At 40.5% G+C, this 140490-nt stretch overlaps 5 protein-coding genes across 19 annotated transcripts; 2 read left to right on the forward strand and 3 right to left on the reverse strand.

The window, feature by feature from the left end:
• Positions 1-26730: 26730 nt before the first annotated feature.
• On the reverse strand, positions 26731-30207 carry LOC131255241 (receptor-like protein 53). Its single transcript, XM_058255934.1, has one exon. The coding sequence runs from the start codon at positions 30205-30207 to the stop codon at positions 26731-26733; it is 3477 nt and encodes a 1158-aa protein (XP_058111917.1).
• Positions 30208-48298: 18091 nt separating this feature from the next.
• LOC131255867 (homeobox-leucine zipper protein REVOLUTA-like) lies at positions 48299-54005 on the reverse strand. Of its 7 annotated transcripts, none has more exons than XR_009176494.1 (6): positions 52897-54005; positions 52701-52757; positions 50158-50195; positions 49801-50050; positions 49349-49462; positions 48728-49250 (listed from the first exon to the last, which is right to left on the reverse strand). XR_009176494.1 is itself a non-coding variant. In XM_058256749.1 (6 exons), exons 3-6 carry the CDS (start codon positions 52737-52739, stop codon positions 49128-49130), a joined length of 384 nt encoding a protein of 127 aa, XP_058112732.1. In that variant the 5' UTR covers positions 52740-52757; positions 52897-52989; positions 53074-54005; the 3' UTR covers positions 48728-49127. The 7 variants fall into 7 exon arrangements, 6 of the variants coding, with proteins under 6 accessions (XP_058112730.1, XP_058112732.1, XP_058112733.1 ...); XM_058256749.1 differs by lacking the exon at positions 50158-50195 and having other exon boundaries at positions 49801-49908; positions 52897-52989; positions 53074-54005; XM_058256750.1 differs by lacking the exon at positions 50158-50195 and having other exon boundaries at positions 49801-49908; positions 52897-52989; positions 53068-54005.
• Positions 54006-58134: 4129 nt separating this feature from the next.
• On the forward strand, positions 58135-65185 carry LOC131255868 (protein PLASTID MOVEMENT IMPAIRED 1). Of its 6 annotated transcripts, none has more exons than XM_058256754.1 (2): positions 58135-60956; positions 64586-65185. In XM_058256754.1, exons 1-2 carry the CDS (start codon positions 58330-58332, stop codon positions 64599-64601), a joined length of 2643 nt encoding a protein of 880 aa, XP_058112737.1. In that variant the 5' UTR covers positions 58135-58329; the 3' UTR covers positions 64602-65185. The 6 variants fall into 6 exon arrangements, with proteins under 6 accessions (XP_058112737.1, XP_058112738.1, XP_058112736.1 ...); XM_058256755.1 differs by having other exon boundaries at positions 64611-65185; XM_058256753.1 differs by lacking the exon at positions 64586-65185 and adding an exon at positions 63829-64183.
• Positions 65186-77659: 12474 nt separating this feature from the next.
• Positions 77660-80157, forward strand: LOC131255242 (uncharacterized). The gene is made up of 3 exons (XM_058255935.1): positions 77660-78185; positions 78407-79056; positions 79912-80157. The coding sequence occupies exons 1-3, from the start codon at positions 77660-77662 to the stop codon at positions 80155-80157; spliced, it is 1422 nt and encodes a 473-aa protein (XP_058111918.1).
• Positions 80158-82736: 2579 nt separating this feature from the next.
• Positions 82737-104245, reverse strand: LOC131255869 (phosphatidylinositol/phosphatidylcholine transfer protein SFH1-like). 4 transcript variants are annotated; one of them, XM_058256761.1, is made up of 12 exons: positions 103999-104245; positions 103850-103878; positions 101706-101813; positions 100943-101026; positions 100766-100819; positions 99232-99309; positions 99029-99082; positions 97596-97655; positions 96836-96931; positions 96140-96241; positions 95670-95750; positions 82737-83370 (listed from the first exon to the last, which is right to left on the reverse strand). In XM_058256761.1, the coding sequence occupies exons 1-12, from the start codon at positions 104051-104053 to the stop codon at positions 83053-83055; spliced, it is 1119 nt and encodes a 372-aa protein (XP_058112744.1). In that variant the 5' UTR covers positions 104054-104245; the 3' UTR covers positions 82737-83052. The 4 variants fall into 4 exon arrangements, with proteins under 4 accessions (XP_058112744.1, XP_058112742.1, XP_058112746.1 ...); XM_058256759.1 differs by lacking the exons at positions 103850-103878; positions 103999-104245 and adding exons at positions 101919-102024; positions 102121-102200; XM_058256763.1 differs by lacking the exon at positions 101706-101813 and having other exon boundaries at positions 103999-104244.
• Positions 104246-140490: the final 36245 nt, after the last annotated feature.

Consider the following 140490-nt stretch of genomic DNA (forward strand, 5'->3'; position numbering starts at 1 on the left):
ATGGAAAAAGGTGGAGGGGTGTGTGTGTTAAAGGAAAATGATGAAATAGGTGGATGGAGGGGAGATTTGAGAGAGAAACAAAGGTTTTTGAAGAAAAAGGAGAGCTTGGAGGGGTAGGTTATGAAGAGGGGGCATGTTTGGAGGGGTTAAAATCAACCCAACACACATCAGTGGGCCATACAATGCCCTAGGAGCGTCGGCCCGAACCGGCCCGCCCGGCCAGGCCCGCCAGCCGGCGAGGCCTCGCGGAACCGGCGAGGTCCTCGCTGGTCTCTGGACAATCCGGCGATGCCTCGCCGGTGGGACGAGGTCTTTCTACCCCCTGGACCCTAAAAATATGTGGGACCCACTCAGGGTCCCCCTGAAAATGTCCCGTTTGGCCCCCGACTCCCTTTTGAGTCGTTTCAGGTCATTTCGAGTGCTTTCTAATATAACTTCGTATTTTCTCGATTGTTGAAGGCTGGGATTGGGTAAATCATGGTCTAAACCCGTTAATTGACGGTCTAAAAGTGATTCGGGGTCGTCTCAAGCAATCACGGATGTGTATGATCCCGATCTCAGCGATCGTTTTCAGTAAATTTCGCTAATTGACGAAACTGGGAAACCTAAGCTTGTCTCTACATTTTTCTCGTACCCACCTAGGTCTAAATGCATCAGCATACATCGTGTGACCATAACCCAGGTCCAGTTTAATCCAAATCATGCTCTAATACTAACTTGTAACGCCCTGAAAATCGGGGGTCGAGTAGAAGTCCAATTCCCGAGTTTCAATGCATCACTTATGCAACATAGAAAATGATGATTAATGTTGTCCATATCAATGCATTAAACATGAGTGAGATCATACCAAAACAATATATCATACTCCAGAGACAGTTAAATTACGCAAGCGGAAGACTGTAATAGATGGATATAAAACATATAAGTCGTGGTACATCTCCAGAGTATAAACACCTCCCAGGTGAAATATTACAAATACTGTTTTAAGTTACAAAATGTCAAAAATGTGAGAGTCCTCTACAAGTGTAACCCCGAAGCCCCGTCGATCAGAACGGTCTATATGAACCCGCCTGAATACTGCATATACGAGAAAGCATCTTCCTCGTCTTCGAAATCTAGCTCTGCCTCACCAGTCGACTCTCCATCTGCAACTAAGACAGAGTCTGGTTGGTGTTTAAAACACTGCCTCGTAACGTGGGAGTGAGTGATCAACTCAGTGGAACAATAAAATAAAGGTTAACATGTTATCAATTCAGTCAAGCAGTAATGATAAAGCAATACAATCGAACATCCCTAAGTACTCTGATTAATGCAAAAATGGTATGTATAAATGATGCATGCCCTCGCCTGCACTCCCTCAGCGATCTTCATCTAATGGTCGCGCATGTCAGTCACTTCCTCGTGCTCTCTACACATCGCCAAACGGCACATGCAATGCGGTGCATGGGTATGATTACCAAGTTCTTATTAGTCCTTTTCATAAGCAGGATTGGGAAGCTAAGGTACCTCCCTTATATCAATTCTCAAACGATGATCCGTTCTAGGGTCGTCAGTCCTAGTGAATCTCATACGATGTTACGGTTCTAGGTCACTACAAAGGGCTCGTCACCTTATCTGTGTAGGCCTAGTTTGTACTCTTGTCGTTACGGAAAGGCTCGTTGCCTCTACGAAGTCTTAGCATACGCTCGAGGTCACTACAAAGGGCTCGTCACCTTATCAGTGTAGGCCGATAGCTCGAATACAGTGTCTCATACCACCGTATTTAGCTCACGAGATTGTGTTGCTCACTGGACACTACGGGGAGGCTCGTCACCCCAACGTAGGCCGACAGCTCGACCACGGTGTCCCATACCACCATGCCCGGCTCATGAGTCTTAGCGGATCGAGGTACCAAGGTTAAAGGGGTTTTCACTGGTGAGTTTGGTACCTTAGATTCAAGCAGTAGTGTCCATACATGGTGAACATACATCGGGTTACTTGACGAGCTCGACTAGTTCGAGCGCACGTTGAGTTGATCGACATGAAGTGCGTAAGCACTCCGTGTGGCCTAACCACTACCGACAACCCAAGTACGGCTCGGATTCATCGAATACGTCCTCTATGGCGAAACAACCTCAGCCACCTATTCAGTGCCTGTTACCGATTGCCTGGATTATACCGTAGTCCCAAGCACATTCAATTATAACAGATGACCTTATAAGATAATCAAAGCAGTAATGGATCACATATTTCAATCATACAAGCATGTGAGCATTTGATGGATTTCAACTTAAACATGAATTCACACATATGCAATCCCTAAGTAAAACAGACAGAATATAAGTTACATGGAGGAAATCATACACATCATTAAGTTAGTAGAGAATCTCATCTCAACACCCATGTAAAGAATAATTTACTACATACTTGTCCATTCAGACACTTCTACAAACACTTAGACTAAATATTCCAACATACGTGACGTATGTTGGTGATAGCACGTATTAGGAAAAATCCTTTCACTAAGGAGTTGTCATGTATACCTCAACCATATGTCTACAACAATTAATCATGGCAAACCCATATCCAGAATCTATACTCATGCAAACATTTCAACAAACACATGAAATGCACTACTTTAACATAGTTCGTATGTACATGTAAAGCGAAACAAACAACGCATTTGGCATATGAAATGGCACCCATGTCAATAATAAATCATTAGCCGACATTGAAAGCCTTGAAAACCATAACCTATATGTTTATAGTCCGCACCTTTCGCCGGTAGACACGTAATGAACTCAGTTTAAAGGCTTAGTCTTTGTCTACGGCACCACAATAACCTATAACTGGGAATAGGTTAGCTAATTCATCTATTACACTAATTGAAAACCCTAATACAAGTTAGGGTTAGGTTTTCTTACCTAAGAACAGAATTGGAATCGCCTGTATAGCAATACAGGAATGGTAGTTGAGTGCGTGGAGTAGCGGGATCGAATCCCACGAAAAATCGCTAACTCACTTTCTCACTTTTTCTCTTTCCTTTCCTTTTCCTCTACTCTCTTTCTTAGGGTTTTAGAATTCGTATGGAATATGAGAGAGAGTTTAAGGCCCTTATATAGTCCCAGAACTGATGGGAATGGCCCCAAGGCCAAGATATACATAGGTTATATCCAAAGGGCGTCTGTTTCAGCCCAACGGAGCACTTCTGGTGACCCTTTTTCCACGTGCAGTCAGAATTAAGCTCCCTGACATTGGATCTAGGTCAAGCTGAGTTTTCGTTTCAATCGGGTTTACAGATCAGCCGTGGCGAACCAGTTTCAGTTTAACGGTCACGGTCACTCGATCAGGGCCACAAGTACATGGCCATGTATGGGACATTTTCCCTGATCCGAGGGTGTATTTGGGTCATATTCTTACGGTCTGAATCCTTATATTTTGTTCGCAAGCGACACGATTCAGATTACTTAAATTCGAATTTCATTTCTAAAGATATTCACGTTTCTCACACACTTTGCTCCGGGCTCAAGTTGTGCATTTTTAGACACAATTAAGACTGAATTTTCATGGGGGTTGTCAAGTCCAGTAATGGGGTCATAACTTTATAGTTTTGCGGTTATCGGACTTTCAACGTGCGGTTCAGGTCCAATACGGAGTTTCGGTGTGCTCCCGAGAGCAACCGGGTTTAAGGATGGATTCTAGATTTCAGGGTAATGTAGCGTCAATGATACTGCATGGTTTGGGTCTTGTAGATCATATTTAAAGTGGTTAGTGCTAATTTTGCAGATAAACTAGTTTAGTACTAATTAATTCCCCCCTAATTTCTAAAGGATTTGGTCCTGTGCGATTTCTGCCTGAGGTGGTACTTGCGTCTTTGTACGGATTTTTCCGAGACGTTACAGTGGGCCCAAGGAAGGTATCCATGGTGAAAATCATTATTCCACATTGTTTCGTGTGGCATGGTCCACTTGAGCTTTGGATTTACCGAAAATTTGGGATCAACCTACACTGTTCATCCATTTTTTGAGATCATTTTAGAGAATTATCCAAAAAATGAATCATATCCAAAGATTAAAATGGACCACACCACAAATACCAGCATGGATGGGGAACAGATTAGCTGCTACTCTTGCCACCAGCCCGGTGGCCGGTGTTTGGTGCTCTATGGGCCCCATTATGATGTATGTATTTCATCCATTTTTACGGTTCATTTTAGGGCTTGATCCAAAAAAAATAAATGATAGGGATATAAATCTAAGGTGGACCACATCATAGGAAAACAATATTTGATTGGATATCCACTATTAAAATCCTCCTAAGGCCCATTGTATTATTTATTTGACATCCAAACTGTTGATTAGATCATATAGGCCTTGATGAAGGGAAAAAAAAAAAAAAAAACAAAGATCAGCTTGATCCAAAGCTTTTATGGCCCCCAAAAGATTTTTAATGATTGACACTTATTCAACACTGTTTCCTATAATGTGGTCCACTCGATATTGGGATATATCTCATTTTTAGTATCATACCATAAAATGATATGGAAAAATAGATGGACGGCATGGATGAAACACATACATCATAGTGGGGCCCACAGAGCACCAACCACCAGCCATTGGTGGGTGGTAGGGGGAGTTGCTAATCTGTTTCTGCAGGTGTTTGAGGTTTTTCACCGTTAAATAATTCGTAGGGCCCACCATACCATTTATTTTCCATCCAATCTATACATAGGGTCACAAAGACTTGGATGAAGAGGAAAAACAAATTTCATATTGATCCAAAACTTCTGTGACCCCAAAAGGGTTTCAATGGTAGATGTTCAATCCCTCCACTACTTTTTGTAGTGTGGTCCACTTGATGGTTAGATCTGTCTTATTTTTCATCTCAAGCTTTAATAGAAGCTCGGCAAATGGATGGACAGTTTGGATATAAGACATACATCATGATCAGACCCTCAAAACTTGTTAACGTCAATACAATAACTACATAGCTGGTGTGAGGTACACTAGCCAAATCCGCTTCCATCACGAGCCTAGTTGTTATAGAAGCGGATTACGTCCTACCCCACCCGATTCATCTGGATAAGGCTGTGTGGAGTCCATATTGATGTAAGAGTTTTATCCACACTGTCCATCCATATTTACAGATCATGTTAGGGTCTGAACCCAAAAATTAGTCGGAACTAATGCTTAAGTTGACCATAAAGCGGGGATTGAACGATCACCGTTAAAAACTTATTGGGACCTGCAGAATTTTTCGATCAAGTTGATATTTGTGTTTTCACTTCATCCAGGTCTACATGACCTTATGAATATGTTGGATGATAAAAAATCATCATGGTGGCCCTTCCAAAGGTTTCAACTATGTGCATCATTACAACTGATGCATCATTACAACTGATGCTTCCTTTGGTGTGACCTACTGGAACCGTGGACCTGCCTCAATTTTTGGATACTACAGTATATGGATCTAATAAAATGGATTAACAGTGTGGATAAAGTCATTACATGACGGTGGGCCCCACAAAGCCCTGCCCGAACCGATCATGGTTCGAGCGGGGGTAGGACGCAAGCCACTTCCATCCTCTGGAGCTAACCGCGTCCCTCCATCTCTCCCCAAAATCACACACCCTTTCTACCCCCCAAAATCCAAAAATCCCCTAAATCGCGCTCCCTTTCTAACACCCCCCAACTCCCCCCCCCCCCCAAAAAAAAATATATATATAAAATATAAAATCCACACCTCTCTCTCTCTCTCTCGCACTCCCTCCCAGTTGGGTGTTGTTAGTGGTGGTTTGGGGAAGGGGTTATATTGGGTTGTCTGGTGATTTTTGTTTGGGTTCTGAGGAAATTGGAAATCAGTTTTGGGGGCTTTTGTTCTCCTCGCATTTCTGTGGAATTTCGTCGAGTGCAAGCCGTGCTGCTTTGGTTTGTTAGAAACTAGTTAGCTAGTTCAGAGATTAGCTGTTTGGGGAGACCTACATCGTTCGCGGTTGAGAAGAAGGTAAGCGTCAGAGAGAGAGAGAGAGAGAGCCGCACTCCATCTAAACACAACAGCCATGGGTCGCATGCACAGTCGTGGAAAAGGTATTTCTTTTTCGGCCCTTCCGTACAAGCGAACTCCGCCGAGCTGGCTGAAGATCTCCATTCCGGACATCGAGGAAAATATCGACGATTGTTGTAATGGTGTTTTCATAAAAATAAAAGCTATTTGGGGAGGGGATTAGCTTCTTTTTCTACTGATTTTATCTGGGTTTTGAGGGAATTGAAAACACATTTGGGGGTTTTTGTTTTTCTGGCATTTCCGAGGGATTTCAACGAGGGTTGGGTGCTAATGCTCTGATTTCTTGCCAATTCTTGCAGAAATTGGCTGTTTCAAGAGGGGATTAGCTCTGTTCTATGCTGATTTTACCTTGGTTTTGAGGAAAATTGCAAACCCATCTAGGATTTCTTGAAAAACTGAGCTAAGGTTTGCTCTTTCTTAAAGAGATTAGCATTGATTATCTACTGATTTTTAGCTGGTGGTTGCTGGCATTTATCTGTATCTGTGGCATTTGCCACATGATTATGTGGTTTCTTTAAGCAGTGATTTCTATTGTTGGGTGTGTTTGTGTAGTTCAGTATCCTGTTCTGAGAGTGTTGCATTACTAGCTCGAGCGGAGGGCCTGAAGGTCGGGCTGGAGTCTACGAAGGCCGAGTTTGAGGGGGCAAAGGTCCTCCTTAACGAGGCTCTGGAGAAGGGGGCTCAGTGAAAAGCCGAGAATGCCGAGCTGAGGTATACCCTTAATGCGAAGGCGAAGGAGGCTCAGGCGGCTCTCCTGAAGGCTAAGGAAGCGGGAGCGGAGGAGTTGAAGGCCTCCAAAGAATGAGAGGAAGAGAAGGACGCTCTCTACAGTGCCGGGAACTACTAAGGAGACAGGTTGGCATGTTTTAGGTTGGCATCCCAGGTCGGTACGTCCCAGGCCAGCATACTTCATGTCAGTGTAGCCCGCCCTTTATTAAGGCCCGACCTGATCTCAACCGCATCCGCCCGAGATCCTAGCCGAAGATCTAGGAAACCTATCGCGATACGGATCCACCGAATATCTTATCCAAAAATCTAGGGCAATCCTTACGGCTTACACTAGGATTGTGATCCTACTATGGGATATCCTTCTAAATAAGGATACCCCTCCTACGCCACCGCCTCTCATCAACTATAAATAGGAACACATCTAATAGTGAAAGGTACGCACAATCTTTTTTAGCCTAAAACCCCTTACTCAACCAGACTCAGATTCGTTACCTGACTTAGGCATCGGAGGGTCCCTTGCACTAGTCAGGGTCTCCTTTATCCGTCCCTTGTGTAGGTACACAGGTCCAAGGAAGGCTAACCAAATTTCTGCATCAACAATAACAATAAAATGGTTGAGGGTTAGGCAAATCTAATTCGTCCATCTGTCATTCCCTGTTAGGAGCAACTTCGATAAATTCTCGAGTCCATTGAGGTCAATGGATCCCTAACCATGGGGTACATCATGATGTATGTTCCTTATGTCCACATCATCCATCCATTATGATAGCTCAATTTAGGGCATGATAAAATTTAAATAAATAAATAAAAAGATCCAAATCTTAGGTGGACCACATCATAGGAAACAGTGATTGAATACCCACCACTAATATAACGCCCCAAATTTTTACGAAACTCGAGTTCCAGAAATCCAGCTGAAATTATTTTTTTATTTTTTATTTTTTTTTATTTGTGAATTATTACTGTTAGCTTATATGCATGTGAAACCCATGTAACTTGAAGATACTACAATTCGAGAATAGTTGTGTATATCCAAACTGTGAATCTAATGAGGCCCATCATGAAGATGGGACACTAATAATCATGCTGATAAAAAACTCCCATCGGCCACACCATATGAAACAGTGTGAAAGCATGCTTAAACTTCCAAATTCAAGAAATGTGGTCCACTTATATTTTGATTGGATTTATTTTTGAAGCATCCCATAGACCATGAGGCCCATCATATGATTGGTTTAGACCATTGAAAAGACCATGATCCGAGCGCAAGCACCCCCAACATATCTTATTGCTACACATGGTGATGTACTCTAGCAAACCATGGATGCATATTCTTCTTAGAGGTACTCTTTTCTTTTCTCCTTGGTAGAATAGCTTGTATGATTTCAACTATGCATGTATGTGATACCTGCCTTGCAAGTTTTTAAAGAGTCAATATTGAATTAAAGATGTAGGTCCCCAATTTGATAAATAGATGTCATCTTTGTTGGGAGACCACAAAAGCACACAGAGATGAATCAAGCAAAGTATTTCAATCATACAAATAATTCCAATCGCAAACACTCCGAATTTAACGTGGAAAAATCCTTGCAGGAAAAAAACCACAACACAAAGTGACAATAATGCACCATGAAAGCAGAAAATTACTAGAGACAGGAAATTATCAATCCGAAAAAGCCTTAAGTTTCATTCCTTAAGCCCAAGTTATGCCCGCACGCTCGATGGGACTTCAATGGCATTAACAGACTGTCAATGGCATCAAACTCTTTCGATGGCATCAAGAAAACACCAAAATATTCCAGCAAGAAAATATAGATTTTTCGAATTTTTCCCATGGCATCGAGCTGCCTGTCAATGGCATTGACTGGCTTGTTGTTTTCAAATTTAAGACATCAACAACAATCTGTATATAATCATCATCTAAACAACTTTTCACGCTAGTGTGACTGTGCTGCGTAACTTGTTGATTATCAAGACTATATCATATATAATATACATAAATTCGTAGGTCCATGGCAAGGTATTTTTTTTCATATCAGTGCTCATTTTATTTCCCATACATCACTACGTGATCACACTTTCAAAGGTCCTATTACATCATGTGTTGCACCCTTGTGCATTTGCACAATCCATAGTCATTGTTGGCAGATGAATTCAATTCCTCTTCATATAATCTTGAGGCATGGACAATATTGTAATTACAAAAAAAAAAAATCAACGAAAAATAGCACTTGAGGGAGAGTATTGATGTTTCTTGTAGATTCACAAACGTGCATGATCCACCGAGGTGCTAGCTGAGAGACTCTGAGCAATGGTGGTTCAATTCCTTTCTATTTTAGACTATAATGAATTCATTTGTTCTTAAAATAAAATAAAATGGAGGCATACATTTAAAAACACAAAATATAGGGGTAGAGTAAGAGCAATATTGCATAATTGTAGCAGTACAATCGTTATCGTATAAGGGCACTGAATAATATTATAAGGAAAGCAAACAATACCAGGTTTCCTATTCTCCTGGATTTATCATATCTGCCTATGACTATAGTAACAAACCTTTAACATCACTTAAGAACAGGGTCTCAATCCCAGCTTACCCACTGAAAGATAACCGTTGGATCCAGTGAGTTTCTCTGTCATGCTTCTGGCTTAATTGAAATTAGTTTCATGGATGGTGCCAGAATTTTATGTAATACTGTTAGGATAGTAGAATTCTAGAGTGGAATGGCAGAACAAGATCCATATAACCGACCCTTCTTAGTTGGATAAGGCTTAGATGATGATGATGATAATGATGACTGTTGTGATATTAGAATTCAAGGTATCTTTTACATTTTTTGATTGTAACAACAATTTTAATTCAAGAACCGAAGAATACATCAAACGAGAGGGAAACATCCCCAATATGGAGAGGCTGGATCTCAGATTGTTCCCTGTAGCTACTATCTTGGAAAGTGCATTTGCCTCTCTTCCTACATAATTGGATATATTTCCATGGACAAAGAGACTACTTGTTCACAATTGATCTTATAATGTGAAAGGAAAAGTTATTGACTTGTGATATACATATATATACCTTCTAGCTTCCTCATCCCGTATTTTTGCATCGAACTCTTTGCTCGGAGGATATTTGGGCAAGCTCGAAGGATCACAAGCAAGTGGTTTTGTTGTAATTAAAGAACTGAAAAAAAAAAAAAATCAAAAAAAAAAAAAATCAAAATGATTAGACAATTCTGCCTCATAGATGGAATACAAAAGTAGTTCTGTGGATCCTAGAACACAAGAAGGGTAATAAAAATCACAGTGATAAGAGAATATCTTCATAAGAAAATTTACCCCACATAAAAAAAATAATTGAAAAGTCCTAGGCAATGATAACTCCAAAAACATAATGTGATTCCTAAAGATTGCTTGCTAAATCTAGGAACAGAGTTACAGAAGTACCCTGAAAGGAATCACATGAAATGCATTACTAACAGCTATAAGAAACGTATTGACGGCGTACTAGGCAAAAAAAAAAATGCATTGGATTGCACAGGGAAACTTCACAGATAAAAAACAAGCAGATCAAATATTTCATTAAGGATGTTACGAGTGTTTGAAGAAACAACTAACACTCGTCATGCTTACATTCCATGGAAGACGCATCATGTGTGAATGGAAGGGAATAAGAGGGAAAAAAAAAAACACACTTTTGTGTTGTTTGCGTGCATGAGCTAATTGAGAGAAGTTGGTTCGGGGTGAACCGAACCCCATGAGTAAGTTGACAGAAAAGAGAGAGCACGCCGAGAGTCCAGTGTTGTATCTGAGTTGGAAGCAACCATAGATGCTTCCTGACCTGCAACCAATAGCAAGTTTATAACAGTAAAGCAAGGGAATAAAGGGATTTTAATATGGCTGCTTGCATACGATAACGACCATCCTTGTTGAGGCATTTTATCAAACAATTTTAACCACATAAACAAAACCCTAAATGGAGAAATGAGAGCAAAAACGCAGGAAATGCAGCAAATGAGGCAATAAATTTCAAAATCATGATAGAAAGATCTCCTTCCTTCACTGATAATTGAGATCTTCGGTCGAGAATCGGAGAAGATTCACATAGCAAAAGGAAATCGATAGTTTCGACGGGAATCGGAAAAAAGAAAAGGAGAAATTGCTCACCTTTCCAAGTCCAGTGAGAGAGAGAGAGAGAGAGAGAGAGAGAATGCTACAGCTTCGAAATTTCTCCGCTGTGATTCAAGGACCGAAATAGGATGATTGAGAGAGAGAGATCTTATAGTTATAACTTAAACCTAAACCTAAACCTATTTTCAATTCCCAAAACTTATACTTATAACCTAAACCTAAACCTTAACCTAAACCTAAACCTAAACCTATACTTATAACTGTTGAGGGTCAAATATTGCATATTAGACCCTAATTATTACCTGATTTTACGTACATGATGATGCTTAACTCCCTGCTTTAATCTTGTTTTTGGTGCAAGGTGTATTTACGAGCCTGGACCGAAAAGGATGTTAAAAGCATGGATTTAATGCTCAGGAATTACCAAGGCAATGGACGAGACTACAGGGGACTGAGATTGACAGATTTACACGCCAGAGATCCGAGAAAATCAGGAAACTGAAGCTCAAGTAGCCCAAAATTGGTCTAGAATGCAAGATCACGGGGTTCCCACCATCCGTTCGGCTCGAAACTTCATACATGGCCAAGGGACCACAAATTAACCGTACACGTCAAAATTCAGCCCTTGGATCAGTGTGTAAGTGACCCGATGGATAAGATCAGACAATAACCATTAAGAAAGCATCTTGGACATCCTTGGGAGATCAGGACCCAAACTGAACCGATGGAAAGAGCATGAAAAACGGTGGATACCGTCAAATTTCACTTCTTTTGGATGGTATAGTAGGGAGAAACGAACAATAGACATTTCTAAAAGGGAGAGTGGCAAATTTGTAAATAAACAAAACTCTATATGCATGCACGTAAGCTAGAGGTTTGCTTCAACGTTCAGTATTGACTCATCACAGGTTGATGGTGTGGCCTACCTAGAGTTTGGATCTACTTCATACTTTGACCCATAGGCTTATACTTTATTAAGAAAATGATGAGCGTAGTAAATCTTCGAAAATGCCATCAGAAGTGGGCTCCACCTATTTTTTGCAAACCGTCCAAATATAGCCATGCGAAACGTCCAGTGACGTACGTGCTATCCACTGGGTTTTTACAGTGGGCCCTGCCCATCAGTCTGATCACTGATCCAGACCGTCCATGTGATTCACGTGGTTTATCTTTCCCAAGCCTAGGTGACGAAATAAGATGCGACAGCGAGGATGGGTTCCTATCCGTCCAAACATAGGACGGACGGCAGAGCAGAAAATGATGTGGGCCACACCGAATCTAATAAAAAACCTAGCCATTTCCAATTGGTTTTTCGAGTATAATCCAGTGAACGGAGTGGATTTTTATTCTAGAGCATTGATTATGGGCTTGTCAATCATCACACAAGAAGGGAGTGCGTAAGCAAAATTCCTGCATAAACAGAGTTGCTTGTTATGCACTCCACTGACCCAGCCACCGTCCTTACTGTTATAAAGAGGGAGAGAGAGAGGCGCAGTGGGGTATCATCCTGGACCGGGACGAGGACGGGCAGCCGTGGAGGCATCATCAGCACCAAGTATCTCTTTTATTTTTCTGTTTTATTTTTTCTTTCTTTTAAGGGTAGCCTAATTATGTTGGGCTGAACCTCTTAGCTAGGGCTAAGAAGTGAAGCCTGTAGCGTGATGGGAGACTTTTGTTATGCTTTTTGTTTAGACTGAATTGATATTGATTTTGGTTTCAATTAAGAGAATGTTTTTTTTTAGTTTTTAATGGTCTGTTGTAACTAAAATTACAATGGGTCTGCGATGACTTTGAGCATGTTTCTTTCCTTTTATGTGTATGACGTCAAGAAGCCCTATTGTTCACCATCGTCTCATGGGCATGGTCGAATGATGGTACCCTTCCTAACCTTCATATATTATTGATAGGTTAGTAATTAGTTTAATTCTGTTGTTTACTTTGTCTCCTGGGCATGGTTTGGTGATGGAATCCATTCTAATTCATATACCTTTCATCCCTTGAAAATTAGATCAAATAAAGTTCAGTTTTGATCTTCATGGTTACACCCTTCAACTGGATGAAGATGCACTCTAAGTCCAGTTGAGTTTTTGATGCAGGCATAAGATTTCCCTGATCTCTACACGTGGATCATCTGAACCCCTAGTTTCCTTTCCCTGAATTCCTTAAAATTTTAGATAATTATTTCATCATTATTAATCAAATTACATTCGATTTAGATTTTATCTTAGTCTAGTTCTAGTTCCACTTAGTTTCAGATAACGTACAGGTATCAGTCCCTTGGGATTCGACCTCGGTCTCACTGAGTTTATTACTACATCACATCCCTATACTTGGGGAGTGAACAAGTTTTTGGCGCCGTTGCCGGGGATTGACGGTTACGTTTTCTGAGATTAATTAGTTTTAGAATTAGATTAAGATTAGAATTTTACTAACTTTAGGTTAAAGTTTTTTTATTTTATTTTTTTAGAAACTAACCTGTTTTCCTATTTTGTAGGATCCTGACATAAGCTTCTAAATTGGCAATCCCTTTCTAAATTCTCTATTTTTCCTATTTTTAGAATTAGGGGTTTTTTTTTTATTTTTTATTTTTTCTAGGCTTTCTTTTTTTAGAAATTTTCTATTTTCTAGTTTTAGAAACTTTCTAATTATAGGATTTCTTCTGTTTTTAGAAACTAATTTCTTTTATTTCCTTTTGCAGGATTTTAACTTAGGAACTCCAATCTGGTAACTTTCTTCTAACTTCTCCTCTACTTACTTTCTTTATTGCTGTAGGATTTTTTCTTTAGAATTAAATTCAGAGTTAAAGTTTCACCATGTATATGAATGAGTGGGCACGTCCGTATGTTGAGATAGCTTATGGAAAACAACATATGCCTCAAAATTTTTCTGAAAATATCTTCGAGAACCAATCGGAATATGATGCTCCACCGATTAAGAAGTCTTTCGGTGATTATCTACGAGAGAATAATTGCGTTCCACAAGTTAAGAAAACAGTACATGATTATTGGAATGATGACGCGTATCAACTCCCAACATATGACCCGTATGATTATGATCAGTGGAAACATAAATATTTCGAAGTTGAGTTAGTAAAACATCATGGTAAGAACCCTCGTGGATCTGCCACTTTTGAATATCCATTAGAAACGATCCAAGAGGAGTCCATTAGAAACGATCTAAGAGGAGTTATCTCCGAGTTACACAGACTATGTTACTAGCATGAGGAAATTATTGGAAGCACTTGAATCACGCCTTGATAGGCTAATGGAGGCTAGTTCGTCTCAGCTACAACCCAATCCAGTGCGAGGAAAGTCATCCTCACTCTCTTTTGAAAAACTCTGGAATTTGGAATGAAGAGTCGAATTACGTTAACGAGCATTTGGTTCAATTTTCCGAAGAGTCAATCTCGATGACTGTTCAAAAGAATGGGGAAGAGACATGGGTATCTTTCAAATATAATGATGATGACACACTTCACTCACAGGAACACTAGATTCTAATGATGAGGTAAAGGTTAGTTTATTCGAACCTCAACTGAATCTAGGAATAGAATGTGAGGAAGGCGATCCCATCCCAACTGTGCACTGCACGGAATTAGACGATGATACGTATTGGGATGATGATCATGAATGTTTAGCCCAAATTCCCCTGGAATCCATCTCAAGTTTGGTCCAAGTCAATGATCTAGATGTACACGAAGTGGTCGATCATAATAAGCCACTCCCCTCGCCTGACATGTCTGATTTAAAGGTGGAGGATGAGCCCCTTACAACCGACCCTTCTAACTCTAGTGAAACATGTTTGGACCACTCCTCTGAATCAAATGATGATGTGATTCAGGAGAAGGACGAGTTGCTCACTACGACCTTGGAATTTGAAACCATTCAATTGAGGCCACCATCTGAGCTGTACACGTTTGATAATTCAATGCCTCGATTGAGTAGTCTCAATGAACAAAGTGATCACATCGATGCTTCCCTTATTGATTTTCAATCTGTCGGTGCAGGACTGGAGGAAGAAAGCGTACATCCGTCTATTTTCAAGGATGATGGATTCCTTAGGCAGATCATCACAAGCTCCAATGTGAAAAATAAGTCACACTCAGCTGAACTTCCCAACTCATCGGATTGCTTGGCACACTTTGCAGATTCAAACGATCTCATGTCAAGAGATAAAGTGGATGCCTTGCAAGACAATATCCTGGTAGTCATCACTGACCGAGAGAACCCTTATTCTGAAGCCCCTTCTTCCCTTGATCTTAAACGTCTACCATTAAAGGAGGAAAAGCTGACAATGGAACCGAAGTCCGATACTTTAGAATGTGTTGGGACTACATCACTTCTTAAAGAGTTTTCTGAACTTTATTTACGTATAGTCTCTGATTCACCATGGGATACTAACGTTGAAACTTCTTCTGTCACAGGTGAATCATATATAGTCTGGATACCTCAAGTAATTCAATGGAAAATTTCTTACGAGGTACATAAGTCTCTCTGGAAAGTCATGCTCCAGGGCGCCCAAGCCTATTGCAAAAAGGGCTTTTGGATGATCCTGTTGAGGAACTTACTGAGAAACTTATCAAGATATTGGCCGGAAGAGGAATCTTGCGGCATGATCGAGTAGTTTTTCCTTGCTTTTATAGGACTAGGATAGTTTGTTTTATACTGCTTTAGGATAGATGGTAAACTTAGCGCTCCTGGCAGGCAACCTAGCTTTTCATTCCATTTTATTTTCTTAGTTCAATGTTTGTGGGTAACATTGCTGCAAACCCTCACGAGACTACAACTCGTCCACTAGGGGTAACCTAGGGGTTTAAAGGCTTGTTGCATACGCTAAATGCAATCGAGAGCACCTGCGAAAGTGGTGTAGGTAGGATTTTATGTTTGTTGTTTTTATTTTACTTCTGTCGGTTTCTCTCTTATGCTAACCCGCTCTTACGTAAATATCTTTGGAAAGCCTCCTGATTCTTTTGACCAGGTACTATCTTTCCATCACTCCTCTTGTACTTTTGTTGTCCCATGTGCATTGCATGCTTATTTCTTTTACATTGAGGACAATGTAGATTTTAGGTTGAGGGTGGGAGATTAAGTTTCCTAATCAGTGTTTTCTTGGTCTTGAGCAAAAATTATGAAAATTTTTAATTTTTTTGGAATTTCTTGTAAATTCGAAGTGATTTTGACAGCCATCTAGGACACTTAGAATTTTAAGGTACGTGATGTTGGCAATTTATGACTCTTAGATTCAGTATCTGTTAGATTTCACAGATTTCACAATTAAGTTTGAATTGTTAATCCAGAATTAGAAGTTGTAAACATTAATTAAGTCATGATTTTACATGTCACATCTCGCTTTCACATTAAGGTTTCAGTTTGATATTCAAGGATTAACTTGGTAATCACTAAGCATGTAAGGAACCACAGCCTAAAAAATTTGCCCGTCATGATCAATTGAAGAAAAGAAAATACCGAGCTAAAAAAAAAATAAATACCTTTGGAAAAGGTTGGCGAATAATCTTCACCATAGGTTTGCTCCCTATAGGTGTAGATTTAATTCCCCATGGATGATATATGAAAATGGTTGAATGTACAGTCTTCACCATAGGTTTGCTCCCTATAAGTGAGGATTTGATTTCCCTTCTTAGCATTACTTTTAATGGAAAAATCAAAAGCTGGAAGAATGAAAAGAAGAACTGTAAGACAAGTTCTATTTTAGGTTTTGGTTGTCCTAAATGCTCCTTGAATCATTAATATTATCATGTAAATTAACGATTGAATCTCTTAATGATGATAAGTCGAGACTACACTATACACCCATAGAATTCAATGTTTAAAATTTTTTCTAATTGATGGATTAATACTTTAAGCTTGATTTTGAAGCTTATCATGCGCTTGAGTCCAGGAGAAAGTAATACCCAACATTCATGAATTTGAGAATTCTCATATCTGGATTATTTTTCAAAAATTACTCGAGTTTATATAAATTGTCTTGTAATTCTCAACTTATTTTTCGCATACTTTGCTTGGGACTAGCAAAATGCTGGTTGGGGGTTGTGTTGAGGGTCAAATATTACATATTAGACCCTAATTATTACCTGATTTTACATACATGATGAGGCTTAACGCCCTGCTTTAATCTTGTTTTTGGTGCAAGGTTTATTTACGAGCCTGGACCGAAAAGGATGTTAAAAGCATGGATTTAATGCTCAGGAATTACCAAGGCAATGGACGAGACTACAGGGGACTGAGATTGACAGATTTACACGCCAGAGATCCGAGAAAATCAGAAAACTGAAGCTCAAGCAGCCCAAAATTGGTCCAGAATGCAAGATCACGGGGTTCCCACCATCCGTTCGGCTCGAAACTTCATATATGGCCAAGGGACCACAAATTAACCGTACACGTCAAAATTCAGCCCTTGGATCAGTGTGTAAGTGACCCGATGGATAAGATCAGACAATAACCATTAAGAAAGCATCTTGGACATCCTTGGGAGATCAGGACCCAAACTGAACCGATGGAAAGAGCATGAAAAATGGTGGATACCGTCAAATTTCACTTCTTTTGGATGGTATAGTAGGGAGAAACGAACAATAGACATTTCTAAAAGGGAGAGTGGCAAATTTGTAAATAAACAAAACTCTATATGCATGCACGTAAGCTAGAGGTTTGCTTCAACGTTCAGTATTGACTCATCACAGGTTGATGGTGTGGCCTACCTAGAGTTTGGATCTACTTCATACTTTGACCCATAGGCTTATACTTTATTAAGAAAATGATGAGCGGAGTAAATCTTCGAAAATGCCATCAGAAGTGGGCTCCACCTATTTTTTGCAAACCGTTCAAATATAGCCATGCGAAACGTCCAGTGACGAACGTGCTATCCACTAGATTTTTACAGTGGGCCATGCCCATCAGTCTGATCACTGATCCAGACCGTCCATGTGATTCACGTGGTTTATCTTTCCCAAGCCTAGGTGACGAAATAAGATGCGACAGCGAGGATGGGTTCCTATTCGTCCAAACATAGGACAGACGGCAGAGCAGAAAATGATGTGGGCCACACCGAATCTAATAAAAAACCTAGCCATTTCCAATTGGTTTTTCGAGTATAATCCAGTGAACGGAGTGGATTTTTATTCTAGAGCATTGATTATGGGCTTGCCAATCATCACACAAGAAGGGAGTGCGTAAGCAAAATTCCTGTACAAACAGAGTTACTTGTTACGCACTCCACCGACCCAGCCACCGTCCTTACTGTTATAAAGAGGGAGAGAGAGAGGCGCAATGGGGTATCATCCTGGACGGGGACGAGGACGAGGACGGGCAGCCGTGGAGGCATCATCAGCACCAAGTATCTCTTTTATTTTTCTGTTTTATTTTTTCTTTCTTTTAAGGGTAGCCTAATTATGTTGGGCAAAACTCTTAGCTAGGGCTAAGAGGTGAAGCCTGTAGCGTGATGGGAGACTTTTGCTATGCCTTTTATTTAGACTGAATTGATATTGATTTTGGTTTTAATTAAGAAAATATTTTTTTAGTTTTTAATGGTCTGTTGTGACTAAAATTACAATAGGTCTGTGATGACTTTGAGCATGTTTCTTTCCTTTTATGTGTATGACGTCAAGAAGCCCTATTGTTCACCATCGTCTCATGGGCATGGTCGGATGACGGTACCCTTCCTAACCTTCATACATTATTGATAGGTTGGTAATTAGTTTAATTCTGTTGTTTACTTTGTCTCCTGGACATGGTTTGGTGATGGAATCCATTCTAATTCATATACCTTTCATCCCTTGAAAATTAGATCAAATGAAGTTCAGTTTTGATATTCATGGTTACACCCTACAACTGGATGTAGATGCACTCTAAGTCCAGTTGAGTTTTTGATGCAGGCATAAGATTTCCCTGATCTCTACAAGTGGATCCTCTGAACCCCTAGTTTCCTTTCCCTGAATTCCTTAAAATTTTAGATAATTATTTCATCATTATTAATCAAATTACATTCGATTTAGATTTTATCTTAGTCTAGTTCTAATTCCACTTAGTTTCATAATGTAGAAGTATCAGTCCCTTGGGATTCGACCTCGGTCTCACTGAGTTTATTACTACATCGCATCCCTATACTTGGGGAGTGAACAATAACCTATAACCTATAACCTAAACCTAAACCTAAACCTTGACTTATAACCCAAACCTTAACCTATAACCTAAAACCTAAACCCAAACCTAAACCCGATCCCGAACCCGAACCCAATTTCCTAAACCTAAACCCTAACCTATTCTCAGTTCTCTAAAGCTATAACCTATAACCTAAACCTAAACCTATAACCTAAACCTATAACCTAAACCTAAACCTAAAACCTAAATGTATTCTCAAATCCTTAAACCTATTCTCAAATCCCAAAAAATATACTTATAACCTAAACCTAAACCTTAACCTATAATCTAAACTTATAACCTTAACCTAAACCTCCTCAAATCCTAAAACCTATACTTATAACCTAAACCTAAACCTTTTAAAAAAAAAAAAAAACCTTAACCTTAACCTAAACCTATAACCTATACTTATAACCTTAACCTAAACTTATAACCCTAACCTAAACCTATTCTTAAATCCCAAAACCTATACTTATAACCTAAACCTAAACCTTAACCCATAACCTAAGCTTATATTTATAACCTTAACCTAAACCTAAACCTCCGCCTTCATTTTTGTAATTTTTTGTATTTTTGTTTATGATGTTAAACTTATATGTATTTATGCGTGAATGAATGTGATGTGGATAAGATTGTTTGTATTTAGATGAATGTAGTTTATGTTTGGATGGATTTACTAGTTGGGTTTAGATGGATGTGAATGTGAATATGATGAAATATATTATATAACAGGTGTATATCAGGATAAATATGATGAAATATATTATAATAGGTGAATATCAGAAATTTTGTGCTGGAACATTTTTTTTTAAAAAAAGAGAGACTTTTACCTACGAACATTTTCGTAGGTAAAAGTTTTGTAAATATTTTTACCTACGAAACTTTTCGTCGGTAAAAGTTTTTACGTATTTTTTAACGACGAAAATATTCGTCGCTAAAAGTCTTATAATTTTTTTTAGCGACGAAAAAGTTTTGTAATTTTTTTTAACGACGAAAACTATTGTCGCTAAAAGTTTAACATTTATTTTTTAGCGACGAAAATATTCGTCGCTAAAAGTTTTGTAATTATTTTTAGCAACGAAAACTATCGTCGCTAAAAGTTTAACATTTATTTTTTAGTGACGAAAATATTCGTCGCTAAAAGTTTTGTAATTATTTTTAGCAACGAAAACTATCGTCGCTAAAAGTTTAACATTTATTTTTTAGCAACGAAAATATTCGTCGCTAAAAGTTTCGTAATTATTTTTAGCGACGAAAACTATCATCGCTAAAAGTTTAACATTTATTTTTTAACGACGAAAATATTTGTCGCTAAAAGTTTTTTAGCGACGAAACAATTCGTTGGTAAAAGTTTTTTTAGTGATGAAAAAATTTGTCGCTAAAAAGCTTGCATTTGTCAACGATTAAAATTTTTCGTCGATAAAAACCTGTTGCTTCGGTCTTTTAGCAACGAAAATTTGTCGCTAAAATGTTTTAGCTACAAAACTTTGGTCTTTAGCGACCTTTGAGCTTTCGAAAAATGACTATTTGAAATTGAAATAATAGTGGTTGGGCTAAACATACATTTTCATGGCATATGGACTTTACCAGGAGATCGATGTAAAACACGGAGTTCCTTGGGTCACTATAGACTATACCATAGAGTATTTTACTGGGTGATCCTAAGTCAATATCACGTGCATTACCACTATGGGTTGTCCTTGTCACATAGACTTTTCTGGGTGCTTAGACCTCCTTAGGGCGTACCTTTGAATACTTTTCCAGGAGACTAGTTCACCTTGGGTGTCCTCGTTGCATGGTCTTTTTCGGGTGGCTAGTTCTCCTTAGGGTATACCTTTGAGTACTTTTTCGAGTGGCTAGTTCTCCTTAGGGTGTACCTTTGAGTACTTTTTCGGGTGGCTAGTTCCCCTTGGGCGACCTTTTTGTTAGCTGGATATGTATCCCCAGGTCTGTGAGCATGTGCATGCATCCCATGCATTTAAACAAGATTACCATTCTGAAATCTATTTTATGTTGCCCAACTGATGGACTTTGTCTCATTATTATGATAGTTATTGTGAAATATTCATTATATATTTTTCCTGGAAACTATGCTTAATTATCTTGATGTTTGATAAATCTTGGGGGTTATACCTCACTAGGATAGCCATTGACGCTATCAAACCATATTCAGTGCACATGATATGTGGATAATGTACGGGTTGACTCTGATGCGTCGCATGGGGAGATTGATGGCGATGTGGCTCTAATTTCTAGTCTACTTTTATTATTTTGGTTGTTCAATATTTAGTTATGAGACATTTGTTTATATAAGTTTTCAAGCTACCACTCGAATATTTGGTTTTGTATATTTGGACTCCCTTTTATACTTGATTTATTTTTATTCCGCTAAAATTAGAGGTGTACACAAGTCAAGTTGAGCACGAGCTGAGCTTTGCCCAGCTCGTGCTCTACTTGGACAGCTTAAGTCTCAGCTCATGCTCGGCTCGGCCTTCGAGATTGGAGCAGCAGCTTGTGCTCGTCTCGGCCAGCAGCTTGGTCCAGTCCGAGCCGAGTTCGAATTGAGTTTTCGAGTCGAGTTCGAGTTCGAGTCTTTGAGCCAGTTTCGAGTTCAAGTTTTCGAGCCGAGTTTCGAGTTCCGAGTTCGAGCTTTGAGCCGAGTTCTGAGTTCGAGTTATATATTGAGTTTCATTTGAATTTAAATTTGATTATCAAATTGAAGTTTGAAGTTGAACAAAATAATAAAATAAATAAAATGCATAATTTATAATTAAAAAACTTCGATAACTACATTGTTCAAAATTACAATTTACAACTAATAACCTCCATAGGAGGAGTGTCATCCTTTATTGTCATCTGATCCATCTGAACTACTATCTAATTTTTCATATACATATTGGTTCACTTCCTCTGAATCAGAAGGTGAAGAAATGTTTCTTTCGTACTCATTTACACTTTGAACTGGATTTTTCAAACTTTTTTTATGTAAAGATTTGTATGTAGTACCCAACGCCTTATAAAATTCCCCAAGACGGGTGAGGAATTTTAATTTGTTACTCTTTTTCTTTTTCTTATTTGTTGTACTCGATCATGCTTCAACATCGTGTTATTTTTGAAGATATCACTGAAGTCTAGAAACTTCTTCCATACTATGTTTTAAAACGAGTTGGAATTGTTCTTTCTCCAAAGCTTTTAATCTGGCTTCCTCTAATGCATCTTTCGTAAAAGTCATTCGTGTACTAGATCCAGAACCAGAAGGTTTGGATGGAGTGGAAAGTTTTCTATTTTAAAAAGGCCTGAAAAAGAATTTGGACATCCTTAGGAGCATTGGGGTATGGTTTTGCATCACCACCTCGACATGATAAGTGTAACTGAAACCAATTAGTCTTGTTCACAAACATTGTACCACACAAACCACACACAATCTTTGTTCTTCCAAACCTTGGTGGTGATTCAACTAGGGAAGCGTAGTCTCAAATGTTTGTCGATGGGTCAGATAATGACATATATACACTTAATTTTTAATTAAAAAATCAAAATGTTGATAAATAATTTGAATTTGATATAAGAACAAAATAAAAGTAATATAAATATATTAAAAATAAAAGTAAATAAACAATAGTGAGTAAATAAATATCAAAGTCTTACAAACCACATTCAACCACTTTCATGTTTCAAGTTAAACAATATTACAGATCATTCAAGTTTCAACCAAAAAGAAAATAATTGAAAAACCGAAAATATCTTCATGTATTTATTGCTGCAAGTAGAGACTCATCATGAATCTCAATCTCTTCTTCTTCCTCATCATTAATATCATCTCCTCCCTATATCGGGCGCAACCAATCTTCTGTACAAATCACTGCTTCAACTGTATTTGGTGAAAATGAGCTTCAATACTTGCTCACAACCCTGCTCCCTGTGCTGAATGTGAATTCTGATGCCACTGTTGAAATTGGTATTGATAATGTGTCACATGTCATCACAGATAATGTAGGGTATTTTGATTCACTGACCCTCATCTTCTACCATTCCAACACATCAAAGTCGGACTGTACCAGAGACACCGTACGACTATACCAGAGGTTCGTCCGGCCAGTGGTCGCTGTTCGGACAGGTTCCGCTACTCAGACGGACACTTCTCACCGGAAAAAATGAAGAGAGTGGAGGAGATGACTCACTCTGGGAGAAGAGATCGTCCGGACAGGTGTTGGAAGAAGGGATTTCACCGGGCGGTGGAGAACGGCAAGAGTATTGAGCGAACAGACGGCCGATTTGGGCGAAAAGGGAGGGAGACATGGGTTAGGGTCGGGCGATTTGGGTGAAAGGGAGAGAGAAATGGGTAAGGGTCGCTGGGTTGAGCGAAATGGATAGGGTCGGGCGAATGAGAGGGTTTTTTTTCAAAACCCTTATATATTCACTTAAAACTCGAGTCGAGTCGAGTTCGAGCCAAGTCGAGTCAAGCTAAGTCCAGCTCGGACTCGACTCGAAATGTTCCAAGCTCCCAAAAAATGGCTCGACTCTATTCGAACAGAGTTTCGATCCGAGTCGAGTTGAGCTTTTTCGAGCCAAGTCAAGCGAGTTACCGAGCTAATTCTGCTCGTATACAGCTCTAGCCAAAATACTCACTTTGAAAAGAAAAAATATATATACGTGAAATTTGGGCTATCTTTAAAGGATAACACTCGGGTTTTTGGAAAACGAGTAATGTACTCGGATTTCAAGAACCAGGGTGTTACATAGAAGCAGGTTTCAAGCCCTCACCAAGTCAACTCGTTGATCCATCAAGATTCATCGTCCTTCTACCAATCCTGGCCATTCTTGAAAAGATGTAGACCCCTAAACCTCCTTTTATGTGTGAATTAGACTCATTACATAGAGCTCAGTTTGATCTTTCCCCCAAATCTAGGCTAAGATTAATAATCTAGCTTCATCTCTTAGATTAACCCAACAATGGGCGCGTATACTCACTCTAATAATGTGTAAATCCGATTTGTAGGATATGATTCGCTGCTTATGCAAATCTGTCTTTCTTACACACTCTTGGATCAAAGTCGAATTAACAGTGAAGAGATTGGGAGACTTGAGAGATAATAAACCTTAAGAATGTGACCTTAAAAGGTTCCCTTGAGCTGAATTGAAAATCAAAGGATTTCAGCCTTAACATTGAGCTATATAGTTAAATCAGAGGATTAAGCCTCATTAGTGAGCATTATAGAAAAATTTGAGGACTTAACCTCATCTTGTGCTCAATAGTAAAATTTGAGGATTTTAGCCTCATATATATATATATATATATATATATATAGTTTAAGCTTTATAGTTACTGAATTTTGATACGATATGTTTTTAGCTTATACTATCATTGGTCATTCCTAATTCGATTGATATATCTTTTGAATGATCGATCATAATAAGTATTGATGCTAAATTCGGACGTCCTTTCTAGACTGCTGTGGACCTAAAAACAAAGAGTGAAGGAGACCTTGGCTATAACAGAGGACCCTCTGATGCCAAAGTTAGGCTGGAAACTTCGGTCTAGTAGAACATAAGAGCTTGGGTTTATGTGTATTTTTATGTGTGATTTTATGCGTACCTTTACCCATCGCAAGGGGTGTATATATAAGTCTCTCGGTGGCGGTGTTGTGTATGACAATGAATCTGCCACCCAATATCGTATCATAGTCAGATTCTAACTCTGGGAGCATCGTAGCTGTCTTCCCGGCATTCTCGGCGAAGATCCAGGGGAGATCCTCTTGATAGATCTCTAGGTGGTCGGTATCCAACCAGGTCGAGGTTGAAGGCTGAGGTCGACCTCAAGGTCAGATGGGTCGAGGTCCCGGGGACTAGGCTACTCGGTCATGCTTGGAGATCGGGCCGAACTATTTGACCTTGGTCGGTCCTTTACTGCAAAGTAGGCCGATACTCGAGATCATTTGCTGGTCGAGGTCGATGGTTGCAGCAGTTGCTCGGACTGTTGTGCCTTTAGAGGTCATGCTCGGTTATATGGGGCCGAGCTCTAATCCGACATCCTATATATACTTGGTCATATTGGTCAATCTATTTTCACCCATAACAATAAGCATGCTCTGGATTTTTAATGATTATATGCACTCTTTATTCCCATGTTAGTATGTGTCCATGTATTCGAATGGTAGAATTTGGTTGTAATTGTATGAGCTATAGAAAAATCAAAGAGACAAGAAGTGCAATCTTTCTAGAAAATAGGCAACTAAGTAATTACATGACTCGGGTTATGATCTTTGTTGCAATTAATTCAAAGAAATCCTATCTTTGCTTCTACCTTCATTTATTTCTTATCAATTCTACCATATGGGCATCATATGGGATGAGTCAGGTACAGCGTTGATGTCCCTTTAAAAAGATTTAAAAAAAAAAAAAAAAAAAAAATCTTTTCTGATTAAGCTATATATCTTTCTTATTAGAAATGGTATGAAATGCTTACACAGGAGTTCATGATGGATGGCTCTTATCACCATTGTGTCAAGGTCGGCCTTTTGTGACCCCGAATCTCCTGACATCAAAGGAAGTGCAGCCTACTTTTCAATCTCTTGATTACCTCAGTTGGATTCAAATGGCAAATTTTGGCTTCCGAGTAGACATTGTCTGGTCATTTTTCTTCTTGAGAAAGGGTACATTTGGATAACGCTCGACTAATGCTCGAATCATTACTTGCATTGAAATTTTGGAAATGGATGGTTATCAGCTGTGTGTGTTTGGTGTGATTTGAATTTTGAGAAATACAAATGAATGTAGTTTTTTTTTTTTCAAAATTGTCTGACATTATTAATGTCAGAAACATTCAAATATAGATTCTCCACTGTTGGAGGACCAGTATATGGATGAACTCAATTAATACATCATGCTGCCTCATGTTGGTGAGGGAGTTATATTTTATTCAGATACTTTGGGCTCTACTATTTCATTTGCTAGTACAAGGATTGCATCGATGATATCAACATGACGGTTGAAAGGGTTTGTAGGTCGAACATCCCTGAGTTAGGCACATGGAATAACATTTGGTGAGGTTTCCTCAACACAGAAGACTGTATATAACAGTTGTGAATAACAGTTTCGTCCCATCTCCTCAGTTTTTTGTAGAGTTTTTCTCGCTTAGTGGAGGGTTAATTTAACCCTCTTGTCCAATTTATGTCACATGATAGGTGAGGCCTCCTTTCTTTTTGTTGGGCTCACCCGAAAGGTTGTACATTTTGTTGATCAATGAATTCTCTTGGCCTTGTGCCTTCCAAAAAAAAAAAAAAACAGTTTCTCATCACAACATTGCACACTGGTGAAAGATTTTAGCCATCTATCAGTTGTGCCCCCCAGTTATCTATATCATCTGGTAAAAAAATTAGGCTAGCTGGTAGGAATCATGATTATGGACTTACCAAGGTGTGGCTCATGATTCATGGACTCACCAAAGTGGTGCTCAACTGGTTAGTAGTATCTAACACAAAACATGTTACATCAAATTGCAATTAAAGACGTGTTTTCTATTATAATTTAGACTTCAAAATAGGATAGGTAAAACATGAAATATGTGACCATAAACATATAGTTGGCTACATTAGATATAAAAGTATAAATACCATTCTTCTTCCCTCGTGCTTCAGTTCCCTTGAGGTGTTTTGCTCTTCTCCTAGCTCCAATTCTCTTATCGTCGCTGTATTAGATCAAAGGCCGCAGAGGGAAAAATCATCAATAACATTCGATCAAGAAATCTTGATCGAATGTATTCTTTCATTCCCTTTGTCCAAAGTACTGTAGTCCACAGAAGAATTCCCATTCCCACTCCATATCCAACTCCAAACCCAATACACATGGATCCCCAATCATATTTACTTTCCGATTGTGTTGATAATGATGAAACTTTGGTATCTCTACACTTCCTTGATAGTGGAGGACCACATAATCCCAAGTTCCCTTGAAAGGATTCGTTCGTGAATGTAAGAAATTGTTGACTCTGCGGTATGATCCCTACGAGCTGGTTTTGTGAAAGATTTAACACCTCAAGGAATGTTAACTTTGTAAGTTGCTGAGGAATCTCTCCGAACAAGTCATTCTGCGAGAGATCTAATGACTCAAGATCTTTTATGCCCCCCAATGATGCTGGAATTTGGCCTGTGAGATGGTTGTAAGACATATTAAGCACATGTAGTGCCTTTAGATCCCCAACTGATTTTGGGATAACCCCTTGAAATTGGTTATTTGAGAGATCCACCACGGTGAAGGCGGTAAGAATCTTTACTAGTTTCATTTCTTGCCCTTTGCTCACAACAATTACTTTGTCTTGATAGTATCCATGCACAAATTGTTTGCTAAGGAATTGAGATTGGGATTTGCCTTCCTCCATCATTGCCTTCCAGCTCCTGAACATATTTGAAGGCAAGCTACCAGTAAAACGATTGGAAGAGAGGTCGGAGATTTGTAACAATGGAAAGCTGTGATTTATTATGGGGTGTCCAATGGTGCCATAAAATTTGTTGGATCCCAAGATGAGAATGCGCAACTGGGATAGATTTTCCAACCAAAAAGGGAAGGTGTCATGTATGTGATTGTTTCCAAGGTTTAACACCTCTAACATCTTGCACATGGACAAAGACCTTGGCACCTGACCTTCCAACTGATTTCCATTGAGATCAAGTGTCTCTAGTATGCAACCCTCTTTGAATGTTTGAAGCAAGTTGCCATGAAATGCATTTCCTCCAAGATTCAACACAATGAGGTCATCATTGATTTCACCCAAACATGGTGGAATCAAACCATTGAGCCTGTTGTCAGACAAATCGAGGACTTGTAAGGAGGTGCAATTGCAAATGAGCAAGGGAACTTCTCCACTGAGATTATTGCTTGAAAGTGAAAAGAAATGGATGAAGAGCGGAGGAATCGGAATTGAGCCTTCTAACATGTTAAAGCTAAGGTCAAGAACTTCCAAAGAACTTAAGGAAAGATGAGGAAATGGTCCCTCTAATCCCTCCAAATCATTATGAGAAAGATTGAAATAAGTCAAACTCTCATTTCCAACCTTCCATATCCAATTGGGTATTTCACCATTGATTCTGTTGTTGGAAAGGTCCAAAAAATACATCTCCTCTTGCCTTCTCAAGATATCTGGAAATTTACTAATGTTACAAGATCTTAACAACAAATGTTGAATTTGGGGGAAAGATATAGAGGTTGAATTGCTTCCGATATCATAGACTGAGAAATGGTTATTTGAAAGATCAAGGTACCGTAGGTCCTTAAGGTTTTGGAATAAACCAAGGTCCAGGTCACCATTGAAATTGTTTGACAAAAGTGAGAGTTCTGTAAGCTTGGTGAGTTGAAAGATTGACCTTGGAATAGGCCCCTGCAACTTGTTCTTATCCAAATAGATCTTCTCTAATAATAAAGAGGATGCATTGTGGAACTCTCCAAGCTGACCACTGAAGTGGTTGTCTTGGAGAAGCACCTCTCTTAATGATGGGAGTGAAAACAAAGATGATGGGATGGTCCCACTAAGTGAATTGTTGGACAAGTTCAGATGAACACAAATCCGAAGATCATTTCCATACAAGGAAGGGATTGTGCCATTGAAACTATTGGATGAAAGGGCGAGGTATGTAAGCATGGTGAGTTGAAAGATTGACCTTGGAATGGGCCCCTGCAAGTTGTTGTTTTCTAAGTTAATGCTCTCTAATGGTAAAGAGGAAGCATTTTGGAACTCCACAAGATGACCACTAAATTGGTTACCCGAGAGAACCAACATTCGTAGTGATGGAAGTGAAAACAATGATGATGGGATGGTCCCACTAAGTGAATTGTCGGGACAGTGGAGCTCTTTAAGATTTTGAAGCTTGTTTCCATGGGAAGAAGGGATTGGACCACTGAAATCATTTGATGAAATATCCAAATAAACGAGGTTGCTGAGGTTGACCAGAGAGGACGGAAATGGTCCGCTGAAACCATTGGCTGAAAGATCCAAATAAACAAGGTTGCTGAGGTTGGCAAGAGAGGATGGCAATGGTCCGCTGAAACCGCTGGATGAAAGATCCAAACGTGCGAGTTTGCGGAGCATCACAAGCCCAGATGGAAATTGGCCTGATAGCTTGCAATCTCTGATTTCCAACATGGTCAGCAGTTCCAAATTACTGAATGAATCCCGTAGCTTGCTACAAAATCCAGTGTCGGATAGGACCAGCCCTTGGAGAGTATTGTTTGGAGGGATCTTGCCTGTGAGAAGTGGATTGTATCCTACATCGAGGGTTTGTAGGTTTGGCAGCCTGAAAATACTCTCTGGAATTTTTCCATACAATCCACAATCACTGAGAGCTAGTGAGGTTAAAGAAGAGAAGTTCCCTATGAAGTTGGGTATGACAGAAGAGAGACTGTTTCCACTGAGACGAAGTTGAGATAAGAAACAGAGGCTGGAAAGGGAAGAATGGATGGGGCCCGAAAGACCACAGCCTCTCAAGCTCAACTTGCGGAGACGAGGGAGTGCGGAGGATAAGGCCAGGCCCCACTCGCTACCCTCAGCTGAGATATATACCCGATCGAGATACAGTTCTCTCAGACTAGAGAGATTTTGGACGAGTGCTCCAATGTTGGGGTTTTCAAGTTGAAGGGAATTGAAAGATAGATCGAGAGAAACCAAGCTGGTCAACAGGGATATTTCCAGCGGGATTTGGCCATAAAAATTCGAAGAAGAGAGGTTGAGATGGGTCAAGCTGGTGAGCTGGTCAAACCCAGAAGGGATTCGAGAGAGATCGAAGTCATTTCGAGCGAGGTTGAGCCTCTGCAGGCTTTGAAGATGAAAGATGCTTTTAAAATCGAGCAGACCAGATATCGAGAGGTAGCTGAGGTCGAGGCCGATCACGTGACCGGTGGCACCATCGCACGTGATGGCTTCCCAAGAGCAGCAATCCCTGTTACCAGGATTCCAAGAGAAAAGTCTGGTCTTGCTGAGCTCAGAGAAGGAAAAGCGCTGCTTCAGGTGGAGCAAAGCAGAGAAGTGGTCTTCAATGTATTGCTCTTGGATTGACAAAGCATCACTGTTGTTTACAGTGGCAAAGATAAAAGAGGAGAGGAAAAGGAGGGAAGAGAAAAAGAAAAATGGAAATGGTTTATTAATAAGAGAGTGGAGGAGATCCATTTGCTTTTCTTGAGAGGATTTGTGATGTGTACGAAGAAAAAAGCTTGGGAGGCTTTATATAGGCAAGGAAGGAGTCCCACCCACTCGTTCGTTACGTGGGCCAACTCACACGCAATCACCGGCATCCTATATTCGTAAAATCCCATATAGAGAGTCACCGCTTGCTATTTTTATCATCCTTTTGTTCCTTTTCATTTTTGATATTTCTTCATGTCTCACTCATTCTTGTTGTCGACTCCATTCCATAAAGGCACCCTAATAAAATTATACTGTCTATAGATGAACTTTAAAGTATGGACAGCATTTTCAATGGCTAGTATTCAATCCTAAAAATCAAATATATAGGGTCATAAATGAAGCATGATTATAGGTGTAGAGCTTATGTATTGTAGTGGTGAGAATTTGGACGGTTTAGATCATCAGACCATCTCAGCATGCAGGTCCTAATAGGTGGTGCCATAGGCTACATCCTAATTGGGACTACACATTTGAAATGCCTACTGTTGGGGACAAAAGATACAGAGTTCGGAGACTCGGACTTAATGCCTCGGGTCGCCAAAGGATGTGTCAGATCCGAGTCATGGTTCACTAAATCGAGACAGAAGTTAAGTCGGTTCGGACGACACATCAGCGATCCGGGCATGCATCGGGCCGATCTTCTTATCGGATCGGCCAGTGCAAGATAGAGCCTCATCCCGAATATCTCGGGATAAGATCCCCGACCCCGAAGCTCACGGGATCGGACGAAGACTGGAGATAGGCACGATCCTTTCTCCGTGATTCCAGGAGAGGATCCCGCACACGATATCAGGAAAAGAATCCTCGTACGATTAAAGGCTCCGGCAGCTATAAAAGAGGAACCTCCATCGTCTTGTGGGGTAAGGCTAAGATTCTTTCTCAAAACCCCTCAATACATTAGACCCAGAATCCAGGCCTGACTTTAGCATCGGAGGGTCCCCTGCTCAAGCCAGGGTCTCCTTTGTCCTCTTTCCGTGCAGGTATACGAATGTCTAAGAGGACGAACCAGATTTTTGCATCAACAGTTTGGCGCCGTCTGTGGGAACCGTACAAAAAAGCCATCTCATATTTCTATATTGAATTCCATGGTGATGACTAGAAGGACGGTCCCAGAAGAAGAGATCGCGATTACAGGGCCAGCGGGTCCAGTCGCGGTCCCCGCAGCCCAGAACCCACCTAACAACCGCCAACGAGGAGCGACCGGAACAAGCAACAATCAGCGGGGACGCAACGATGGGCGGTTGGACCAGGAGGTTCAAGAAATCCGGTCTGATATGAATATGATGAAGCAGATGCTGGAACGAATGTATCAGCAGCAAATGCAGCCACTCCCGCATCCTCAAGGGGAGACAGCGCACGTACCGACTGCGGCGGTTGATCCTCAACCTTCCGCGCCGCAGTCTTTCCGGCCGAGCCAACCCCAAGGCGAGTCAGAACCATCTCCAGCGCAGTCGGCCAACGCTTCCCTGCCCCCGACCGATCTTCGACACGAGATAGAGCGAAGAAGGCGCAACCGCCCTTCCATGGAAGGCACGGCCGAGAGCAGTGAACCTTGGAAAGCCGATATTCAAAATTTTAAAAGAGAAGTGCGGGAAGAAATGGTGAAAGAGATGGCGGACATGAAGCATGGCCGGAATATGTATTCGACCAGATTCGAAGCAAAGGCGTCCCCCTTTGTGGACTCGGTAATGAAGGCTCGGTTGCCCGAGAGGTTTCGATTACCTCAAATCACTCCTTTCACCGGCAAGACCGACCCGACGGAGCATATCGAATGCTTCAGAACCTATATAGAGCTCCACGATGCCTCAGATGCAGTAATGTATCGGGCCTTTTCTCTTACACTGACCGATGTAGCTCGACTGTGGTTCAAACAGTTGAAACCAAAGTCCATCAGCTCATTCGTTGAGCTGAGCGACGCCTTCCTCACCAACTTCATCGGTGGAAAAAAGAAATTGAAGCCCCCTGCACATCTGAACAACATAGTTCAAAAGCAGGGAGAGCTATTGAAAGATTATATCAAGCGTTTCAATTTCGAATCCCTTCAGGTTCGAAAACATTCAGAAGAAACGGCTCTCAATGCGCTCATGCAAGGAGTTAGAGATAAGCCATTCCTGGCATCTCTAGACAAAACTCCGCCCGATACTCTGGCAGAATTTATGGCACGGTCGGATAAGTATGCAAACGCCGAAGAAACGCGAATTCTGCGTGAAACTAAAACTTTGGTCAAAGAGTCGGCCAAAAAGGAAGCCGACTCGGCCGGAGGAAGGAAACGCAAGGATGATCAAGCGCATGATGAGCGAAGGTCAGGCAAATGACCAGATCGAAGATTTTCCACATATACCCCCCTGAACAAGACTCAGGAACAGGTATTGATGGAAATCAAAAGTGAAGGCTTTGTCAACTGGCCCAGTAAGCTCAGGAGTAATCCTAATCGGCGGGACAAAGATAAATACTGCCATTATCACCGTGATCACGGGCATAACACAAGTGATTGCCGTCACCTAAAGGAAGAGATCGAACGACTCATAAAGGACGGCCGACTCAAAGAACATGTGGTTAAAGCTGGGGTAGCTGAGGGACGTCCGACCAAGAGTCAACCTATGGAAGAAATCCGGACAATTATCAGCGGTCCGCAAGGTGGGGCCGACTCAAACAATGCTCGAAGGAATCATGCAAGAAAACTTAGTCAGCCTAAGTCTGAGCTTATGATTATAGATCGGCCCCCAAAGGAGAAGAAAAGAGAAAGATATTGCATTTCATTCACAGAGGAAGATGCCCGAGGTATCTGTCACCCCCACGATGACGCATTGATTGTCACCCTGACTATCGCTAACCGAAAAGTGTTCCGGATACTCGTCGATACGGTGTCATCGGCAGACGTGTTGTTTACTCAGGCGTTCGACAAAATGGGGATCGGACGATCCATGCTACGCCCAGTTCGGACCCCGTTGATCGGTTTTTTCGGAGGACAAGTACTGCCCGAAGGGATTGTCTCGTTACCACTCACTGCTGGTAGTGCCCCACATCAGGCGACGATGATGGTCGAATTCTTGGTCGTCGATCAACCCTCAGTATACAACGCAATACTCGGCCGACCTTCATTGAGTCTCCTCCAGGCCGTGGTATCCACATACCATCTTTCACTGAAATTCCCGACTGAGTCGGGAGTAGGAGTTGTCAAAGGAGACCAGCAAGATGCGAGGCGTTGTTACATGATAGCTGTAAAGGGAACCGCCGACAAAAGTCCGATCAACATATCAACGATCGAATCATTGGACCCTCGGGGCGAGAGTCATGAACGAGGGCAGCCGGTCGAAGACCTTATCTCAGTCCCCTTGGTCGAAACAGATGGATCCAAGACGGTACGAATTGGCTCGTCTTTACAGTCCCCCTTGAAAGAAAAGCTGATAGCCCTGCTCCGTAGGTACGCCGACGTATTTGCCTGGTGTCATGAAGATATGACCGGGATCGACCCCTCTATGATGACTCACCGACTCAACATCGATCCATCATATCGACCGATCTGACAGAAGCGACGACCGCTCGGCCCTGAACGATACGCCATCATTGAAGAAGAAGTCAACAAACTCCTCCAGGCTAATTTCATAGAAGAAATACACTATCCAGAATGGGTCACGAATGTCGTGCTTGTAAAAAAATCCAACGAGAAGTGGCGAGTCTGTATTGACTATACTGACTTAAATAAAGCCTGCCCGAAGGATAGCTTTCCGCTTCCGAGGATAGACCAGCTAGTAGATAGTACCGCCGGACATGAGCTCTTCAGCTTCATGGATGCATATTCGGGGTATAATCAAATTGTAATGCATCAAACAGATAAATCAAAAACTACCTTTGTCACCGACAAAGGCCTTTACTGTTACCGAGTGATGCCGTTTGGTCTAAAGAATGCCGGCGCAACTTATCAAAGATTAGTTAACAAAATCTTTGCTTGGCTTATAGGCCGAACCATGGAAGTATACATTGACGACATGCTCGTCAAAAGTATACAAGCGGCAGATCATGTGAATGATTTGGAAGAAATGTTTCTCATCCTACGAAAGTTTCGGATGAAGCTGAATCCAAGTAAATGTGCTTTTGGGGTGGGCTCTGGAAAGTTCCTCGGTTTCTTGGTCAGTCAGCGAGGAATAGAGGCAAACCCTGAGAAGATAAAGGCTTTGATTGATATGGAATCCCCTAAAACCATTAAGGACATCCAAAGGTTGACTGGACGAGTCGCAGCACTTAATCGGTTCCTGTCCAGAGCCACGGACAAATGTCTCCCTTTTTTCAAACAGTTGAAAGGAAGACAAACAATGGGTTGGACGGAAGAATGTGAAGCGGCATTCCAACAATTAAAATCATATCTCGGTTCTCCACCTCTCTTATCAAAACCCGAATCAGGGGAGTCCCTGCTCCTTTACCTAACAGCATCCGAGGCAGCGGTTAGCTCGGCTTTGATACGAGAATCCGAAGGAAAGCAACTGCCGATTTATTACGTCAGCAAAGCGTTATTGCCAGCAGAAACGAGATACCCAAGCTTGGAAAAAGTGGCATTGGCTTTAATAACTTCCTCTCGCCAACTCAGGTCGTATTTCCATGCCCATACCATCATCGTGATGACCGATCTTCCGCTTCGCCAGGTATTGCAGAAACCAGAAGCTTCCGGCCGACTCACGAAGTGGGCTATCGAACTGAGTGAGTTTGACATTCAATACAGACCGAAGGCAGCAATCAAAGGGCAAGCCGTAGCTGATTTTATTGCCGTTGCAGTTCCAGCAACGACCACTTCCCCGACCCTACCCTGCCCTATTCCCTGGAAACTGTTTGTCGACGGTTCTTCCAACTCGAAGGCAAGTGGGGCTGGGGTTGTGCTGGAAACCCCCGATCATACCTATATACAGTATGCCTTACGACTTGGATTCCAAGCGTCGAACAACACAGCAGAATATGAAGCATTGTTACTCGGCCTTCGACTCGCCGCTAGCATGGGAGTCACGCACCTAAGTGTTTTCAGCGATTCTCAGTTGGTTGTTAATCAAGTTACCGGTGTATACCAGACACGGAAAGACCAATTAAGAGCATACATGGAGAAAGCGAAAGAACTTGTCAATGGATTTCAACTTTGTCGGGTCACTCGGATCCCTCGTACAGAAAACGGCAAAGCCGATTTATTAGCAAAGCTCGCCTCCGCCGATGAAGATGATATACCCAGGTCCGTCCCTGTCGAATACGTCGATAAGCCGAGTATAAATGAACCAATTAGCGAGGTCGTCAATACAATCGACTCGGAACCATCCTGGATCGATCCAATCCGTCAATACCTTGACAAGGGAAAGCTGCCTGAAGATCGTGCCGAGGCTCGACGAGTTAAGATTCGAGCCTCCCGTTACACCATACTCAACGAAACCCTCTATAAGAAAGGTTATTACGCTCCGTTGCTACGGTGCCTTAGACCCAGTGAGGCGAACTATGTATTACGTGAAATCCATGAAGGAATCTGCGGAAACCACTCTGGAGGGCGATCTCTCGCCCACAAGGTCCTACGACAGAGATATTACTGGCCCACTATCCAACACAACGCTCTCAAGCTCGTCCAAAAATGCGACAAATGTCAACGGTTCGTGGCAATTCCGAGGCAAGCCCCCGAGGCACTGACGCCGATGACTGGTCCCTGACCCTTTGCACAGTGGGGTGTCGACATCATAGGTCTACTCCCTATGGGAAAAGGTCAGACCAAGTTTGTTGTGGTAGCAGTGGATTATTTCACGAAGTGGGCCGAGGCAGAGCCATTAGCTAAAATAACCGAGCAGAAGATCACCGAGTTTGTATGGAAAAACATTATCTGCCGATTCGGAGTGCCCCGTACCATTATTACAGACAATGGAAGGCAATTTGATAATAGGAGCTTTCGCGAGATGTGCGACAACCTCGAAATCAGAAACGTCTATTCTTCACCTCATCATCCTCAAACTAACGGACAAGTTGAGGCGGTTAACAAGATTATCAAGCAACATCTTCGGACCAAGCTTGACCGGGCCAAAGGAGCATGGGCCGAAGAGCTCCCGAAAATTATTTGGGCTTACCGAACTACAGCTCGAACCGCCACAGGAGAAACTCCCTTTTCACTCGCATATGGCTCGGAAGCCGTCACTCCCGTTGAAATCGGATTACCTTCGGCTCGAATCACTTCGTTCAATGCGGAAGAAAATGAAGAACTCCTTACACTCGGGCTCGACCTTCTGGACGAACAAAGGGAAGTGGAGCGGCTGCGCACGGAGGCACGACAAAGACAAGTGGCTCGGTTCTACAATACCCGAGTTAAGATCAGGAGGTTTCGAATGGGAGATATGGTTCTCCGAAAAGTATTTTTCAATACCAAGGAATTTGGATCGGGTACGTTGGGACCCAATTGGGAAGGACCCTATATCGTCTCGGGCACCATCCGACCAGGAACGTATCGGCTAGAAGATCTAAATGGACAATCATTGCCTCATCCTTGGAACGCTGACCACCTCAAGATTTACTATCCTTAGCTCGGTACTCAATGTTTAAAGACTCTGAACTAAGAAAGATTGAAGCCAAGTCAAATGAATAAAACTAAGTGTTTTCTTTCATTCATCAACCACATGCGAGTACAACATGTGAATACATCGATTTAAAAAAAAAAACAACACAAGGGGCCCTGGTTACTGTCCTCCGGTAGGAACGGTACCCAAAGCATTCTCGCATGTACCGACCTCATCCCCAGCAGTCACTTCAGCGGCGGCGTCCGGATTCTCGAATTTTGAGGCTCCTCCTCCCTCGATTTCTGAGAGATCAAGGTCAGGAAAAGATTTCTTTATGTTTTTGACACATTCCAGATATCCGCTTTGGAACAAGTGATCCCTCTCATCCTCGAACTCCGCTGACTCAAGGAAAGCTTGGACGGCTTGGTCCCTAGCCTTCTCAGCCTCCCGAGTCTTCTCGTTGGCCTGCTGAATATGCTCCGCCGCCTCAAGCTTAGCCCGAGCCAAGTCATCTGCACAAGAAGCATGGACTGCGAGAACTCGTCGGTTCTCTTCTTCAGCTCTGGAAAGGAGAGCCAATACCCGAGTAACCTCGGCTTGCGCTTCATCGAGGGCTCTCCTGGAGGAAGCCGCCTCTGCCTTTGCGTCTTCGGCAGCTTTCCGGGCAAGGGCCGCCTCGCCTATCAGAACGCCGACCCGAGTTTCGGCATCCTCGCGTCGCCCTTCGGCTTCCGACAGAAGAGTCTGCAGCCGATGAGTCGAAGATAACTCTTTGCTGGCCTTAATCAAGCAGGGAGCGAGTTCAAAAAGCACCCTTGCTGCATGGCCGATGGTTTGAGATGAAAGAGCGTTGTAGAGACTGATGAACTCCTTTTCGCTCCCATGGGCTAAGGCCCAGGGAACCATCCCCGACACCACATTCTGCAGGACGGACGGCCCTTCTTGGTTCGTTTCCTCCCCTCTGGAGGATGCAGTCCTCGTCTCTTCTTCCCCTCTGGAAGACGCAGCCCCAGTCTCTTCCTCCCGTCTCGGAACATCCGTCGCAACGTGTCCCGAGTCGGGCGCCGCCTGAGGTTCCGAGGCTGCGGCCACCGTCGCTTCCACCCTTTCTTCCGGGTCAGAAATTACGACGACAGTAGGGGCAGAAGAACTCGCAGGCTCCTTCTCCTTCCGCACCACTCTTTGTCTCTTCGGCGGCCGAGGCTCTGACAGAAGAACTGATAGCGGAGGAGCCTTTAACTTCGAAACCGCTCTAAGAGGAGGACGAGCTCCAGTCATCTCCGAGGGGGCTGATTCGGGAACAATCCTGAGATGGGGTCGAGCTTCGGGCAAATCTTAAAAAAAAAAAAAAGTCAGGAAAAATTCAGAAGATATATGAAGACACATTTTCAATTACCTGTGACGGCCGAGTCAAGACCTGCGAGATGAAGACGCTCTGGCTGTAAGAGCACCTTCCAGGACCTATCTGCCGGATCCAACGTCCTCAACTCTTTGATCCGAGCTGAAGCACTGGAGCCGAGCTTTTGCCGCTTCTTCGGAATATCTGCCAGACACAAACCCGTCAGACTCAGAATATTACAAAAATAAAGAAGGGCAAGAGAGAAGACCCAAGTCACCTGCTCTCTGGAACGCCCGAGGAACACGAGCCTCGTAGGACCCGGACTCAGCCGTCTCCCAGCGACCACAGGCCCAAAACCAACGTTCTCTCCAATGCTTGTTGGAAGTGGGAGGGTCGGTTATTAGGGAGCCGCCTCCGCCCCGCCAAGCAGCGAAGACATAAAAGCCGGGGTAGTTCGGGTTCACGCGCACTTGGTCTAAGTGGAGAAATTCGTCGACTGTACGTGGTCTGTTCCATCTCAGCCCACAGCACCGACCACCCGAATAAGTTCCTCCACCCATTCGGAACTATTTGCCCCGGGCAATCGAATACGAGATAAAACTCCCGGACAATGGCCACGAAGGCGGACGCAAGCCGCATTGCATCGAGACTTGGTAGATCGCGACCGCCCAAGCAGGAGGATGATCCGGTAAGTCATTCGGACGGGGGAGATAAGTAATAACCGATTCGGAGATGTGATACCCGATTCGGATTGTCTAAATCCGCATCAGTTAAAACTGAAGGAACCGGGCCGCTTAGATCATCCCCCGATCCTTCTCCTTCAGACTCGGCGTGTGCCGACTCATCAACAGGAACCGGCCCAGAGGTTCCCTCGGCAATCAACATTTCCTCTTCCTCCTCCTCTTCTTCCTCCATACCCCTTGGAAGATTAGGCCTTCCCGGGCGGGTTATTAAAGATGACCCACCACGAGAAGGGTTAACGGAAGCAGGGCGCTCCGCCGGAGCTCCAGTGACCCTCTCAGAAAGAAAAGCAGCGTTTGCATCAACTGCTATCTCTGTCAGTAAGGAAGGCGATTCCGCAACATTCCAAAAACGTTGCGCTTCGCCTTCATCTCCGGAAACTCCCTCCTGGGGACTTCGAGAACCTCTAGCCGCCATTATCACTAAATAAAGAGGAAGGGGAGACTCACCGGAGGGAGAAAGGAAAACGGAAATGGCGAAAGGAGCCGCTGACAGTTAAGAAAGAAGAAAGGAAGAAGACGAAAGATCGGAAAAGCTCCAAAGGAAATGCAAAGCGGGAATGGCAGTAGAAGTTCGAAATGCGGGACCCCCACCATTTTATAAGATTGCCATGTGGCGGAAGCAATTAATGGGGAAATGATTCGACGCTTGCATTGACTCCCCCACTCGACACGTGGCGCACGTCGACTGACGACAATAATGCCCTTGCTACGTGTCCAACCCTTATTGGTGAGGTGAGCGATGTGACGGCTGTCGGCGCATGCGATGTCAGAAACTGAACCGTCTCCCGTCAAAGGCGACGCAGATTGCATTAAATGACTACTTATTGTCTCGAACTAAGTTATGAACCGACTCAAAACTCGCTACTCCTAAGTGTCATATGAAACACACGGAGTAAGGGGGTCTACTGTTGGGGACAAAAGATACAGAGTTCGGAGACTCGGACTTAATGTCTCGGGTCGCCAAAGGATGTGTCAGATCCGAGGCATGGTTCACTAAATCGAGACAGAAGTTAAGTCGGTTCGGACGACACATCAGCGATCCGGGCATGCATCGGGCCGATCTTCTTATCGGATCGGCCAGTGCAAGATAGAGCCTCATCCCGAATATCTCGGGATAAGATCCCCGACCCCGAAGCTCACGGGATCGGACGAAGACTGGAGATAGGCACGATCCTTTCTCCGTGATTCCAGGAGAGGATCCCGCACACGATATCAGGAAAAGAATCCTCGTACGATTAAAGGCTCCGGCAGCTATAAAAGAGGAACCTCCATCGTCTTGTGGGGTAAGGCTAAGATTCTTTCTCAAAACCCCTCAATACATTTAGACCCAGAATCCAGGCCTAACTTTGGCATCGGAGGGTCCCCTGCTCAAGCCAGGGTCTCCTTTGTCCTCTTTCCGTGCAGGTATACGAAGGTCTAAGAGGACGAACCAGATTTTTGCATCAACACCTACTATTTGACATCTATTCCATCCATCAGTTTTGCTAGATCATGTAAGGGCATAATCTAAAAACTTAGCTAAATCCAATATCAGGTGGGCTGTACAATACGAAACATTGGAGATGCAAACACTCACCGTTTGAACCTTCCGGTTTATATGTCATCCAACCCGTTCATAACGTGATCCTACAAGGATGACAGGCAAGCACCAGTATCAGCATGATAAAAAAAACTTCTGTAGACCTGAAGAAATTTTCAATGGTGGGCATTCAATCCCCACCGTTTTTTTCTGGTGCGGCCTACTTATCTTTACATGGGCTCCTGTAACAATGGTTGCAGGAAATTTTCATCTAACAAGACGTGGGAAGGGTTTTTGATAGGACATCATCCCACCCTATCAAAGTTATTGCATGGGCGTGTTTTATTTTTATTTTTATTTATTTTTTATTTAACATGGATTACATCTTAGAAGATGATCTAACCCGATTATATTCTATATTCTATGCTAAAGGGGCCATCTTAGGAAAATTTTCTTCAACAGGAAGAATATGAATATGAATTAGGAACGTTTAAGAGAAAAGTTTTATTGGATCATATGAAAATCCAAGACTCAAATGATTAGGATCATGAATTATGAGGTCATAGCTTCTATAAGTAATGAGAACATTAGTTCAGATCACATCTAAGATACAATCAGAGGAGAAAGTACATCCCATATGTGGGCACTGTATCCTACCATAACCCATTTGGGAAATCTGATTTATATTTATATATTTTTTTAAAAAAAAGTAAGCTTTAAATATTAAAGTTGATCGGTATTAGCAACTGATTTAGACGGTCAATCTCAAACTTTGGATTTAATCCTACGGTTACCATCTGGCTACTTAAAGGCTCTATGCATATGATAGGTACGGTGAGGAAATCTCTAGTGTGAATATAGGCTTCAAAGTCCCTCGTTGAAAAACCAGGCATCTTGAAAAGAGAAGAAGGGATGACCAAGAGCGAGTCATTCACGGTAGTACCTTCTATTAAGTTATTCATTCCTACATAGAAAGTTGTGGAGAAGATAACCATAAAAAATGCCCACATCGTCCACACCATACCTACATGTTGATGAAAAAAAAGCCCACATGGTCAACACCATATAAAAATAAATGTGAAAGCATATCCAAACCTCCAACTTCAAGCAGCGTGGTCCTCCAATATTTTGATTGGATTTAATTTTGGAGTATCTCTTAGATCATGAGGGTCATCATTATAAATGATTTAGAACATAAAAAAAGAGGCACTGATTGGTTACTACCCCCACTGGGACATACCTAAAGATGGGCAATGTTGTTAAGGGCTTTATGGGACCCATCATGATGTATTTGTTTAATCTACAATGTCCATCCATTTTGACAAATCATTTTAGAGCATGAGCCAAAACAGGAGGCAGATCGAAGTCTCAAGTGGACCACACCACAATTAGCAATGGGGATTAAAAGGTGACCATTGAAAACTTCTTAGAGGCCATGGAAGTTTTGGATAAGATGATATTTATGTTTTCCATTCATCCGGGTCTATGGGACCTCTTGAACAACATCACAATAGGCCCTAAGGAGTTTTCAACTATCAGAGTTCAATCCTTCCTGGGTCTATGGGACCTCTTGAACAACATCACAATAGGCCCTAAGGAGTTTTCAACTATCAGAGTTCAATCCTTCCTGGTTCCGCCTTGATGTTTATGCGACATCCAACCTTTTAGAAGGTCATTCCCATGGGACGAACTGAAAACACAAAAGAAAAAGAAAAAAAATAAAATTGTATTAGCTGATACCAAACTCATGTGGCCATGCCAACGTTTCAATATTAATTGTCAATCAATCTAACTTCTTCCTCTTGTGTGTCCTATTTGAATTTTGGATCTGCCTTATTTTTAGTTTCATGTCCTAAAATGAACTGAAAATCAGATAGATGAAGGAGAATTTGTTACAAATATAGCAGTAGACTCCACCTAGCTTCCCAGCACAAGAGCTTTCTGGGAAAGCAATCCTCTTCCCAGCAAGAGGAGCATTATGTATCCAGAGAAGTCTTTTCCACAAAAACCGATGACTAGATGGAAAGTAACGGTGAGCAGTTCTTCCACCCGGTTCTTATCCCACCAACCCATCTTGACCATGCTCCAGCTGGACGCGGATTTCCTCCAAAGCCTTTAGCAGGAAGTTCCTGCTCAATGATATTGGGTGGGGCCCATTGCAATGTATGTGAGAAGTCCTTCCATCCATCTGTTTTGAGAGACTATTTTAAGACGTTACACAAAAAATGAGATGGATAAAAAAACTAAGTGACTCACACGAGAGAGAAAATTAAAAGAAATTCCTAGCATTAAAACTTTCCTGGGCTTCACCTTGATGTTTATATGCTATCCAAACTGTTTATAACGACATTATCAATGGGACGAAGTGAAAACACCGAAAAAATAGCCTGATACAAAACTTTTATGGCCATAAGAATGCTTCAACGGCTCTCACTGAATTCCCACTGTTTACTCTAGTGTGGCTTACTGAAGGTTTGGATATACTTCATTTTTTATCTCACATCTTCAAATGAGCTCTCAAAACGTATGGACAAGGTGGATTTCTCAAAAATATCTCATTGGACCCCACCCAACAGCCTTGCGCAGGAACTCTCTGCAAAAGTCTTTCCCAGGAAATCCGGGTCCGCTCCAGCTGCTCTCTTGCACGGCTTTCCTAGTTCCAGCAAGTCTACTCCAGCTGGGTCCAATTTCTTAAAGACGAGCACAACCATGTCAAACACGCTGCACGACTTGCACGGTGGCCATTAAATGTGGGGCAAACATGCTCTCCAGCACAATAATCTCAAAAAATAAAATAAAATAAAAATAAAAACAATAATTTCACGAAAATATAAACTGCCCGCTTTACTTACAAGCTGTCCATGATGTTGGCTCTCGATCACCAACATTGTTTGGTTTACACGTATACGAAAGTAACGGATGGTCAAGAAAAACTGACAATTGTCTTCATCAATATTCATTCGGTGGTTCCATGGCTTAGAACCACTCATCTCAGCGGCTTAATCATGCAACAATAATACGCGCGCCAAACACGTGATCCGAGTTATCCATTTTGAAGGGAGACGGGTTTTGCTAGGGAGTAGCTAATGTGCCCAACATGATTTTTGTGTTTTATCCATATGGTACCTTTTTTTTTGCCAGCTCATTTTAGGATATGACCACTAAAAATAAGGCAGATCTGAATCTTAAGTGGACCACACCACAGGAAACGGTAGAGATTAACTGTTCATTGTTGAAAACTTTTTGGGCCACAGAAGTTTTGGATTAAGCTGATCTTTGTGTTTTTCCTTTATCCAAATTTATGTGACCTAGTCAACAAGTTGGATGGAAAATAAACATATCAATAGGCGTTAGGAAGTTATTAATGTTAGACGTTCGATCAATATTATTTTCCGGCACTAATGTCCACTTAAGATTTAGATTTGCCTCAATTTTAAACTCATGCCTTCAAATGAGTTGGAAAAATGGATGGACATCGATAAAACGCATAAATGCATGTCATCATCGATCACAGCTCACAAATTACATTGATTTTCTCTCGCCCAATAAATTGCATACTTCACAACACACCTTTTAACATGTGAAACTTCTCTAGGCTCCACTATAGTTTTTGTGTTAGATCCACGGTCCATTAATTTTTCCAAATCATTCTAAGGCATGAACCTAAAATTGAGGCACATCAAAAGCGCAATTGGACTACACAACATAAAGTAGTGGGTATTGAATAACTATAGTTGAAACCTTCCTATGGTCCACCTTGAGGCTTATTTGACATCTAGCCTCTTCATCAGCTCACAGTATCAAAAAAAGAAGGGAAGGTCATGGACTAGTTTGGTTTTTAAAGGACCATATGGGGCTTACTGCAACATGTGTGTTTTAGCAAAGTTGTGCATCCATTTCAATAGCTCATTTTAAGGCAAAAGCTCAAAAACTTAGGCAGATAAAGGCTCAACTGGACCACTGGACCACATTGTAGGAAACAATGGAGATTAAGTGTATACTATTGATTTGTTGTGTGGTCCATTTGGAACTTCGATCTGCCTATTTCTGGGATAATGCCTAAAATTACTCATTGAAATGAATGAACAGCATGAATAAATCACATACATTACAGTGGGGCCTATACAGCTTCTAAAAGGACCATGGGTACCCAATATGCGCCCATAGAAAGGGACGCGGATTATCTACCGACAGGCTGAGCAGCGAGACTTGCTTCAGCAGTGACGTCACTAACTTTTGTGGCCCCACCACGATGTATGTTTTGTATTTACATTGTCCATACATTTTAAGAGATCATTTTAGGGCATGATACAAAGAATGAGGCAGATCCAAAGCTCAAGTGCACCCAACCACAGATATCAGTGGAGAGAGTGACGCCCACCATTGAAACCTTTGAAAGGTCCACCTTGATGTTCCTTTGAGATCGAACCTGTTCACGTGTTAACGCTGACATGAAAGAAGGAAAAAAGCAATTATCAGCTTAATCAAATAAATATCAGCTTGATTGAAACTTTTTTGGCCCTAAGAACTTTTTAACGGTGGGCATCACTCTTACTACTATTTTCTTGAGATTCGGATCTTACTCATACTTTGGATGATGCCTAATATGATCTCTCGAAATGGATGAACGTCACCTCAGCGTAATCGAATAAATATCAGGTTGGGTAGGATACAAAATATACATCATGATGGGGCCACATAACTTGGTGACGTCACTTCAGCGGCGAGTCTCGCAACCTAACCTGTCAGTATTCCCGTAAAAAGGGCGGCGGATTGCGTCGTGACAGGTGAATAGCGAGGTGGTTGGGGAAGTGAAGTCACCAAGTTCTGTGGGCCCCACGATGATATAGGTGTTGTATCCACACCGTTCATCCATTTAGAAAGATCATTTTAGGACATGAACCAAAGAACGTGGAATATCAAAAGATAGAGTGGACCCACCACAGAAGACAGGAAAGTGACGCCCACTATTGAAACCTTTCTAATGTCCACCGTGATGTTTATTTGAAATCCAACTTGTTCATAAGTTAACAAAGACACGAAAGAAGGGGAAACACAAAAATTAGCTTCATTGAAAACTTTTGTTGCCCTTAGGACTCTCTCAACTGTTCTCTGTGGTGGGGTCCACTCGAGCTTTGTACCTGACTCATTCTTTGACTTATGCCTTAAAATGATCTCTCCAAATGGATGGACGGTATGGATACAAAACATTCATCATCCCACAGGACTTGTGACGTAGCTTTATTAGTTAGTCTCGGCGTTCAACCTGTCAGTAGATGATCCGCGTCCGTGATTTCTGGACGCGGTTTGGCTGTGGCACCAGCCAAGTGGCTAGTGGTCGGTGCCATCACTCGTGTATTTTATCCACACCGTCCATACATTTTGAAAGATTATTTGACAGCTTGATTCCAAAAATGAGGTAGATCTAAATCTAAGGTATACCGCATGGGAAAATAGTAGTGAATGAATGTTCACCATTAAAGACCTCCTAAGGCCCACTGCAATGGTTATTTGACATCTAACCTGTTGATTAGGTCAGACATACTTGGATGAAGGGAAAAAAATATATACCTCTTGATCTAACACTTTTGTGGCTCCCAAGAAGTTTTTAATGATGGACGTTCAATCAACACTGTGCGGTCCACTTGAGATTTGGATCAACCTCATTTTTGGGTCATAAAATAAAATGATCTTTATGAATGTGTGAACGACATGGATGAAACACATACATCATGGTAGGGCCCACAGAGCACCAACCATTAGCCATTAGCCATTGGCTAGTTAGCCAATCTGTTTCCGGATTTCCCGCCAAAGCCTTTCGAGAAGTTCATGCGCAGGGACGTTGGGTGGTAATCTGACTACCGCGGGCGGTAATCGAAGTACCACCCCCTATTCGACAGGTGTCTCCTTTGAGCACACAGCTGTCCCACTCCCAAAGTCAACTTTCTTATATAATTACCCCCGAAGTTCACCCTATTTACAATTTTACCAAACACAAAGAGCTTATAAGAACATGCCACATAACACTTCTCTCTCCTCAACCAATCACAAGCAGCCATGTCAGCATTTACCCTCCACAAACCCTAGAATTACCAAAGTGTCATCCCAAAATGCTATAAATATCATTTACCTCTTTTCATTTTATACAACACTTTTACCCAAGAGATAAAATTCTCAAAATTTTCTAAGGGAGAGTAAGAGAGGGAGGAAAGCAGGTGAGTGAGAGTGAAAGGAAGCTTTTGAATCTTCAAGCCCCACCTTTTAGCCTTCCCCTAGCCTCCTCCAAGCCATCCTCAACTCCTACAATCTCATTCGGGTTGGTCATGGTGCACTCTGTCCTAGCTACTTCAAGTGCAAGCCAAAGATCATACTATCTTCCATAAAGCATTCATTATATCATTATTTCCCTTATCAACCCCCTTGCTCCTCTAGATCATCATTGAATGTATGCGCTGTGACTTGCCAAATATCAGATCCTGTCATATCAGAAACTCATAGTAGTCTAGTCCCTTTTTTTGTACTATATTAGCATCTTCGCATCCGTTTTTCTAAACATTCCTTGGACGAACGGACAAACGTGGTAGATTTCTCACAAACATCTTGGTGGGCCTCACCTAGCATCCTTGCGCCTGAAAGGCTTTTGTAGGAAATCCGCATCTGTAAAAAAGAGCCCGCCCTAGCAAAATTTCAATCTCACGGTTTCTTCGTCTCTCTCGTGCACTACATTCCTCTCTGCCTATATCACGCACCACCTTCCTTCCTCTCTCACACACGCCCTCTCTCTCACCATAGCTCAGGTTGAATTAGATTCACGCACGATAAGTATTTCTCTCTCTCTCTCTCTCTCTCTCTCTCTCTAACTATCTCAATATTAATGCCGATTTAAGAATTTGAAAGTTAGCAATTTATAGATTTTCAATTTGAATGTGGACCCTTATTTTGGGATTTGGAGATTTTAGGGCTTACAAATTTGAATGTGGACCCCAAATTGGATTTTTCTGATTTTACAAGTTGGGGATTTTGAGATTTTGGGGTTTTGCAGACTTTTAAAATTGGAAATTTTTTTATTTTACAAATTGGAGATTTGTGGATTTTAGGATTAAAGAAAATAAGTTTTCAATCTTGGATTTAAAGGTTAAGTATTGGCTCCTTGGTGTGGGTGTCTAATATAAATGGTTGGCCCCATTGTGGATATGTCATACTTCATCTGGTCCATTGTTTATTGGAGATGTAGTGGCTTAAGATTGGCAACTAGAATTCTACCCACCTGCATAAGGTTGGTAATGGGCTGTGTTGACTCCTTGAAAATTTCAGGTTCAATACCATACCAAAAATTTCAGGTAACTCTTTAAAACATCTTACACCTGCACATCAGATGTTCGATTAAATTCCTTCAAGAATGTTTAATAGTATTTCTTAATTTGTGGTTTGCTAATTCTACATGCATGCACATCCACTTGGGCACATGTATTGGGTTGTGAGATCTAAGCCTGCCATCATGTGATCTCTTGGCATAAAAATCTGATTTGAGCTTGCCATCAATTGTATAGTATGATGCTTGATATGCATGCATTCAAAGCTTGTACATGAGGCATGTATTAACTCAAAATAAACTGATTAAGTAAGTGTACTTATTATTATCTGTTCAGTGTCATTTTCAGTTTTACTCCATCCAAGATCGAGTCAGTGGTTTGGCTGATCTGAATTTACATCCATATGTATGGTGGAAGAGAACACCATTTTTGAGATTATGGTGAACCATGACAGGATTCTAGCCCATATCACTTTAGAGTAGAGACAAGAGACAGTAATCTGGTTTTACTTGTAGCATTTATGCACATATCACTTTAGATGCCTGCTAAAACGTTACTCTCATAGCTATTTCTGCATGCAGTCTTAAAGTCGCAGGGTTGCTACTTACTGATGATTTAGACACCACATTCCTCTCATTGATCCAGACCGTACATATGGTGGTAACTAGACACTCTAGATGCAGACCACTGCTAGAAACTAGACACTCTACCCACAGAAGATTCTGGCCAATCCATGTCCATGGAGAGACCTTTTGAATTAATGAACAATCAAAAGTTTCAATTAAGGGAATCGCAAATTAGGTGGCATGGCATGCAACAAGGTTATTACATGCCATCTCACAAAGACTACACAAAAGGGTGGGCTAAATCAGATGATCCCAGCCCTTTGAGTGTGGGTTCATTTTCTCACCACCATCTGTTTTTACATATCATAGATAATTAGCATCATCAAAACCAAAGTGCTATGGAATTATTCCTACTGAATAGATGTTAGCATCATACATATAAGTATACATGTTAGCATTATACAGATTGGGAAGCAGTGGATCCACTTAGCTATCTCTCGCAGACCTTGACAGATTGATATCAAACCAACAACAAATGAATAATTAAATGAAGCATTTTATGTGCCAACTTGCCAACTAATAAATGGGAAGATAAAAAAGGACAGGCCCAGTTTAATGGCCAGCAATAACGTTCTAACTAATCTGGGTTGTCAGACCACCCAAGACACTAAATTGAACTTCTAATTGCTTACTAAGCTTCCAGGTTCCAGTCATTTGTTCCCAAGCAACTGCAATCGGTACACATGAAATTGGTTTTCTGGACCCTTTCCAACAGCTCCAGGTAGTAAATGAAATAATATCTAAAACCACCCTGAATGATTTGAATAGACGTGGTTGCACAGATGAAACACTTTTTTTTAATCGGCTCCTCTAATGAAACACTTACCAATCAGCTATCTACAAAGGTGATAATAAACTAGAATGCCAGAATAGAGGACTTGGTGGCATGACATACCACTAGACTGCCATCTTCTAAACTTGTGGTGTATCTCAAAGTCCATAAGTCACGTGGAGGAGCTAAAGTTGTTGGAGCATACATCTGAAAACAACTGAGATGTCAGTGATCTGGATAGGGGAGAGAAGTGATGGTTCTGATAATGGACAGAGATGGGCTAAAGTCATACTACTCCTACCAACCTGCATGTATATCAGTTCAATTGTCCCTCTGTTTCCAGTGGGAAACATGTTGAAGACTTCAAGGCACTGGCAATCCTGGAACCAAGATAGACGATCTTTGAGGATCTCTGCGATCTGTCAAAGGATGGAAATGAATTACTGGTAGTTGACCAAATCACTAATAACCAGGAAAAAAATTTATTCAACCCCCGACTTCCAAATTAATTGATGGAAAACCATGAAATGTCTTAACTGGCTTATACAAGTATGAGAAGGCGGTCAGAAAGGGGAAAAAAAAATAAAAAATGAAAGCATACTATACAAGTACAAGTTTCGGGAATGCTGGGCATTCTATCAATCTGATCAAAATGAATGCATCTGAAGGTAGTGGGCAAAAAAATTATAGAAGCTGTAAAGAAAATTAAATTTCTGTTACAGACAGCCTCTGAGTTTCATAAAGAAATGCAGTTTACCTTCATGGAGGTGTCCAACTTGTCAAGAAGATTGACCATCTTCTGCACCTCCTCGCCGGCATTGAGGCCAGGATCCTTCAAAGCAGTAGCTTCAAATCCAACAACAGCCTAGGGAACATGGCAATGAAGATTTATTAAGACAAAAAACTAAAGTACAAAAAAGCTGTAGGGTATGAGAAATCAGCCAACAACAGCCTAGGGAATATGGACATTAACATTCCCCAATGAGCTACAATGTGAGATGAGACACCTGAAGCACGATTTCAAAAAACGAAGTATGAACTATATGAAACATAAAATAAAATGACTCATCCAAAAAAGTAAGACCAGGGATAAACAGGTGGGATCAAGGTAAACCTGGATCTGATGAATCCCAGGATGTGGACCTGTTTGACCTGTGACCCAAATCACCTGGTTAAGTTGTATCCCGAAACAATTATTAATCATTTATCAATGCATGCATGTGTATATCAAAGCGTGATGTTGAAAGATATTTTACACCCCCTACTGAGGAAAGGCTCTAGAAGGGACTGCAAATTTTCAGTCCATGTTAGCAAAAATGTGATTTTGATCAAGAAAGGGGCATTGTCCTATTTTAACAAATAAGTGTCCACGAGTTGCAAGTTAGCTAGGATTGCTCAACCAATTTGATTTCGAACTGCGACTAAGAGATAGCTGATCATCCATCTGCTTGATAATTGAATCAGAAGTCCAAATCAATGTAACCATGTTTCACATGCACGACAGATATGCTCATCAAACTCCAATAAAAGTACAACTATCAATTGTCATTTACTTTCCCGTGCTAAAGTAACCCAAATAATTGGGATCAGAGGTGCTTGTGGAGCAGTCTATATCCCTAAAACAGGGCACAATTATGCCCATCAGATTAATGATAGATCTCAGACAACTTGGTCACTTGAAGTAGCAAAAGAGTAGGAGAAAAGAAGCAATCTTATGACCTGATGCTACAAAGAATCATGAGATCTAAGAGGGGCAGGTAGAAAATTCCTACAAAATCATTTACATGAGCTGCAATGCTGCATTTGCTTTAATGAAAAAAGGCTTGCATCAAGATTCCTGAAATAGCATAAAAAGCTGCAAAAAGATACATAGCGATCGATAGTTTTAAGAAATCTCATACATTTTATGGATCAAATCATATTTTAAAAAACTTAGAATATGATATAAACTTGGTATTTCAGTCCCCTAATTCGACTGATGGTCGTGTTTTATTTAAATCAGCATTTGGATTTCCATATTGAAGGCTGGATAAATTGGGTCAACTAGATGAAATTCCAAATTGACCGGTAGGTTTCTGGGCCTTGAACTTAAATTACAAAGAAAGACTGATTTTGGCCATAATCAAAATGGAAACCCCAAATAAATGGCTGTTGTCTAAATTACCAAAAATGTTTAGTTAAAATTGCTTGGACTTTCCAATTCAATCATTGCCATGGGGGGTGCATCAGTGACAAAGCACAAGACCAACATCATCATATGCTGACCATCATTATCGTGAAACCATGATAGTAGTTGCGCTTGTTGTTCATCACCCATTACTAACGGTACATGCATCCCATTCTGAAACTACAAAATCATGATAGTATCAATCACTATTTTTTTTAGAAATATAAGGCATTTGTATTATCCATGCCCATGATCAATTGGGACTAGATTTTATCCAGAATTTCTAACCCGAGTAGAACATTCTAGTGACATAAGCTGTTGTTTCCCAAAATTTTCCTGTCAAGCATTACGAATGGATTCAATATGCAGTATAGAGCTGCTATCTAGAAGAACAACTCCCTTCTTCTTCTTCTTCTTTCTTCTTTCTGTTTTTTTTTTTTTTTTTTTTTTTTGAGAGAGAGAGAGAGAGATAAACAACAACTCCTTACTAGGATAAAAAATTAATAATAATAAAAATAATAAAAATAAAATGAGAATAATTAAGACCATTAAAAAATACAACAGGCCAAAGAGCGTTCTATTCAGTATCGTCCAAAGAATGGGCCTTATTCGATCAGCCAGAAACTGAAATTACACAGATTAGATAATACTCAATCGTCCAAAGAATGGGTCCCAATGTTAGTCTACTGTGAAATTCTGTTTGTAGTGTTTTGGGATGCTTGCTCTGAAGGATTGTGTTGTTTCATTTATTTTTAATAAAAACTTCAAAGGTTATATGATGTCAACCAGGCTAATTTGCAAACTTGTTGTGAGCTTTAAAATATTGGGTTTCACTTGTACCCATTGTGGGTAAATCCATTGTCATCACACATCCAAACGCTTGAACGACCCATATCATATATCAGCTTAAAGTGAATTAGCCATGGTAAATGATGGAAAACACATTACTGAAACTCAGATGTTCCTCATGAGATATTAGTTTCATTGCTTAGCAATACTAGCACATATGAATGAAGCAAGCAGAGACAAATACAACGGCGAGTATTATATAAATTATATAACTCCTAAAAAAATATTGTTGCTGACATCATCATCACCATCATAAAGAGAACTGTTGTTCTGGTGGTATGGTTTCATTGCTGCCCAATCACATTTGATGGTATGGCCCACCTGAGTTCAGTATATGGCTGATTTTTGGGATATTCCACCTGAGTTCCATATATAACCCATCAAATGCACAGTGTTGATGTTCAACACACATCACGGTGGGGCCCACACAGCTTGACCTTATGGTGCCATTTCCCATATATACATATATATATATATATATATATATATATATATATATATATATATATATATATATAAGCACAATTTTGAAATGCTATCACTGTTGAAATTCATCCATATCCAGTGCAATATACTCTTTCTCCATTTACAGTAAGGATAAATTGAGGTACATTGAAGTCGAAGTTTAATAAGGTACGTACCTTGCAAATAGCATCAATTTCGTCAAAAAATGATAACATGCAGATCACTTTGATCACCTAAAACAAGGAAAGAAAGGAATACAAATTAGACTATCAAAACAAGCATGAATGGCATAGCCATCAAAATGAATGGTCAAAAGCAAAACAGTAACAACTGGTACAAATTCCAACGGAACAATCCATCCATGTAACTTACTTTGGTTCTGCTCCATCCAGAATCAGGTCAGTGATTTGAACGCTCTCCATTGCATAAAACAATATATGACACGGCTATCATACAGCTTGTTATCTTTGTAATTGAGGATTGGATTAGTAAGGTCTCTAAATCACCTTTACTCCTTTAAACATATTGCAGCCAGGAACATACATTTACCATGCACACTATGGAATGCAAAGCGAAGCCGGGCTCTTCGGCTCGATTCGAGTGCCAGTCCCTGATGGGGTCACTAAACCTTTCACATTTGACTATGATCGAAGCATTTTTTATGGATTTGACGTTCAAGCAGCTGAAATTTCTGATTTGCACAAGAAAATAACTTCTTCACAGATTTCAGCTTTAAACAGTTGAAATTTCATAACCATAAGCAAAAAAACCACTTCTTCTTTTTTTTTTTTTTTTTTTTTTTTAAATTATTTTTTACAATAAGGTAAAATATATAAATTTACAATAAATATCCTCTCAGGAATTTCATCAAACACCCCACGTGCACATGTAATCTCTGTGTTTCACATAGAAATTCAACAGTCTGGTCTGCACAAACAGGCTCAGGTCAAGCCCATGGAGATTTGAAAAGAACCTAAGAAAAAAAATATAGACAGTAGCACATCCAAATCTACTGATTTGAAAAGAACCTCCAATGAAAACACTCAGAAATCCCAAGCAAGAAACAAAGCCATCAGAAAATAAACAAAATCCATGTTAGATTTCCCAAATTAAAACGAAATCCTCCCCTCAAATCATTGCAAACAGAGATTGAAGAAATTAGGGCCGGAAAAGATAGAATAATGACAGAGAAAACTAAAATTACCTTTCTAGATCTGCTACAAAGATAAAGATAGATAGAGAGAGAGAGAGAGAGAGAGAGAGAGAGAGAGAGAGAGAGAGAGATGCTTCACTTCTCAGTGTCGATGCCACGCTAGATCCAACATCCAATGCCGCGCAGGGTTTTTTGTTTTGAATTTATATGGATAGTTGTGTTGTCTATGCTGTGTTGTCTTGTAGTGAGGGAGAGAGATCGAGAGGGAGGAAGATCTGGAGTGAGGGAGCGGGAGAGAGAGAGAGAGAGAGAGGGAGAGAGATCGAGAAGGAGGGAAATCAGGCCTGAGGGAGCGGGAGAGAGAGGGAGAGAGATTGAGAGGGAGGAGGATCGGGAATATGAGAGAGAGAGAGAGAGAGAGAGAGAGAGAGATCGAGTTTGGTTTTATTATTATTATTTGGTTGTGGTACGGCTCCAAATCTGAAACAGCTTAAACCGTTCCAGGACCAAAATCATATTCGTTCCAAAATTGCTTTTTTGGTGCAGTGGTTATTTTCTTTTAATGGTTTTGTCTTTTCTTATAAACTTTCGCTATTCAGGTTTATTTCTCATTTGTGCTCTGCATTCTTTCTGGACCACCTATTTCTCCTTGCAAAAAGAGAATGAACATTTTGGTTTGAAGTTTCCTTGATTGTTGAAATGACAGGTAGAAACATTTTCCTTACTCAAGGAAGCGTTCTTACAAGATCATTTATCTGCAGGAGGTACCTTCTAGTTATTCTTCTATGCCAGGTAATGCTTCAGTTATTGCATTTTCTTTTCAGCAATTTAACTATTTTTCAGCAAGTTGGTAACTATTTTTACTGATAAATAAAATACTCACTCATATGAGTGGGACATCCAGGTTGTGTATCAGATGGATCCCGATAGTTCTTTGAGAGTTGCAAGTGGGCCAGGTATGTCCATCCTGTCTTGAGATGCCTGTTAATTTGTGCATTTGGATGCAATATTGAAGTGATATACAAACCTAATTGTTTGGCTTAGATGTTGTCAGCATGCTCAGGATTTGTTGATATTTGATTCCGTTTGAGAATGCAAGTGGGTCATTTACCTTAGATGGAGGATGTAAATCATGGCTATGATCCAAACGTTGAAATTTGATTCCGTTCGAGACTGCATTTTGAAATTTCCAGCTTTCAATACCAGAAAAATAGGCTATAATCAAATTGCAGTGGAGATATGGATAAAAATTAGGAATATGACAGCTTGGTTAATGTGAATTCTTTACTCCAATGCAGAGTATATTACCAGATGGTACCACAATTGCAGTGAAGCAACTTTCTTCCAAATCAAGGCAACTGAACTGTAAATTTTTGAATGAGATAGGCATGATTTCTGCTTTTCAACATCCCAACCTTGTGAAGCTTTATGGGCGTTGTATTGAAGCAAAGTAGTTGCTGCTGGTATACAAGTACATGATAAATAATAGTATTGCTCATGCTCTGTTTCATGAGCTCATCAGTTGTTTCATGGCATTTTTATGTTGTACCTCAGTTTTGTCAATTGGATGATTTGCAGGTCCTGAAGAATGCCAATTACAGCTTGACTGGCCAACTAGGAATAGGATTTGCATTGGAATGGCAAGAGGTTTGGTGTATCTCCATGAAAAATCAACATTGAAAGTTGTTCATAAGAACATACATTGCTTGAAAGTTGGTCTCGAGGTTTTTTTTTTGATAGTGGTCTATGAAGTATACTAAAATTTCTATTGTTAGTAAGAACTTTAAATAGACAGGTAACTATTTTATGAATGGATTTAAATGAGTGATTGTATTTGATTGAATGAATGAATGATTATGCAACAAAGTCTTTACCCGTATTAGCTTAGATGAGTTGATCTATCGGGGCATGTACTAGCAATGGTAATAGACACCATTATTCTAATTTATTTTATTTATTATTAACAGATATTAGCTACGGCTAATACCCGTAGCTTTATTTCTAGAAACCGTAGCTGTTAGTCCTTTAGCCTAATGCTACGGATATTTTGTACTTTTAGCTACATATATTATTCGTAGCTGTTTGTACATTGCGATACTGCATATATCACTACGGATATAAGCCGTAGCTATTGTCTCCTGAGAAGTTCCAAACATTAAAAGTTTTTGTGGTATATAATCTATTTAAGAGACAAAATCAGCATCTCATCAGAAATGACGTGGATGAAACAAGAATTGCATGAACCTTCAACACAAATGATCTGCACTCAGATTGCATGATGTAGAACACAACACCACTGATGTCGGTGTTGCGTACTAAAACTTTGTGCGCCCACCATAATGTATGTGTTTTATCCATGTCATCCACTTACCTTGTTAGATCATTTTAGGGCAAAGCCAAAAAATGAAACAGATTCAAAGCTCAAGTGGACCACACCACGAAAAGCAACGGAGATAATGATACCCACCATTGAAACTCTCTTAGGACCCATCATGATATTTATTTGCTAACTAACTTATTCATAAGATCACACAGGCATAGATAAATGGGGAAAAAACAAAACAAAACAAATATCAGCTTGATCCAAAACTTCTTCGGAATTTTCAATAGCATTCAATGCTCATTGCTTCATGTGGTGTGATCACTTAAGCTTTGGATATGCCTCATTTTTGGGATCATGCCCTAAAATAATGTAAGCAAAGTAAATAAACGACGTGGATATATAAAACACATCTATCATGGTGGGGCTAACAGAGTTTTGCCATGTATATAGTATACCCTGTAGGTGCTGTGCTCTACACTATGCAATCCGAGTCCAGCAACCCAATACAAATGTCCATATGACATCGCGGGTACAAATCAGAAGTACCATTTTCAGAGATCTGATCACCTACAGGCAACTACACCACATCCTGTATTATCATGCCAACTTTCAGGTCAGAATACCCAATTTCTGTGCTTAAATGGGTAATCTTGATGGTGGGGTTCACCGTTTCCATGATTCTAATGTCTGCTACACAAGTGGGTAACCAATACGAAAGTGGAAGAGAGCAGTTTTAGAAGGGATGCAAGTATGAAAGAACCTGAGTTAAAGAAATATTATCATTGAATAAAATTCAATAGTTTCAAGTGTAGCAGGCTGCTTCCCTCACAATTTTGGTACGTGCCAAATGACATAAAGAAAGTACTCCGCAAACACCCAGATCCATAGCTCAACTGGGTAGCCTCGTTTGAACACTTGAGGTCTTGGTATCTATCCGCAGTAGGGTGGCTAACATGGAGTGCACACACTGACATGGGTGTGTACTAACAAGCTAAACCCAAAAAAAAACAGTTCTCCGCAACGGAAACGGATTGCCCCGTGGAAATCGGATTGCGTACTGAGTTACTCAGTACACTTTTATCGTACTGAGTAAACTCATTTGGGCCTACCGTGATAGTGTGTGTGGATTATCCACGCCATACATCCGTTTTTTGAACTAATTTTAGTGATTCATCCGAAAATTGAAGCATGCCCAAAGCTCAAGTGGACCACACCAAAGGAAACAGTGGGAATAATGACTTCGAGTGTTGAAAACTTGGTAAGCTCTATAGTGATGTTTATTTGTCATCTAACCTGTTCATGAGATCACACAGACAATAAGAAAACACACATAACAGATTGATTCAAAACTTCTGTGGCCTCCAATAAACTTTCAATGGTATAATTTTAATTCACACTGTTTCCCATGGTGAGGTCCACTTGAGATTTGGATATACTTAGTTTTTAGTGTAGGTACTAAAATTATCTTTTAAAATGGATGGACGAAGTGGATAAAATATATAAATCATGGTGGGCCCCACAGAGTTTACTCAGTACGCTTAGTGTGCTGAGTTACTCAGTACGCGATCCGCGACCATCCCGTGGCTGATGGTCCATGCTGTGTGGGCCCCACCATGATGTATGTGTTTCATCCATTTTTAATGATCATTTGATGGCTTTATCCTAAAAATGAGGGGTATATAAATCTTAAGTGGATCACACCATATGAAAACAATAGTGATTGGATATTCACCATTAAAATTCTCCCAAGGCCCATTGTATTGTTTATTTCACATCCAATCTATTGATTAGGTCATACAGGCCAGATGAAAGGGGAAAAAATAAAAATCAGCTTAATCCAAAACTTTTATGGCCCCTAAAATGTTTTTAATGGTCGAGGCTCATTCAACACTGTTTCCTGTAATGTGGTCCAATTGAGATTGGAATATACCTAATTTTTGGTCTCAACAGGTAAAGTTATCTGCAAAAATATATTGACGGCATGGATGAAACACATACATCATGGTGGGCCCCACAGAGCACCGACCACCAGCCATTGGCTGGTGTCAGGGGGAGTAGCCAATCCGTTTCCCTCAGCAACGATCCAAATGCATCCAAATCTCATAAATAACCATGGTCCCGATGTCTCTGTCTCGATACGGCAGAGGAGAGGGATGACGACGCTCCATATCTCTCCTCCATACGATCCAAGTGCATCCAAATCCTCAAATTCTCTCTTCACCCTCCATGGCTCAATCTCCACCTCAAAACCCCACCAAAAAAATCCCTCTCTTATCACCATCCAATCATCCTTTTCCTCCATTCCATCCTACCTCGACCATCCCTTCCAATGTCCGCGCCACCAGACTCCACCGCCGCTCGCCGCAACTCCAACACCCAACTCCTCGAAGAGCTAGAAGCCCTCTCACAATCTCTCTATCAATCCCACACCTCCCGCCGCACTGCTTCCCTCGCCCTTCCCCGCTCCTCCGTTGATCCTCCCGCCGCGTCCCACCTAAATGTCTCCGAAAAGTCCCGCTCCCGCCGCATTTCCCTCTCCCCCTGGCGCTCCCGCCCCAAGCTTGACGACGCCGCCCCCGCCGACGATCCCCGTGCGGCGCCTTCCAGGGGCCACGAGAAGAATCTCAGCGCCGCGGCAGCCCCAGCGCATGAGAAGAAGGGCATCTGGAGCTGGAAGCCGTTGCGGGCGCTGTCCCACATCGGGATGCAGCGGGTCGGGGTCCTGTTCTCAGTCGAGGTCATCGCCGTCCAGGGCCTCCCGGCGTCGATGAATGGCCTCCGTCTCTCCGTCAACGTCCGCAAGAAGGAGACGAAGGAAGGCGCCGTGCAGACAATGCCCGCCAGGGTCTTGCAGGGCGCTGCTGACTTCGAGGAGACGCTCTTCATCAAGTGTCATCTGTACTGCAGCGTCAGTGCCAGCGGCAGCGGGAAGCAGCAGCAGCAGCAGCAGCTGAAGTTCGAGCCACGGCCGTTCTTGATTTACGTCGCGGCGGTAGATGCCGCCGAGCTCAGCTTCGGGCAGAGTATGGTCGATCTCAGCCGTCTGGTCCAGGAATCGATGGAGAAGAACTGGGAAGGGACAAGGATACGGCAGTGGGACACCAGCTTCAATCTCTCTGGGAAGGCGAAAGGGGGCGAGCTCGTGCTGAAATTAGGTTTTCAGATCATGGAAGATAAAGGAGTCGGAATTTACAGCCAGAGCAGTGGCAACGGTTCGAGATTGAATAGAGCGGGAGAATCTTCTTCTTCTTCTTCCTCATCAGCGGTTTTTGCTCGAAAGCAATCGAAATCTTCCTTCAGCGTCACGAGCCCGAGGATTTCGAGCAGATTGGATGCCTCCTCACCCTCAAAGGCGGCCACTGCAGCTGCGGAGCTTCAGGGGATTGATGATTTCAATCTCGATGAGCCTGGCCCGGTCCCTTCGACCTCTGCACAGAAACCTGAACCTGAGGCAAAGGTTGAGGATCTCGATCTTCCAGAATTCGAGGTGGTCGATAAAGGGGTTGAGATCCAGGGGGAGAGGGGAGCTGGAGAGAGAGAATCGGAAGAAGTTGTGGATGATGAGAGGTCGGTCTCTAGCGAGGTGGTGAAGGAAGTCGTGCATGATCCGGTCCATCAGATGCGACTGACTGAGCTTGATGAGATCGCGCAGCAGATCAAAGCTCTCGAGTCAATGATTGGGAGTGAGGAGGCCATTAAGACGGAACACGAATTGGAGTTCCAAGGGCTTGATGCGGAGGAAGAGACAGTGACAAGAGAGTTCCTTCAGATGCTTGAGGAAGAAGAAGGCAGGGAGGGGAAGATCGACCTTTCAGACTCCCCACCTTTGAAATTAGAAGGCGTGGAGGAAGCAGGTGAGGCCGAATTGAAGGCCTATGTTTCGGATCTAGGGAAAGGATTGGGATCTGTGGTTCGAACCCGAGATGGCGGATACTTAGCGGCAATGAATCCTTTCGATGTTGAGGTATCGAGAAAAGAAATGCCAAAGCTCGCGATGCAGATTTCGAAGCCACTGATCCTTCCTTTGATGAAATCTGCAAGTGGGTTTGAGGCATTTCAGAGAATGGCAGCAGTGGGCATTGAGGAATTGAGTTCGGAAGTGCTGTCAGCAGTAGGGATGGATGAACTGATGGGCAAAACTGCCGAGCAAATAGCTTTCGAAGGCATCGCATCAGCGATCATCCATGGGAGGAACAAAGAAGGAGCAACCTCGAGCGCCGCTCGATCCATTGCCACGGTGAAGACAATGGTGACAGCGATGAGTGCAGGAAGGAGAGAGAGGATTTCAATGGGGATTTGGAATGTGAGTGAGAAGCCGGTGACGGTGGAGGAAATTCTAGCATTTTCACTGCAGAAGATAGAGACCATGGCTGTGGAAGCCCTGAAGATTCAGGCGGAGATGGCAGAGGAGGAAGCACCTTTTGACATTTCACCACTTGTGGGGAAGACCAGCACAGCTGGCACAAAAGATCCTGACCATCCATTGGCTGTTACCATTTCGCTAGAGGATTGGGCGAAGAATGGCTGTATGTCAACTACGGAGGAAGGAGACAACCCACCAGGAACGCCAAAGAGCATTACACTGTTGGTGGTTGTTCAGATGAGGGACCCGCTGAGGCGGTATGAGGCAGTGGGGGCGCCTGTGATTGTTATGGTGCAGGCCACACATGTTGATGCAGCGAGTGGTGAAGACGAGGAGAAATTCAAGGTGGCAAGCCTGCACATGGGAGGTTTGAAGGTCCGGGTGGGCGGGAAGCATGTATGGGATACTGAGAAGCAGAGGCTGACTGCAATGCAGTGGCTGGTGGCGTATGGGCTAGGGAAGGTGGTGTCAAAGAAGGGCAAGCCAGCACAAGCTAAGGGGCAGGACTCTCTTTGGAGCATTTCGTCGCGGGTGATGGCGGATATGTGGCTCAAGCCCATTCGAAATCCAGACGTGAAGTTACCAAAGCAAACGTAGGTGAGGAAATCTATCTTTGATAATGCTATATACAATTTTTGTATATATGTAGTTAGGATTATGTTCTCATGTGCTTAGAGAAGTTAAACTTTGGTATTTGACAAACCCTTTTATCTTTAATGGAAGGAATAAGATGCTATATGAATCGCTTCTTGTATAAAAAACAAAAGCAGGTGTTAGGATTGGAAGTTACTTTAGGTAAGTTATTAATGCCAAATGTAGCTTATCTTGATTTCTACTCATTCAGCTACAAGTATGTTTGGTAAGCACCGTACTTAATAGCCCAAGAGTTGAAAAGTATTTTTCACATCCGAGTATTTATCTCTCAAGTATGTTTGGTCCCTTTCACATTTAGCACCCATCATGTGGGAGCTAACCTTTGATGTCGACCATTCATTGTGTGTAGGGGTGTCAATGGGCTGGGCTTGGGCCTGCAAAATGTAAATTTTGAATAGAGCTGGACGGATGGCCCGGCTAGAGATAGTTTAAAATTCAGGCCAAGACCAACCCCAAGCCCGTCCAATTGACAGCCCTAACTGTGTGGAGCACCACCTTTTATGTGGGTTATCCATCATGTGGGGCCTTCCTTGGATGTGACCATTCATCATAAGGGGGCAACCTTTAATGTGTACCATCCATTATGTAGGACCCACCTTTGATGTTGGTCATCCATCATGTGGGGCCCACAATCAATGTTATTGTACACGTGTAACAGTTCTACCATCCAACACTAACATTTCTTCTTCATTTGCTCCCAATACAATTCCAAAATGCAGAACTCGTATCTCTTTCAATGCTAATATAAAGCATTCTCTGCCTGAAGACAACAACGTCACTAAATTTCAAGTCACATGTCCGTTCACAACCCCAAGTGTAGGGTCGCAATGCAGTAATAATCTTGGTGAGATCAAGGTTGAATCCACAGGGACTAACTCGTGTGTATTCTGAAAGCAACTAGAAGTAGAACTAGAATAAGATGTGAATATAAATCTGGAATAAAAGGAAGTAATTGTAAGGGATTTAATTAAAAACTTAAGAATTCAAAAGTGAGAACCAGGGTTTCCAATTATCCACTTGTAGCAATCAGGGTGATGCTATGCTTGATGTAAGGGCACAACTGGAATCGGAGTCCTATCCTATCCAATTGGGAGATATCTCAATAAAACCATATCTGAACTTCCTTTGACCTAATTCTCAATGGATGAGAGTTGTGAGGATTGGAAGTGATTCCATCACAAAACCATGCTCAAGAGACGATGGCTCACAATCGGATATACCAATCCCACAACCAAACATAAGAGAATCATGAATATTAGAAGGGATTCCATCATCCAACCATGCCCTAGGGATGATGGTGAACAACACAGAATTTCCTAATTTCACAATCTCAAAATATGAAAAGAAGATACCCAAAGCTATTACAGATATACTGTGATTTGAGTCGCAATAAACCATTAAAAACTAAAAGTATTCCTTGAATATCAAACTAGAATCAAGGATAGTTCAATATAAACATGAATTAAAGCAATAGAAACATCCCATCACGCTACAAGCTTCACCTCTTTGCCCTAGCTAAGAGGTTTAGCCAACCATAGACATGATTGGATCTAAAACCCTAGAAGAAAGCATGAAAAACTAAGGAAGAAAGAAGAAAAACGTTTAGCGACAGCTCTCCACCCTTGTGCTTTGCTCCTCCAAACCCTAGATTGATGCCTAGGAGTGCCCTGGGGACTCCTATTTATAGTTGAGCAACACCCCATTTCGCACTGCCTTGGAAAAATTCGGAAATCGCCTCAAATTTACGCACTCCGCACAACTCTACGTAACTTCGCGCAAGCCAGTTCGATGGCTTCGATGTCATCAAAGGTGCCTTTTTTATGTGCTTTTTCCGCGCTTTTATAACTTCATCCAGACTCTGTAACCTTCTATGTTATCGAACCTACCTTCGATGTCATCAAGAGTTGTTCGAGGAATTGATAACGCGTCCAAAACAGTCCAGAGAGTTAATTCAATTTCTTTAATAAATTTGATGTCATCAAAGAGGCCTTCGATGTCATCGAGTAGGTCTTCGATATCATCGAGGAGGACTTCGAGTAATCGAACGTTGTGCCCAATATGTCCAGCGAGTTTTGCCGAAAATTCACAGAAAATTCGATGTCATCGAGCAGAACTTCGAGTCATCGAACAAGCCATCGAGTCATCGAAAAATCTCTTCAATTTGTCCAGCGAGGACCAACTCGATTTTCATTCATAAATTCGATGTCATCTTCAATTTGTTGAGCGAGGACCAACTTGATTTTCATTCATAAATTCAATGTCATCGACCCGTGTTCGATGTCATCGAATGGTAGCCTTGATATCATCGAACAATGATCGATGACACAGTCAATGTGAATCCGAACTTGTTCTTTCGACTTCGTTCCTTCTTCACTTGGTTTTCTTGAATCTTGGGACCTTGAAATCTTCAATCTTTGTCTCCTAAGATCCATTCTTTGCCTTGGTGATCTTTGAGCGTCGAATCCATACTTTTAGCACCTTTTCCAATTCAAGTTCTTAAATTCACCTTGCAACACAAACACGAGTAAAATAGGACATTAAGCAGTATCATGTTCATAAAACCAAAATATAAATGGGGGATAATATGCAATATTTGACCCTCAACAATATCATATCTAATTAGCTTCTTATCCCTTAAAAACCCATAGCGAGGAATTGCGGGTTATTACTGTTACACCTAATACATATGATCAGGTGTCCAAACATCAGACAGCTCGCATGGAGTTGATAGGCCATCGACTGTCTTTGGGGCCGTTATCATATCACTTGCAGATGCTTTTGCATCGTGTCTCATATGTTGTTGATTTTCAGGATGGAATGGAAGAGACGACACATTGGAGGCTGGAAATCGAACCCATCCGATCAAGGCCCATTACCGTCCATTGGGATCATACGCAATGATTTGTTCATAAATCCATATGAATCTGGGCCATTGAATAGTCCAATAGTGGACAAGGCAAAGATCAATGGTGGCGATGATCTTGAGCCAAATGTTGCCTGCATCACTCTGTCAATGTAAGCATGGCGTAGTTGAACAGCAATCCAGGCCATATAAATTGCTGACCCAACTGTGGATGAAACGTAACTCAAAAAGTTCTACTGAGAAAATTATTGTACAATCTGATTATGCCATTGGAATTTGGACGAGTCACCATTTTATTTTTAACCATCCATGTTCAGGATTTCCTCATTGGTGTGATTTTAACGATAGGCTCCAATCACAATGTTCCGGAAGACTTGGATGGTATGGATAGTCATACATAAATGCCCCATTGGGTGGGTCACGGATTGGCTAGTGATCCTGCCACTAGCCAATTGCTAGTGGTTGGTGCTCTGTGGGCCCCACCATGATGTATGTGTTTCATCTACGCCGTTCGTCCATTTTTCCAGATCATTTTATGGAATGAGTCCAAAAATGAGGTAGTTCTAAATCTCAAGTGAACCACATCATAGAAAACAGTGTTAACTGAACACCCGCCATTAAAAAATTCTTGGGAGCCACAAGTTTTGGATCTAAGCTGATATTTGGTTTTTCACTTCATCCACGTCTGTATGACCTAATTAACAGGTTGGAAGTCAAATAAACATTACAGTGGGCCCTAGCAGTTGAGATTGGAAGCAATGTGAATGAGACTCTGGTTGGATGCTGCCAAGGTGCTGGAAACTCTTCTTGTTGCCAGAATCCATGTCCAAAGGAAAAATATTAAAAACAATCAAGTCAATGGAGAGGCGGTGAAGGCCTTACAGGAGCAACAAAGTAAGAGCGAGCAATAGTGGCAAAGGGGCTTGCACTCGTAAGGCGTGTTTCAATGCCAACATGGTTTGAGAGTTGGGAACGGGAGGACACATATGCAGCCCTTGCAGTCATTGGGGCAGTTGTGTCAGTCGCCATCGCTTACAGCTGTTACAGGCAGTTGAGATAAGAAGTCTTTACCTTCACAAGCTATAGTGGGTAATATATTTTTTTTGTTCTTTGTTTTTTGTATTGTATTCTACGTTACATAGGGCCCATTTATTAAAATGGTAGAATTTGGTTGTATTTTGTGTATGATCTATAGAAAATCAAAGAGAAGAAGTCCAATCTTTCTAGAAAATAGGCAACTAAGTTACATGACTTGGGTTATGATCTTTATTGCAATTAATTCAAAAAATCCCATCTTTGCTTCTACATTCATTTATTCCTCATAAGGGTTGTTTGGATGTACCCAAAATGCAAATTGCAGTGTGTTATTCACATGTTCGCATTTTAAAGTAGCAACTGTCCCCTTGTCTTAAATGGAGGGCAATGAACCACTCGCGCTCGTTTATGAAATAACCTCAAAGCATGAATAAAATGAAAATGGGTCGGACTCCTTTTCATCCCATCTTCATTCTGGGCAGCATGTGGGATGAGCCAGCTGCAGCATTGCCTGATTAATACATTTTTCTTATCAGTAATGGCATGAAATGCCTATAGCGCAATTCACGGTGGATGACTCTTATCACCAGTGTGAAGGTCATCGGCCCCTGGTGACCTCCAATCTTCTAACATCAGAGTAAGTTTGGCCCACTTTTCAATTTCCTGATTATCTCAGTTGGATTCAAATGGAAAATTTGTCTTGGGAGCAGGCAGTTGTGTCATTTTCCTCCCTGACAAAAGGGTGCATTTGGATATTGATTGAATCATGCTGGAATCAATAGTTGCATTGAAATTTTGGAAATTGATGGTTGGCTCTGCTATGTTTGGTATGATTTGAATTTTGAGACATACAACAGATGAATGTAGACATTTTTATTTGTCTTTATTTTTTGTATCTTTCTGCCATTATCAATGTCGAAAACGTTCTAACATGGAGATTCTGCACTAATGGAGGATCCATTACATGGATGGACTCAATCAGTTTATCATGCTGCTACGCGCAGGTCAGAGAGCTATATTTTATTCAAATTCTTTGGACTTGAAACAGGACGAACTGGACAGCGAAAACATGAAATAGGACGAACAGGATGAACAGTTACACCAATTTTCAGTCAGAGACGAGTTTTCTATTATAATTTAGACTTTGAAACAGGACAAACGGGACAACGAAAACATGAAATATGCGACCATCAATATATAGTTCGATACGTTAAATAGAAAAGTATAAATATCATCCTTCTTCATTCGTGCTTCAGTTTCCTTGAGATATTTTGCTCCTCTTCTAGCTCCAATTCTCTTATTGTCATTGTATTAGATCAAATGCTGCAGAGGGAAAAATCAACAATAGCAGTCGATCAATAAATAGAATGCATTCTCTGATTCCCTTTCTCCAAAGTGTCACAGTTCACAAAAGAATTCCCATTCTCATTTTGTATCCAACTCTAAGCCCAATACACATGGATCCCAGTCATTTATACATTTTGATTGTTCAGTATCTCTACGTTTAGTTTATGTTGATGACTACATAAGTTTCCTTGCAAGGATTCATCCGTGAATATAAGAAACTATCGACTTTGCGGTATTTTACTTACAAAATAGTTTTGTGAAAGATTCAACATCATAAAGAATGTTGACTTTGTAAGTTGTAGAGCTATCTCACGTGACAACTTATTCTTATAGAGATCTAATGACTCAATATTCTTTATGTTTTCTGATTATACTGGAATTCAGTTTATGAGATGTTTGTAAGACATTAAGCATATGCAGTAACTTTTGATCACTAATTGATTTTTGGGATATCCTTGTGAAATTAGTTATTTGCGGAATCTATTACAATGAAGACAGTAAGAATCTTTACGGTTCCATTTCTTGCCCTTTGCTCACCATAGTCACTTATCTTAATAGTATTCATTATTAAATTCTTTGCTAATGAATTTCGAGGATGATGCACCCCACGCTGCCATTTATGAGATAACCTCAAAGGGAGGAGATAGGGTACTACCCCTACCAAGACCTAACTAGAGACAACCAGTCCTCTCCGGGGCTGTGGGGCCCATCGTAATGTATATGTTTTATCTGCGCTGTCCATTTATTTTGAAAGATCATTTTAGGGTATGAACCCAAAAAGGAGACAAACCAAAAGCTCAAGTGACCCACACCACGTGAAACACTGTGGGTCCATGGTGATATCTGTATGACATCTTCCTTGTCCATCAATTGTACTTCCTCATTCATGGATGTGAACCAAAAGATAAGTCAGATCACACGAGTAGGCTGCACCACATGCCATAATGAGATTTGTGACCCAAATGATGCACCATGTTGCCGCATGATCTGGTAAGAGATGGCTGTCATATTTCGGGTGCTTCTGGAAGATCGATAGATTGACAATATGAATATGAGGGTTGAGAGATTTTGTAGGCTGAAATCGTATGAAAAGCAACAAGCATGTATAAGACAACCCATCACCATGCCATCATGTATCACAATGTGTAACGACGGTTTCAGTTCCAAGATGTCCATTAGTTGGATCCCAACCATGTAAATCATTTGGTCCATCAATCAGGTTGATTAATAAGATCCATTATCTATGGACTTTATAAGGTTGGGTTTAACTAATCAACAATATGTCACTGGAAACATACCACATGTATAATTTTCAATCAAAGACTAATTTTCTATTACACCATGGTATATGAAAGGGATAGTAAAAGCATGAAATGTGTGCACAATAACACTTAGCTGAATACATAAAATATAATAATATAAATACAATCCTTATTCCATTTGTGCTTTAGTGTTTTTGAGTTCATCCAACATTTTGCTAGCTTAAAAAACATTTGGCTAGCTTTTTAAAAAAAAAAACTTTGACTGAAAGGTGGGAGCACACCACCTGTAACTTTGTTGATATCACTAAAATAATGTACATTAATCATTTGGGTGGGCTCCACAAAAATAAACATACATCACCTACCTTAGTATCGAGGCATTAGAATAAATGCCTCACAAAAATATTAACAAAAGCATTTTATCAATAAACATGATGTATTCTCTCTTTCCCTTTGTCCAAAGTGCTAGAGTCCAAAAAAGAATTCCGATTCCCCTCCATATCCAGCTCCAAACATAATTGTAAGTTTTCTTGAAAGGATTCACTCGTGAACGTATGAAACCATTGAATTTGTGGTATTTTACCTATGGGATAGTTTTGTGAAAGATTCAACATAGTAAAGAATGTTAGCTCTGTAAGTAGTAAAGCGATCTCACCCAACAACTTATTTTTTGAGAGATCTAATGACTCAAGATTGTTTATATTTCTTGATGATGCTAGAATTCAGTTTATGAGATGGTTGTAAGACATAATGAGTACATGCAATGACTTTAGATCATCAATTGATTCTAGAATATCTTTTCAGAATCTATTATGATGAAGACAATAAGAATCTTTACTAGTTCCATTTATTGCCCTTTGCTCACCATGGTAACCTTTTTTCTTTTTCTTTTGGGAAATCTTATTTCTATTGATGGATTTGGGCAGCCCAATCAACAAAAATAGAAAGGACCAACTATCATAAGAAAGAAACAACAAAGAAAATGAACAAAATGGGGGGGGGGGAGGGGGGGCGTTGTCCCTCTCCCAGATCACCTTGAATTTTGCGTGGGTATTGGAGCCTAAACCATAGGCTGAAGAGAAGGCGAACAGAAAATTGCCCTCACTGCATCTACCCACGCCGCCTCCCCCCCAAAGAGGCCCAGCTTACCAATGGATGAACCATCCACATTAATTTTTATCCAGTCTCTTCTCGGCCTAATCCATTTCACTACTTGGGTCCTCTTCCAAATCGAGCTCGCCTCGTCAAAGCCCAAGAAGGTGAGAGTGTCAGCCAAGGAACGCTTAACGACCTTGGATAGAGGAAGGGAAGGAGTGATCTGCGAGATCCAGTGGTGGACCTTTGCAATCACCTTGTCTGTGTGGAAGCTGTAGTTATCAAAGCGCACGCTATTCGTGGCTAGCCAGATTTTCTAGAAGATCAACATGGGGATAATACCCCTCAGAATGTGGAACTGGTCCGTTTAGGGAACAGCTGCCCACCACCTAGCAGCTCTGCCCACTGCTGAGACCTATGTTGAGGTGGGGATGTTGAACATGGGCTGAAAGTAGTCCCAAATCTTATTAGCCAAATTACCCTTGGAGAAGACGTGGTCAATGAATTCCACCTCTAGCTGAAATGGGGGAGGACAGCAAATGCATTTGGATGTCAATTGGATCCCTCTATCTTGAGTTCTTGCCTCCATCGGAATCGCTTTGTGCATAATCTTCCAAGTTAGGAGTGATATTTTCGAAGGGAGTTTGGGGTGCCATACACATTTAGCCCATGATTTCCTGTCTCCTACAATCTGAGTTATCTCCCAAGCCGACTTGAACTGAAATTCTCCCGAAGATGAGGGCATTCAGATCTGTTTGTCCTCTTCAGGAGAGGTACAAATGCCCTCCTCATGTACGTGGTCCAGGACGAGTTGGGGGAGGAAAAGGCAAGCTCTAGCTCGGTCTCGCCAGCCGTTGGGCCCAATGAAGTGGTTGACGCAATTGACGTGCATTGGAGCTGGCTGGAGACACCATTCTGAAAGTGGCCCTAACCCGGACTAATTGACATCCTAGAAGCTACACTCGCCACAACTAATAATCCAGTGGCGGCGGTCAACCACCAGCGGGAACTGTTTGCATATGTTCTTCCATATGGGCGAATAATAGATGGAGGCACTCGCATCCCTAGCTTCGTCGATGTCACTCGGGTATGTAGCCTTTAAGAACTCTGCCCAGCAGTTGCCTCTACCTCTGCAAGTGATGGTCCAAGCCATCTTGATTCCGAAAGCCTACATCACATTCAATATGCTTTTGATTCCCAGCCCTCCTTCATCTTTTGGGGCTGCAATGCTCATCCATTTGAGCTAGTGCCATTTTTTGTGGTCCCCGTCCCAGCCCCAGAAGAAGTCTGCACAAGCCCTTTCCAGATCTCCAAGGAGGGTACACGGGATGTCCGTTGCAGCCATGGCATGGACCGGGATGCTGTTCAGCACATGGTTAATGAGAGTCACACGGCCCGCTTGGGAGAGGATCTTACTCTTCCAACCTGAGATTCTGCACTGAAACTTATCAACTAGTGAACGAAAATAGACCTTCTTAGATCTCCCTTTAAAGATAGGAACCCCAAGATAGGTGAACGGAGTTGTCCCATGGTTGAAGTCGAAGGTCCTTTGGGCTGACCTTACACGGGCCACTACTTGATTAGTGGTCAGGATGAAAAAACTCTTCCGTTTGTTAATCTTTTGGCCTGAGACTCTTTGGTAATAGGCGAGGAAGGAAGCGATCTGAGATAAGGAGTGGCTGCCCCCATTAGCAAGGAGCAAAGTGTCATCTGCAAAGAGTTGATGGGAAACCGTTGGACAGTTTCTGCGCGTGAGTGTAACATCCCAAATTTTCCGCGGCCCGAGTACATACTCGTGCCCGAGAATTTCAGATATTAATAATATATAAATTGGATGCTTTAAAAATCGTACCATATTTTTATTTTATTTACATTACATCCACTTATATTCATGAAAGTAACTATTCATAAGAATAAAATCGACTGTATTTATTATTTCATTTAAATAAAAGAATTCAACAAATTATCAAATGCCCTCTCAATGGGAGCTTATTACATTATCGAGTTTACAACGAAAATATAGGACTAAATCATAAAACTATCTTTTTATGCATTTAGTATAATCTTCCATAAGAAGATGATCCTCTAGGTCTTCAATCTGTACATTACATGCATCATCTGTACGGTTGGAGAGGGTCAATAACCTACTCATAGTGGTGATTATCATTTAAAATTAATAATAATTCAAGAGATTCATAAAAGTAATGTAAGGGTTCTGATACTTCTCCTACTCCACCGCTACGAGAGGTATCAGTATGCACAACTAATATGTATATGAATGCATGCCTAACAAAGTATGTGTGGCTCATTATATGTAGTGATCATCACAATGTGGAATATAATTCATAGAAAACAAGACTCACCCCACATCCCATAACTACAGAGATTCGCCGGAGTGTCCAACATTAATGTGGATTTATGCAAACATCTCAAGGCGACACAACAACACAATTTGGAGATTTATGTGACACGATGTGTTCATCGAGTGACAATTTGCGACATCAAATCCTGATAAGTGATGTAACAAGCGTGACAATTTACTTACATTGATTGTGCACCACTCTAACCAATCCACGGGATTACGTGCCGACTAAGAGGGTCGCTAACCGTAAGGCATTACGTCCATAATAAATATTTGTATTACTAATTGTGATACCTTTAATACATCACTTGCATTGATAGAGAAATAATTTGAATCATGAGATTTTTAAAATTTCAAGACACATGCACAAGCCATAAATGTAGATGGCACAAGGCTAAGATTTTTTTTTAAAAAAAAGGAGGATAGCAATGGCTAACTCAACAGAGAGGAGAGTATTAATGACTAACTCAATAAAAAGGAGAGTAGCAAGGGCTAACTCCACAAAGAGGAGAGTAGCAAGGGCTAACTCCACAAAGAGGAGAGTAGCAATGGCTAACTCAACAAAGAGGAGAGTAGCAAGGTCTAACTCAACAATATTGGTAAAGGTAAGGGCAAGGCTTATACCCATCACCCCACATAAATTAATAAGGATCACGCATAATTAAAATCATACCTTAACCATAATTCTCAAAGGATAAATAATTGTTAGTGGTAAATTAAACAATTGCAGGGAGAGAATCATAGTGACATGAAAGTAAAGCATGTAAAAAGTAAGATAAATCATATCAACTTAAATCAAGGTAAGCTTAAAGGAATCTCCCACCTTAGCCTTAAATCTAAACCTTAAGTAGATATCCATATAAGAAAGCTTCTACATGAAAAGTTTTCACATGAATCACGACATCGCTTGAGCAAGAGGGAGACACCATACATATGGAGAAGGAAGAGGGCGTCTAGGCTTCTCTCTCTCTCTCTCTCTCTCTCTCTCTCTCTCTCTCTCTCCCCTTGGGGGTTGGGAGATTAGGCATGTGAGAAGAGAGGGGAACGCACACTCCTTTTTAAAAGGAGTGGGCGTGTGAGAGGGGGTGTGTTTCACATCCCACTTGTATTGAATTTCTCCAATTTTTCATTTTATAACAATCTTTCTTTAAATCTAATTCGCCCATTGTGTCAGGGTCATCGAACAGATCTGGGGTATATAATTTTCTTGATGATCCGAAATTTAGATTAACCTATCTTAAAAATTCTCCCAACGGGTGCTAAAACGAACTTGATTTCAATTAACGGTCTACACTTAATGATCAATGCCTAATTTTGGGAAAAATGTGTAGCCAGGATGGAAAAATAGTTGAAAAAAATTTGGTGGTTGATTGTGGGTGGAAAAAGCTTAAATATAAAATTTCACCTTTTGTACCAAAAAGAAGGAACTGACTTCAACATTCAACGGTATAGGATCATAGATCGGGGGCTAAATTTTGTATAACCTCATAGTGATATAAGACCACAGTGTAATCTAAAATTGAGTTGTGATGAACGGAAGAAAGTGGTTAAATTGGAAGATCCAGATTTATAAGGACTTGGTAGGTCTTGACAGGATAATTTTACGCCAAAGGAAAAGCCTACCAAAGTGGAGTCTTCATATTTCATACTTGGTCCATATGATGGGCAATCCCAGCCTTTCATATGAAGGGAAATATCCTATTACGACTACCCACGAGATTTTTTCACTCGATGGACATCAAAATCAACGGTTGAGGGGCTGATTTGTCAATTGGGTCACTTTTACAATGATCTAAGGTCCAAAATTTGACATGTATGGTTAATTTATGATACATGGGCATGGTATAAAATTTTACATCAAACGGATCGTGGGAACCATGTGATCTAGAATTCAAGAGTCTAGGTTAATGGCATTTTCATAATTATTACTGATATGAGAGTTTTGAGAAATCTAATAGTTCTACATGGTTTTAGGCACCTTTCTAAGTAATTCTTATAAAAAAAACTTATATCTAAATCATTATGAATAAGGAATTATTCACCAAACTAATAAAGGGAATGTATATATATCAACCAACATAATAGAGGACCTCAATGGGGGATTTCAGGGCAAGAGGCTTTGCCCTGTTCGTTGGCAATATCTCCTTCGACACAAATGAGGGAGACCTCAATCCCATCTTCGAAAAATATGGGAAATTTTGTGACATACGTCTTCATCCCAAGAATCGCTAATCTTCAATGCCCCAGAGGCTACGCTTTTATGAGATTCCTGTATGCGGATGATGCATATGCGGCGATGGGTATCCTTAATGGGAGACTGGTTAATGGAAGATCCTTGAGAGTAGAAATGGCCAACCCTAGAAAGCCTCCCAACCGTTCCCCTAAGGATCCTCCAAAATCTAAATCCAATCTCGTTTACCCACCCAATTGTTCTTATCTCCAAGTCGCAACAATTGCCAAGCCAAACCCACCCCCCATATCCAAACTACATCTTCCTCGACCCTCCTTCACAGAGAAACATTCTCTACTTCAAAGCAAACCCTAATGAAACCAAACCCTTGAGATCAAGCTTATCCCTGGCCGTAGTGGTTACCGCCCTAAACGACCAAATCCCCCTCTTTTGTCTAACCCAAGCCCTAACGGAATCAAGATACAAAGCCTCAGCCATCAATATTGCTCGTCTTAATTCGAAGTCCTTCCTCTACACGTTCAAATCTAGGGAAGAACTACTCTCTTTCTTCACAGACTTGGAGCTTCATGCTAACATGTGACACAGGGATGAACGTGATGAGGATAACTACTCCGAATCCACGGAGCTTCTCTAGACTCCTCACAGAGACTTCTCGAATCCACGAGGAAAGAAAGCAGAAAATAGAAATAAATTCTAATAAATTCGAAATTGATTAATTAATGTATAAAAATGAGTTCACAACCCTTTAAATAGGGGTACCAAGCAATGGGAAAGAAATTAGAATCAAACTACAACTCAAACTCTTAGAATCCGCGACTTACTATAAATAGTAAACTTACTATTTATAGACAGTCGTGATGTCTACTAGTGCGCAAGGTTTTCGGCCAAAAATAGTAAGTGTCCTATTTGGCTTCACCAAACCGTTCTCCTAATTATTCTAAGCTCTTTTCACGTTGTGCGCAACTCCTAAAGCCCGACGAATGAAGAGTTATAATCAAACTAAAACTTACTATTTATAGTAAAAACGAAATTAAAACAGGGAAACGACCATCGATCCAGGGGTTTTTCGCAATTCCAGGCTGCGCAACCCGGCGTAGCGGGGTTGGTTGGCTAAAGTAGCTCGTTCTACCCCAAAATCATATATTTTACGTCAGATAACTCATTCCGGATTGCAAGATACGCCCGATTTAAGGTTCGATGGTCTGGATCAGTTTTGTCGTCGACCGGGCCTTTTCTGATCCATCTTGGCCATGTAACTGTCCGTGACCCGCTCTACATCAACATGGGGATCACCCAGGTCACTCCATGGAACCCTAAACCCCTCTTCAAAGATGAAAGCATCTAGATCTCCCTTTATGGCATCCCAACCCACACTGGGCTAGAATCAGTGTTTTTCGGCTTGGGATCTACTTTGGCAAGGTGGTGAAAGTGGATAGATGCTCCACTATTGGTCTAGACCTCTTAGCAGCCAGGATCAAAGTCTTCCCTCAACCTAGATGTGATATCTATCTATGTAGGAGATTGATTGTAGCAGAGCAGGAGTACATTATATGGGGAATACCTGAACCAATTCGCTCTCTCGATGATTTAATGACCCTCTCTCACGTCTCAGTGGCCACAAGGGATTTATCTACACGAGCTTGGGGGGAGAGAGTATTTCATTTTCTTGCAAAACCCCCGAAATGCCCTGGAGCAGAGGAGAGGATCACACTCCACTCTGTTTCCCCCACTCACATCTCGGCATCACAGTGCAAGCCAATTGCAAGTCTGAAGACCTCTACCATCACTCCCTCACCAACAGCGAGCCCTCCCCAAATCAACCTCACCAACTGGACCCATTTCACTTGGGTAGACTTCCCACACACTCACCACCCCTGCCCTCCCAGCCCCTTCCAATGCTTCATAATCAGTTGGAATCAGGCAGCAGCAACCCATCTCCCATGTCTAACTCCCCATTTGGTCATTTCCCAATTTGCATTCTTGTAGTTCCTGACTCCCTGCCCTGGACACCCCTTCATCACCCTCCCTCTCCCCATTACTCCCCAATGAACCCCGTACCTTCACCTAATGCCCACATTTCATCACCTGTGGCTTGTTTGCCCATCCAACTACCTGGGACGTGGGTTCGACCATATGCTTGAATTGCTTCCCATTCAGCGCCTGCCTCTGGAGGAGGGCCTCAACAATTCTCCCACAACAAGCCATCATAAAAGATTGAGACCCTATTGCAGGGCCCCTTCTGAAGGTAACAGGCCTCTTAAACTTGGCACATCCTTAGAAGAAGAGAAGGAAGACTCAGACATCTCTAACTAGAATGCTTTCAAGTAGAAAATTACCCACAAAAAGCTATCGGATGATCTCCTTCACCACTCAGTGGACCTCTCCCCTTTCTTTCAAAATTCCAATGCCAAGCCCGCCCAGCAAGTAGTTGGATTGCCAACTCACCCAGTCTAGAGTACTGATCCAAGTTCCCTTGATACTAGCATTGCCCCTCACACTTCCCCCCATCATCCATGCAACACAGGCCATCCCCTAGTTACAATCCACGCCTGTATACAACAAGCAATTTCGTTGAATAACTGTCAAAAGGAAAACTCTCTCCAGCATCCTCACCAACTGAACTCCTCTCCTCCCATAGCAAACACCCACTCAATCAGGGTAACAGCCCTGAAACCCAGAAGATACCGAAAAGGAAACCTCTCCTCTGTGAAAGGGAACAACCCAGAAGCAAGTTGGCATGGAAAACTTTAGATTGCTTAAGCGCAGGGCCTTTTTGGTTGAGAATCAACTTAATGGATAATCTACTCATTTGGAATGCCCGCAGTGTTGGGAATCTCCCGACAATCAGGACCCTCAAGCGCCTCTCTAATCAGTTCAAACCTGCTATTATTGCCATTTTGGAACCAATGCTCAGAGATGAAAAGCATGTCAGAATCGGCCTCAAGTTTCGCTTCTCCATCTCTGTCTCAAATTCATTTGTTGGAGGTAAAATCTGGGTTTTTTTTTTTATGTTTCTTCCCTAACTGTGAATGTTATTGCTGCTTCAAACCAAATGCTTTCATTGGCAATTGGATTTCTGAGCAATCTCATTGCAGTAATGGCCTCTTTTGTTTATGCTAATGTGCCCCTGCTCGAAGAAGACCTCTTTGGGATCAGCTTAGTGCTATTGCTGCGGCGTCCTCGGTCCCATGGTTTGTTGCTGGAGATTTTAACTCAATCCTATCCCATGAAGAAAGATGAGGCCCCGATATTTTTGACAGACGGAGCTCTTTAGAATTTGTACAAGGTCTTGAGAGGGCAGGCCTCTCCGACTCTGGTTTCCTGGGTAATAAATTTACCTGGTGCAACAATCGCAGCAGGCCAGCAAGAGTCTAGGCCAGATTAAACAGGGTATGCTGCAATCGACCTTGGTTTACTCGTTTCCCTTCATTCCAAGTCCAATACCTTCTTAGAATCCATTCCGACCACAACCCCCTCCTCATGTCCTTCCCATCTCATCCGCCTTCATTTCCTAAACCATTTAGATTCCAACGCATGTGGATGGCCCATGAATCGTTTCTGAATCTGGTTAAGCAAGCGTGGCAATCCGATATTGTGGGCGAAACGATGCAGGTTCTCCAAATCAAATTAAAAAGTGTTAAAAACAACCCTGATTAAATGAAATAGAAAAGTTTTTGGGAATTTGTTTCTTAACATCAAGAAGGCTGAAGATGACCTCCTGAAAGCTGAGGCGCTTGCTCAGGCAGTGAACAGTACAGTAGCCCAACGCAAGCTTAATCTGACTAAGATCAATCTGGCTAAATTGGAGCTGTATGAGGAAATCTTTTGGAAACAAAAAGCCCGAAACCATTGGCTCCAGGAAGGCGACAAGAATGCCAAATTCTTTCACAACTCTGTCACGGATCGTGTTAGAAATGCTAGGATTCAGGAGATTAAGCTAGAGGATGGTTCAGTGGCTTCGGACCCCTGGTCCATCAAGGAAGCAGCAATTCATTTCTTTTCCTCCCTCATGGCAGCCAAACCTTCATTCCCAGATGTAGACCTGCTGAGCTCCCTCCATTCCTCTGTTTCTGAGGAAGATAATATCATGTTGATGGAGGCTCTATCCTATGAAGAAACATGGGCTGTGGTGAAGAGCATCCCGTAAGATGGAGCTCTAGGACTGGATGGCTTTACTGGGGCATTCATCTAAGGTTGTTGGAGTATAGTCGGTCAAGACATTCTCCTTGTCGTTCGTTCATTATTCCCAGGCGCCACTATCCCTAGAGCCTTCACATCTACACTCATCTGCTTGATCCCTAAAACCATGGCCCCTACTTCATTCGCTGATTTCCGCCCCATCAGCCTTTGCAACTGCATATATAAAATCTGTTCCAAGATCATTGCGGATAGGTTGGCTAAGATCCTCCCCAACATTATCTCGGTTGAACAAGGGGCCTTCGTCCAGGGCCGAAACATAGCGGGACAACTGGGCACTAGCCCAAGAAATGTTTAGGGACCTTGACAGGAAGACCAAAGGGGATAACATCTTCATCAAGTTGGATATGGAAAAAGCTTATGACAGGTTATATTGGTGTTTTCTTCTGCACGTCCTTCGTCGCTTTGGATCTGGGGACAAATGGATCACCATGGTCGAAAAATGCTGGTCGAATTCATGGTTCTCGGTCCTGCTGAACGGTGAAGCTTGCGACTTCTTTCAATCCACTAGAGGCCTTAGGCAGAGAGACCCAATCTCACCGGGCCTCTTCATCCTGTCGGCTGAAGTTCTAAGTAGGGGCTTCTCTAATCTGATGTCCAGCGGAAATTGCCTGCCTTGCCATACCTGCAGGGACTGCCCCACCGTTTCCCGCATTCTCTTTGCAAACGACACTTTGCTGCTTGCAAATGGGGCCATGAAACCCTGCGTCGTATCCAGTCTTTCTTGGACCGCTACTATAGGGCCTCGGGCCAAAAATGTAACACCCGTAAGAGTTTCTTCATCCTTCACGCCTATCAATCTGAAGCGAGAAGCAGGTCCATCTAATATATCCTAGGCTTCAATCGAAGTGAAGGCCCTTTCACCTATCTGGGTGTTCTTATCTTCGAAGGGAGAAGTAATGGTGCTTATTTTCAACCAATCTTGGAGAAGATCCATCAGAAAATCGCTGGCTAGAAGTCCAAGTTCCTCTCTCAAGCTGGTAAAATCATGCTTATTAACCACGTTCTAAGCAGTATCCCAGTCCATTCTCTTGCAGCCACTGATATCCCTCTCTCCATTTTAAGAGAACTGGACAGAGCATGTGCTGATTTCTTTTGGGGCTGGGAGGGGGATAGAAAACGCTATCACTGGGTCAGTTGGAATCGTATATCTTACCCAAGATTGGAGGGTGGCTTGGGGGTCCGAAGCCTAACCAGCGTTATGCGTGCTTTCAGGTCGAAGATGGCTTGGAACATCATGTACAGGGTAGCTGGCAGTGCCTGGGCGTCTTTCATGAAGCAGAAATACAAGGCTGATATTAACTCTTCCTCTCTCTCTCTCTCTCCCCCTCCTTCCCGGGCCTCACCACTGTGGAAGGCAATCAGGAAACTATTTGCCTTTGTGACGACCCACTCCAGACTCATTGTTGTTAGTGGCTGCTGCGATTTCTGGCGAGATGATTGGACCAGCCTCAGCCCTCTACAAGACTGGATGCTCCCTCAGATTCACTCTCGGCAGAACTCGGTGCAGGCCGCTCAGTCCCTTCAGGTAAACCAGCTCATTGATCCTTCGGGGTGGAAGGACATTGCTACGGCCATCTACCTGCTCCCTTCATCCATCCTTGACCATGTCACCAATGAGGGTATTTGCACTTCGGAGGCCATCAACAAGAGAATCTGGGTTAAGTCTAAAAGCGGAGACTGCACGGTAGGCTCGGCCTGGAAACTATCAAGAACCCCAGGGGATATCAAAGCGTGGGCAGCTTGGGTCTAACACCCAAAAATCCCCTCTAAATTATCCCTTCTCACATGGAAAATTCTCCTCAAGGCCATCCCGGTTGACACCAGGATCCAAGCTAAGGGTATTCACCTAGCTTCCAAGTGTGATTGTTGCCGGCCTCCTCTCCCGGGCCATCCAGAATCCATAGATCACATCTTCTCCACAGGCAACTTGGCTATTGCGGTGTGGAACCATTTTCTCACTCTTATTTGGAGGGGCCTTTTATCAATGATCATTTTCTGGGAGCTATGGAGGGCCAGGAACGATGCGAGATTCAAGGACATCAAGCCCTTGGGGCCTAGGGTGATTTCGTGCTTTTGAATGAGCCCCAATCTGCCTTCTTCCTGGCGCTGAAGCGGTCGTTGGGATGCGGTGTCTTCTGATCTGTGTTTTCCTAGGGGCCCTTCCTGCTATCGGTTAGTCCAGGTGGTCTGATGGTCACTCCTAAAATGGGCTGCATCAAGGTCAAAGTGGATGGCTCAGCCCGTCGTAATCTTCGCCGTCAGGACGAGGTGGAGTGGCTAGGGATGACTCGGGCTCCTTGCTTTTTGCATTCTCTTCGGGTTATGGTTTTGGCTCTAACTCTCGGGCGGAGATCAGAGCGGTTTGGGAGGCCTTATCCTTTTGCATTTCTAGCAATGCCGCTAGAGTGGAGATTGAAAGTGACTCTAAGACCGTGATTGATCTCATCAGCGGGAAATCATCCCCTGCCTGGAATATTTTGGCATAAATAACTTATCTACACCAACTTCCAATCCTAACGCCCCTTTATGGTTTCATCAGTTGGCGGATATTCCGTTTCCCCGGCCTGTCAAAGGACCACCGGCCTTGAATTCTAGCTCTTCTCGCCTACAAGACACCCCACTGCTTTCACCTCCACCTCCCATCCTGAAAATTGGCATGATAATACAGGCTGTGGTGCAGTTGCCTATAGGTGATCAGATCTCTGAAAATGGTACTTTTGATAAGTACCCACGTTGTCACATGGACATTTGTATAGGGTTGCTGGACTCGGATTGCATGCTGTAGAGCACAGCGCCTATAGGGTATACTATATACATGGCAAAACTCTGTTAGCCCCACCATGATATATGTGTTTTATCCACTTTGTTTATTTACTTTGCTTAAATTATTTTAGGGCATGATCCCAACAATGAGGCAGGTCCAAAGCTAGAGTGATCACACCACACAAAGCAAATCTTGATTTCTACTCATTTATTTATAAGTATGTTTGGTAAGCAACATACTTCGCAGCCCAAAAGTTGAAAAGTATTTTTGGTTTCCAACATCGGAGTATTTATCACTCAAGTATGTTTGGTCCCATTCACATCTAACATCCATTATGCGGGAGCTAACCTTTGATGTTGACCATTCATTGTGTGTAGGGGTGTCAATGAGCTGGGCTTGGGCCTGCAAAATGTGAATTTTGAATAGGGCCGGCCTGATGGCCTAGCCAGATAAAGTTCAAAATTCAGGGCAAGACTAACCCCAATCCCAGCAAAGTGACAGCTCTAATTGTTTGAAGGGCCAACTTTTATGTGGGTTATCCATAATGCGGGGCCCTACTTAGATGTGACCATTCATCATTAGGGGGCAACCTTTAATGTGCACCATCCATTATGTAGGGCCCACCTTTGATGTTGGTCATCCATCATGTGGGGCCCGCAATCAATGTTATTCTTCATCATGCGAGACACACCTTCAATATTTACCTCTCATCATGTGAGCCCACTTTTGATGTGGACAGTCCATCATGTGGGCCCCACATCTAATGTGGGTCGTCCATCATGGGGGACCCACCTTTGATATGGGCCATTCATTATAAAGGCCGACTTTCGATGTGGACTTTCCATCATGTGGGGCCCACCTTTGATGTGGATTGTCTATCATGTGGGCCCAACTCAATGTGGATCATCCATCATGTGGGGCCCACCATTATAAATCGTCCATCATGTGAAGCCCGCCTTCGATGTAGATTGTCCATCATGTGAGCCCCACCTTCAATGTGGGTTGCCCATCACGTGGGGCTCGCCTTGGATGTGGATCATTTATCATTAGGGCCCGACCTTTGATGTGGACCGTCCATATGTGGGGCCAACTCGATGTGGGTCATCCATCATGTGGGACCCAGATACAATGTCCCTTGCCCATCATGTGGGTCCCACCTTTGAAGTGGGTTGTCCATCATACCCGCCCATTTTGGATGAAGTAATTATCATTAGGGGCTCATGACCTTTGATGTAGACCTTCCATTATGTGGGCCTACACAAATATGGGTGATCCATCATGTGTGGCTACCTTTGATGTGAACCATCCATTATGTGGGCACCACCTTCCATGAGGACAATCCATCATGCGGGCCCTCCTTCAACATGGACAGTGAGTGAGAGAGAAGTAGAAAAGTTGAAGAGCTTAAAAACAAAACTTACAGGCTCAGTAACTTTAAGCATATAAGTTACTTTTACAATTATGTTTACTAAACTAATTGAAAAAAAAAAAAAATTAACAACTTACCATGAGTTAAAAAAGTAACTTATTTGGTGGTATTCAAACAGGCTCTAAATGTCTGTACAATATTTGTTTTTGTGGATTAAGACCTGTAATTGTCATTTATAAAGAATTTGCACGGCAATGCTTCCCCTTGCCTAAGTGTATCATTTATTTTGCAGTGAATGACAAATTATTATTTTTTAACACGCACACACCCCCACACACTGACATATAGATGGTGTGCTCCTACCTTTTTCAAAAAAAAAAAAAAAAAGATTTCAATGTCATTCCATTTTGGCCCATTGATTTTCAATCAATTGTTCAACTTCGATGCTCATCCAACCAACAATAAAGGAAAAAAACAAAAAGCAAAGACTATAAGTTCAATCGGACTCTTCATTTTTAGTATTGTTCAAGTTAGACCATTTAGCTTCCACAACGGTTCAATCGGGCAGTTTATGTGCAATTTTGATCCCATCAATGACAAAGATGAGACCAATCATCTTATGAGCCCACCTATGGTGAAAGATGTGGCCCATATGAACTTAGTATTATACATAATAAATTTTCCTAAAGTTACACCTAAATGTGGCAATAGCCCAGGCTACGGCTGGGGTGGAATTGGCCCTAGCTAAGCCCTTACACTGGCCCTGGTCATGACCAAGCCAGGCCAAGGCCTATCCTGTAAGGAAATAATAAAATGATCAATGGCTTGAAATGATCCAATCTAAGACAGATATATATATATATATATATATTGTGTCTTTAAACTGTCCATATATTGTGTCTTTAAACTGTCCATTTCTGTTTGGAATATATCAGACAATTCTGTCCGTGTCTTTTCTTCACCTTTCAACGTTTAAATTTTACTATTTGAAGGCCACCATTTAGATGGATAGGATCATTTGATGCTTGTGTATATTATTTGCTATCATGAACACAGCAAACAAGATAGACGATCCACATGTGATGTGGGCCCCACCTGATAAACAAATCAGCTAATTGTTAGCCCAAGTCATCTAACAGTGGGAGCAACCCAACATACCGACGGTTCAGATCTGAAATGTGCATACACACGTCCTTAGATCAGCAACCTTTGCACACACGTGTGACAGTACTACCATCCAACACTAAACATTTCTTCTTCATTTGCTCCCAACACAATTCCAGAATGCAGAACTCATCTCTTTCAATGCTAATATAAAACATTCTCTGCCTGAAGACAGCAATGTCACTAAATTTCAAGTCACATATCATATCTAATTAGCTTCTTATACCTACAAAACCCGCAGCGAGGAATTGCGGGTAATTACTGTTACACCTAATAGATACGATTGGGTGCCCAAACATCGGACAGCTCGCATGGAGTTGATAGGCCATCGACTGTCTTTGGGCCCGTTTTCATATCAATTGCAGATGCTTCTGCATCGTGTCTCATATGCCGTTGATTTTCATGCCATTTAGCGAATTAGAGAGACCATTTCGGTCGCCGAGCATGTGGAGCTGGGATTCTATGGTTTGAACAATCACAGATCCTTCAGGCTCTGGGTCAGGCACATCCACATGTAAGGAACCTTCTTTGATGAGCTCCATGGATTCCAGTCTCAATGATTGCTGCTTGATGTAGTTGTAGAGTTGCTGGTGGAAGGCATGGTCGAAGGAAAAGCAGTCATCTGGCCCACCCGACGAATGCCTGGATGACCCCGATCCTTCTCTTCTACAGAAATGAGGGAGGGAGGCATAGTCCATAACCTACAGATGCCAAAACCGCAACAGAACATCAGCTCTATATTCATGTAGTAAAACGGAAATGCAGATGATCTTTGGAAGAATGCATGTTGGAACTGCCAGCATGGTTTTATGAACTAGAAGAAAATATGAGTGATGCTAGTAGAGTATTGGCTTTGATGGAATGCAGGGCCCACCACCATGCATGCATACAAGAGGCATGGACCATGTCAGCCGCAACATGAACATGCTCTGGCACAAAAATCAGACGGTTCAAGCCATTTCTTTCTTTTTTTTCTTTTTCTTCTTTTTTTTCTTTTTCTTCTTTTTTCCCTATCCATTTTCTCATACATTTTGGTCTGTCTGATGAATTGACCCACCTGATTTTTGGGCCAGATGTACGTTCATGATGGTACCACATCATGTAGGGGCCTCATCCTGTAACCGAAGACCAGAGCTTGCTCAAGGAATCTGGAAACTCAGGTGATGAATTCTGGAATTAAAATAACAGGAATGATCTGGTGTTGTCATATCACATTGTAGTAATGGGAGTTGCAAATAAATATGCAAACTCCAATCGATCGATCCGAATCTTCCACTCAGTCCAATCCTCTTCATGGGCCACCATGGAAATATATAATACAATGAGCAGATCGGGATTGGGATTAGGTATGCCAATGGGAATCAGCATGATAATCAGACTTCAAATGCCCTGTGAGCGCCTCAAGCAACTGGAATCCAAAAAGCCTTTCTTTTTTCCACACACCCTACCCCACACTCTCGCGCACTCACACCACAAGGTATGCCCATGACCTCGTGTTGAAACTCCAGAGAATCTAATCTGCTGGGACTCGGCAAGGCCCCACAATTTAAGTGCATGCATTGGAACACAGAGATAACTCATGTGGATAAAAAATCAATTCATTCAAAAAAAAAAACTGAAAATTACAATGAAGGAGGTATTTATAGTAAAAGCCTATCCCTAATCAATCTACACAACTCATTATCAAACCTACCTTTTAATCTCAACCATTCAAAAATCAAGCAGATCTAGTTACTTGAACACCCATTCGACCTCATTCAGCCTGTCACGAAATTCTTCGGTTGTTCCTCCATGAAGAAATCCAGAATATATCTATCTTGACATGTGGTTAATGCTCTTATTTGTGCCCTAGGTCATCCTGTGGTCCTTGGACACACCCTAGACTAAAAGATTATCCATGTCCATCATGTGAAAACTCCAATTGAAGTTGTTCTTCATACAACTACACCATTGGTTGCTCTCCACATGGAGCTTGTGGATGAACAAGAGACTGTTGGTTCCTCTCCACCAATGCACACATCGGTGGGCCCAAGGGCCGCGGCATGCTCCAACTGAAAGCACAATTGATTCATTGAATGTTCCTTGCATGCTTACCTCCATACTGCGAAGCCCAGCACCCATTCCCTATCAATTCACCTCAATGTTTAGTGCAGAAGATACCAAAGCTTCCAAATTGTCACCTTGATGAGCAGGACTCGTACACGTGAGACTCAAATGGTAAAACAAGACTCTGATACCAGATAAAGCCAACAAAAAAGAGGAGAATGGAAGTTCTTCAGGAAAATCAGGTCACTGGGAAAGCAGAAGTAAAACTCAGCAAGATAGGCCTACTGTGGCAGAAAACAAACTGTTATAGAGAGAGAGAGAGAGAGAGAGAGAGATCTTGTAGTAGAAGTCAAGACATAAATTAAAAATATATAACTAGGACGGCTAGGGCTGATTAACTTGCTCAACAATCAAGCTACTAATTATTCAGAAAAAAAAAACTACTATCTTTGTCACTAGGACCGCAAGTTACTGCTAACTTGTCTAGCAAGTTACCACTGACTTGCCTCTTGTATCACTCCCTTTTGGTCCTTCTTGTGGACTGTTTTGGGAGCCTACTTAATGGCCACTCCTCTCCTTCTTTTGCTGCTGGAATCTGTGTCATGCACTCACCAGGTGGACCATAAGTGCATGACGGAATGGACACTTAAAAAAGCACAACCAATGATCCATGTTTTAACATACATGCATCACCACCTTAAGAGATGACAGGCACAATTTTTGTGCCAGAGCACATCAATGGTGGGGCCTGCCTAATGAATGGTCATGATCTCACATATATTTGCCCAATTGGCATTTGTCATGGATCTAGGCACCTCTACCAAAGCTATTCTAAGGCCACACATGTGTACAAGGTGGTCCATATACACACTACAGCAGGTGCGGACCAAGCACACATGCAAAACATCTAATCCATCCATCAAGTGAGTCGAACGGTGTGGATGGCCTGTCCCAACTGGATGGAATTTTGGTAATGGCTTCCTCCACAATAGGTGGTTTATCAATGTCTATGATGCAGGCAAATCAGGTGGTTGATAATCTATGCTCCAAAATCTGGCTGGTCTCCTCAGCAAGTGGACAGCATTACTGGAAAGAAATGTAGAGCTGAAAAGAACTTGGCAAAGTTTAAACCATCCATTTGTTTTGAACAAACTCTACCAATGGGAGTTTTGCGCTCTCATTATTGCTCCCAAAAAACGACTCGCTTCATCGCCACCCAGCTGTGGTGAGAAATGATCAAGGGTTGAATATTTCCTGACTCCAGCAAGTAGTCAAGGGTTCACAAATCAAAAGACAGTTTTGATTGGCGAGACGAGGGGGTAAACGTGAAACAATAACTATGGAGGGTTGCTTTAGAATCTAAGCGTTTTAAAATCAGTCGGACTAAAATAGAAGATAGCGAATGGACTTCTAGTAATAATAGGAGTGGAAATGAGAAATTAGTTAGGATTGTTGAATAAATGTACCTTAAAAGGACCATGTTCAATATCTTTTGTCGAGAATTCATGAGAGCAAAGAGATTGAGAAGGATGTTACCCATAGAATTTGAGACATGGGTTTTATGTGATCGCAGTATTATTTGAATAAGTATGATCATACGATTCAGATCAAGGTGCACTGTAACGGTAACGGAGCCAACCATTACGCGACGCGACTGTAACGACCATTACAATAAATAAATAAATAAATAAATAAATAAATGACCCATGGCAGCCATTACAAGACGGATAAATATTTTTTACAGTTTTTTTTTTCGGGAAAAAAAAAAAAGAAAAAAAGACCGTAACGGCAATTACAGCCCATATCGTAACAGTAGCGATGATGACTATTACGGCCACTGTTACCATTACAGAATACAATGATTCAAATCGCAAGTGTTAGGCTTTGTTGTTTCAGAAACTCGGTGGACATTTATGACAGGAAGGCAAACTTTGGATAGTGCTCTCATTGCCCATGAGTGAATTGACTCTAGATTCAAAGAGAAAAAGTCGGGAATAGTTTGCAAGCTAGATATCAAGAAAGCCTACGATCATGTAGAATGGAAGTTTCTTAATTATATACTAGGCAAATTGGGATGCAAGGAAAAATGGAGGTGGATCCAAAGTTGTGTCAGATCACCTTGATTCTCGGTGCTTGTGAACGACTCTCCTAAAGGTTTCTTCAAGCCATCTAGGGGTCTTCGCCAAGGAGACCCCCTCTCTCCTTATATTTTCCTGGTTGTAGCTGAAGCCTTTAGCCGGTTACTAGCCAAAGGTCAAGAATCTAACCTTATTAAAGGTTTCAAGGTGGCCCCCTCGTCTGTTCAAGTTTCACATCTCCAATTTGTAGACAATACTCTTTTGTGATGTCAATCCTGCTATGGTCGATAACCTCCGTAAAATTGTTGCGTGTTCCGAGGGGGTTTCGGGGCTAAAGATCAACATTGGTAAAAGCGAAATGTTCGGCAACCATCTAGATGATGAGTTAAACGGATTAGCTTCAGTGTTTGGGTGTAAAGTGGGTTCATTCTCGTCCACCTACCTGGGTCTTCCTCCTTGCATTGGGAAGCCCACAAAGCATCTTGATAAGGTTTTAGAGAGGGTGGAAAGAAAGCTGTCTAAGTGGCAGAGTCATTCTCTCTACTTGGGTAGCCTATTGACCCTCATCAAAGCAACTCTATCCAATATGCCGTTGAACTTCGTCTTTCTTCAATTGTCCAAAATCAATGAGGGATAAACTGGACAACTTAAGAAGGGACTTCCTGTGGAAGGGGTCGAAAGATGGTTTCAAGTTCCACCTATTAAGATGGGAGAAGGTGCATAAGTTGCTATCTCAATGAGTGGGGTTATGACCCTTGTGCGCTATGAATCAAGCTGTCTTGGGCAAATGGTTATGGAGGATCGGGATGGAGGAAGGGAGTTTCTGGCGTGGAATAATTGCATCCAAGTACGGTCTAGAGGAAGGGGGTGGGAGGTTAAGGAGTCCTCACTTTATAGGTCTTCTCACATTTTGAGATCTATGATGGTGTAAGGATGAAATTTTGGGAAGGTATCTCCTTCTCTCTAGGGGACTATGCAAGAATGAAGTTTTGGAAAAACACTTGGTACAACAACGACCCTTTGCAAATTGATTTTCCAAGTTTGGCTAGTACTACGACTTCGGAAGATCTTAAAGTTGTGGATTGTTTTTCCTACTCAGGCATGTCAGTTTGATGGATGCCCCCTTGCAAAAGGTTCCTTATGGACAGAAAATTAGAAGAGCTTCAATCACTTTTGGCCCGGCTCCAGTTAGCGATTCCTCTGAGAGGAGCTGACTCCACTGTGTGGTACATCCACAATTCAGGGAGATTCTTTGTTAGCTCTTTTTATAAGCTTCTTTGCTCATAAACGACTACCAACGTTAGGGTTTACGCCTATCATTTTTGGTCTTTTGGAGAGCCCCCAAGGTTGTCACATAACTTGCGTTCATGTGGCTAGTTGGTAGGAAAAAGGTGTTGACCATCCACAACCTTCAAAAGTGAGCCATGCCTATCCATAACATGTGTTGTTTATGCGAGCAAGATGCTAAATCTGTTGATCATCTATTTATTTCCTTCCCGTTTAGCGCCAAGCTGTGGGCTTTCTTTTTGTCCATTTTCAAAATGTCATGGATTATACCATGGTAAGCCACTGATCTTCTTTGGGCTTGGAATGGGAGTGGGGTACGTAAGAAGATAAGGCCGATTTGGAATTTGATCTTACCGGCAATTTGGTGGGCCATTGGGGGCGAGCAGAATAGAAAGTGGTTGCAAGATTCCTCGGGTTCTATCGATGCTTTAGTGTTGTCCATTAAAGTTTCTGTTTTTTATTCATCAACTTCTTTGAATGTTAACCCAACATTTGTAAAATCAGTCCTTGGGATGTAAATCTTTTTGCCCCTTTATATTCTTTTCTTACTTTGCTTTGCAAGCAAGTCTTTAGTAAAGTTTCCATTAATCCTATATAAAAAAATCAGAGGGGTGTATGATTTGAATCATACACCCAAATCGTATTTAGGTTGAATTGTATGTTCCGTATTTAAATTGTACAATCCATGTACTTGCGTAATAAACTAGAAGAAACCAGTGAAAAAAAAAATCTTTTTTTCCTAAAAAGAGTTCAACATATCTTTTTCATGGGGCAACATAATCAAATGTCGCTTTTTCCATTGAAATTCTACATCCAAATAGGTAAAGAAACACAAAATACTTACAGATTCTTTTCTTTCCTTTGTTGTCTTCTACGGTAAATATGTTGAAAAATATTCAATATTGTCTTTTTCTTTTGTTTTTTCTTTACTTTAAGGGCCTGTTTGTTCCACCAATTACCACGGTAATGTAAAGGAAATGTATGTACAATGATTACAAATTACTTTACCTGTCTCCTGACAACATCTGCATTTGATAGTTGATTCCCGTGTTTGGTATACATGAGGTAAAATCATAATGATGGCATTTTACATTACTTATATGTCCAATCATCATCAAAATACACTAATGTCATTGTTTGGATTCGAGATTTTCATGGTAATGCCATGAAAAAGTGCAATGATTACAAATACATTTATCCGTCTCCTAGATACATCTACATTTGATCGACAATTCCCGTGTTGGGTCTGGTGGTGGTAAAATTGTATGATAACACATTTCCTTACATTATTATCGAGGTAATTGGCAAAATAAATAGGCTCCTAGATTCTTTTGAATCTTGAAGATTCGTATGCCTATTTTAGGGTAAATAATTGCATTTTCCAAATATTTGCCTTTTTTACACTAGGATTGTGCTGATTATTGTTGAAGATGGTGACGGAATCTATAGACAATGATAATGATCCTATATGGGATTATTATTATTTTTTTAGAAGCAAAGGGAAAATATATATATTAAAAAAGTGGAGAATACAGAAAAACAGAAAAGGGAGGCAAATCTGCTGAGATAGAAGACGGCCATTAACATTCTAGGAAACAAAAATCGTAATCTTTCAAACCCTTAACATTAACCGCCCATCCTATATGGGATTATTACTCAAGAGTGGATGAAAATGCTAGCCTTCACTTCAAATAAAACTTTTGTGGGAAGAGGAATTGGGGAGGTGCATTTTGAATGAAACATCGCCTTGCCCAAACAAACAAGAACGTAACAACATATTCACAAATAGATGATTGTGTAGCGAACAAGTTTAAGAAATTATTCGACACAAGCTCTAGTAACAACAACCAACAAAAAAAGGTCATGCATGATGTTAGAAGAGTTCTAATCATATATGATGTGGAAGAATTGGGTGATAGAGGAAAGGAAGAGGACTGTGGATGACTTTGTTGGAAGCGAGAGTGGGGGAAGAGAAAAGCAATACACCACTAATTTATAAAAAGCAGATAGAGAGAATGTTTGTCTTTCTATTGCTCACTTCCTCTATAAAATGCTTCACAGTTCAATCAGATTTATTTAATTTCATCTCTGACTTCTTAGATCACAAAAGGTTGGCCAATGAGTTGGGTAGCACCTTCATTGCTTTGATCCCCAAGTTGGAAGGTGCTCAAAACATTAAAGATTTTCGTCCTATAAGTCTAATTGGCTCTCCTTACAAAATTCTATCTAAAATCCTGAATCAAAGACTAAGGACGATTATTCCTAACATCATTTCCCCTTTCTAATTTGCTTTTTGTGGAAGGGAGACAGATCCTCAATTCTATTCTTATTGCCAATGAATGTTTGCACTCCCAAGCTAGATCAAGGAAGCCTGGAATAATGTGTAAGCTCAATCTTGAGAAGGCTTATGACCACATAGATTGGGACTTGCTCGATTATATTCAAGAAAGAATGGGTTTTGGTTTTAAGTGCAGGGCTTGGATTAGAATTTGTTTGATGTCTCCTAAGTACTCTGTTCTAATCAATGGCTCCCCTTTTGGCTTCTTTAGGACTTCAAGGGGCCTTCACTAAGGTGACCCTTTATCCACTTTCTTGTTTGTTATGGTCACAGAGGCTCTAAGTGGTATGTTATCTCGTGGTCAGGAAGCAAGCTTATATAAAGCTTTAGTAATTTTTAAAAATAAAAAATAAAAATCACACTCTGTTGTGATATCTGCAATTCGCGGATGACAAGCTGGTTTTTTGTGAGGCTGATGAAACAATGGTTTCTAATTCGAGTATGTCAATCTTTTGGTTTCAAGTTGTTTCAGGTCTGAAAATCAACTTGAACAAGAGTGAATTCTTCAGCATTAACCTCGGCCCTGAGGTTTGTTTCTCTTTGGTTGAATCCTAGAAAAAACTCTCCACTTGGAAGCTCAACTTACTTTCATTGGGGGGCAGACTAAATCCGATCAACACTTCCTTATCCAACTTGCCTATCTATTTCTTATCACTTTTTCGTTGTCCCAAATCTATTATAGTGAAGATAGACAAACTTAGAAGAAATTCTCTTTGGCAAGGTGGTTCGGATGGGAGAAAGTTTCCTCTCGTAAACTGGAAGGAGGTTTGTACTCCTTATGAGGATGGGGGAGCTAATATTAAGGATCTCCAGACGGTTAATGAAGCGCTATTGGGCAAATGGGTGTGGAGGTTTGGGAATGAGGCTGATAGCTTGTGGCGACAAATTATTGTTGCAAAATATGGTTCCACCAGTACCGGGTGGTGGACAAAAAAAAATCATTCCTATATCGTGCCTCTTTCTTGTGGAAAAGAACTGCTAGATCGGCCCCGGCTATGTTTGAAATGAATTCTTTTAACCTGGGTAACGGATCTAGTATGAGATTATGGCTGGACAAATGGTGCAGTGATTGTTCTCTGGCTGAATCTTATCCATCTTTGTTTGCCATTTCTTCAGACCCAGACATTATGGTTAGAGACTTTTTGTCCCAATGGTGGCCTAGAAACTTGGATTCCTTCTTTTCGGAGAAATTTCCTAGACTTGGATTTAGAGGACCTTACTGTTTTGCTCTCTCAATTGTTGGGGACATCCATGCATTCTGTCTTCGGAAGATTCTCTTTGCTGGTTGTTCTCAAGCGCAAGGCTGTTTACAGTGCAATCTTTCTACAAATCTCTCTCGGCTTCATCCTTCTCCTCTTGCTGTCACACCGGCTCAGTTTGGTTCTATGGGGTGCCACCAAAAGTTGCTACGTTTGGATGGCTTCTGGGAAGGAATAGAGTCTTGACCGTCGACAATCTTCAGAAAAGAAGAATGCAGATTCCGAATGTGTGCCTCCTTTGTCTTCAACTTATATTTGCCCAAATATTTTGAGGATTCTCTTTGTAATTGTGTTTTAATAACCAGTGTAATCAAAGGCGACCCAAGCACATGCCTAGGCATTTTGGGCTTGGTCTGCCTCGCATGGACCCCAGGCGAGGCGTTTGCCTCAGGCGTGCGCCTATCCGCGCCTAGGCATGTAACTAGCACCTTGGTGTGCCTAGGCATGCACCTTGAGCCTAGTACATGCACCTTGGTGCACCTGCAGCACTGTTACCATTTGACTTTGAGGTAACCTTATAGGTACCTCCATTGTGTGTTTTTTTGGGTATTTTACCACCCTATAAGGGATGTAAATAGATAAGAGGGATCACTTAAGCCTATTTTAACTACACTCTTTTCTTTTAAGATCAAAAGCTTAAGATTTTCTTTCCCCAAATTTCAACTCTTCTCTCATTTCTTTTCTTGCTCTCTTCTTCTAATAGTGAGTTAAGAATTAAGATTTTGTTTTTTTTGGTTTCTTGTGCCTAGATTTTGTTTTTTTTCCTTGTGTTCTCCTTTTCTTCTTAATGAAATTTCAGGGATCTTTCAAAAAATAATAATAATAATAAGATCATCACTTTGGACATCTTCTCTCATTTATTTCAAGCAGCTTTAGCTTTTGACTAATGGTTATTAGTTTAGCAGTTGACTAGTTTCACAGACGTTTTGATTAATGATTATTGATTAGTTTATTACTAATACAAGTTTGATAAATAGATGGTTTGTTGTAAAAGTTGTTTTTGTTTAATTGTCTTGGGATCGTTTTATTTTTCATCTATTTTCCTTTGGAATTTTAATGGTGTTGATTTTGACTGATTAAACAAACATATATCTATAAATATATGTAAATGTTAACATATATTATAATTTGAAGAAAAAAAAATTCCCCTACAAACTCCTAGCATGTGCCTAAGGGTGCACAGGCATTTCAGGCACTCCAGGGGCAGGTCCACCTAGCGCCTTTGACTGCACTATTAACAACTTCACTTGAGTTGTCCCGAATCAAAACACATTTGGTGGAGAAATCAGAATCGGAGGGGGATTTCAAGGCATAGTTTTGTCCGACATCACACTGCTTTGTACCCTGATCAATGGAAAACTATTTTGATAGTGTTAATGTTGAGTACTGTGTAACCATGTGTTGTAAGTTGTAACATCTCTTTCATTGAAAATTTCACCAATTTCAAAAGTTTCTCCAATGTTTCCTCCACATTGTGATACATTGCAGATACAGGTGATATTTCCCGATGTTTCCATAATGTTGCCGTATCCGACAATGAAATACATAAAGCAGCACCAATGCATAAAACATTGAATTTTAGAAACGCATGCCCATCATTCAAAGGTTTCAATGCTTCAATCAATCTTAAATTTGAATGATGACCTAACTACAATGGTTCCCATAATTCAAGCAGTGTAATTTGAGTTAGTGTATACCATGTCTACAATTTATAAGTGCCTGCATATTAACCATCACACTCAGTCGAAGTATCAAATAACTGCACTCTGTTGAAGTATCAACTGTTAAGGTCCATCCCCTATCTCCAAAAGGGGCTTGTTGAGATGGTTACATGACAAGTTCGGCGGGCTTTCAGCAAAATCTTTCTACAGCATGATCAGTGGCGAATCAAGGGTTAATGGCACAAGTCACACAGCTTCTGCGTGAAATTATGGGGCTCCTCCAAAGGTGGCGGTGCTAGCTTGGTTAGTGGCAAGAAATAAAGTCCTCACGGTAGACAATCTTCGCAAGAGGCATATGATTCTACCAAATGTGTCCTCTATGCTATCAAGATGAGGAGTCAGTAAATCATCTTTTCATACAATGTTCATTTGCAAGGAAGTTATGGAAAAGCTTCTTTATCTTGTTTGGTATCTAGTGGGTCATGTTGGGCTCTATCGAGTCTCTTCTCATGTAATGGTAAGGCAGGGGTAAAGGGAAGGTTGGGAAGAAGGTTTGGCGTCTATGTTTGTTAGCTGGGATTTGGTCAATTTGGTTGGAAAGGAACCATCACTGTTTCAGGAATCGGGAAAGAAATGTTGAGGTGATTTGTAATCTGAAGATAGATCTTGTAAAGGAGCGGGCAGTCGAATCTTCAGCCATATTGGCATCTCAATTCTCTGATAGCTGGGTTGATCTGTAACTAATTTTGTCTTCTTTTCTTTCTGTTTTTCTTGTATTCTTTGGCTTCGGCCTTTCACCAATAAAATCATCAATGTTCCAGAGAGAGAGAGAGAGAGAGAGAGAGAGAGATGAAGACAGATGAGAGAGGAAGAGGGAGAGGAACATATTCTCTTTTTTACAGACTTTTAAAAAAAAAATTAATAATTTTTAGTTTTCTGATTACATTTTTGAAACTCGTCCCAAATTGAACAACTTGTATCGGTATCAACGCTACGACTCAGTCCTACACTTTGACGAGTCACACTTTGAAACCAATATTCAAAGAGTTTTGACATACACCACCCTCCATTTTTGCTATAAACCAAATAACCCCCCCACCTTTTTAGTATTATCAAATAAACCCTCCCCTTTTCATATATGGTCATAAAAGACCATGTGCTTAACTTTGGTCAAAGATCATGCGCTTGATTTCAGTCAGATTTGATTGTCTAAGGGGACTATTGAGTATTGGCCATTAAATATGACAATGACTACATGAAATGATGCTTTTGCCCTTGACTTTTTAGAGATCAGAAAATTTTCCATTTTACCCTAATGCAAATACAAAAAGGTTATCTATGGCATTTAGACAGTTCTAATCCACCATTTCAACGGTTTAGATCAAATGTAGTGGACGGCCCACCATTGGGCGGTCTGGATCATGTGACCATGATGGGGCTCACATAATAAGCGGTATAGATCTTGCCCAAAATAAATATATCTCTCATATCTACATAATCAAGGACAAAAGCATCATTTCATATAGTCAACGCTCAAATTTAACAGTCAATTGTCCTCTTTAACAGTCAACTTAAATGGAAGTTAACCACAGGTGTTTTATGACCATATATAAAAAGGGGGGAGGATGAATTTGACAATACTAAAAAGAGGGGGAGCGTTTGACGTATTGTCAAATGAGAAGATGGGATATGTCAAAAGCACATTTAAATCCTTTTTCGGGATGGGGCATCAACACAATGGGTCCCACCCAAAGACGGATTAGATCTTGCACACATGCTAGGTAGGCAATGTTGTGGTATATAAATGGGTTGCCTTAAACACAGGAGCTTATTATCTCCCTCTACTAAATATTCAGATGCATACAGAATTACAGGAAACTATGAAGAGATTACGTTGAATGATTCGTGTTCTCAATATCTTGTAAAGGAGTTAATTCCATAAGCTGACGAGGTAGAACAATCAATGTGCATGCAAAGAGCAACAGTACATGTCCAAACATTTACCTCAATATGAACCATTGAGATTGTGGGACCCAATGTGGATACGTTCACAACCCAAAACCTATCTCTTTGGGGGGAAATGGAGGATTTGATGCAGGCCCATCGAGCTCCAAACATATCCCTTGGGGAGAAATAGACCTCAATGTCCCACCAAGGGAGGGGTCTATTCTTGGGGTTTTGCCAATCTGATTTGGTTATCCATTCACTCTTAACTTTGGGGCAGGGCCCCATCTATAGTGGGGTTGATAATTCAGATGTTTAGATGAAATGAACATATTCCATGCATAAAATGGCTCTATGCAAGCATATGGATTATGTGCTCTGTTTTACCTTCAGCAACTCATCCCTGCCGCAACCTTGAAGCACCTGCACTTTCCTTCTCGTTCTCTCTTGCAAAAGAGGCTTCACAACCTGCAAACAGTTAAGGTAAGACCGCCGTCGGCATACCAGACAGGCCATGCATAGGTAAGAAGAGATTCAAAATGTCCTACTTTTTAGAGAACTCACAACAAGTTTATCTAATTCTACAATGAATAGATGATGCTGGTCCATGGAATTAAACATCAGTTTTGGGTCCCAAGGAACGAACCCAGCATGACTTGTTCTACTCAATATCATTCCAAAACTGTCAGAACTGGTGAATGTCTTGGGGGCAACTTGTTATGTTCTCCACCAATACCGAGTTGACTCAGTATCAGACAAAACCATGTGCTGGGCACATTAACTACATGCTATGTAAGCACGCTCTAACAGATAGAACTTGAAAATGGATTACTCAAATGAAAAGGAAGGAACCTCACCTTCCAACATGCTGAAAAAATATATGGAGCATTAACAATATAGTATGTGTCTGTCTTCTCTGGATAGTTAAGATCGTCGATGGTAGATATAATGGTTACTAGCTGCATCAACAGAGCAAACAAAGCATTGTCAGAAGTTTCGGTGAACGAGGAAGTGTTCTATATGTAAAACTTCAAGAGAAGACAAATTATTGTGATCCACGAAGATCCTTGGTTTGCACGCGGGGGGGTGTTGATGGTGGGGGCCTCTGTTTTGGTGATCCAGATTGCGGATTTGATTGTCCCTAGAAGATGGGATTGCCCCAAGATCTCCTTGATGGGACAATCTTAATACTTTGACCTACGAAAGAGGCTGAAGGAAAATAATAATAATAATAATAATAATAATAATAAAGAACGCAGCAATGATCCACATTCCACAGAGAAAAGGCCAGGTTTTTTAATCGGCATAAAAGGCCAAAGATTGGATGGGATTTGTCCAGTCTGGGAGACCGTGGCAGGCTGCCAATCAGATTAATCGTCAGGATCAAAAACTATTGGCTCCAACTGCAAAAACTAATGACGAAGGATACCATACATTCACCTGGATCGATGTCATTTAGATTGGACGTTAAGGCAAAAAGAGAGAGAGAGAGAGAGAGAGAGAGAGAGAGAGAGAGCATGAAAAGAAGTAGAATACTTAATAATAGAACATACCTTTATTTGGCTCAGCGCCGAAAGCTTTAGACCAGTCATATCCAAAACCTTCAAGCAGTTACCAATATATTGCCCTCGCTTCTTCGTTGCAGAAGGCTACAACATCACCAAGAGTATGAAAAAACAATAATAACAATAATAATAAATACAAATATAATACAGGTTCTGCTAATGTCCCCACTTTCATGGGACATTAGCAACATACCCAAAGGCTTTAAATGACACATGGGATGACCTATCATAGATTTGAACCGTTCATTCATTCACACAACTAGGAGCAAGCCACAGTGTAAAATTCACGCCAATCGATGATCCTTGCCACCTGATCAATATCATGGAAAATGGACAGTCAAGATTGAGTGGGAGAAACAAAATACGTTCAATCGTCATTTTGAAACATCTATCTGATAGATCCCACTTTGTATTGCTTATGATTCCAAAGTAGCACTTTGGTATGATGACTCATAAACATCAAACAGTTGTAACAAATTGACCCCATTTAAAGGGTTATGATCATCTGATCAGCGTGATTCTTGTGCCATGGCTTCCTCCTTATGGTGCTATTGAATGAACCATCCAAATTGATGACTGGGCATCCCATGTGCCATACAAAAGGTCCAGGGGCATTGTTAACATCCCACTAACAGTGGGGATGGTAGCAAAAACCCATCTAATCAACAACAACAACAACAATAATGATAATGATAATAATAATAGAAGTGACTACAAATGTTTGCAAGCATGAAAATATTAAACTCACCAAAACTACACGATCTCGATATTCATTAAGTTGGATGTGTGACTGCACGTAGTAGTGGACCTACAGTTTTGGAGAAATATTCACGTAAATATTAGAGAAAATGGGCTTGGACACTAACACTGGAAACTTTTTGATAGTGAATCAAGAAATACATGTATACACCAAGCAATAAGCTAATGTGGTGCATGGAAAAAATCCAGTTTCTAAGAAAATGAGCATTTTCAAGAGATACTTCCTGCTCAAAGTCAGATTTATCTGCATCTTCCACGTCAGAGGGGAAGGCAATGCTAATTGTATTGACTATTTGCCACAGAAAAGGTCTTACAATGTTAACTATAGCAATCTTATGAGTTATGACTGGGGACCATATGTGATGATAGATGTTAAAATTTCAGTGTAAAAAGTTTTTTATTCTTTTGAAAGGAAAGAAAGATTACTAATCGTTTTTGTCTTCATTAAGGGGCTGTTTGATTTTTAATTTTCCTAGTAAATACATGTAAATAACTAATTATGACTAACTTCACCTGTTTGAAATCAGCGAGGAATTACACCTCAAAAATCAGTCCACAAAAACCATGCTATTACCGATTTAAACTTGTGGGTCCCATCGTGATGTATGTGAATTATCCACACCATCCAACCATTTTAACAGTAAATTTTAGGGTATGAGTCCAAAAACGAGGCAAATCCCAAGGTCGAGTGGACCACACCTTAAGAAACAGTGATTGTAAAGACGTCAACCGTTGAAAACTATTTTCTCCCTAGGGCCCACATTGATGTTTATTTGTCATCCAACCTGTTCATAAGGTCACAGAGCCATGGATAAAGGGAAAACAAAAATATCAGCTTGATCCAAAATTTATAGGGCCCTCAAAAAGCTTTCAATGGTAGGAACTCAATTCCCATTGTTTCCTACAGTGTGGTCCACTTGAGCCTTAGATCTGCCTCATTTTTCGGCTTATGCCCTAAAATGAGCTGGCTAAAGGGATGAACAGTGGATAAGACATGTATATCATGGTGGACCCCACAAATGTAATGGTTTTTTCCTCGGGTGATGTAAGAGTGCTATAAATGAAGGCGGCTGTCAACATCACCATGAAAATGCAGTCAGAAATTCAAAGGTAAATAATTATTACCCATTTACCTTGAATTACCACTGCAATTAGAAAATCAAACAGCCCCTAAATGTATGCAAATGATTTCAATAACATGAGATTTTAAGGAGTGACGAATTGCTGTTGAACTCCCATGTATTTTACGCTTATGTTACTATCCAATTGAGCATCAAGTGTAGTTAGATCTAAGCCCCAATGACACAGTTGCTTTCCACAATGCATATCAAACCACAGTTTTCTGATCAGTAACAAAGCAGTCAATTTAAGATTCATCAGTTGAAGTTATAAAGAAAAAGATTGAAACAACATGGTCCATACAGATGCTTTGTCAAATGTACTGAGTCCAACACCAATAGCAAAGACAGGAAGGCCCTGCCAAAAAGAAAGGAGAATCATGTTGGTTGAAGTTACATTTGAGATTATGAAAAAACCACAACGTGCATTGTAACTGACTATAGTATGACCAGAATAGGCATTTTACAGCAAGTAAAAGCTTACAAGTACATATTGTACAGGCTTACCTCTTTTGTGTATCCAGACAGTCCAATAAGCTGAGAATCACGTATTGCTCTGTTTAAATCAGCAGGAATTATAGGTTTCTGTAATGACAAACAATACTCACATTAGATTGTTGTTGTCATCATCATTTAAGTGTCACAGTTATTTGAGACCCACAAATGAACACGATTTACAAGTTGTTTCGTCATTAAAATCTAGAATCAGATGTTAACATTTTTTTATAACACCTTAGAAGGTCCAAATGATTCTCCTTACTGAAAATGTGATGCAATACTCTCAGCCATGCATAAACTTTATAGAAAGGGTGAGAGAACCTTATGGTACTAGCGTTTTCATCTATTTTGGTTAAAAATCATTATACTGCCCAATCTTACTCACTAGGCAAGGAAAAGACTATCAGATCTGAAAATTAAAAAATGAAATTAGCCCCGGTATTTCATTAGAAACTCTAAATTGCCATCATGTTGTTAAAATACACCCAAAAACACCTGGATTCATTATGCCATATCACAAATTTTCCTGTCATTTTTCTAGGTATTAAAAGTCAATCCATGTAAATAAATGTAATCAGGCTATCGGTTGTAAAAGTTTAGCCCACAATCAAAGGAAAACATACTTCTGAATATCTGTATCATATCAGCCCAATACAGCCGTATCATATTCATAAAGGCCTGATATGATATACAAGCGTTCTTAGAAGTTTTATGCATAATTTTGCACTGTTCCAGATGATACGTTCCACCTGAACTCCAGGTCCTTATTTTTGGAGCGGCCCATTTTTTGGAGGGGCCCACACAAAGTCGTGTGTGTACATTCTAGTGTACCTATGTATGTATGTATGGGTCGATAATTAACGACAGGGGAAAAACTAAGAAGGATGTTGCCATAGAATTTGATGCCCCTCTAGAGTTTTATTTGATTATTGTGTACCGCTCAAACTGAAAGGGATATTTTATGGGATAGCTATAAGACATGCTTTATGGGACATAATGTTGGGCAGTTACGATCATAGGATGAGTGTAGCTAAACTGAGGACATTGAAATGGATGAATGGCAGGACAAGGAATGATAGAATTACAAATAAATGCATTTGAAGGAACCCCTAGCACCAATAGGTAATAAGATGAAGGAAAGTAGACTCGGATGGTTTGGTCATGTGCAATAGAGACCAAGAACTACACCGGACTGCTGGTTAGAAGAAGTGAGTTGATACAAGCTGAAGGCTCTAAAAGGGCAAGGGGAAGGCCCAAAAGGACATAAGTAGAGGTAGCAAGAAAAGACATGAAGACCTATGGTCTGGCTGAAGTTATGTCCCTCGATAGAGTGGAATGGCGGAAAAGGATTCTTGTAGCCGACCCCAATTAGTTGGGAATTAAGATAAGGCTTAGATGATGTTGATGATATATTGGCTAAGAAAGAATATCAAAATACAAAAGCACTGACCGAAACTCCAAATAATACATACACATGAAGCATCAAGGTGATTATTAGCTACAAAACAAGACATAGTGACATTTGAGAATCATGAAGCCTCACCGCCAATACATTGTCAATCCCATTATGTATCCGCCAATTTAAACAATCCACCAACTGTAGAAAGACGTGGACATCATGAACGTGAGAAAAGGGAGAAAATAAAACTAAAGGGTATTCATGGAATGGAGAAGGAAACAATAAAATTAAAATCCTACATCAAAATGAATGCATTGTTACCATTTTATGTGCTTTGGCAACATTCCACTCTCTCGCCTTGAGAAACCGCACCAAAGTTTCAATTGGATATCCTTGATGCACATGCTGGAATTTAAGCAAATCAGCCTCTGAACTGAAATTCAACCTAAACTACTCCTACGATGTACAAAGGTTTTCCTAATGAGTAAAAACAAGATTCAACAAAGAACACATACAACCACGGTACAAAAAAATTACAGATACATCTGGAAGTTGGCCCTTTCAGCAGCAGACAATGCAAAGATAGATATGATTTCAGTAAAGATCTGAAACAAACCAAACACAACTCCAGGCAGAAAACTAGGGAAACAGGATCCCATTAAATGTTTGTTCCATTTCCCATGATGCCACAACCATCAAGAACATTATGTCTGCGAATCGGGAAATAATTGCGACTAGGGGTACATGACAAAAGGCACTAAAGTCAAAGCTCACTGATGAAAGACTATATATGAACATCTTATAAAATTCGAAATCTAGAGAAATTATATCAAAAAGATAAGCCAACAAGAGTTAATGGGCATCTTTATCTTATGCAAGTGTGATGTGGGATAAGATTCCCATTGGTGATCTATTGAAATGAAATACTGCAAGAATGAGGACTTTCATGCTTTCATCTTTATTCCCTGGAATATAAACAGTAGGGCAATGGGGGATTCCACCCCTTAACATTTCTTTACCAGATTTGAAGAACTGAAGCATATTCTCCCTTCTAATTTCAGTAGGTGAACGTTGATTGGCTTACAATTCTTGGCCTGCCAAAACTCGTAAAGTTTGGAGGGGAGTGCATTCCATTGATCACATTGCACCATATGTCCCTATTATAATCAGATACTGGTCCTTGTCCACCCACCTGGATTGGAGGCGTATTATTTCATTTAGGCATATTTCCTTTTCACCAAATTGGGAAAGATATACATATAGATATGCAGGAGGGCGGACACAGAATAGTTCTTACAAAAGAAAGTAGGATCTTGCTAAGCCCACATGCACTACTACACATGGCCACAAATGACATGCACCTCTTTAACCGGTGCTTCAGGTGGGCACCACATGTCGTCAACCTGGCCAAAATTTCAGGCTGGTCAACTCATCAGGTGGGCCACATATGTATAAAAACAAGGAACAATTCTGAAAGAAAATAGGCCAACAGTCCTCACTTAACAAACTTGTCTGACCCGCCCAATGAGCTAAACACCCGCCTTCCAAGCCAGGTCGTCAACATAGTGGAAGTGCTTGATAGATTCCCAGATGTCCCACGTGAAACAAGGTTGACACATATGGATAGCATGAGGAGAGATGCATGTGGCCATACCTGCACTCTAAAAGATAGTAACCATGATACCAGACTACACTTAAAAGTTAGTGATAAAATCAGTCTATCCGCCTTAAATGTTACCATGAATCATTTCCAAGCTATTTACCAGTCAAATCAACCGACAAAGGAATTCTCAAGAACCACATGAATGATTGACAAGCAATTTTCATTAGAACCCTAATGCATATGCACAGACAGACTAATGGTATGGTTGTGTCATGCAACTACCTGATACCGAATGGACAAACAACCTCAAATCATAGCATTCTCTCATGCATGCCTGAACTATTACTATAGACTATCACTGTCAACTTGTAAGATAGATATTTCACGTCTTATAAAGAGTACAAATACATAATCTATAATGCCCAATATTTTCTTGTAGTTATAGCTAGTGAACAATTTCTAGGTTATTTTCGACATTAGGGGTGGCAACTGTCTAGATTTGATTTGGACCAGAATTTTGAACAGCTCAGGCCAGGCCTACTCAAAGTTTTGATTCTGCTACAATTGGGCCCAACCCATTGAACCCACGACAGCTAAAAACTTCCAAAGCTAAGTGGCACAACCTCTCACACAGATAAATGGATAATTTCAGTACAGATCACTTCAAGCTTAACATTTGATTTGTTTCAGAGGATATATCAACATTGAAAATTGCAACAATCCGACCATCTATTCATCTAGAAGCATGTAAAAAATCACAGCAGGGGGAAAACTAAAAACAAGAACCAAAAAATAAGTGCAAATTTACACGGATCTAACAGATCCAACCGTTGATCAGCAACATCTCGACACACCAATTCCCCATTAAGAAAATACCATGCTAAAATCACCCACAATAAGAAAGAAGATCAAACAAAATAAAGGGTGGCTATTTCCACCTACAACGCTTTATTTTCCACCAATGTGAACAACCAATCCATGCAAAAGATGGGCTGCCCATAAACATCACCTGGAAAAACCATCAACGACTTCCAAAAAACAACAAACACCAGACCAATCCACTCATTCCATGGGCTGCGCTCATACATTGAGTCAGACCATCAATCAAATCCACTGATTTCAACGATGCAGCCTACCCAGTAAGCGGACTGGTCCAATTTTTTAGCCCACATGATCTTTCCGGCGCAGCCCACCTTTTGCAGGGCTCCGATGTTCTACACAAGAGCCCCATTGTCAGGAAGGCAAGAATTGAATGTGAAAGTATGTGAACAATAATCAATGCCACCCCTACAGTGGTAATTTTCCACAAGAAGAATACAGAGCCAATATTTGCACCCTAACTTTTTCTCTACACATGCATCTTTTTTCCCACTATGTTGCTAGAATAGTACCAAAATGGTCCTCAGCTACTACCATAATTCAAAAAAGGTTGCACATATCAAACAGATAAGGTGCAAATATCAACTCAGCAACTCTTCTGTTTTGACCAAATTATCAAAATTAAACTTCTGGGGGCTGGAATTAACAATTTCAAGGACTTAAAAAACAGCAGAATCGATTCATGAAATCCCTGAAAAATCAGAGATCGGCGGAAATAGAGAGAGAGAGAGAGAGAGAGAGCTGACCTCGAACGTGTTCTTCAACTGCTCATCAACTGCAATAACAACAATAACCACAACGAATTGGAGTAAGAAATCAACGACTGAGATTCTCCTACCGAAGATCTAGATCTTTCTGCAAAAAATTTCAAAATTTAAAAGAAAAGGATACTGACTTTCATCTATTGAAGCTTTGAACTGCTTGATTGCATCTTGAGACGCGATGCCCATTTTCTTTTGTTTTTTCTTTCTTTTTCTCTTTTCGAAATAAAATAGAGTAATGAAATTACAATCTCTCTCGTCTCTCTCCTCTTTTTCTTTTTTTTATTCTCTTTTTTGAAGGAGAGATCAAATGCGTAGAGAGAGAGTTTTTCCGTACTGTCTTCGAAGAGCGAGCTCTCCCTCTCCCTCTCTCTGCTACAGTAATCCCGTTCATCTAATTTCATAAAGTGAGTTTTACGAAATGCAGACTGCTTTCAGCTTAATTATAAGGACCACCTTGAAATTTTTCTTTCAACGTCATGCCCCACGTATTGTAGGGTCCATTTATTTTATATTTTACATTTCCGGTCAAATCAAAGCAACCGGTATAGGTTTTTTATCTTTAAAATGATAAAAATACTTACATTGATGTGATGATTGGTCCACGTCACTATCCAGCATCTTATGATGGTCCAATTCCTGTCCACTTATTTTTGAACAATCCATATCACTATGGTATTGTCATCCACATACTTTTCAATTATTTAATTAGTTGTACATGTATTTTTGAACTATCTAAATCACTAAGAACTTAGCCTTGAATGATTTAGATCATCATCCACCAGCTTCGAATGGTTGAGATCAATGTTCATATATTTCTAAATGGTTGAGATCGTTGTTCATATACCACGAGGTCATTTGGCACCATGGATTTGAGGGGATTTCAAATCCCCGGATTGTTTGGAAGCAACAGGGGGTTTCAAATCTCCTCAATTAGGGATTTGAAATCTAAGGTTAGACCTTGAATTACATTTAAAATTGTTTCTATACTTGCATGTGTAACATGTATATCATTAGACTGTTAATCTAGTGGACACATATCCCACTAATGAGATTCTAAAATAATTAGATTATCAATTGCATCACTATAATTATTTTAACATGATGATCAACATCAACAGTTAAAAACCATTGGTCAGTCACTCTGACGTGATCTTATGCTTATGACCCATCCAAGACTTGGAATTTCATCATTTTTTGACAAAGTATATATTTCTCAAGGCTTATTACAACTATTGTATAAAAATTTACATAAATTCACTAATTATAGATATTAAAGTTGATTTAGTAATTAAATTCAAACCTCTACAAATATATTATGAATAAACTACTTTTGGATTAAAGTTGATTCCTAATTTAGGGTACCAAACACAGAAAAAGGATTCCAAATCTAAGGGATTTCTAATCCACACACCCATTCAGGCCTTCCTACTATTTAGGAGTATTTTTGCTATTCTCATGAATAAGTTAACCGTGTTACGGTGACGATGATGGGCAGAACGGTAAAATAAATAGACACCTCAAAAGTTAGATGTGGACGTATAAATAAAAAATAATTGATAGTTTTCTATAAGTGGGGTTGGCAATTTATAAAAATAAAAAATTTATAACTTTCTATAAATAGGGGTGGCAATTTATAAAAATAAAAATTCCACTGTAGGTAAGAAAAAAAATGAAAAGGGAGGACGCCACACATGTAAGTGCTCAAAACTGCACGGAGGAGGTGATCTACTACAGACGGTTGATCAGGACCGTTCATTAGTAGATCGTGCCGTTGATGATCTCCTTCGTTCTGCGTCTGTCCCGACACAATATCCACCGTGTGTCGACCCCACTGGAGCCCACATACTGATATGTTCGAGTGATTTGAACCGTCCATGTTACTACCACAAATAAGCTATTCTCTGGTAATCACACTTCCGTTGATGGTTACAATCACAACCGTCAGTTTCAGTAGTCTTCTAATGAGCAGCTCCGGCTAAACTGGTGCAAGGTAACTAGCACATGGAGAGTCACGTGGGTGGGACGTTTATGAGATCCAAGCCGTCCATTAGATCCCCTGCCTCATTTTCACCTTGGAACCAAAAAATCATGACCGTCCACAACTTAGTTTAACCACACCATAAGAAAATGTTGGAATGGTTTTGTATAGGCCCCACAATGGCATTTGTCATCCAATCCATTCATCTGATGTGGCTCATCAGCATGAAAGAATTACCCAAAATTTACGGCAATACAAAGTCAGGTGGGCCATAAAACGTGAATCATAGGTTTTTTTAATTATGATTTTATGGAGTGTTCCACATAAATGTTGAATCAGTCTGATTTTTTGGATCAAGAACAAATGAGTGGTGACCTACCTGATGGACGGCTTGGATTTCATTCAGGTTTATTCGTTTCCCTTCTTTATAGAAACTGACCGCAGTGGGTACCTCAAGATTTTTCCTTGTCCTATCGAGGTCAGTAACATGGACCGTTCGGATCATGGGTAAATTCAGCATGTGGGCCCAGTGGACCGGCGACACACGCTGGAAATGAATCGCGACGGACTAAAAACGAATATATTTTTTCCTGTTGATGGCATATGCTTAGAAAATGACAAGAAGGTGTCTTGTTCAAAGGGAACGTGACCGATCAGATTTTCTGGGGCATTCGTTAGAATTATGAGCCATCCATTCGTTGACCTTGTTAGGTGGACGGTTCTGATTGACTGTCTTCACTGCCACGTGTATGATGTAAACGTCTACGTTGCATTGTTGTGTTAGAATGGAGAGCCGGCTCTATCACGTCGTTTGTGGATGCTTTGAAATTGGAAATTGGTCGGGCGTGGGTGAGACGGTTGGATACGTCAATGGTTCTAGTCAACCCAACGACTCGGCAAATAGTGGCCGACGCGGTTCGGGTTTGGACCACTCACTTTTGGGGAAACGGATTGGCTACTTTTCTTGCCACCGGCCAATGGTTGGTGGTGGGTGCTCTGTGGGTCCCACCATAACGTATGTGTTTCAACCATGCCGTCTATCTATTGTTTGGATCATTTTAGAATATGAGATAAAAGATGGGGAATATATAAATCTCAAGTAGACCACATTAGACGAAACAATGTTGAATAAATGTCAATCATTAAAAACTTTTTGAGAGCCGTAGAAGTTTTGAATTAAGCTAAACTTCATTTTTTCGCTTCATCTAAGTCTGCATGACCTGATCAATAGATTAGATGTCAAATAAACAGTATAGTAGGCCTTAGGCAGATTTTAATGGTGGATATCCAATTATTATTATTTCTCTGTGGTGTGCCTGAGATTTATATCCCTCTAATATTTAGGATAAAACCATAAAAAATGGATGAAACACATACATCGTAATGAGGCTTACACGGGGCTCGCAGAGCACCGACCATCAGCCACGGGCTATTGGCAGGGGGAGTAGCCAATCCGTTTCCCACTCTTGGGAGGGACGCGGATTTCGTACCATCCCAGTCCATCCCTAGCTGGAACGTAAGGGAGATCTGAGAGGCCACCTTGATATATGGATTTTATCCACACCGTCCATCTATTTTGCTGTATTATTTTACAATAAAAGCCTAAAAATAGTTCAGATCCAAGGCTCAAGTAGAACACACAGTGGGATTAAACATCGACCGTTGAAAACCTTTTTCCCTTCATGATGTTATGATCATGTTAGATTGCAATTAACCATCACGGTGGGCCCTAGGAAGGTTCCAACGGTGGATGCCATTATACTTTCTTCCTGTGGTGCAGTCCACTTGAGCCTTGGATCTAACTATTTTTTAGGCTTGTATCTAAAACGATATGGCAAAATGGATGGACGGTGTGAACAAAATCCAAACATCACGCTGGCCCCTCAAGCCCTGTTCATTCCTGACTATAGAAGGTGAGTATCTAATCATCATGTGTGGCGCGCTAAGGTGGCAAAGTTACGTGGACCCACCATGACGTATGTGTTATATCCTAGGTATCCATCCATTTTGTGATCATTTTAAGGGCGGTCTCAAAAATGAAATAGATCCAAAGCTCAAGTAGATCACACCACAAAAGCAGTGGGGATAGTCATGTACATTATTGAAACCTTCTTAATACTGAACAAGATATTTTTTTTTATAATGAATCTAGATCTTCTATTGTCATAAATAAACAGGGATTTTCTGTCCTTGCAATGTAATTAGTCTACATTATCACGCGTTGTCAACATTAGTACATTAAATGCTATTGCAATGTAATTGGTTCACGTGATCATGTGTTGTCAACATTGATTAAATGCGGTTATTGACAATGTGCGTCAATTACACGGTAACAAACAGAAATTTCTGCTGACAAGTAGAGGATCATTATTTTATTTAACATCCAACTTTTAGGGGCCTGTTTGATTTTCTAAGGCAAACATAATTGCAAAGTAAATATGTAATGATTATTTCTATAGGTAATTACATTATTTTTTAAGATTGATTTGAGTGTTAATTATTTCAACACTAAAATGGAGGATACTGCTGAATATTTGTAGGGCCCATTGTGATGTATGTGGATTATCCACACCGTCTATTCGTTATGCCAACTGAATTTAGGGCATGACCCAAAAAAATGAGCCAGATTTAAATTTCAAGTGGACCACATCACAGGAAGCAGGTAATCAAACACCCACAGTTAAAAACTTCTTCGGGCCACCATTTACTTTAGTGTGAGCCACTTCAATATTGGATCTGCCTCATTTTTCGACTCATGCCTTAAATAATTTTGCAATGTCAACACATCAAAAAGGCCCGTTGTGTGTGCCACACTATGAAAAGACAAAAAAAAAAAAAAGATTATTGGAGTCTCCATTTCTCCTACACCCAGATCCATAGCTCAATTTGCAGACTAAGTGGAGATACCTCCAGTAATTATAGTTCGTCATGGGGTCCAGTTAATACACGGGTTGGATACGAGTTGACTTGAATGGCCTATTTTTCAATTGGGGCACACATAATGAAAAAATGGACAATCATTTCCATCCAACATGATAGTGTTGCTCAACTGATGGGTGGACCAGGATTTGATCTTCAGACCGTCTAAGAACCCTTGCACAAGTGCCATATTGGCACTTGTGGTGCGTTTGTGTTCCGTGCTTGAGACTAGGGTTGTACACGAGTCAAGCTAGCTCAAAAGGCTCGCTCGACTCGGCTCAACTCAGCTCAGATTGACTCGGCTTGAAAGGCCAACTCAAGGCGAGTCAAGCTTATTTACTAGAGTCGGAGTTGAATTTAAGCCAAGTTCGATCATAGTGTATTTCAACTCGACTTAACTCGAACTCAACTTGACTCGGCTCGAGTAATATATATATATATATATAAAGAAATTAAAACTTAAAAATTTTTACTAAAAAACCCTGCCTGACCCTACTTATTCTCATTCCCTCTTTTTCTTTCCCTTATCCTACAGAGGTAAACTCGGCTTGAATTGAACCACTAGCTTGACTCAAACTCAACTCGAAGCCTTTGGCAAACAAGCCAAGCTTCAATGTTGAGTTCGAGGGCGAGCTCGAACTCAAGTATAGCATGGACGAGTTAAGCCAAGCTTGGCCCACCTCGGCTCGACTCGACTCGGCTTGCCGTGCAGCCCTACTTGAGACAGGGAATACACGCGCGACCGACGTAAGGAAATGCACAGTATACGTAAATTTTTAGTTTGTATATCTGGAGATCATGGTTCACAGATCCAGACCATTGATCGCTGGGCCCCACATTTGGATAGACCATTTCCTGAAAATCTTCCGAATAAGGCTATCCTAATCTTGAAATTTGCGGCTTTTTTAAAGAGATGGTTAAGAAGTGAAGAGAAATACTGTCGTTGGAATGAGGGGCGATGATTCCTCGGGTGACAGATACACCGTTAGTTTTGTACTTGTAGAATATTCTATTATATGCCAAAATAGAAAGGAATGGTGTATCTATCACTCTCCATCAGAGATGTTTGGTACACCTATCCTTACAGATACCCCCGGTCTGTAAGCATTAGATCTGGGATCATGTTATTGTAGCTTTGGTGGATCCATGGATCCACGGAGGATGGTTAGGATCCCTAACCGTGGGGCCCCCCGTGATGTATGTGTCTTATATCCATGCCATTCATCCCTTTTGAAAACTTATTTTACCGTATGATCCCAAAAATGAAGCAGATTCAAATCTCAGGTGGACCATAATACAGGAAATAGTGGTGATCGACCTTTAAAAGCTTCTCGTGGCCCAAACAGTTCTGGATCAAGTTGATATTTGTGTGGTATCTTCATCCATGTGTTTGTGACCTTATCAACAGGTTGGATGGCAAATAAACATTCATTAGTCCCATGAAGTTTTTAATGGTGGAGATTCAATCAAAACTGTTTCATGTGGTATGGTTCACATAAGATCTGGATTGCTTTGTTTTTGGGATACTAAACTAAAATGAGTTATCAAAATGGATGGACGGTGTGGATGTAAGTCACACACATCACCGTGGGCCCCATAATTAGGGATCCACTGAGTGGACGCGGGTATCCACAGCCTTTAAAAAAATAAAAATAAAAATTTAAAGATGGGCCTCATGACAAACACTCTAGATTTGAATATCCTCCTTGGTTCACTTATATTCGACATGAATTTGAATCAAACTACAGTTACAATAGAATTAATGGTAATTGTAGGTCTTAGTTGTGTTTGGAAGCCTGCAACTACAGCCCACTGGAATTCCAAAATTGCTTTTGGCATCCTAGAGCTAGAACGTAATGTAATTTTGTAATATATTTACAAAAACCTCATTTGATTAAGAAAATTAACTTTAATATTTCAAATTAGTGTACATATGTAACATTTGATAGAATAAGTATAATATGCTCATTGAAATATATACTTTAGCAAAATAAAGTGAGAAAATTCAAGCATTGAGTGGCTACAAATGCAAGGATCCCAAACAACAGGACCAAGTAATATTTTTAACCATTTATTAGATAGGCAACATTTGGACAATTTGAATTATTTTATTAGTGTAATTTTAATGATTCCACTAATAATTGAATTGTTTTGGATATTATAAGCATGTCAGGTGTGAGGCAGATTTGTAGTTGAGAAACACCTTTGTTACACGTGCAATTCTCATGCCTTTATAAATTAAGTAAAAAGACACATTTCGCACCAACTAAATAGATTTATAACAAAATAAAGGGATTTGAAAAGCAACTTTTCATTTACCAAATATCATACAATGCCAAACACACAATACCAGTGCAATTACTACCGATTACAAGGGGCATTAGTCGAAAATTCTTGATACTATAATGTTAAGTTTTAAAGTAGACACTATGATTTACGTGACTAACCATATAAAGATCATCAAGTCGTAAGCTTGTATCCAATTCTATGGTCTCCATTTATGGTATGGCAATACTTCCCATAATTAGGAAGATGAGAACCTTAATACTTCGTCAAATGCATGATTTATTAGAAATTAATTAAAAATAAGTTAGATTAGACAAGCTAAATTATGGTTTCTAATTGAGAATCCTTTGATGAAAATGATCTAACGTTTAATGATCTTATTTCAACAACCAAAAACAAAAAAAACAAAAAAACAAACAAACAAACATTACTATAGATCTATAGACATTGGATTGCATTCATAGGTGCCTTTTCAAGGTTTCATGTATATTTGTAACCTAGAGTGTTGTATATTTAACTTGGAATTGCCACTAGCCAATTATATAAATTTTTATAGTCGATTGAACCCTATAGAAACCTTAGGAGAAGGAATCGAAAGATTTCTTATCTTAAAATGACATTTAATCTGCAATCGAAAATTATGGGTAAGGGACCACGATAATAAAGAGGGAATGTGTTAGAAACCCTCACTGCTCGTACAAGTGTATAGTCTCTACTTTGAAGGACAAGACGAAATGACAGGAATTGAATCAGCTTTTGTGCATTATGTAAATGTATGTGTAATGCAATGTGAAAATGTGGTGCCTATTTCAAGCGATGGACCAAGTCAGTCTTCTCTACCCGGACTCACCCACTTGGAGAAATGATCAAAAGTCTATCAAAGTTTTTGATGGACAATATTCTGCATAACAACGAGATGCAGAGCATACACTCGAACCGAAAAATGAGCAGGTGAGTTGGAAGCGAAGATGATGATGAATAACGCAAATGCAAGTATGAATAAAGTTTATTCAAACCGGGTTTTTCTAAGCTAAGAGAGAAGAAGAAATTCATATATTCGACAAAAGAGCAGGTGGTTTTAGAAAAAAGAGATTTTGATAACCGAAAGATGTGAAAGAAGATGAGGAGTAGAAGTTACAAGAGTGGACCTAAAGTATCCATAAAGTCACATGAGAAGAAATCATTGGGGGCCTCCAGTGTGGTAAAAACCTTTAATTGTTGCTTTGAATATGTCGCGATAAAGGTGCCGAGCACAAATGGATTAGGGGCTAACTGTTGACCTTGGGCAAACATCTCAACCAGGTAAACATATTCTTTCGTGATCTACACGACGCTCTCGTAAAGTAGATAATGATATATTCATATCAACAAAAATATCATATGTTTTGTATTATCAACGATGTCATATGTTTTGCAATGAAGCGACATGAAGTTGGTATAAGTTGTGCCACTCTTGTATCGAATGGAGAAGTAGTGTTGCTTATCATAAGCAAAGTTCGGATAGAATGGATCACCAAACGACAGAATATAGGTGAAGGCACAAATGTCTATAATTGTGGGACCCATGGGACCACATCTAAAGTGAAAAGTATTAGTCGATTGGCTCTAGAAGGCTGAAGCAATAGTAAGAAGAGAGGTGTCTGCTGCATAATGAAAGGTTGGTGCATTTATAGATGTCAACTTGTTTTCATGTATCGCCATGTTGTTGCGATACACAGGCAAACCATTCTGACAATCCTTTTATCGCCCCGCGATCGGGATCTTGAGGACTTGAGGGCATTTATAAGGTCTAGTAAGGACTCGTATCGAATGAAGAGTTGTTCGCCACGAAAGTAAGGAAAGAATTAATCTAGCAATTGAAGTCAATCGAGTAAAACTTCAAATGAAATGTTGAACCGAGCGTAAGAAACGATTTATTTATATCATTAGGGGTGGAGAAGATTATATCGTCCAAAATTTCAGATGAAAAAGCCTTTAGTTATCTTACTACCTCTTCATGATCTAAGATCGCAGGGCCAAATGAGGAGGAAGTAGCCATGACGATAGTAGTCTAGATCAAAAAAGTACATAGGAAAAAGAAGAGCAAGAGTTGTGAAAAGAGCAAATCGATAATTTTTTTTTTTCAATTAGCTTGTTAATACACCCACTATTACTTCACACTTCACTGTTAGCCACCCCCACTAGGGAATCGATACCAAGACCTCAGTGTTGAAACGAGGTATCTTTCACTCAGTCTACCACTTCAGCTAGCATATCTAGTGGATAAAAATGTACACATTAATGAGAGGATTATCATGACTCCTCGTACAATACAATTTTGTATTATGCGTCATGATGGTAATGGTGAGACAGGTAAAACCACCATTCGATTTTTGTTTTGGTCAGGCAGAATCAATAAAGAGTTGGCACATGGAATGAGTGACTAATCGCATTCATTGCATAGGATGATGAGCTAACGTCGCTTTTACCTTTTACCCAAAGGCGAAGTAGTGTGGGGAGCAATGTTATACCCTATTTCTAGCTATTCCTGGAATAACTAATCAGGGAATAACACGTGTTGTTACACAAAGAGAATATGGCATGCAAGAAGATCTTTAAATATATTTGGAGCACTTCTTACAGAAGCACAATTGACATTGTGCTGGCAATATACATCATCTGATGATGGGGCGCAGCCGAGAAATTCAAAAGTCAGAAAGCAGTACAGAGAAGAGGAATAGTTAGAAGAATACAAAGAAATAGAAGAATATGAAAGACTGACATGACAATGATTCAACTATCATAATAGTTGAAGTAAAGAAGAGAAATGGATACAGAGTATTTGTATAGTAAAGAAGTTTATAAATAACATGGGAAATCTATAGAGTAGTACACCCTTCAATTATTGTGTAACACCCCAAAAATCTGCACCTGAGTACATAGACTCCGACCCCAAGTTATTGGGTGTTAACCAAATGAAAACACACATGCAACCTCAATCGAATTCATATTTATTTCACACACAGATAATCAGAGTTGCGCAATTCAATTTAGCGGATCCAAAGTGAAGTAGAGGTAATGAAGTCTAAAAATATAAGGCTAATTCCCAAAAGTTACAATATCAAAAGTGGTGACCACTCATATGAGAATTATACAAATCACAATAATTACAATAGGAACAGAAGAACAACTACCAAGCGGGAAGAAGATAGGGATCTACTTGCCCCGAGCACACCACTAATTAATCATATTCTTGAGTTATCTACATATGTCAAATAGGAGGCGTCAAACGCCAATATAGTGAAGAAATATCCCCAAGATTGTTACTTGTGACATTTTAGGGATTAACGGGTTCACAACAAATACATATTCATGCATGTAATACACTTAAGCATGTTATATTTAACGCACAAATACTAAGTAGTTACATGTATTATCAACCCAGTCAACATAGGTAATGATAAAATAAGAAATCAAATATTTTCTAAATACTCTTATTAAATGTGCATATAAAAATATTACATGATGCATGCTCTCACCATTCGACACTCCCTTAACACGCGACTCCGATTACCTGGTTCGCAAATGGCAACACTTTCTTAACACGCGACTTCAACGCCTATTTCGCCACATTCTAAACTAATGCGATGCGATGAATGATTATGTTAGCCAAGTAATTATTAAGTTCAATTCATCCAGCATATTGGTGAAACTGAGATAACGACGTTATATCACGAGTTCTTATCCGGATCACGTAGTTCATTGCTGCACGTAGTGACTCCTCACCAGTGTCCCTTGATTCAAATTTAGGTGTCACTCATTTATCTCACAAATTTACAAATCTAAAGGTACGGTATGATACCTAAATGTATGAGGATTAACCCGGTATAGGTTGTCACCTAAACCGAGTATGATCGCTCAGTACTGTCGACCAACACGCTGCCCCAACCGACTGGAGCGCTATTTTCGAAGGGTGTCTGGATCAAACGGTTCACCCCGACCCACGCTTGGAGTATAGCCTGAATGAATAGTGGCTGAGGCATTACAAAGGTGCGGGCTTATCACGTAAAATCAAATCACCACAAGGAAAATGTGTGTCACCAATTCCATTCACGCTCAAGTCATTCGAATGATACTCTAACACACAACCATCGGTCGAGTAATCTGATGAAGGCCGTTCGAACAACGATCTATCACCTCCATTAATGCTCGCTGGTCACTATGGGGAGACTCGTCACCCCAACATAGGCCGACAGCTCGGTCACAGTGTCTCATGTCACCATGCCCGGCTCATGAGTCTTAGTGGGATCGTATCGCGCTAACGGTTATGAATGGACACATCCATTGAGAACAAGGTATCATAGATTCTATTGAATATTATATAATCACCAAGCACAAAATGATAGAGCTTGCATTAGACTAATGCGAATGACTATGGAGGACCTCGGGCAAACCGGCATTGGGTGCAAAGCATCCCGTGTAGATCCAACTACTGTTGATCATCCGTGTTCAATTCCGATCGGCCGTATAAGCCTGGGATAGCCTCCCTAAAGCGGGCTATCCGCATATTTGAATAATTTGCGAAGCTTGATCCACCACTACAATACAATTCAATAATCCTCGTATTTCTAAGCATTCAACATCTAAAAATTTTATAATATTAAGAGTTTCTTATTCAAGCATTTGATTGAGCATGTTATCAATCAAATAGTAAATAAATACATTTGATTATTCTAAAATGCCAAGTAGAAGCTCGGGGGTAGATCTTCACCTTTTAGTCAAAATCCTAGACTCGGATGTGGCCCTAGTATTGAAATTTTTGAGAAGACGCTCCAAACCTAAATTAAAGTATAAGATTATCATTAATGATGCAGATTTAGTTCTAATTAAATATTAAACAATGAATTATGGCTTAACTAAATTAATTTGGTTGATCCATCAACTCGGTTCGACGAATTGGAATTCATAATCGGTGCATAACCGAAATTGTAATGGAATATAGCCCAATTACGGCTCCCTTAAGAGTATGGACCGCTCCAATTGATAATTATCAGTTCAAGCCCTAACATACTCAATCATAATATTAGGGTTTGCGAGAATTGACAGAAACAAAATGGGGTTTCTAACCCTACTGGCTCAAAATGAAAGAAATAAAAGAAAGAGATGGAAAGACATGTAGGGAAATCTCTTACCTAGCAAGTGAGTAGAGAATCCAACCCAAAATATTCGGATTTCGTCTGTAGAAGACATGAGATCAGGAATAGAGATGAAGTTTTGCACAAATTCGACAAGCATGAGGATTGGATGGTGTGATCCGGCACCGGGGCCCACCATCTCTCGCATTCCTCTTTCTCTCATCGGCTTTGCAAAATCGTATGGGAGCAAATGAGACCCCTAAATGACCTATTTATAGCACCAGATTTGGTGTAAATAGCCTTAAGGGTTGGGTTTTTACTATACTAGTTTTAGGGGATTGTGTTTCTACTCTTCGGGAGTCATTATGAGGCGTAGGGGTCAACGCCCACCGTAGGATAGTTGGCCCTATTAATGATTTATGCATAGACACAATCGGTCAACCATTTGGACGCGTTGACCGATGGGTATGATCATAAGTCAGTTCAACGGTTACCGACTATCGATTAGGTCCGTGACTGTATGGATTTATGTAGGATATTACTTTAAATTGTTCTCCCAAACTTGGTCACAATCTAACGGTCCGAAAGCCACTACTTCGCAAAAGAGCATAGAAAGGCAACTAACTTAAGTTTTGAACTGATTTTAGGAATATTCACACATGCCATGCACTTACCTTGTGAGTCCAAGTTGAGCGATTCAAGACACTATCCTTGATCAACATCCATGATGGACGTCAAGCCCGATAAGACGGTCATTATTCTATAATTTCGAGTCTAGTGGCCCAATAATAAGCGGTTTAGATCTTATTCGAATAATCAGGGCATTTTCAGGATGAATTGGGTAGCAGGATTTCTCATACACGATGACTGAGGTTTGGATTAGCTAAATAGTGTAGACTATTCACAACTAGCGAGAACTATGATTCGGTCATAATCACGCTAATCAAGAACCATAATTCAACTATACTTGAAATTACCTAATCTGGTAAAATATACTAAAATAGAAAATTTAAATTTAATCATATAGAATGATTCCTAATATGATTAGAAGTAATTTCTAAGAAGACGCCGAGTATAAAAATTCTAAGATGAAAAAGATACACGCCGCCCATTAACAACGTGTAGTTGTAGAAAATTTTCAGTTTCAATAGTTTTATTTCATATAACTTTCTTGGCACATTTAGTTACTAGATTATTTTTATTATTTTTTTAGTAGTTTATCATCAAGTCTACTTTATCTCTACCCAATTTTATTAAATTTTGAGTTCTAGAAAAATTCTAAAAACTTCGGAAGTACTAGCTGCCCGAAATCAAGATTTTTGATATATTTTCTAAAATGTCCTAAAATTAACATCTTTAAAATATTATTTTTATTTATTATTTATTTTTATATGAAACTAGACTCATCAAGTTTCAATATGAATTATAAATCACCTCAATTGAAGTTTTAAATCAAAAGATATGAATTTTTGAAGTCAGAACATCGAAACTGTCAAAATATGAAAGTGCAGAAAGTTGCTGAATGGGGGGGGGGGGGGGGGGCGCGGTGGAACCACCCCCTGCTGTCCATTTTCTGAGGTGGCACCTCCCAGGACTGTCCCAAAATGTATTTTTTTAGCCTATGTGCCACCGGAGTCGGTCCCCACTCTTTAAAGTTCAAACTTTCACTCTTTCGAATAGTTTTGGTGGAGCGCACATCACTCATTTTTGTCTTGAACATATGCGAATGCAAGCACGAATATGCATTCAAATCGTTAAAGCAGAGGTAACGCCCAGTGACGTTTAAATCTAAGTTGGCAAAAATCTGAGACGTTATATATCGCTTAATCATTTTTTAAAATATTTTGTAAGTGATTGAATAAGCGGTCAATCTACTTAGATCTTGGTTATATAAGATCGCAATCACCATATTTGTCTATATTGGCACTTGGGGTCAAGTTGTTCGGTTGGAATCAAACTGAACAATCGATTTTGACACGCCTACACACACTACACCTGACTAAACCCCTAACGCAAAAAAGTGCTCAACGCAAACAATAGTGATACCATTAAAAGCTTTTTGCAGGGAAAGAAAAAAAAGCTTTGGATCAAGCTTGTGTGGTCCCTTCATCCAAGCCTTTGTAACCTTGTCAAACAGGTTGAATGGCAAATAACCATTCCGGTGACCCGAAGAAGTTTTTAATTGTCCGTATGCGATCACCACTACTAGTGGCGTGGTCCACATGGGATTTAGATCTGCTTCATTTTTCGGATTATGACCTAGAATGTGCTATAAAAACATATGAACGGAGTGGATCATGTAAGGCACATACATGATGGTGGCCCCACACTCAGGGGACCACTGAACCCGCAACTGTCAATCAAATGCTCGACTCGGTATTTGGCCTGGGACAAAAAATAAAAAATAAAAAATCAGGCTCACTCTACACTCATGTGGGCTACACTGAGAAACAGCTGAGATGGGGAAGCCCCACTTAAAATCGTTCAAGTTGCGAGTGGAGTCCAATTTGGTTTGTCTATTCCACCCACTCCACTCATCTGACTCATCGCATGCTTGAGCATGAATGGATTCATCGAAAATTAGTACATTCCAAGACTCAAACGGGCTATAAACCATGTGCATTTAGTAGTTTTAGACATGATTTTACACCTTTCCTTATGGTGTGGCCCACGTAATTCTTATATTTATCTGAATTTTAGGATCCATTTTGAAAATGAGATGGGACATATGATGGACGGGGTGGATCTGATGCAAGTTTGTCCAACAATCAGTTTGCACAAGTCAGGCCAGGAAACATTCTTGGATGATCCAGACCATCGACCTTATAGACCTTATAGTCCATGTTGTTAATAGGGCGTTCCAATCTACGAGATCAGATGTCCATATCCCTTTTTCATCAGTGGCCCAAAAATCTATCCTAAATGAAAATTAAAGCAGCAATCCCGAGATAATCCAGTGTGATGGCTGCTAGGATCTTCTAATCTGAAGAGTTTTTAGGCCATCAACGGCCTGGATCAACGAACCATGGGTCCCACCTGTACAAAACAGATAGATCAGCACACATTTCACATTCCCATTCACCATGACTTTATAATTACTGGGAGGAAACTGCAACGAAGGTGTGCATTTTGAAAAAAGAAAACGTGATGACTGGGGGTGGCCCAATCTCGCAATAGAATACGTGCCGGGATTACCGCCCATCGGACACTGGAGACTCGTCTACACATAAAGCGCCAAAAAGCTAGTTATTTGATACTCGGGTAGAATGTGGCCCTTGATATGCATGCACTAAAAAACTAAAAAATTGTACATGTGATATAATATGACCATTTGCTACTCGGTCAAAATGTGACCCTTGATATGCATGCACTAAAAAACTAAAAAATTTCACATGTGATATAATATGACCATTTGCTACTCAGGAAAAATGTGACCCTTGATATGCATGCACCAAAAAATTGCACATGCCAAGGTATATGACTATATACTCTGGCAAAATGTGACCCTTAATATGCATTCACTGAAATTGCACATGTATCTAGGGGCTGAGTCGAGCCTCGACTTGAACAGTGGCTGACCTCAGCTCGAACTTGGCTCGGCTCGGTCCTCGAGCCTGACTGGCCAGCTCAACTCGATTCGGTCAGCAGCTCGGGCCAGCTCGGGCCGAGTTCGAGCCAAGATCGATCTGAGTTTGCCATTGAGGCATTTCCACAAACACCTGAACTATAACTTCAAAAACCCATATTTTTACAAACAGAGGTAATGGTTTCACCGATGTTTTCTCAAACACCTTCTAAATAACATTTTTTTTAAAAGGTATTTGTTTCATGTACATACCTTCCTTGCCACTAGCCAAACCTTCCTTGCCACCTTGCCACCATCTAAACCTTCCTTGCCACCAGCCAAACCTTCCTTCCACCAGCCACATTTCCTTAAGTCATTTTATCAAACAATTGGTGAGCAACATCAATGACAAATTAATTGAGTCACCGAACTAGTTCGATCTGAGTTCGATTCGAACTGGATTCAAGTTGGCTTCAATCTGGATTCGATCCAAGTCGATTCAAGCTCGAACTCAGCTCAAACTTATTTTCGAGCTCAAAAAATGAGCTCGACTCGGCTTAAACTTAGTTTCAAACTGAGTCGAATCAAGCTTTTTCAAGTCGAGTCGTGCGATCTAACCAAGCTAGCTCGGTTCTTGTACACCCCTACATGTATTGGTAGAATATGACCATTTGATGCACAGGTAAAATGTAATCCCTTATATGCATGTACTAAAAGTTGCATTGTGGTTTGAGTCTCTTCACTGTGGATTATCCGATATACGTTGTTAGTGAGTGATTGCGTGCATTTGTAGAAAATAATCTCATTTTAAGGGGGCGAGGATACTTTATCATCATAAAAATAAAATAAAAGTACACTCTATGATAGAATATGACTATTTAATACTCAATAAAATGCAACCCTTGATATACATGTACTCGAAAATCACTCATGTGAGAGAATATAACCATTTGATACTCTAGCAAAATATGACCCTTGATATGCATGCACTAGAAATTACAAATGTGATAAAATATGACCATTTGATAAGCAAAATTTCTCTGCTATTTCAGAGGAGAAATTACATTATTGTCGTACTGTATTTTTTCTCTACAAAGAGGAGAATGGGGATGTGGGGCCAACGTGATATGTCAAACGTCCAACTTGCACTACTGTCACGCACCAACATTATTATTATACAGAAAAAATATAAAGGATTCAAACATGAAGTGGGCCAATCCATTGAAAAATCACACACACTCTTCAAAGTATTCTAATTCAATGGTAGCCCATTTGATGATTTGATCAGTTTTGTTTTTTTTTTTTTTCATGTTATCACCATGGTGGTGTATATTGGATGTGATGGGCATGCATATACCGTGTGGGTCTCTCAAGTCTCAACTTCGATTACTTTTTAAATTTAAAAATAAATAAATTAGATGAGGAAATTTTTGTAACGTTATCTCTAAAAAAGCATGGTAAAATATAGATTCCTGGGAAATTTTAGGGTAAAAATCTCTAGATATTTTTCAAGTTTAAAAAATACACCTATCAAAGTCATTTCTAGAAGTTTCCATCAATATAAATAGTGATTTTTTATAGGAAAAATCTACAAATTCCATATTTACCAAAGACTTATTTTAATAATCAAAATAACTTGGTAGAATATTTTGAACATGGGAGTTATCAAATTATCCTCATATATTTTTTTAAAATAATAAAGTAGAAAATTTTGAGGTCACATAGTATTTTTAGGACATCCAACCTATCAATTATATGCACCAATCTATGATAACCACACTATCCAAAAAAAAATCTTTCTGATCTAATCACCAGATGTACTGCACGTGAATTTTGATATTTTAAAGTGGCATACATTTTTTAATGGTGTGGCTCATCTTATATTTAGAGTGATCTAACTTTTAGGTATACTGAACATCTATGTAGATTACATTTATTGGACGGGTTGGATATCATAAAATAACATGTGGGCTTCATAATTCTCCAATTTACTACTTTTTACCGAAAAATATAATGAATATTATATTAATATCTTCACTCAAAAAGCACTTTCCTGGCAATTCAATTCTTATTAGCATTAATGGTAAAACCATTACTTATGAGAAATTTTGTGGTAAAAATCATAATAAAATATTACAAAATGCTTATTGCAAATAACTAAAGAGATTTTTAAGGGAAAGATCTTCACTCATAAATAATTTACCAAAGAATTTCCCTTAAGCATCACTTTTTAAGTGGGGAAGTTACCAAAGTGCCTCATGCATTGTTTCCTTTAAAAAGTGATAAGCTCATAAAATTTTAACGCCCACATGGTATGTGTATGATATCTAAATGTTCAACGTATGCAACACACCATGGCAATAACAAAAAACAGAGGTTTAATTGATTGAATTACCAAATAGGTTGCATTGGATCCTTACTATTGCTCCGGTGGTAGAGTTGCATGTGAATTTGGATCCTTACTCTTGCTCCGGTGGTAGACTCATGGGAAGTTTTGCATGAGGTCAACCTCATGACCTCATGATACATTTTCCCATATATATATATAATAACATAATAATTTTATTACTTATTGAGTTCATATCACCTTAACCATAAAACATAATTTTTTGAAATCTTTAGAAGTTCTGAAAATATGTGATGATATAGTTTAGTGTATTTCTACAAAATCTAGTCTATACTTGTCACTGTTCATAAGCTTTTTAAAAATAAAAAAATAAAATAAATAAAATAAATTGCAGTTCTCCCATTACATTCAAGATTAAATCATTTTACAGGTAACTGATGTACACAAGAGAAAACTGATAAGTAACACCGGACCCTTCAAGCTTTAAAAAACATTAAAATATAAAAATCTCCTAAGAAAATCCCAAGTGGAGAAATTGCCAACAACAAGATTTGTCACCATGCATGTGCGTGGATCACATAAACCCGGATACAAATGTTCAAATACAGGCCTGTAATAACTTAAAATAATAATAATAATAATAATAATAAAGTTTAAAAAAAAAAAAACAATTAAAGGACCAATATGATCGTCTTGCTAGAGGCCGACAAATGAATGGTTAACATGAAAATAATTATGGAAATTTAAACAAATATCCATCACTAAGATGTTAGGATTGGCCAATTTTTGATGTGGAATAACTTAAAAAGCACATTTACAGACATCAATTAAGAGACTGATATGATTATCTTGCTACAGCCTGAGAAATCGATGGTTAAAATGAAGATAATGGTTAAAATTTAACAAGCAAATATCCATCACTAAGGTATTAGGATTGTCCAAACAATCTATTTTCCAAGATTATGGTCATCTATAGCAGGATACATGGTATGGACGGTTTAGATCGTGGCACATCCATGCCATGTATATAGCATTTATGTGAATGCATGTGAATATTGGTACACCACTAGTGTATCAAATAACCCTTTATGCAATGAAAGGATTATCCAGGCTTAAAATCAAGAATTTGCAACGAATGCCATGGGATCCACTCAGTGGTTAAAGAGACATGCTATGCTTTTAGAACACTACAAGATATGGTTCCCTTGTTTACTTCAGGATGCTTTGGACAGTACAACACACATTTGATGAGATGTCATGCAAATATCACGCAGATTTTGACAAATACCAACCATTTGATCTATGACTTTAATATAGACGGTTAAAATTGTCTAGATAGATTATGTATAATCAACTTCGGATATATAGGCCACAATGGATTCTTGTTGAAATTGTAGACTATATATAGCATAATTTTATTTGACAATACAATCATCGGCTTTGATCATTTTCATAACTATAAGGATGAGACACATGAACTTGATGTGTGTACCTAGTTTTATGGCCATGAAATATTATAAACAATTCTGACTAAAGTTGTATCGGAGAATAACTTATATGAGGGAGGGAATTGAGAAGACGTAGAAAAGTGTAAGAGTCAAGTGAATTTTCTCTCCCACATCACGTCTGTTTCCATTGACATGAAATCACGTGCAAAGTTACCCATTATACTCTTATCGTACTGAGTAAACTCAATTAGGTCCACCATGAATGTATGTAGTTTACCTACGCCATCCATCAGTTATTCAGCCCAAATTGAAGCATACAAAAGGCTCAAGTGTATTGTACCACAAGAAACGGCGGGAATAATGATTTCCACCGTTGAAACCCTGCTAGGTCCCATAGTGATGTTTATTTGTCATCTAAATTGTTCATAAGATCATACCGACATGGATGAAGGGAAATTAAAAATATAAGCTTGATCCAAGACTTCTATGGCCCCAAGAATTTTTCAATGGTAGACTTTCAATTCACAGTATTTCCTGCCGTGCGACTCATGTGAGATTTGGATATGCGTTATTTTTGGGCTTAAGCCTTAAAATTATCTGATAAAATAGATGAAAGGAGTGGATAAAATATATAAATCACGGTGGAACCCACAAAGTTTACTCGTTGCACTTAGGGTAGTATAAGCTTACTGAGTTACTCAGTACGCAGTCGGCTTCCCTCTTGACAGCGTGTATGATGATCGATCTAAGTATGCATTCTAAAATCAAATTTCTTAAGTTGATGCTGGTGCAGATCTTTAAATCTGTTGTAAATTTTCAACATTCTAATCTAGCCGGCTATCAATTTGAATCCTACGAATTTTCTTATGGATCGACATTGCCAGTGGATGATGGAAATACCAAAGTAGTTAGAAAAAACAAAGCTTACGGTTATGAGCATGAAATGCCAATAAGAACATTATGGATTGCTCGTGATTTTAAATAATCAGTCTTGTTAGGCAACGGTAACCGTTCCTTCCAATGCTTGGAAAGGGATGGTTATAAAAACTAAGATTAAATTAATGACGGATTGGATTATTTTATCAGTGATATTTTTATATGGTGGTCCACAAAATGTGTTCTGGTCTGAATAGACAGTTTTAGATGGATTGATTGGACTGTCCAAGCAAACAGATGCACTGCATAGCATTGTAACTGTACTATGAGAGCAGGCCTTGAGCATTTTCCCCAATTAAATAAACCAAAATGTTTCTCATATCTGCTTATGTTTATCTGGCGGTATGATCAATGGTGGAGATGACTTACCGGACTAGGTGCGGCCTGGCCTCACACAACACAGTACAGCCCTGACCATGGGCCTACCTTGATGTATGTATTGCATATACATGCGTTCATTCACTTTGTCAGCTCATTTTAGGGCATGAATCCAAAAATGAAGCAGATCCAAATCTAAGGTGAACCACACCCTAAGAAACAATGGTTATTGAACACCCACCATTAATAACTTTCTAGGGCCTATCTTAATTCCCAATTTAATGTTTATTTTCCATCCAACTAAAAATGAAGCAGATCCAAATCTAAGGTGGACCACACCCTAAGAAACAATTGTGATTGAACACCCATCATTAATAACTTTCTAGGTACCATCTTAATTCCCAACTTAATGTTTATTTATCATCCAACCAGTTGATAAGATCACACAGAACTGAAAGAAGGTTAAAAAACAAATATCAGTGTGATCTAAAACTTTTGTGGGCCACAGGAAGTTTTTATTGGTCAATCACCACTATTTCATGTGGTGGGGTCCACCTTATATTCGCATCTGCTTTATTTTTTAGATCATCCCTTAAAATGAGCGGTCAAAATGAATGGATAACTTGAGTATGCAATACAAACATCAAGGTGGGCCCCACTGTCAGGGCTGTACCGTGTTGGGTGAGGCCTTTCCACACCTAATCCACTCCTCCTTCAAACATGTGAAGATTATCTTTTCTTGATTAAATATATATTCTTTACTTTTCTTTCCCTCATTGGAATTTTTGAAATTCACGTAATTAGATGCCTGTTGGGCCCACATGCTTATAAAATTCAAACTACTTATCTAACAAGATTACCAACATTTTGAAAATTAGGTACCTCAAACACCGGAGTGGATCTCCGAATCCACTAAAAGTGGGTGCATCGCTGACTGTGGGATCACCATAATGCATGTGCCTTATATTGGTGGACCACACCACAGGAAACAGTAGTTATTGACCGTTAAAAATAAAATAAAATAAAATCTGGCCTCAAAAGATTTAGATCAAGGTGATATTTGTGTGGTCACTTCATCGCGGGCTTTATAACCTTATTAATAGATTGGATTGCAAATAAACATTTAAGTGGCACCCATGAAGTTTTTAATGGTAGTATTCAATCACTAATATTTTCTATGGTGTGGTCCACTTAAGATTTGGATTTGCTGTATCTTTTAGAATCATGCCTTAAAATGAGTTGTCAAAACGGATGAACTGCGTAGATGTGAGCCACATATATCACGGTGGGCCCTAGGTATCCACACACATAGCTTGATCCGGGGATCCACCTAAGCCCGCCCCATACGTCAGGCAATCCAATTATCAGGTGGGCCATGCAGACATTGAATTCCACCTAAAACAGATGAAAAAGCCTTACATGCGCGTCACTTTCAGGTGTTTGCTAAATCCACACGCTAAGTCTCACAATGTGATATATGAGAAAGATCTAAGCTTCCATCATGTGGGCCCCATTGTTTTAGATATTCTAGCATAAAAATCAGGCAATTTCACACATTAGGTGGGCCACACCATGTCAAAACAAATGAATGGCTATAAAAAACTTTAATCATTTACTTGTGGCCGACCAGCAATTGACTTTCACAGAGAATGTTGTACGACATCACTCGTTTCCCCAATAATTTCTTCGAGAGAAAATCTAAGCCGTGAAAAAGGTGGACTACGTCATAAAGATCCCACAGGGCAAAAATGAAAATATCACACGTAGCCTGTAGGTTGCATCACTGAAACTCGTGGACAGCCGTTGATCTTACTCAATGTACGGATGATCCATGTGATAAGTGGATTGAACGAGTTATCCTTGTGGTACGGCCTATCTTTTGGTGGAAGCGGATTGGCTGGTGTACCATACACCAGACGTCAGAAAGTTCTGTGGGTCCCATCATGAGGTATGTGTTATATCCAAACCGTCCATCCATTTGGCGAGCTTGTCGTAGGGCTTGATACTAAAAATAAGACAGATCTAAAGATAAAATGGACCACACTGCAAAAAGCAGTGGGCCTTGCTGGTATACCAGATGCCCTACAAAAGCGCGGCGCGGATTAGGCACGCGGATTGCGTCCGCCACAAACGTACAGTTCTTTGGGTGGCCTACCGTGATGTATCCGTTTATCTACGCAATTCATTCCTTATCTTATATCATTTTAACGTATGTAGACGAAAATGAGCAGATCCAACGCTCAACTGTACCACATCAAAGATTAATGTTGCATTTAATGCAACTAAGTTTATTGTTTGGTGCGGTTCACTTGATCATTGGATCTTGGATCTGCCTCATTTTTATATACACATCTTAAAATGATTCAATAGAATGGAAGGATAGCGTACATAAACAGATAACCTGCCAACAAAATTGCCCATTTGTGCCCAGAGGGGAGCCGGATTGCGTCCTATCCCACCCGGAAGGTAATCCGGCCGGGCAGGGGTCTGTGTAGCCCACCATGATATAAGTGTTTTATCCACACCGTTAATCACTTTTTTCAGGTCATTTTAAGGTCTGATCCTAAAAATGAAGCAGGTACACAGATCCAATGAACCACAAAGGAAGCTAAAGTGATAATGACACCCACTTGTGAAACCTTTTTAAGGGCCACCGTGATGTTTTTTTACCATCCAACCTATCCATAAGGTCATGTAGAAGTGGATGAAGTGAAAACACAAATATAAGCTTGATCAGAAACTTCTTCAGATCCCAAGAAGTTTTTAATGGTGAGAGTTCAATCTCCACCTTGTGGCCTACTTAATCTATGGACCTGCCTCAATTTTTGGATCATATCTTAAAATTATCAGTGAAAAACGATGAACGGCGTGGATAAAATACTTACATCACGGTGGGCCCCACAGAGACCTGCCTTGACCGATTACCGTCTGGGCTAGGGTAGGACACACCGACGCGGGGCTGGGGTAGGACGCAATCCGCGTCCAGCCAGAGGCGGGTGGTGGTAGGACACAATCTGCCTCGACGGATTAGGTGAGGGAGAGCTAGCAGCGTAGTGGGTGAGACCTCTGACCGTGGGCCTACCTTGATGTGTTGATACAATGCTCACATGGACTACATCGCAGGAAACAGTGGTGATTGGCCATTCAAAAGTTTTTGTCACCACAAAAGTTTTGGATCAAGCGGCTGTGTGACCCTATCAATTGGATAGTGAATAAATATCACAGTGCGCCATAGGAAGTTTTTAAAGTGGGCATTCACGACTCATTCTTATTGTGTGGTCCACTTGAGATTTGGATCTGCTTAAGTTTTTAGGCTCATTCTCTGTAATAAGTTGGCAATACAGATCTACGGCCTCAATAAACAGCACGTAAATGATAAACAGCACATAGATCAAAATAGCCCCGTGGTTAGCCCCACCCCCGTCCTCCCTCTGTAGTCGGCCGGGAAGTTTTCAACATTAAGCATTTAATCAATATTCTATCCTGTGTGTTATGGTTCACTTAAGCATTAGATATGATTCAATTTTGGGCTCATAAGCTTAAAAAATGAATGAACAGCATAGATAAAATACGTATATCACAGTGGACCCCACAAAGTCTTGACATCGCATAACTAAGTTTACCGGCCCAATGTAAAAGTAAAGCATCCTCAACAAAAGTAACACGTGGCCGGAGAAAAAATAAATAAAGTTGAGGTCGGTGAACATGTGTTTTGAATGGGGATATTTCTTTTTGAAAGAATCATTTAAGGCGTGGTTGAATACTCTACCATCATAATTTGATTAATATTTTTAAAAGAGAACGTCGAAAGTCCAACCGGTTGGACTACAATTTATATTTGACGGAAACAGATTGCGTACTTTGTACGTTTATGCCTACCAAGTAAACTCTGTTGGGTCGACCATGGATGTATATGTTTTATCAACAATGTCCATCCAATTTTACTGAACATTTTAAGGTATAAGCGTAAAAATGAAGCATGTTCAAAGCTCAAGTGGACCACACCACCTAAAAAGGTGGGATAATGATGTCCACCGGTAGAATAATGATGTCCACCGTTGAAACCTTCATAGGGCCCATAGTGATGTGTATTTGTTATCCAAACTGTTCATAAGGTCACAGATACATGGATGAAGGGAAAACACAAATAACATCTTAATCCAAAACTCACGTAGTCCCTGAGAAGTTTTCATTAGTAAGCGCTCAATTCACACTACTTCCTGTGGTGTGGTCCACATGAGCTTTGGATATGCTTCCATTTTGGGATCATGCCTTAAAATTATTTGGTAAAATGGATGGATGGCATGGATAGAGGACATAAATCAGCGTGGATCTCAAAGAGTTTACTCATTACAGTCCGCTTCCATTTTAAACATATCGTGTAATACGGTTAAAAGTTTTGTTAAATTTCAAATTCAAGAGGATAATTTTATTTTCTTAATAAATAACCATAAAATAAAATCTAAAAATAAAATAAAATTAAAAAAAAAAAACAAAAAAAAAAAACATAAAATTGTCGGTGACTATGATCTATAAAATCTTAAATCTCTCACCTTGCAATCAAAGTGGGAAACTGATTGAGTGTTACCTTAGTGGGTGTTACCTTGTTGCATGGGGCTTTGATAGATTTGTTGTATATCAATGCTGCCTATCCGTTTCTTCAACTAATTTTAGGACGTTTTCCCAAACCTAAGCAGATCCAAATATCCTATGTACCACACCATAAGAAAAGGTGGTAAATAACCATTAAAAACTTTTTGTAGGCGACACAAGTTTTGGATCAAGCTAATCTGTGTATTTTCCCTTTATATAGGTCTGGTTGACCTTATCAACGGTCAGGTTTTCATTATACTAACCTTATGTGATAGTGTTTCTAATCGCCCACTATGTGATGTATGGGTTGATATACACCGTAGAATAGTTTGCCCTAATGATGATTTACGTATGAATACGATCGGCCTACCATTTGCATGCACTAATCGATGGGTATGATCAGAAGTGAGTTTGATGAGCACCGGTGACCAATTAGTGCCACAACTATACAGATATATGAAACATATTAACTTAGGTTGACGACCTAAATTTGGTCACAATCTAATGGTTGGAAATCTACAACTTTGGCAAATACCAGATACACATAACTAACTTAAAATTTTGATTAGTTCCAAAAATATTCACACATCTCGTGCACTATCTTTATGAGTACAAGTTGAGCAATTTAATATGCAATCTCAGCTCGATGTTTCGCGATGAACGTCAAGCTATCTAATACAAATGTTTTTTTTATAGTCTCGGGTTTAGTGATCCAATAACGAGCGGTGTAGAGTTTATTCAGATAATCAGAGCATTTCTGGAATGAATTGGATAACGAGATTTCTCGTATGTAACGATTAACGTTTGGATCAGCAAATTTTATAGTGCAACTTATTCGTAACTAAAAAAAATGATGATTCGATCATAATCACCCTAAACTGTTAGTTCTTAGAATAAAAGAATAACTGGGTCAGTTTGGTTTATTAATTAAAATTCAACCCCTAATTGTCTTGATTTTTAATATGTCTTTATCTAATTGTGGTCGTTTTAATTAGTTAGTGATAGGTCAGCTAGATTTTGATCATATGTGAAAAAATCATGATGATAAACTCGATATTTAAGTGATCGGGTGGATTCATTGGCTTCCTACAGTTGATTAATCGAATTTGTGCGATTCTTTACCCGTAACACTCACGTATAGACTCACCTTTAGCATTAAGGGTCGGTCAATGACAACATGAGCTAATTATAGTAAAAAATTTTAAACGTTTTTAGAAATCCAAAATAGCAAAAATCTAGGATGTTACAATCTACCTCGTTAAAACAAATTTTGCTCCCGAAATTTTTAACATTCCTACTATGTAAGCTTATACAAGTATTACAATTTGTGATGCATAAGTTTTCCTTGCGTTCATTATGATAGGTTGTCATATGGGTCAATTATCTGGTTATTACAAAAATCTAGCCCATCGAAACTTTTTTACTATAGTGATTTACTATAATTTTTCAAAAGGTTTGGATTCTTGAAAACATTTTCTTTCCATCTATAGTAAACATTTATATTTTTAATGCAAAAGTGATGCAACCAAATAAAATAAGGTCCCAACTGGTTGGCGAAGCCCACTAGCATATGGAAGATGACTAACCTGATCTAACATCACATGCAAGGCACTAGAGAGTAAGATCCAACTGTCCATCAGATGGGTCTGACCATACAGATGATCTGGACCTTAAATCAAGTTGATCTACTATTCAGGTGGGCCACAATGTCAGAAACAAGCTGATGGCCCGTGTATAATGTAGAAAAGATGCCGACCACGTACCATATGATTCCTCCGGGAGGTTGGCTAATCCCACCAACGCAGCCCATCTACAGCCAACACGTGTGCAAACACGAGTCTCATTTCCCAGTCATTCTTGAAGTGGGTGCAGCTGCGTGGATGCACCCGGTCCGCTGATCAGTAGGCAGTTTGTGAAACCGATGGAAGATTACAGAAACCAGGCTACATTTTTCTAATCCGTGCATTCAGTTTTAATTAGCCGATTGATGAGTGGGCCAGCTTGATTTTGACCCGCATTCGATGGTGAAGGGTCCGGATTCAACGCACGTGTTACCCACTTAAAAATAAATAGAATGGCCTGACTTTTAGGCCAGGAGAAATTCACCGAGGGGCCTACCTCATGAACGTCTTGGATCTGGCACAAATCTCCCATGCTGGCATGAACGTCTTGGATCTGGCACATGTTTGGCAGATGCAAGCGTAGGGGTGCTTGGCGCCAGATCGTTTTCATGAAAACGCTGGCATGACTCGCGTAGGTCGGCGAGGGGAGTGCCTACCGCTGACGTGGTCGAAACGAGTTTATGTAGATAAGATCCACACCGTCCATTAGGTGCACCACCAAGTTTTTGGGCATTCCTTATGGCATCGAACTGATAAAATATGCAGGTGGGCCACACAAATTGGATATTCTAACATCATTCCTAAAACCTCTATATCAACTTATTGTAGCCAAATTGAGTTTTAGAATAGCGTGATTTTTAGTAAGTCACTTCATGTTAATGATTTCCAACAGATGAATGGATTAGATGACATCTAAAAGCTACGGTCGGCCCCACAGCCAACTAATGGTAGTCTTGGATCAACCTTTTTAGAGTAAACGCACTTGATGGACGGTGTGGATCTCATATACGCTCCCCTCACGTGGGGCCCGGCTAGCGGCAACCCACGTGAGTCACACGAGAATGTTCTTTTTTTTCGTGAGATTAAAGTACGAACAAAAAAATCAACGAATTAGAGCCGTTGATTTTGCGGTGGTTTGTCCCTTTTGATAATTCTTACCTTAGATCTTACTTCTTTAGATTTTAAAATTATATGAGCCATTAAAAATGAGGTTTTGGGTGGTTGATGCAGCCCCATGTTATTCTACTGTCAAAATCAATATTCCTCGAGTAGTTGTGCTAATCCTACACGCATTTTCTACACTCATACCGACACTAAAAAGTGCCATATCTGAGCCGTTCATCAAGTGATGCCCACATGTTTTGTGTTTGTGCATGGATCAATCTGGTCCACTCATTCGGCGAGCCACATTTACAGGTCGAATTTGAGCCGTACACTTTCTCGTACCATGTCCACCTCAAGAGTGGTGTAGAGTGATTTTTGGCTGTGACAAGGCACCTCATGATGAAGGAAGCTCATTGGCTGGTGTACCACACATCAGTTATAGAGCTGGTGTATTAACGTCAGCAAGTTTTGCAGGTCCCATCATGAGGTATGTGTTATATCCAAACCGTTCTTCCATTTGGTTAACTCGTCTTAAGGATTGAACCAAAAAATAAGACAGATCTAAAGATCAAGTGGACCACACTACAAAAAACAGTGGGGGATTGAATGTCTACCGTTGAAACCCTTTTGGGAGTAACAGAAGTTTCGGATCAATATGAAATTTGTTTTTCTTCTTCATCCATTTATCTGTGACCTTTTAACAGATTGAATGGAAAATAAATATTACGGTGCGCCTAAAATGTTTTAATGGTGAAATTATTATTCTCGCTACTATTCTTGGTGTGATCCATTTGAGATTTCGATATGATTCCTTTTTTGTCTAATGCTTTAAAATGATCTTGAAAAGTGGATGAACGGTGTGGATATAATAAATACATCATTGTGGGGCCCATGTAACTTTGATCTCTTACTAACCGTTCGTACAACTCGGAGCTCGAGGAAAGTCGGCGCTCGTCTTCACACTACACGTATCTATATAGCTGGTGTGTGGTACACCAGCCAGTCCGCTTCCCATGATGAATGGTTTGGATCTGGTATACATTTGGCATTTGGTCACATCATCACATGATCTGCATATCGACGTGCCTGTAGAGAGTGCGTGTAGGATTAGTAAAATTCTCATCCATCTACCGATAGATTTTGCAAAGGACAGAGGATCTGGATACCTTTTGTCCGGAAACGGATTCACTACTTACCCCGTTGGCTAGTGGTCGGTGCTCTGTGGGCTCCAACATGATGTATGTGTCTCATCCATGACGTCCATCTATTTTTTCAGATAATTTTATGGTATGAATTCAAAACTGAGGTAGATCAAAATCTCAAGTGGGCCATACAGTGTTGATTGAAATCTCACCATTAAAACCTTCCTGAGGCTACGAGAGTTTTGGATCAAGCTGATATTTGTTTTTTTTAACCTTCACACATTTCTTTATGACCTAAGTCATGGGGATGTCAAATAAACATTACAGTGAGCCCTAGGAGGTTTTTATTCAATCACTACTGTTTTTCATGGTGTGGTCCACATAACACCGTCATTCAATCACTACTGTTTTACATGGTGTGGTCCACATAGCACTAGCCAAACCGCCTCCTGTCCTTAGATATTTAGGGCCGCAGGACCTAGAAAACGTGGCATTCACGTATGGTGCGTGCCACGTTCATGAAACATACCCTTAGCTGAAGGAATCTAACCTCCCAATCTAATTAGATTGTTGATTGAATGGTTAAGAACGTTCTACGGGTGCAGTTTCTGCTCCATGTTCTATCCACCACGTGGATTCGATGATTCACCACACATGAGTGCCCACGTGTATGGTTGTGATGAGGCAAAGAGTGGTGTTGGATCCTCACTCTTGCTCAGGTGGTAGACTCTTAGGAGTTTCAATACCCGATCAAGGGTTCGAGTATCCATAGGTGGTGAAATTCCACTAGCGTGAGTGTGCAGGGTGTATGTGCGTGTGTGAAAAAACACAGAAGTGTTAGTGGGCCGGGACCCTACCCCAGCCTGCATTGTTCAACATACGCATGAGCCAAGCTAAAATAGTCTAGCCCTAGCCGGGCCCTAAATGTTTATGTTATTAGGTTGCAGAGTAAAGAAACACGGGTTGGAATAAAGATTTGTAAATTAAGGCGTTGTTTGGGTGGATCTAGGAGGATTTGGGGAGATCTCACATCCTTTGGTTGTTTGGTAGCATAAGGTAACTAGGTTTCAAATCCGCGGGTTGGAAATCTACCGTGAGATGTTGGATTACTTCTAAAATCCTTTCAATAGTTGTAGGTATAACATGTGTGTCACCATATTATCATTCTATTGGGCATATGACCCACTAATGATATCCAAAAACAATTAGATTATCAATTGCATCATTATAATTACTTTAATACAATGATCAGTACAATCTAAACATTGTTCATATAAATCAATAGTTAAAAATCGTTGGTTAGTCACTTGCACATAATCTTATGCTTGTGGTCCATTTGAGACTTGGAATTTCATTATTTTCAGACAAAGCATATATTTCAGCAAGCTTATTACAACCATCCTGTCAAAAATTACATTTCTCACTATTTAAATATATTAAAGTTGATTTATTAATTAAATTCAAACCCTTGTAAATATACCACAGACAACTACTTTTGGATTAAAGTTGATTCACAATACAGGGTACCAAACAGGAGGATTTCAAATCCAGATGGTTCTGAATCCAGGGCGTTTCAAATCCAATCTCCCAAACAGGCCCTAAGGATTTTATCAATTGTGTATATTACAAAATTGCACTTATGAATCATAGGAGGCTGGGCCGGACCTAGGCCTGATCGATGCTCATGGTCTAAATCCAACCCGATTGAAAAATAGACTTAAATTAAGCTCCAGCCCAGCCGTCGGGCCTAATACTCCAACCTAAGCCTAGCCTTATGCAGGCCAGGTCCACAAGCATGAAGGGCCAACCCACAGAACTGCCTCTTCATGGGTGGGGTAGGACCAATCCACGTCCCAAAAAATGAAGGAGGTACAAACCTCATGTGGACCACACCACATAAGACTATGGTGAATGACTATTAAAAACTTTTTGCGGCCTACCAAAGTTTTGGATCAAGCTTATATTTGTGTTTTCCCTTCATCTTCCATTCGACCATATCGACGGGTTGGATGGTAAATAAACATTACAGTGGGCCCTAAGAAGTTTTTAATGGTGACCATCCAATGACCACTGTTTCCTGTGGTGTGGTTCACCTGAGATTTTTATGTGCTTCATTTTTTGGACCCATTAATAAAATGAGTTGGAAAAATGGATGGACGGTTTAGATTTATAGCACCTACATCCAGGTGAGCCCCAAGTAGTCATGAAAATTCAACACATGACATTGTCTGCAAGCATAAGGTTTTCATAGCCCATCAGGCTCTGTGGCTTAGCCCACTTTCGGTTTGGACTCGTATTGGCAAATTAAGCCCAGTAGCCCATTTATTATTTGAGCTGGGCTTCAGCCTCTGTAGTGGACCCGACCCGTTGAAGATCTCAAAGAAATTGCCATACCATATCACGTGTATAGTATTAGTGTATTTCAGGTATTTCGTAACTACATATTTGTAGAACACAACAAATAATCCGGATGGTTTGAGTTTTGGGGTACTCTACATGCATGGTGGGGCACGCTTAATGAACGGCTTGGATCTTGTACGGAAATGAATGAACGGGCTGGCCTCAGGCCAGCAATATCAATTTGGGTTGGGCTTGGGCCGAGTTTGAACAGGCCCGGTCCGACCGGTTTACATCCCTCTCCAGTATCTCTCACCTTTCCCTACTACTGGACGCGGATTCGCTACTGAACTCGAAGTGACGTCATCACGTTCTATGGGCCCCGCTATTATGTATGTGTTGTATCCACACCGTCCATCCATTTGGAGATATTATTTTAGGGCATGAGTCAAAGAATAAGATAGACCCAAATCTCAAGTGGATCCCACCACAGAAACAGTATGGATTGAACGCTTACCATTAAAAACTTATTTGGGCCGCAGAAGTTTTCAATCAAGCTGATATTTGTTTTTTACCTTATTCTATGTATGTATTAACTTATAAACAGGTTGGATCTCAAATAAACATCATGGTGGGCCCTAGGAAGGTTTCAACGGTAGGCATCACAGTTCCGCTGTTTTCTGTGGTGGGGTCCAGAATTTTGGATCTGCCTCATTTTTTGGCTCATGCCATAAAATGATCTCTCCAAATGGATGGATGGTGTGGATAAATACATACATCATAGTGGGACCCAAAGAACGCGACGTCAGCTAATCCGCGTCTTCCGTACATGCATCTCCCGCCGTACCTTTTGAATTAGCAGAGTCTGAACTTGAAATTCCGTTTTTTCTTATTTCGTGGGGGGCGCGGATTGTATACTGACAAGGTCAGTAGCCAAATGGCTATGAAGTGACGTCACCAAGCTCTGTGGACCCCACCATGATGTATGTGTTGTATCCATACCGTCCAACCATTTTTACATATAGTTTTATGGCATTACAAAGAGAATGAGATAGATCTAAATTTCAAGTGGACCCACTACAGAAAACCGTGGGAGCCGTCACACCCACCGTTGAAACATTTATATGGCCCACAGTGATGTATTTTTGAGATCCATCCTATTCATAAGTTAACATAGAGATAGATGAAGTGAAAACAAAAATATCAGCTTCATCGGAAACTACTGTGGCCCTGAGAAGTTTTGAACGGTGGATGTCACTGTCCCCACTATTTTCTATGGTGGGGTCCACTTGAACTTTAGATCTATCCCATTCTATTTGTAATGCCATAAAACTATCTCTACAAATGGTTAGACGGTATGGCTACAACACATGCATCATGGTGGGTCCACAGAGCTTGGTGACGTCACTTCAGTAGCAATTTGGCTACTGACCTTGTCAGTATCCAATCCGCGCCCGTTCGTGGGTGTTAGGGCACATTGTCCATGAACGTAATTGGACAATTGATTCGCCTGATTGGTGTGATCTTCTTGTAATGGCCCATCAGGGCAAGGTCTTCTCTTTTTGACGGCATGGATCGATGTAAAATTTGCCACGTGTACGAGTTACAACAGTTTAAAGGACGCAGAATAGGTACTAGCCCACCTGTTCCGAGCTCGTGACAGGCAAGGGCTCCGAAGGCCCACCGTGATGTATGGCTTTTATCTACACAGTGCATCCCTTTTTCCATATCGGTTTAGATTATTATCCCAAAAATAAGGCATATCCAATGCTCAAGAAGAAATTTCATATCCAAGGTATAGATTAAATTCCTACCGTTGAAAAATTCATGGGGACCACAGAGGTTTTAGATGAGGCTGATATTTGTGTTTTTTCATTCTTGATCCAGGAGCATAATGACCAAGCTCTGCAGGCCCACCCTGGTGTAAGTGTTTCATCCCTGCTGTACATCTGTTTTATAGATGAATTTATGGCATGGTCCCAAAATTGAAACATGTCCAAAGCTTAAGTGGACCACACCATTGGAAATCGGATTGCTACTGAGTTGCTTAGTGGGTTCTTCTCGTAGTGAGTAAACTCTATCATGCCCACCTTGAATGCATGTCGTTTATCCACACCGTCCATCTATTTTTACGGATCATTTTAGTGGTTGATCCCAAAATCGAAGCATATCCAAATCTCAAGTGGACCATACCACAAGAAAGAGTGGAACTATTGAATTTCAGCGTTGATACCTTTATAAGGCCCTTAGTGATGTTTATTTGCCATCCAAGATATTTATAAGATCACATAGACATAGACGAAGGGGAATAACAAATATTAGCTTGGTCTAAAACTCCTGTTTAGAGGTGGGCATCGAGTCGAGTCGGATCAGATTTGGTCTGAAAAAATGGATGAACGGTGCGGATGAAACACATACATCACAGATAGTCCTAAAGAGTTTGGTAACCAGACAATCTACTTCCAATCCGAATCCTAGAGGACACGAGGCTAAAAACACCCAACCTCTGTGGGGCCACCATATTGAATATGTAATCTACTCCGATCCTCAGTTCTATCTTCAAATCTAGACCGTGAAAAAATCAGCCACATCCAAAATGGGCCACTCCACATGCAACAATTGTTATGGGATGCAACCATAGGCTTGTTTTTGGGGCCACCGTGATGTTTATCTTCATCGAAACAGATGACCCAAAGCTCAAGCCAGCCTCATCGCGTGAACTTATAGGTTTTAGGAGCTAGTTACGTTTTTCCCATTGACGTAGCCCGTTGGAATTTTCTGTCGGTTTGATACTTTATATGTACGGTTCAAATAAAAGCTCTCACCTTATGTACGGAGTAGATTTACAAATAATAGATGGTGGGACCCACAGAGCTTGGGTGTTTTCCACGTTGCGTACAACAGGCGTCGTAGAGCCGTAGAGGATTCCGGTACCTTTCTTTGGACGCGCGTGAGATAAAGCCCATGCGCTTGAAACAGCAAAAGAAATTTCATGCTCTGGTTAGTGTCATGGTTGATACGCAGGTATTAAGTTTACACGTGGCACATGTCTTACGTAAGTAAAGTATCCAAATCACGGGAACCTTACACGGCTCATAACCCAAACTGGTAGGTTGTTGGAGATTTAATGGACCCTGAAATGAAAAGCAATTAATGGTCCAGATTAAAAATAATCTAAGAGCCTATTAATCAGTGTTTATCAATTATGATGACTCAATTAATCTGAATTGTGTTTTATAATCCAGCTACGCCTACGTTGTGAATTTCGTACGGTTTGATTTGATGTAATGTGTAACAAGTGTACAATTCGTCAGTGCCTGTGTATCAGTCTACTTACTCTGCCAGAGTATTAAATAACTCTTTTAAAATAACGTGCGGTGGCACTTCCGAAAAAGCATCTTCCTTGGAATCTTCTTTCAAACATATTAAAATTTTAATTTTGAAATTTCAACCTGCTTTGAAGTGGAGGGAACGGATGATACACATCTGCAGTTTTCTCGCACGTGCATACTTCTTGCACGTGTGTTTGAGACAGATTCAGACTATTCCTCGGGTAGTCCCCACCGTTAATGTTCTCTGGCCCAAAAATCAGTATTGTAGGTGGGCCCATATCCAACTTGAATGTGGACCCTCGGATATCATTTTCTAGCCGTTAATTTGTGTGGCTTACCAGATGATTGGATCCATGAATTTTGTGATTTGATAAGGAAAACATGGCGCACGCATGATGAACGGTGTGGATCTCATACACATGTGCCATGTTGGAGTGTGGCATCAATTTGAAGGATGGCCACTGCTCGCATGTGCGAACTGCCAGATGGATGCTGACGGCAGATGCAGACACTTTGGAAAAGACATCACAGGCCGGCACTGCTTAGTCAGACTGGCTGGTCCACCTCAGTAGGGCCCACTGGGTTTTAACCACGACTGAAAAGGTGGGGCCGTATATTGTCAGTAAATACACGTGGCAAGGCTATCAATAAGGACCCTCCATTTGGTGAGCTTTGTTATGGAAGGCCAGCGGTTCAAGTACCACGTTATCGGACAATCTCAGCCGTTGGTTTTTTGCACCAAATATGGATCTTTTATATTTTCCTTTTTGAGGCCACTAGTCAACGGATAGGATCATCAAATCGATAACAAAAACAACAGTCAAAAGAAAGGTGATCGTGCCCGTACATGTAGCACATATGTATGAGATACAGATTCTAGACCATCCATCTGGGTTCTAACCATGCAATGGTCCATACCAAAAAGAAAATCACACAGAATAGATGATCTGATGGGAATTATCCTAGCCGTCCATTGGAAGGTTAGATTCCGTCCAACCATTGTGATGTTTGTGGTACAGCCCATTGGACGGTGCAGAGAGAGATATGCCACCCCTACTGTAATGTACATGATATATCCACACTGTCCATTTATTTTATTAGAACATTTTGGAACATAAACCAAAAAATAAAGCAGATCCAATACTCAAATGGTCCATACTAAAGGAAACAGTGGCCTTAATTCATCCACCATTGAAAGTTATTTTCTTAACCGGGCCTACACTGAGGTTTTTTCATCATCTAACCCGATCATAGAGTCACAATGGCGTGGATAAGGAGAAAACACAAATATCAGCTTGATCCAAAACTTTAAAGGGCCCCAAGAAGATTTCAATGATAGGCGTTTGATTCCCATTGTTTCATGTGGTGTGGTCCACTTGACCTTTGGATCTACCTCATTTTTTTGCTCATGTCATAAATTAGGTTGCCATAACAAATGAGCGGTGTGGATAAGTAACATACATCATGATGGGCCCCACATTGATATTGTAAATTTCTTGATTAAAGTGTAGAAAAAGTAAGTTATCACATCTGCACCGGAAAAGATATGGTAATTACCTAAGTAACCCATTTACATGTAATC

This window comes from Magnolia sinica, chromosome 9 (genome assembly GCF_029962835.1).
Source record: "Magnolia sinica isolate HGM2019 chromosome 9, MsV1, whole genome shotgun sequence".
NCBI lineage: Eukaryota > Viridiplantae > Streptophyta > Magnoliopsida > Magnoliales > Magnoliaceae > Magnolia > Magnolia sinica.

What these genes read in the sequence shown, in the direction of transcription:
- LOC131255868 (XM_058256753.1), top strand. Translation starts at nt 58,330, where the DNA reads ATGTCCGCGCCACCAGACTCCACCGCCGCTCGCCGCAACTCCAACACC. An exon ending in GTGAAGTTACCAAAGCAAAC is followed by an intron (nt 60,957 to 63,828) that starts GTAGGTGAGGAA and finishes GTTGATTTTCAG; the next exon opens with GATGGAATGGAAGAGACGAC.
- LOC131255867 (XM_058256746.1), bottom strand. Translation starts at nt 50,247, where the DNA reads ATGATTAATAATTGTTTCGGGATACAACTTAACCAGGTGATTTGGGTC. An exon ending in CTGGGATTCATCAGATCCAG is followed by an intron (nt 49,909 to 50,157) that starts GTTTACCTTGAT and finishes CATGTTCCCTAG; the next exon opens with GCTGTTGTTGGATTTGAAGC. An exon ending in TTGAACTGATATACATGCAG is followed by an intron (nt 49,251 to 49,348) that starts GTTGGTAGGAGT and finishes AGTTGTTTTCAG; the next exon opens with ATGTATGCTCCAACAACTTT.
- LOC131255869 (XM_058256759.1), bottom strand. Translation starts at nt 102,185, where the DNA reads ATGTTGACGACCTGGCTTGGAAGGCGGGTGTTTAGCTCATTGGGCGGG. An exon ending in GCAAGATCCTACTTTCTTTT is followed by an intron (nt 101,814 to 101,918) that starts GTAAGAACTATT and finishes CCTCCAATCCAG; the next exon opens with GTGGGTGGACAAGGACCAGT. An exon ending in GGATTGACAATGTATTGGCG is followed by an intron (nt 99,310 to 100,765) that starts GTGAGGCTTCAT and finishes TTGTCATTACAG; the next exon opens with AAACCTATAATTCCTGCTGA.
- LOC131255241 (XM_058255934.1), bottom strand. Translation starts at nt 30,207, where the DNA reads ATGGATCTCCTCCACTCTCTTATTAATAAACCATTTCCATTTTTCTTT.
- LOC131255242 (XM_058255935.1), top strand. Translation starts at nt 77,660, where the DNA reads ATGTTTAGGGACCTTGACAGGAAGACCAAAGGGGATAACATCTTCATC. An exon ending in CAATCTGAAGCGAGAAGCAG is followed by an intron (nt 78,186 to 78,406) that starts GTCCATCTAATA and finishes ATTCTCTTGCAG; the next exon opens with CCACTGATATCCCTCTCTCC. An exon ending in CTAAAAGCGGAGACTGCACG is followed by an intron (nt 79,057 to 79,911) that starts GTAGGCTCGGCC and finishes TGGTTTCATCAG; the next exon opens with TTGGCGGATATTCCGTTTCC.